Consider the following 144,179-nt stretch of genomic DNA (forward strand, 5'->3'; position numbering starts at 1 on the left):
AAGGCAGTATGTGCTGCGGGTAAGGGCTTTAGCCCTTGGCGACCTTGTTTTTTTGATTTGAGGCCATTTCGGGGCCTATTTTGGAGGCGGAAGTTTTCTGCACGCACTCAGGAAAAGGCCCAGTTTTATGTTGTGCAGCCACTGTTCTACAGGTTGGTGAATAGTTACTGTAAAAATTGCATTGTATGCTTGTGCGCAGAGACATTGGGAGTTACAGAATCATCCCTGTTGCCCGTTGATGCAAAATCGTCACTAGGAAGTGACTGTGTAGTCAAATACCACTTTCGCCAGTTTTACAGATTTTCCCTTGTGAGGGTGAAGCTGTGGTTTTTGCAGTGACAGAATTTTTTGCAGTCTTCTGTAATGGCATCTGATTCTCTTTCACAGATTGTCACTGAAAAGCTTGACAAGAACAACTTCCAAGCATGGAAGTTTAGAATGATGAATTTCCTTATGGGAAAAGGATATTGGGAATTTGTTGCAGGAAATGAAGAAGAACCAGTTCTTCCTGATGTTTCCAATCAACAGCAAATGCAGGCATTTAAAGCATGGCATGAGAGAGCCAGGAAAGTTATGTATTGGCTGTCTATCAGCATTTCAGACTCTATGATTGTGCATATTCAGGATGCAAGTACGCCAAAGGAGGCATGTGATACTTTGTCAAAAATGTATAGCACAAATACGCAAGCCAGGAAAATGCAGCTCAAGCAAGAGTTGCACAATGTGCAAAGAGAAAATATGAGCATCAATGACTACCACATGAAGGTGAAAAAGATTGCAGATGCACTTGCTTCCATTGGGTCACCAGTGGAAGATGGTGATTTAGTTTCTGTGACCTTGAATGGTCTAGGAAAGGATTATGCACAGTTTTGGACATCCATTTCAGTTCGTGAAAGATTTCCTAATTTTGAGGAGCTGATTGCTCTTCTAATTTCTGTCAAGAATCGCGTGGTGGAGGGGGTTGCTCAAGATGCTGCGCCGAACACACAGAATGCACAAGGAGAAGCTCACTCAAGAGACAAGAAGAGAGATGGAGGCCAAAACGTTTTCTTGCTGATTTCTTCTTCTTCTTCCACACTCTTTACAATGTACACAAAGTATAGATAAGATACAACATAAAAGGAAAGTGGCCTACTAAGTCAAACAATGCATAACCGACTACACTAGTCGACTGGCACTATAACTATGCCAGCTGTAAATAGGTGTAACAACCTGAATATAATAAGTAATGAGTCAGTGACCATGTGAGAGTCATAATGATCACCGACGTGCTAAGTGTAGACGTGTGGACCCATCTAACCAGGCGGTCCATCATCAATGTCCGCATGTGTTGAGCTTGTCATCTCAACACTCCCCCTCAAGCTCAACTGCATCTCTGCAACTCCAAGTAAGCTTCAAAACTTTTGAAGCTTCTCTGTACCCAAGGCCTTCGTGAAGATGTCAGCTATCTGATCCTGTGTGCTGACATACACCAAGTCAATCTCACCTGATAGTTGCTTCTCTCTCACAAAGTGGTAGTGTACCTCAATATGTTTTGTCCTGGCATGGAACACAGGGTTCCTAGCCAACTGTATACTGCTCATGTTGTCACAATAAATGACAACTGGACCTTCCACCTGGACATCCAAATCAGCCAATAGCTTTTGCAGCCATACTACCTCACATGCTGCAACAGTAGCACCTCTATACTCAGCCTCTGTACTCGACAAAGCAACTGTAGATTGCTTTTTGCTACTCCATGTAACTGCTGCACTACCAAGAGAGAATATGTATCCACTGGTAGATCTTCTATCAGACATACTACCAGCCCAATCTGCATCTGTGTATCCAAACACCTGTACATCTGTACCTGCCTCATAGAAAAGTCCATAATGTAATGTGGACTTCACATATCTCAATATGCGTCTGATTGCATCCAAATGTGGCTTTCTAGGTACTTGCATAAACTGACTCACAAGACCAACAGCATAGCTCAAGTCTAGCCTTGTAATGGTCATGTAGATCAAACTCCCCACTATCCTCCTGAACATAGTAGGGTCTTCTATCTCATCCCCAACATCAGTACTCAGCTTTACATTCTGCTCCAACGGGATTGAAAGTGGTTTGCATGCAGTCATACCATACTTGGACAACATATCCAAGCCATACTGTCTTTGGAACAGCCATATACCATCATCACATCTGATCACCTCAATGCCAAGGAAGTACCTTAGCTCACCTAAATCCTTCATCTCAAACTTCATCTTCAAATAGCCCTTGACTTCAGCAATCCCACTATCACTATCACCTGTAATAATCAAGTCATCCACATAGATGACTATGATGACCAAACCTGCATCTCCCTTTCTCACATAAAGTGAGTGATCAGCATCAGAAACATAAAAGCCAATATTGACAAGATACTCTCTGATCTTGTCAGACCATGCTCTTGGTGCTTGCTTGAGCCCATAGAGTGCCTTCTTCAACCTGCACACATACGTGGGATGCTCTAAATCTTCATAACCTGCTGGCTGATCCATATACACTTCTTCCTGCAAATCACCATGCAAGAAGGCATTCTTTACATCCATTTGCTGCAACCTCCAACCTTTGGCTGCTGCCAAAGAAATCACACATCTGATAGTTGCCATCCTAGCAACTGGACGGAAGGTTTCATCATAATCTATGCCATATGTTTGGGCATAGCCTTTTGCAACAAACCTAGCTTTGTACCTGCTAATAGAACCATCTGCATTCTGCTTAATCTTATAAACCCACTTACATCCAATAGCTTTCTTTTCCTTTGGCAATGATACTAGATCCCAAGTCTTATTGGCCTCTAATGCAGCCATCTCCTCATCCATTGCTGCATCCCAATGAGCATGACCAACAGCCTCCTCAAAACATGTGGGCTCAACATCCTCAACTAGTTTCACCATATAAGCATAATGGTGAGCTGCATAACCCTCAAAACCAAATCTTTTAACAGGGTATCTCACCCTGCTAGACCTGCGTACCACTGGATCACTCAATGGAGTCTTTGCATTAACACGTGCTCTCTGCACACCTGGAGTCCTCACTGAAGGAATGCCAAGCTCATCATCCAAGCTCTCTGAGCCACTGGAGTCTCCATCAAGAACTGCATCAATGCCTTCTAACACTTTATTCTTTTCTTTGTCTTTACCTGTAGTGCTACTAGATGCACCCGAAGATGTAGAGGTACTCCTTAGTCTCCCAGACCAAGGACTACCAGATGATGTCTCTGGTCCACTAAGAGTTCGTGATTCTTGCTTTTCAGCCTGCACATGAGTGTCATGATCATCATCATCATCCAATGCATCACCACTAGATGCATACCAACTGCTCATTTCATCAAAGATGACATCCCTGCTCACTCTGAACTTACATGTGACAGGGTTGTAACAATGATACCCTTTCTGCTCTAAAGAGTATCCAATAAAGACACACTTTTCAGCCTTTGGATCCAGTTTCTTTCGCAACTCATCTGGCACATGAACATATGCAATGCAGCCAAATACTTTCAAGTGTGAAACATCAGCCTTCTTACCTGTAAAACATTCTTCGGGGGTCATACCATGAACTGCAGCTGTGGGAGTTCTGTTCATAATATAAACAGTAGTATGAATAGCCTCAGACCAAAAATGCTTAGGCATATTCTTTTCAGCCATCAAGGCGCGTGCAACTTCTGCAATATGCCCGTTTTTCCTTTCTGCAACCCCATTTTGCTGTGGGGTATACCTGCATGTGAACTGTCTCTTTATCCCATGAGACCTCAGAAAATCACTGAACTCATTTGAGAGGTACTCTCCCCCTCCATCTGACCTCAGGAACTTTACTTTCAAGCCTGTTTCTCTTTCAATTGCAGCCTTGAAAGTTCTAAAGTGCTCACAAGCTTCACTGTTTTCCTTCATAAAATATACCCACAGCTTTCTAGAACAATCATCAATGAATGTGACAAAGTATGAACTGCCTCCAAGAGATACATTTTGTGTAGGCCCCCAAATGTCTGTATGCACAACATCAAGGATATTTCTGCTTACATCTTTGTCATGTGAAAAGGGTTGTCTTGCCTGCTTACCAAACTGACATGCTTCACATACCTTCTGAAATTCTGCAACTTTAAAAGTAGGCAAACCTGTAACCAACCCTTTGGACTTCATTAATTTCAGCCTTTGTACATTTGCATGTCCAATGCGTTTGTGCCAAATTTCAATGTCTGCAACAACACCTTTTCCTTTGGTATACATAGCAGCATTCATAGTAGGAATTCCAGCATCTAGAGTGAACATACGTCCAACTCTACTTCCCTTTGCTACCAACCTGCACTTGTCATTGAAGTCTTCTACAAAGCAGCCCTTTGCATTAAATCTGACTTGCAGCCCTTGCTCTACCATTTGACCGACTGACACCAAGTTCTTTGTAATAGATGGCACATGCAATACATCTGAAAGACTCTTTGTCTTACCATCATGCAAGGACAAGGGAACTTTTCCAATGTGTGAAATTGGGTGGCATGAGTCATCACCCGTCTGCACATAACCTGCATTCTGCAAATCCTGCATCTCCCCAAACCATTCTGCATGGCTGGTCATATGATTTGATGCACCTGAATCAACATACCAAACATCTTCATGTGTTCCCTTTCCTGTAACAGCATTCAGCATATGCTGCATAACGAACAAACGTTCATTTTTATCTTCATTCTGTCGTGAAGACGATGCATAGTTTCCTTGCTGCAACTTACCACTACGGATATCATCTCTCTTAGCATAACATTGGGCTGCAATACAACCTGTTTTGCCACAGTAGTGGCACACAATACCAGAGTTGTTAGAACCTCTGTTCTGCCATCCACCTCTTCCTCTAAAGCTCCCCCTACCTCTAAAGTTACCTCGACCTCCTGAAACCTGCATATCGCCAAATTGCTGATTCAATCTGTTTTGCTGGTTGTCACTACCACGTCCTGTACCACGGCCTCTTGAAGAGAACCTGCCACGTCCCCTTCCTGAACTGGAGTAGAAAGCTTAGACCTGTTCACCACTTCTTTCAGGTGTCTCACTCTGCATGTTGATCTCTTCAGTGATCATAAGGGAGACCAACTCATCGAAATCTGGAAATGGCTTTCTGACATATACAGAAGTTACAAAAGACTTCCAAGCCTTTTCATTGTTAAGTCCACCCAAGGTAGACGACACCAAATCATCATCATCGGGCATTGCATCAATCGCTGCCAATGCATCTGCAATGCTTCTTACCTTCAGTGCATACTCATTGATAGACATCTTCCCTTTCTTCAATGTATTCAACTCTTGCTTGAGTTGAATCTTTCGTGCCTTTGTATTTACAAAAAACATACTTTCAAGTATGGTCCAAGCTGCATATGAATTCTCTGCATTTCTAATGTGTCCCAGCATATTATTGTCAATTACTGCAGACAACCAATACATGACCTTTTTATCCTTTGCATTCCATTCCTTCCGTGCCTTTGTCTCTTCTGCAGTTGGAGGATCACCCATCTCCGGTTCCTTTTCTTCACCTGAAACAAACTCGTAGAGGCCTTTTCCAATAAGGAAGTTCGTGACACGGAACTTCCATGAAGGGTAGTTGTTCTTGTCAAGCTTCTCAATGATAGGGCTTCCACTGTTCTCTGCCATTATCACAAAATTAATACCAACAGCAAGTAAATCTTCTGCAACCCTGGACCTGTAGTGCACAGCAATACACCAGACAGCCTTTTTAACTGTCTGCTCAACAATACATGAAATCTGCAACCTTTTTTGCAGATAAACCTTGTGTTTACTCACTGGTAAACACCTTTGAACTTACAGATCTGAAATCTGTAACCTGCGCACCCACGTTCGGTCAATACAGTCGAAGTCACAGTGTACCCTGAAACTGCTGTCCGCAACCTTGCGGCTCTAAAACGGGCCCTAAAACGGCCTCAAATGCCCAAAATCTCACTGCAATCTCACTGCAATCGCGCACACCAAATCTCACTGCAATCTGAGATTTTTGCTCTGCCCTGCTTCCGGTGCCTCCACAGGCACTATCCAAGAGAAGGAGTGGAATAATGGGAGAGATTCTTACCCGTAGCTTGCTTGCTCGAACCTTGCTTTTTCTCCTTTGCTTCAACCTTCGAAATCAGCCTCTCTCAATGGCACGGCTCTGATACCATGTCAACAATCGCATGGTGGAGGGGGTTGCTCAAGATGTTGCGTCGAACACACAGAATGCACAAGGAGAAGCTCACTCAAGAGACAAGAAGAGAGATGGAGGCCAAAACGTTTTCTTGCTGATTTCTTCTTCTTCCACACTCTTTACAATGTACACAAAGTATAGATAAGATACAACATAAAAGGAAAGTGGCCTACTAAGTCAAACAATGCATAACCGACTACACTAGTCGACTGGCGCTATAACTATGCCAGCTGTAAATAGGTGTAACAACCTGAATATAATAAGTAATGAGTCAGTGACCATGTGAGAGTCATAATGACCACCGACGTGCTAAGTGTAGACGTGTGGACCCATCTAACCAGGCGGTCCATCATCAATGTCCGCATGTGTTGAGCTTGTCATCTCAACAATTTCTGAGGAGCAAAGAAATGGTGGTGCATCTTCTTCAGGAGGAACTTCAAAAGAAGCTGTCTTCTACTCAAATGCTGGAAGAGGTAGAGGCAGAGGTAGAGGAGGCGGATATGGAGGCCGTTGTAGAAATCAGAATATGCAGCAAACTCAAGAAAACCAGTCCTATGGAGGAGGACATGGTAACTCTAGAGGCACGGGAAGCCAAAGAGGTCGTGGTGGATGGCAAAGAGGCCAAAATGCAAACAGTAATGTTGAATGCTACTATTGTGGTAAATTGGGTCATATGGCTAAAGACTGCTATAAAAAGCAGAATGACATCATGAATGGAAAACTGCAACAAGGAAATTATGCATCCTCTAGTAGATAGGGTGATGACAGAAATGAGCATCTGTTTATGGTGCAGCACATGAACAATTCTATGACAAGTGCAGAAGAAAGCAACGATGTATGGTATGTTGACTCAGGTGCATCAAACCATATGACAGGTCATGTAGAATGGATGGAGGATGCAAGGAAAATGGAAAAACCAGGAATTGTGGAGACTGGTGATGATACTGCACATCCTATTGTGCAGATTGGAAAAATTCCCTTGTCTATGCAGGATGGAAAAAAGAACTACCTGTCCGATGTATTTCATGTCCCGAATATCACCAAGAATCTGGTTTCTGTTGGTCAAATGGTTGAGTAGGGCTTGCAGGTGAGATTTAATCCTCATGGATGCTTTGTTGAGGATATGAAAAATAAAGGTCGCTTGATAGCAAAAGGAAAGAAGAAGGGCAGAATGTTTACATTGGATGCAGACATGTCTGAATTGAGTGCAGCAATGTTTGCACATGGGACCGGTGTAGTTGCAGATATTCATATCTGGCATAAACGCATTGGTCATGTTAATGTACAGTGACTTAAATCAATGCAAGCCCAAAATATTGTTGCAGGTTTGCCGAAATTCAAGGTTGCAGAAATGCATAAGGTATGTGAAGCCTGTCAGTTTGGAAAACAGGCAAGGAAACCATTTCCTAGACATGTTCAAGAGAGTAAGAAGCCATTGGAATTAATCCACTCTGATGTGTGGACAACTAAAGCTGCATCTCTTGGAGGCTGTCATTATTTTGTCAGTTTTATTAATGACTATAGCAGAAAAGTTTGGGTGTATTTTATGAAAAAGAAAAGTGAAGTTTTTGGGCATTTCAAAACTCTTAAAGCTATGGTTGAAAAAGAAACAGGCCTGCAGATAAAATGCCTAAGGTCAGATGGAGGGGGAGAGTACCTCTCAAATGAGTTTACAAGGTTCCTGCAGGAGCATGGCATAAAGCATCAATATTCATGCAGTCATACCCCACAACAAAATGGAATTGCAGAAAGGAAAAACAGACATATTGGAGAGGTATCTCGTGCCATGCTCAATGAAAAGGACTTGCCAGATTTTTATTGGGCTGAGGCAGTTGCTACAACAGTCTACATAATGAACAGGACTCCCACTGCAGCAATACATGGAATGACTCCAGAGGAGAGGTATACTGGTAGGAAACCAGATATTTCTCATTTGAAAATTTTTGGTTGCATTGCCTATGTACATATGCCAGATGAGTTGAGATCCAAATTGGATCCAAAAGCTGAGAAGTGCCTCTTTATTGGTTACTCTCTGTAGCAAAAAGGGTATAGATGCTATAACACCTCTACTCGTAAGTTTACAGTGAGTAGAGATGTTGTTTTTGATGAGATGAGTAGCTGGTATAAACCAGTAAATGTGATTGATGATGTAGATGCACAAAATGGTAATGCTGCACAGAATTCACAACAGCAGTCACAAAATATTAGTAGACCTGGAGCGTCCTCTAGCAGTGGTTCACATTCTTTTCCATGGACAGGCAGATTGAGATCAGGAGAATCTTCTCAAAGCAATGCAGATAGTGGTATGCAGGTATCACGAAAAGGAAAAGAAAAGGTTGATCAGCGCATGTTTGATGTGAATGCAGGTCACTCTTATGTGGATGGTGAATCCAATGGCTCAGAACAGAGCATTGATGATGAGTTGGGTATTCCTTCTATTGTTACACCGGGAGTAAGGAAGACCAGGGATGTTTTGAGAGCACCTGGGAGTGAACCTACTTTGCGCAGGTCTACGAGAGCTAGGTATCCTGTGGATAGGCTGAAATATGATGGATTTACAGCCATTCACTATGCATATATGGTTAAAGTGATACAGGAACCAGAACCCACTTCTTTTGAGGAAGCCATGGGAAAAGAAAAATGGGAGAAAGCCATGGATGAAGAAATGGATGCCTTGGAAGCAAATGCTACATGGAAATTGGTACCTTTGCCTAAAGGTAAAAATGCAATTGGCTGTAAGTGGGTTTATAAGGTGAAGCACAATGCAGATGGTTCTATGAACAGATACAAGGAAAAATTAGTAGTCAAGGGGTATGCACAAACATATGGCATTGACTATCAAGAAACATTCAGTCTGGTTGCAAGGATGGCAACCGTAAGAGCAGTCATTGCTATGGCTACATCAAAGGGATGGTCTTTACATTAGATGGATGTAAAGAATGCCTTCTTGCATGGTGATTTGCAAGAAGAGGTCTATATGGAGCAGCCACCAGGTTATGTGCATGCTGTTCATCCTGAGTTTGTTTGCAGGTTGAAGAAAGCCTTGTATGGCTTGAAGCAAGCACCTAGAGCATGGTCTGACAAGATAGGACAGTATCTTGTCACTATTGTCTTTCAGATTTCCAAGGCAGATTTCTCACTTTATGTGAGAAAAACAGAGAAAGGTATTATGCTACTTGTCATTTATGTTGATGATTTGATTATGACAGGTGACAGTGATGAAGATATCCTTCATGTGAAAATGCTATTGAAGCAAAAGTTTGAGATGAAGGATTTGGAAGAGCTGCGTTATTTCTTGGGCATTGAGGTGATTAGATCACCAAGTGGGATTTAGCTCTTGCAGAGGCAGTATGGATTGGACATGCTGTCCAAATATGGGATGACAGGCTTAAGCCTATTTCAGTTCCTTTGGAGCAGAATGTGAAGCTGAGCACAGATGCAGGTGAGCTTCTAGAAGACCCTACTATGTACAGACGCATAGTAGGAAGTTTGATTTATATGACTATTACCAGGGCAGATTTGAGCTATGCTGTTGGATTGGTAAGTCAGTTTGTGCAGGCTCCAAGGAAACCACATTTGGATGTGGCTAGACGCATACTCAGGTATGTGAAGTCCACATTGCAGTATTGACTATTTTATGAGACTAGGGTTCTGATACAGTTGCATGGATACACTGATGCTGATTGGGCTAGTAGTATTTTTGATAGACGATCTACCAGTGGATATGTGTTCTCTTTTGGGAGTGCTGCAGTCACTTGGAGCAGCAAGAAATAGCCTACAGTTGCCTTGTCGAGCACAGAGGCTGAGTACAGGGGTGCAGCAATGTCTGCATGTGAGGTAGCTTGGTTGCATAAGCTACTTTATGATATGCATCACTGTACAGATGGACCAGTTGTCATTTATTGTGACAACATGAGTAGTATACACTTGGCAAATAACCCAGTCTATCATGCTAGAACAAAGCACATTGAGGTGCATTATCACTATGTGCGAGAGAGGGTTTTACTAGGTCTTATTGATCTAGTTTATGTCAGCACAAAGGATCAGGTAGCTGACATATTCACGAAGGCATTTGGCGCAGAGAAGCTGCGCAAGTTCAAAGACCTGCTTGGTGTGCAGGAATTGGGATGGAGCTCGAGGGGGAGTGTTGAGATATCGAGCTCCACTCGTGATACGCCAGGGTGACCGTTGTGTAGTTATGTCACCGACTTGTCAGTTGCAGACGCGGTTGGTACACCACCCATGAATAATAGCTACATGATAGCTATCCTTATCTACTCTAGTTCGTGGCTCAGTTAGTATGCCACCTTAGTTAGTTGAGTTTGGTTTGAGACCCATATATAGGGTTCTTCTATTTCTTTGTACTTGAGTTCTTTTGGCTTACACAACTAAGAAGAGGAAAACTGTTTTCAGCCTCCACCCTTGTGTATCTTCCCCCATGTTGAGATATCGAGCTCCACTCGTGATATGCCAGGGTGACCGTTGTGTATTTATGTCACCGACTTGTCAGCTGCAGACGCGGTTGGTACACCGCCCATGAACAATAGCTACATGATAGCTATCCTTATCTACTCTAGTTCGTGGCTCAGTTAGTATGCCACCTTAGTTAGTTGAGTTTGGTTTGAGACCCATATATAGGGTTCTTCTATTTCTTTGTACAAGAGTTCTTTTGGCTTACACAACTAAGAAGAGAAAAACGTTTTCAGCCTCCATCTCTGTGTGTCTTCCCCCATTGTGCAAGCAAGAAAGCTTCAAGCGAGACTCCTTCCTTCTCTTCCACAATCTTGTCATGGTATCAGAGCCTTGTTTATGGTAAGGAGCTCAAGAAAGCAAGCCAAGCTCGCGGTGTTCTGGTAAGAGGAGCAGTGTTGCTTTCATTTTCTGTTTTGAGAGCAGATCTCTGCAGGTAGCACAGCCGGAAAGTGTAGGAGTGCATTGTCTCAGGTTGAGACGCCCTTCGCGGTGAAGCAAGAGGGCAGTATATGCTGCGGGAGAGGGCTTTACCCCTTGGCGACCTTGTTTTTTTGATTTGAGGCCATTTCGGGGCCTGTTTTGGAGGAACTTTTCTGCACGCACTCAGGAAAAGGCCCAGTTTTATGCTGTGCAGCCAGTGTTCTACAGGTCGGTGAATAGTTACTGTAAAAATTGCATTGTATGCTTGTGCGCAGAGACATTGGGAGTTACAGAATCCTCCCTGTTGCCTGTTGATGCAAAATCGTCACTAGAAAGTGACTGTGTGGTCAAATACCACTTTTGCCAGTTTTGCAAATTTTTCCTTGTGAGGGTGAAGCTGTGATTTTTGCAGTGACAGAATTTTTTGCAGTCTTCTGTAATGGCATCTGATTCTCTTTCACAGATTGTCACTGAAAAGCTTGACAAGAACAACTTCCAAGCATGGAAGTTTAGAATGACGAATTTCCTTATGGGAAAAGGATATTGGGAATTTGTTGCAAGAAATGAAGAAGAACTAGTTCTTCCTGATGTTCCCAATCAACAACAAATGCAGGCATTTAAAGCATGGCATGAGAGAGCCAGGAAAGTTATGTATTGGCTGTCTATTAGCATTTCAGCATCTATGATTGTGCATATTCAGGATGCAAGTACGCCAAAGGAGGCATGGGATACTTTGTCAAAAATGTATAGCACAAATACGCAAGCCAGGAAAATGCAGCTCAAGCAAGAGTTGCACAATGTGCAAAGAGAAAATATGAGCATCAACGACTACCACATGAAGGTGAAGAAGATTGCAGATGCACTTGCTTCCATTGGGTCACCAGTGGAAGATGACGATTTAGTTTCTATGACCTTGAATGGTCTAGGAAAGGATTATGCACAGTTTCGGACATCCGTTTCAGTTCGTGAAAGATTTCCTGATTTTGAGGAGCTGATTGCTCTTCTAATTTCTAAGGAGCAAAGAAATGGTGGTGCATCTTCTTCAGGAGGAACTTCAAAAGAAGCTGTCTTCTACTCAAATGCTGGAAGAGGTAGAGGCAGAGGTAGAGGAGGCCGATATGGAGGCCGTGGTAGAAATCAGAATATGCACCAAACTCAAGAAAACCAGTCCTATGGAGGAGGATGTGGTAACTCTAGAGGCAGGGGGAGCCAAAGAGGTCGTGGTGGATGGCAAAGAGGCCAAAATGCAAACAGTAATGTTGAATGCTACTATTGTGGTAAAATGGGTCATATGGCTAAAGACTGCTATAATAAGCAGAATGACATCATGAATGGAAAACTGCAACAAGGGAATTATGCATCTTCTAGCAGACAGGGTGATGACAGAAATGAGCATTTGTTCATGGTGCAGCATATGAACAATTCTGTGACAAGTGCAGAAGAAAGCAATGATGTATGGTATGTTGACTCAGGTGCATCAAACCACATGACAGGTCATGCAGAATGGATGGAGGATGCAAGGAAAATGGAAAAACCAGGATTTGTGGAGACTGGTGATGATACTGCACATCCTATTGTGCAGATTGGAAAATTTCCCTTGTCTATGCAGGATGGGAAAAAGAAATACATGTCCGATGTATTTCATGTCCCGAATATCACCAAGAATTTGGTTTCTGTCGGTCAAATGGTTGAGCAGGGCTTGCAGGTCAGATTTAATCCTCATGGATACTTTGTTGAGGATATGAAAAATAAAGGTCGCTTGATAGCAAAAGGAAAGAAGAAGGGCAGAATGTTTACATTGGATGTAGACATGTCTGAATTGAGTGCAGCAATGTTTGCACATGGGACCGGTGTAGTTGCAGATATTGATATCTGGCATAAACGCATTGGTCATGTTAATGTACAGCGACTTAAATCAATGCAGGCCCAAAATATTGTTGCAGGATTGCCCAAATTCAAGGTTGCAGAAATGCATAAGGTATGTGAAGCCTGTCAGTTTGGAAAACAGGCAAGGAAACCATTTCCTAGACATGTTCAAGAGAGTGAGAAGCCATTGGAATTAATCCACTCTGATGTGTGGACTACTAAAGCTGCATCTCTTGGAGGCTGTCATTATTTTGTCACTTTTATTGATGACTATAGCAGAAAAGTTTGGGTGTATTTTATGAAAAAGAAAAGTGAAGTTTTTGGGCATTTCAAAACCCTTAAAGCTATGGCTGAAAAAGAAACAGGTCTGCAAATAAAATGCCTAAGGTCAGATGGAGGGGGAGAGTACCTCTCAAATGAGTTTGCAAAGTTCTTGCAGGAGCATGGCATAAAGCAGCAATATTCATACAGTTATACCCCACAACAAAATGGAATTGCAGAAAGGAAAAACAGGCATATTGGAGAGGTATCTCGTGCCATGCTCAATGAAAAAGACTTGCCAGATTTTTATTGGGCTGAGGCAGTTGCTACAGCAGTCTACATAATGAACAGGACTCCCATTGCAGCAATACATGGAATGACTCCAGAGGAGAGGTATACTGGTAGGAAACCAGATATTTCTCATTTGAAAATTTTTGGTTGCATTGCCTATGTACATGTGCCAGATGAGTTGAGATCCAAGTTGGATCCAAAAGCTGAGAAGTGCATCTTTATTGGTTACTCTCTGCAGCAAAAAGGGTATAGATGCTATAACCCTTCTACTCGTAAGTTTACAGTGAGCAGAGATGTTGTTTTTGATGAGATGAGTAGCTGGTATAAACCAGTAAATGTGATTGATGATGTAGATGCACAAAATGGTAATGCTGCACAAAATTCACAGCAGCAGTCACAAAATATTAGTGGACTTGGAGCGTCCTCTAGTAGTGGTTCACATTCTTCACCATGGACAGGCAGATTGAGATCAGGAGAATGTTCTCAAAGTAATGCAGATAGTGATATGCAGGTATCACGAAAAGGAAAAGAGAAGGTTGATCAGTCCATGTTTGATGTGAATGCAGGTCACTCTTATGTGGATGGTGAATCCAGTGGCTCAGAACAGAGCATTGATGATGAGTTGGGTATTCCTTCTATTGTTACACCTGGAGTAAGGAAGACCAGGGATGTTTTGAGAGCACCTGGGAGTGAACCTACTTTGCGCAGGTCTACGAGAGCTAGGTATCCTGTGGATAGGCTGAAATATGATGGATTTACAGCCATTCACTATGCATATATGGTCAAAGTGATACAGGAACCAGAACCCACATCTTTTGAGCAAGCCATGGGAAAAGAAAAATGGGAGAAAGCCATGGATGAAGAAATGGATGCCTTGGAAGCAAATGCTACATGGGAGTTAGTACCTTTGCCTAAAGGTAAAAATGCAATTGGCTGTAAGTGGGTTTATAAGGTGAAGCACAATGCAGATGGTTCTGTGAACAGATACAAGGCAAGATTAGTAGTCAAGGGGTATGCACAAACATATGGCATTGACTATGAAGAAACATTCAGTCCGGTTGCAAGAATGGCAACCGTAAGAGCAGTCATTGCTATGGCTGCATCAAAGGGATGGTCTTTACATCAGATGGATGTAAAGAATGCCTTCTTGCATGGTGATTTGCAAGAAGAGGTCTATATGGAGCAGCCACCAGGTTATGTGCATGCTGTTCATCCTGAGTTTGTTTGCAGGTTGAAGAAAGCCTTGTATGGCTTGAAGCAAGCACCTAGAGCATGGTCTGACAAGATAGGAAAATATCTTGTCACTATTGGCTTTCAGATTTCCAAGGCAGATTTCTCACTTTATGTGAGAAAAACAGAGAAATGTATTATGCTGCTTGTCATTTATGTTGATGATTTGATTATGACAGGTGACAGTGATGAAGATATCCTTCATGTGAAAATGCTATTGAAGCAGAAGTTTGAGATGAAGGATTTGGGAGAGCTGCGTTATTTCTTGGGCATTGAGGTGATTAGATCACCAAGTGGGATACAACTCTTGCAGAGGCAGTATGGATTGGACATGCTATCCAAATATGGGATGACAGGCTGTAAGCCTATTTCAGTTCCTTTGGAGCAGAATGTGAAGCTGAGCACAGATGCAGGTGAGCTTCTAGAAGACCCTACTATGTACAGACGCATAGTAGGAAGTTTGATTTATATGACTATTACCAGGCCAGATTTGAGCTATGCTGTTGGATTGGTAAGTCAGTTTATGCGGGCTCCAAGGAAACCACATTTGGATGTGGCTAGACGCATACTCAGGTATGTGAAGTCCACATTGCAGTATGGACTATTTTATGAGACTGGGGTTCAGATACAGTTGCATGGATACACTGAAGCTGATTGGGCTGGTAGTATTTCTGATAGACGATCTACCAGTGGATATGTGTTCTCTTTTGGGAGTGCTGCAGTCACTTGGAGCAGCAAGAAACAGCCTACAGTTGCCTTGTCCAGCACAGAGGCTGAGTACAGGGGTGTAGCAATGGCTGCATGTGAGGTAGCTTGGTTGCATAAGCTACTTTATGATATGCATCAGCCTACAGATGGGCCAGTTGTCATTTATTGTGACAACATGAGTAGTATACACTTGGCAAATAACCCAGTCTATCATGCTAGAACAAAGCACATTGAGGTGCATTATTACTATGTGCGAGAGAGGGTTTTACTAGGTCTTATTGATCTATTTTATGTTAGCACAGAGGATCAGGTAGCTGACATATTCACGAAGGCATTGGGCGCAGAGAAGCTACGCAAGTTCAGAGACCTGCTTGGTGTGCAGGAATTGGGATTGAGCTCGAGGGGGAGTGTTGAGATATCGAGCTCCACTCGTGATACGCCAGGGTGACCGTTGTGTATTTATGTCACCGACTTGTCAGTTGCAGACGCGGTCGGTACACCGCCCATGAATAATAGCTACATGATAGCTATCCTTATCTACTCTAGTTCGTGGCTCAGTTAGTATGCCACCTTAGTTAGTTGAGTTTGGTTTGAGACCCATATATAGGGTTCTTCTATTTCTTTGTACAAGAGTTCTTTTGGCTTACACAACTAAGAAGAGAAAAACGTTTTCAGCCTCCATCTCTGTGTGTCTTCCCCCATTGTGCAAGCACGAAAGCTTCAAGCGAGACTCCTTCCTTCTCTCCCACAATCTTGTCACCCCATTGTGCAAGCAAGAAAGCTTCAAGCGAGACTCCTTCCTTCTCTCCCACAATCTTGACAAGGTACCAATTCCCATGTAGCATTTGCTTCCAAGGCATCCATTTCTTTATCCATGACTTTCTCCCATTTTTCTTTTCCCATGGCTTGCTCAAAAGAAGTGGGTTCTGGTTCCTGTATCACTTTGACCATATATGCATAGTGAATGGCTATAAATCCATCATATTTCAGCCTATCCACAGGATACCTAGCTCTCGTAGACCTGCGCAAAATAGGTTCACTCCTAGGTGCTCTCAAAACATCCCTGGTCTTCCTTACTCCAGGTGTAACAATAGAAGGAATACCCAACTCATCATCAATGCTCTGTTCTGAGCCACTGGATTCACCATCCACATAAGAGTTACCTGCATTCACATCAAACATAGGCTGATCAACCTTCTCTTTTCCTTTTCGTGATACCTGCATACCACTATCTGCATTGCTTTGAGAAGATTCTCTTGATCTCAATCTTCTTGTCCATGGCGAAGAATGTGAACCACTGCTAGAGGATGCTCCAGGTCCACTAATATTTTATGACTGCTGCTGTGAATTCTGTGCAGCATTACCATTTTGTGCATCTACATCATCAATCACATTTACTGGTTTATACCAGCTACTCATCTCATCAAAAACAACATCTATGCTCACTGTAAACTTACGAGTAGAAGGGTTATAACATCTATACCCTTTTTGCTGCAGAGAGTAACCAATAAAGATGCACTTCTCAGCTTTTGGATCCAACTTGGATCTCAACTCATCTGGCACATGTACATAGGCAATGCAACAAAAAATTTTCAAATGAGAAATATCTGGTTTCCTACCAGTATATCTCTCCTCTGGAGTCATCCCATGTATTGTTGCAGTGGGAGTCCTGTTCATTATATAGACTGCTGTAGCAACTGCTTCAGCCCAGTAAAAATCTGGCAAGTCTTTTTCATTGAGCATGGCACGAGATACCTCTCCAATATGCCTGTTTTTCCTTTCTGCAATTCCATTTTGTTGTGGGGTATGACTGCATGAATATTGATGCTTTATGCCATGCTCCTGCAAGAACCTTGCAAACTCATTTGAGAGGTACTCTCCCCCTCCGTCTGACCTTAGGCATTTTATTTGCAGGCGTGTTTCTTTTTCAACCATAGCTTTAAGAGTTTTGAAATGCCCAAAAACTTCACTTTTCTTTTTCATAAAATACACCCAAACTTTTCTGTTATAGTCATCAATAAAAGTGACAAAATAATGACAACCTCCAAGAGATACAACTTTAGTAGTCCACACATTAGAGTGGATTAATTCCAATGGCTTCTCACTCTCTTGAATATGTCTAGGAAATGGTTTCCTTGCTTTTTTTCCAAATTGGCAGGCTTCACATACCTTATGCATTTCTCCAATCTTGAATTTAGGAAATCTGCAACAATATTTTGGGCCTGCATTGATTTAAGTCGCTGTACATTAACATGACCAATGCGTTTATGCCAGATATCAATATTTACAACTACACCGGTCCCATGTGTAAACATTGCTGCACTCAATTCAGACATGTCTGCATCCAACGTAAACATTCTACCCTTCTTCTTTCCTTTTGCTATCAAGCGACCTTTATTTTTCATATCCTCAACAAAGCATCCATGAGGATTAAATCTGACCTGCAAGCCCTGTTCAACCATTTAACCAATAGAAACTAGATTCTTGGTGATATTCGGGACATGAAATACATCGGACATGTATTTCTTTTTCCCATCCTGCATAGACAAATGAATTTTTCCAATCTGCACAATAGGATGTGCAGTATCATCACCAGTCTCCACAAATCCTGGTTTTTCAATTTTCCTTGTATCCTCCATCCATTCTACATGACCTGTCATGTGGTTTGACGTACTTGAGTCAACATACCACACTTCGTTGCTTTCTTCTGCACTTGTCATAGAATTGTTCATGTGCTGCACCATAAACAAATTCTCATTTCTGTCATCACCCTGTCTACTAGAAGATGCATAATTCCCTTGTTGCAATTTTCCATTCATGATGTCATTCTACTTTTTATAGCAGTCTTTAGCCATGTGACCCATTTTACCATAGTAGTAGCATTCAACATTGCTGTTTGCATTTTGGCCTCTTTGCCATCCACCACGACCTCTTTGGCTCCCCCTGCCTCTAGAGTTACCATGTCCTCCTCCATAGGACTGGTTTTCTTGAGTTTGCTGCATATTCTGATTTCTACAACGGCCTCCAGATCGGCCTCCTCTACCTCTGCCTCTACCTCTTCCAGCATTTAAGTAGAAGACAATTTCTTTTGAAGTTCCTCCTGAAGAAGATGCACCACCATTTCTCTGCTCCTCAGAAATTAGAAGAGCAATCAACTCCTCAAAATTAGGAAATCTTTCACCGACGAAAATGGATGTTCGGAACTGTGCATAATCCTTTCCTATACCATTCAAGGTCACGGAAACTAAATCATCATCTTCCACTAGCAACCCAATGAAAGCAAGTGCATGTGCAATCTTCTTCACCTTCATATGGTAGTCATTGATGCTCATACTTTCTCCTTGCACATTATGCAACCTCGCTTGCGTATTTGTACTATACATTTTTGACAAAGTATCCCATGCCTCCTTTGGCGTACTTGCATCTTGAATATGCACAATCATAGAGTCTGAAATACTGATAGACAGCCAGTACATAACTTTCCTAGCTCTCTCATGCCATGCTTTGAATGCCAGCATTTGCTGTTGATTGGGAACATTAGGAAGAATTGGTTCTTCTTCATTTCCTGCAACAAATTCCCAATATCCTTTTCCCATAAGGAAATTCGTCATTCTAAACTTCCATGCTTGGAAGTTGTTCTTGTCAAGCTTTTCAGTGACAATCTGTGAAAGAGAATCGGATGCCATTACAGAACACTGCAAAAAATTTTGTCACTGCAAAGAACACAGCTTCAGCCTCACAAGGGCAAATCTGCAAAACTGGCGAAAGTAGTATTTGACCACACAGTCACTTCCTAGTGATGATTTTGCATATACAGGAACCAAGGATGATTCTGTAACTCCCAATGTCTCTGCACACAAGCATACGATGCAATCTCTGTGGTAACTTTTCACTGACCTATAGAATAGTACTCGCACAGCATAAAACAGGGCTTTTTCCTGAGTGCGTGCAAAAAACTTCCTCCTCCAAAACAGGCCCCGAAATGGCCTCAAATAAAAAAAACAGGGTTGCCAAGGGCTAAAGCCTAGACCCGCAGCATATACTACCCTCTTGCTTCACCGCAAAGGGTGTCTCAACCTGAGGCAATGCACTCTTGCAATTTTCGGCTGTGCTACCTATAGAGATCTGCTCCCAAAACAAAAAATGAAAGCAACACTACTCCTCTTACCAGAACACCGCGAGCTTGCCTTGCTTTCTTGAGCTCCTTACCATGAACAAGGCTTTGATACCATGTCAAGATTGTGGGAGAGAAGGAAGGAGTCTCACTTGTAGCTTTCTTGCTTGCACAATGGGGGAATACACACAAGGGTGGATGCTGAAAACAGTTTTCCTCTTCTTAGTTGTGTAAGCCAAAAGAACTCTAGTACAAGAAAATAGAAGAACCCTATATATGGGTCTCAAACCAAACTCAACTAACTAAGGTGGCATACTAATTGAGCCATGAACTAGAGTAGATAAGGATAGCTATCATGTAGCTATTATTCATGGGCGGTGTACCAACCGCATTTGCAGACAAGTCGGTGACATAAATGCACAATAGTCACCCTGGCATATCACGAGTGGAGCTCGATATCTCAACACCTCCTTGATCTCAACATTGACCACTTGAATCCTAAAAAATAATGCCATGGTGCCAAGACTCCTATGGAAAAAAAAACCACAAAATAAACTCATAGAATCTACTTGCATAGAAACTAAATATCCATAAATATGTGTGAGAGAGAGAGAGAGAGAGAGAGAGAGACACACACACAGACTTATCAGATTCTTTTGTTAGTCGATTCTTGGACTGTTGATAAATATGTCATATCCTATGGTTGTATGTATCTAAAGTACAACCGTATGTAAAGTGTCTTTAAGTTTGGGGTATCTATCTTTTGAGGATACCATTTTTGTGGGTGTGGACTGTGAGAAATAGAGAAGAATAATGGAGGAAAAGAAGACATTGATCTCCTGACTTCCCATCTAATTGGCCTCACGGACTCCCTCAACTTTGGTTTTTGTCATTTGGTATGAGAGTAGAGGAGGAATATCAGAATCGAGGGAGAACTCTATGAATCAAATGCGGGGTATGCTGCAATAATATGCAAGCAAGGTGGCCTTTATTAGAACCAGTAAATAGAGATATGGTGTGTCTCCAGAATAGATTGCCATAATTGAAACAAGGGTTAATCCATCCAAATGGAATCGTATGTATGAGGCAGGAGGGCACTTAAACTCCATGATTATCTAGACTGTCACATGTGCTTGTTGCTTCAATAATTAGCATGAGAAATTCTACAATTGAATTCAGGCATCTCAATCATTGGGGCATCTGCATTGACACTGTGGATAGTCATTTAAGGTATGTGTAATCAGGTTTGTTATTAAATTGGGGACCTTGATCTGAAGATAAGGGGCTTGAATTGGCCCTTTCAACTGTAACTAGAGGGAGCTTCTGTGTCATTGGCTGAAACAACTAATAGGACTTCATGCCATCTCTGATTGAGCAGCCTTCCTTTTGGTGTGTCTCCTCCCTTGTTTTGGTTGCAAAGCTTTGAAGCAGCAGTATCTTGTGCTGCAATAACTGGTGACAGCTGTATCATTATGTGGTAGCACCTTCCTGATATTGATCTTTACAATAAGACTAGTCATTCTTTGTCTGCAAACAGCATCCTGATGAGTCAAAGCTGGTCAATGATATCAATGACCAAACCATGTATTGTGGCTATCAGGGAAGCAGACAAGGAGCCTAGCCAAATGGTCGTCCAGGGAGATATGCTGGTTAGATTAAAACCTGGACCATGAACATCGATCGTGGATGAATTTTCATGTAGTGCCCAAGTTTGAAGTCCGACAGAAAAGCAATTGCTTGGCTCATATTCATGTAACCATACACCTTAAAGCAAACATTTGCAAGTGGCCTTCCAGGTAAAATTTAGCCCATAATGTATTTAGTAATAACATTCAAGCCTGGTAAGGAGCCGCCTAGTAAGGAGGAGATGTCTGAGGACGGACAGATGACACGAAGGCAAGGAAACGTCATATTCATATGTCTGGTTATATTGCAACAACTGCTATTGGACAATCAACTCTTGAATGACATTATTATAGATGCTAGGAACTGGTTTGCTGAACTGGGTAAGGAACACAGTCTTAGTTTTAGAGACTCTGGGAACATGCGTGTTATGATTTACAGATATGATTAAGCTATGGTGTCAGGTCCTATGCAACTTATGGAAGACTATTTGGAAGCTGGTTTTTTTGCTCAGAAAATTTTGGGAAATCTTCTACAACTTCAGCTTGACAAGTAGTTTCAGCTTGGCACAAAAAATTGCATAAAAATTGCAGGAAAAGTGGTCAACTTTAGACCCATGTTTTGATGCATTTTGGGTCATACAGACATCGTGTGGGATCCGATTTGGATGTTTCTTGTTGGGAACTAAATGTATGCCATGTTAGCATCATGGATGGATATATATGACAATTTTTGGACACATGTATGACAATCATATTGTTGAATACCATTTTTGGACAGGTTGTATTGTTGTTTTCTTCTGAATTTGCAGCAGTCATAATGTCTGACATGGCACAGATCACTCAGATCGTGGGAGACAAATTGACCAAAGACAACTATAGTGTTTGGTCTTACAGGATGGAGAATTTTTTGATGGTGGGTAGAGGTATATGGGACCTCATAACAGGTGATGATGAATGTCCAAAAGTTCCTGAACATCCAACTGAAGAGCAAAAGAAAGCGTACGAGAATTGGACTGGGAAGAACATGAAGGTTTTGCATTGGATCTCCATATGTATTTCAGAAACATTGATTCCTCATATAAAAAAGGCAAGTACTTGTAAGGAGGCATGGGAAATCATAGAAAAAATGTATGGAGCATGTATAGAGGCTCGTAAGATATAGATTAAGTAGAGATTACATGGTGCATGGAGAGGCAGTCGCAGTATCAGTACTATGTGGCAGAAATCAAGCAAATTTCAAAAGACCTTGCATCCATTAATGCACTTATTGATGATAATGATTTAGTGTTAGTGACACTAAATGGGCTTGGACCAGCTTTCAAATCTTTGGATACCTCTATTTCCGCTAGGGGAGGCTCTATGCCTGACTTTGAGGAGCTTATTGGATTGCTACTTACATAAGAAATCAAGTTGGGATTGAATGCATCTAGCAGTGGCAAAAATGCAAGTGGAGATAGTGTTTTCTATCCCGAGAGAGGTCGTGGCAGCTCATCTAGAGCTAGAGGCTCTTCACTTGGTCGTAGTAATTATGGTTTTGCTTATGGAAGAGGTAAATTTGGTCGTGGTGACTTCATGCATAGAGGCAGGGGGAGATCTTTCCCTAGAGATAGAGGACGGTCTAGTCCTTCTTCACAAAGAGATGGCACTTGTTATTATTGTGGGCAGTTTGATCACTTTGAGAGGGATTGTTATCAGAAATAGAATGCCATGTCTAGGGGTCGTGGAAGGACCCAATATGGCCACTATGCAGACACTTATGGTGGTACAGGTTATGGACCTAGAGGTGGATTGCCTAGAGGTCACCTATTTGCTATGGAGCATGTGCTTGGGAGCATGACTCATCCACTTCGTGAGAATGACTGGTTTTTGGATTCAAGAGCTACAAACCACATGACTCATCGTGCTGAGTGGTTTGATAGCAAGGAGCAAATGCAAAATGATGAATATGTTGCCATTAGTGATGATACTTTACACAAAATTACTCATATTTGTACTATGCCACTTGTGAGAGCAGAGTTTTGAGCTCGGGATGTGCCTAAAATTTGCCAAAAAATCCGAAATTTAGGGGAAAAACATTCAACATCGAAGGCGGCGGCTCCAGCTAGGACGATTTTAAGCACCAAGTGAAATATGACTCTTAAAAGGCGCCCGAGTGACACTTGGTGATTTTTAATAAATTTTCAGACTACTATGCAGGTTTTTAGGAGCCAATACGGGATATCAAGCCGGACTTCTAGGATTTTTCAGAGCTTGATTTGGAGCCCGAACGGGGAAATGGCCACAAAATGGTCAAGATATGAAAAGGTGGACACTTGGGAGGACCAAATTGGGCATGCCTTTTGAGTTTGGACCCCCTTCCTCCCCCCCTCCCTTCAAAATTTTAAGCATACAAGATGAAAAAACGTGGAGAGAGAAGATGAAGAAGGAGGAGATGGAGGCGCCAACATCACGCCAAATTTTGCGCCCTCTCTCCTCTCTCTCATGATTGGGGGGGTTGCATACAGCCCATGGAACAGATCTTGGGCCTTGATTCCCCCCTGTGGGCCGAGCATATCGCCGTCCTTCACTCGTCCTGAATGGAGAATTCTGATTCTAGTCTTTCTCTCTCCTCCCTCTCTCTCCCTTAAGGGGCTATTCTTGTATACAAGAGGAAAATGAAGAATGGTGAAGGAAAGCTTATCCAGATGAGACCAGATTGCTTCTAGATCAATGAAGACATGGAGATTGCTGATTTTTAAGGTGCTAGACATTGAATGAGGGCTGACACGCAGTCCCGTACCAAAACCGAGATCCCGAGATAGGAAGCCTAAGCGGTAATTCAATTTTTATGAAGAAAAAATGAGTTTTATGCTATTTGGTTGATGAAATATTGTTCCCATGGGCTGATTATGCATATAATGTTGTTTTCTATGAGTTTAATCAGTTTATGCTCTGAAAATAAGAGAATCATAAGTGATATGGCTAGAATTAGTGTTATAAAACCCATAAAACACGCGTTTAAGGGGTAAAAATGGGGTTTTTTGCAAAATAAAGGGGAAATATGAGACATAACATCAATAAAAACCTGAAATTTTGATGTCAAGGAACCTAAGGGCCACAGCCCACAATCAATCTTAATTTTTAGTCATTTTTTATTGAATCAAAGAGAGGAAAAATACCAAAAAATGGTGGAAAATGGGAGAAAATTAGGAAACAATAAAAGAAAAATTCCAAAAAATTACGTGAGTGTTTGTGCAATGTATAATGAAGGTAGAGCACGAGGTTGGCCTTGGTTTACCCTCGTTTCCATGTTTTTATTCGTGTTTATCGCTTTGTCAATAAAGAAATACACATAAAACGACTCTTTTACCTATCAACGATTGCAAAACATTAAACGGTAGGGTGAGAGGGGAGTTTGAGCGTCAAAGTATAATCTTAAATCTAATTTATGTGTTGCATTATGGCTTTAGGCCGTTGTTTTAAAATAAAGGGAAAAGCAGCATGAGCGTAAGGCTCGGTGTCTCTCCTCGTTTCAATACATAAACGTTAGCATGGAAATCATGGAAAGAATTGTTTCGCATGACGCAAAATGGTGATTTTCTTTTGTTTGTGCACTAAACCATTCACATTTTTCACTACGCATGGTTCATGGTATCAAAGGAAAATCTCTTGGATTGCATAGCAATTTTTTTCTTAGGACTTTGACCCACGATTGAGAGTGAGAGGTTATCCCTTGCCGTAGGATAGAGGGGCAGTTTCCTAAGGGACTGTTAAGTAAGAACACATGGTATATCTCCTGGAAATTTGAGAAATATAAAAGAGAGGAGTTTGTGTTTGTTTGTGTTATATGTTTAGGAGCACATCAAAGGGCCAATCCCTGCGATGTAGGAGAGTTGCAGTGGGGCCGCGGTGTTTCTACTGAGAGGTTGCCTCCATGTGTGTGATCGTGGCATTGCCAATGTGTAAGGATTCTCCCTCTGAGGAGTTTAGAAAAGGGAAACGTTGGACTACAAAATGATAAAAGCCATAAACGCATGAATTAAGCTTTAGGGTAGTTTTTCCTTTAGTATTAGATTGACGCTCCTGGTCCACGAGGCCGTTAGGGTGTGTTTATCTGTCATGAGCATGAGGTCCGGCTAGTGCCATAGCCAGTGCTGGCCCATTTCAGGTCCCATCAGTAGTGCGTCTGTCAAGAGCTGCCTATAAGTGGCAGTTTTCAAATCTAGGGTTTCAAGGGACCCTAAATTATCCATAAAATGGGGTTTGTTCAAGGATGGAAAAACTTTGCTTTCCCCATATAAAACTTACTAATGGACTTAGTTAGTTATGTAAAGCGTGAGTCCTCTATAGAAGATAATTTATGTGATGAAAAGAGTAGCCCATTAGTGGTTACCCCATCCTCTAATACGATGGCATAGGCCGAGGTTCGCCTTGGTGTGGTCTCTACCCAAGAGAAATCATGTTTAACCATCCATCAACCTAGAGGGCATGAAACAAGCATGTTGGAAGCTAGGGTAGCTATGGCATCAACAAGTTATCATGCTAAAGCCATGATGCCATGGGAAAGTGCTGATATACGATGGAATATGCTTGTCGTTGAAACATCTCGTGTAATGGGCCACCATGACGACATAGTAGGCATCACAAGGATGCTAGAAGCCCTAGCTGTCAAGGGAAAACCGTTGCTTAAAAGGCACGGTTCCCAAGTTTTAAGAAGTGATAATGATAAATCTGCTTTAGATAAGGACCAAAAGCTCTTATATAAACCCGTTATGGACTTTCCTTTTAAAGGGAAAGGTATGGAAGACCCTCTAAGAGGGGATCAAAAGGACATGTTGAAATTTATAGGACTCCCTAGACCACTCAGTGAGTTGGTAAAAAGGGATGTCAATGAGGGTAATAACCTCCCTACACCAAAAAGGGTGGGGATGGAAGAGGTTAAAGATCCTAAGAGGCTGGACCCAGATTATGATGAATATGAAGATTTTAATGACCCAGTCTTGATCCCAAAAGGGAGGATTAAATGACCTCCTCTTTATAGGGATCTCCCAGTGTTTTATGGGTTGCCAAATGAGGATCCGATGATTCATTTAAGAGAATATGACCTAACTTACATTGCAAGTGGGTTCGATGATATACATTGGATGCTCGTATTCCCAAGTACCCTAAAGGGAGAGGCAAGAAAATGGTACTGGAGCCTCCTAAGAGGGTCGATCAAGTCATTTGAGGAGTTTTGTGATATATTTCTAGATGAGTATGAAAAGAAGCTCCCTATGATTTAGGTCTTAGGGTAGCTTACACAATTTAGACAGGAGTCTTATCCCTCTGTTAAAGAGTATGCTAGAGCCTTTGATAGTACTCTTAAGCTTTGGCTAAGAAGAGCCAGTGCACTACTAGATGATGTGCTATGTGAGCTCTTTCTAAATGGCTTAGAGATTAATACACAAATCCAAGTGGGACTGTGGAATCCTAAGTCGTTAAGGGAAGCAAAAATACATGCCATTGATTATGAGGGTCATATTCAGAGTGTTGGGAAAACTTTTGAAGTTTTCCCCGCTCAGTACAAGTGCATCCTAGCTTCCAACCATTTATGCAAGAAGACAGCTCACTTGTTGATACCAAGACATCCTATGAGGGGAACCTTGGTGGCCAAAATATCAAAGCAGAAAACGGCCATCCTATGAGTAGTAATGACATGCCTCTCAGTGAACAGGTGCCAAGCCATGTAAGTCCCATTAGGGCTTGCAACACTTCCACGAGAGGTAGTTGTGACGGCAACATGGATAGAACCAATGGGCCTATGAGTGTTGATAAGCATTCTGTGTGGGTTCTAATTTTGTTGCTAGTAAGGCTCTTGAGAGACCTTTGGTGTTGGAATCATGCTTCCAGGTGGATGTTGTTCCCTTCAGTGAAAGCATGGTTCTTATGGGGAAAAATTTGCAAGTAAAGGCATCTTTTGTAAAGAGGATAAAAAATGCTAAAAGTCCACCTGTGCTTCACAAAGGTCATAAGGATGTGAGGTTGTTTGGCCATAGGGATAAGTTTGCATTGAGTTTGTTAGACTAGTGCAGCAAATTCAGGGAATGCAAGAATATTAAGGGAAATGTGGAATGGGTTTGGAGACCCAAAATCTCCAAAAGTGTGGCAGGAGTGTCGGATGCAAGGCCAAGGATCCCATCCGGATATATTTTTTCGAACCCCCAAGAGGATAAGACTGGATATACATCTGACAATATACATTGCCTTAGGATACACCCATGTGATGTGCCTAGGCTTGAAGCTCTACCTAGTTTGGGTCGCAGCACTGATTTATGTGAAAACCCAAATAGGGGAGGTTCGAATGAGTACAAAGCTATGATTCTTTCTCCCAAAGGAGCCACTCAGCCGCTTGAACGATCAGTTTATTCGGATTACAATAAATGTAGGACATGCGAGCCCACTGAGGCCGTTCATTCAGCTCATAGTGCCCAAGAAGGGATCGGCCTTATTGATGAGTTATTTGTGGAAAGGCTTGGACTTGTAGCTCTACAAAACAAACCTAAGATAAAAAAATACAAGATCAAGCTTTTAGCCAACTTGCATGAGTAGCATGGGGCTAGTCGACCTATGATGTGCTATCCTTGGCACCCTGGGTACTCTATTAGGGTGTAATGTATATGCCAAGGACATCAGCATTACGTGGACTAAAATGACCTAGCTAGTTTTAAGCTAGGAAGGCTAGTTGGTTTGGATATTACGTCCAAATTTCATTAGGCCAAGCGGACCGATCAGTTTTTGTAGTGAAGTGCTTTATTTCATTAGGCCAAGAGGGCCGGTTGTCTGTTTAGTACAGGTGCGGTTAATGGTTTCTTGTTTTGGTCTTGTGCTAGACAGGTTCAAAGAAGAGCTTGGAAGGAGCCTTTGTTGCGCGAAAGCTTCTCGTGGCCCTATCCAGGTGATATCTCTCCTTTACGAGTACCCTTTTTTAATGCTATATGTGTCTGTGTACTTGTTGGGGGATTTTTCTTTTCTTGTTGGGGGACTGGCGTCCAAGGCATGAAGTCCCAGGGTTTAGGCTAGGTTTGAGAGAGGTTTGAGTAGTCACTGCCTCCTGTAAAGGCATTGTCAGGAATTAAAAGACCTGTTTTAGAAGGTAGTTCTAGTGACCCTGTTCTGCTAGCCTGCTAGGCAGCCGTTCTAGGAGTTCTTGTTAGTTGTGAGGCAGTTAGAGAAGCCTACTGAAAGGAAAAGATGATGATATAAGAGAAAAGAAACCCTGAATATCCAAAAGAAAATAAATATATAAAAGGTCTTTAAAAAGGGGTTCTAACCCCCTATAGAACTAGAAAAGAACAGAAAGAAAAATGTTTAAGCAGTTGATCATCGCCTTGCGAAGGCCTGGTAGGTTCCTGGGGACGAGTCAAACTCGAGGCCGATGCCTTGTCTTCCTAGGGGTGGTGTCTCGCTGGAAACGAAGAAAGTAAGGAAGGTTGGAGCGAAAATAAAAGTGAGCGTCAGAAAAGGATTAAGTGTCGCCTTGTGAGGGCTTGGTAAGTTCTTGGGTACCGAGACAGGTCCTGAGGCCGATGCCCCATTCTCCTTGGGTCACTATGCTCAGCTCCCTCCTTTTTACATGCCCGAGTATGGAAACATAAAAAACCCTAAAAGAAGAAATGTACTGAAAGAAAATGCTTCTTGATTAGGCTATAGGAGTCCTCACCTAGTAGGAGCTCCTAGTTATGTTGTCCTTAGTTAGGTAGGTAGTTCAGACCACCACTTAGGGCGACTTCTTTGATAGTTCTTTTTAGTTTGGCCGTGTTGGAGCAACTGGTTAGTGACTTGCTTCGGACCTTCTATCAGATTATGCTAGGCATACTCTTGTGGATTTCATGCCTTGGTTTTGTCAGGGGGTAGGGTGAGCATTGTGCTGTGTTTTAGTATGTATCTATTTTGTATCAGCTTGATGCTTCCTTTGGTTGTTTTGTGCAGATCTGTTGTGGGATTCGACGGGCTGAGTCACCCTATCCCGTGGTCGCCAATGAGAGTGGAGTTTTGAGCTCGGGATGTACCTAAAATTTGCTAAAAAATCTGGAATTTAGGGAAAAAATATTCAACATCGAAGGCGGCGGCTCCAGCTAGGACGATTTTAAGCACCAAGTGAAATACGACTCTTAAAAGGTGCCCCAGTGACACTTGGTGATTTTTGATAAATTTTCAGACTGCCGTTCGGGTTGTAAGGAGTAGCCAGCCAATGCGGGATGTCAAGCCGGACGCCCAGGATTTTTCAGAGCTTGATTTGGAGCCCGGACGGGGAAATGGCCACAAAATGGTCAAGATATGAAAAGGTGGACACTTGGGAGGCCAAAATTGGGCATGCCTTTTGAGTTTGGACTCCCCTCCCCGCCCTCGCCCCTTCAAAATTTTAAGCATACAAGATGAAAAAACGTAGAGAGAAAAGATGAAGAAGGAGGAGATGGAGGCGCCAACATCACGCCAAATTTTGCGCCCTCTCTCCTCTCTCTCATGATTGGGGGGTTGCATACATCCCATGGAACAGATCTTGGGCCTTGGTTCCCCCCTGTGAACTGAGCATATCGCCATCCTTCACTTGTCGTGAATGGAGAATTCTGATTCTAGTCTTTCTCTCTCCTCCCTCTCTCTCCCTTAAGGGGTTGTTCTTGTGTACAAAAGGAAAATGAAGAATGGTGAAGGAAAGCTTGTTTGGATGAGACCGGATTGCTTCCGGATCAATGAAGACATGAAGATTGCTGATTTTGAAGGTGCTATACATTGAATGAGGGCTGAAACGCAGTCTCGTACCAAAACCAAGATCTCGAGATACAAAGCCTAAGCGGTAATTCAAATTTTATGAAGAAAAATTGAGTTTTTATGCTATTTGGTTGATGAAAACACAGGTGGAGTTTTTATGCACAATGGAGGAATACACACACAAGTGGAGGCTGAAAACAGTTTTCCTCTTCTTAGTTGTGTAAGCCAAAAAAGAACTCAAGTACATAGAAATAGAAGAACCCTATATATGGGTCTCAAACCAAACTCAACTAACTAAGGTGGCATACTAACTAAGCCACGAACTAGAGTAGATAAGGATAGCTATCATCTAGCTATTATTCATGGGCGGTGTACCAACCACATTTGCAACTGACAAGTCGGTGACATAAATGCACAACGGTCACCCTGGCATATCACGAGTGGAGCTCGATATCTCAACACTCCCCCTCGAGCTCAATCCCAATTCCTGCACACCAAGTAGGTCTCTGAACTTGCGCAGCTTCTCTGCGCCCAATGCCTTCGTGAATATGTCAGCTACCTGATCCTATGTGCTGACATAAACTAGATCAATAAGACCTAGTAAAACCCTCTCCCGCACATAGTGATAATGCACCTCAATGTGCTTTGTTCTAGCATGATAGATTGGGTTATTTGCCAAGTGTATACTACTCATGTTGTCACAATAAATGAAAATTGGCCCATTTGTAGACTGATGCATATCATAAAGTAGCTTATGCAACCAAGCTACCTCATATGCAGCCATTGTTGCACCTCTGTACTCAGCCTCTGTGCTCGACAAGGCAAGTGTAGGTTGTTTCTTGCTCCTCCAAGTGACTGCAGCACTCCCAAAAGAGAACACATATCCACTGGTAGATCGTCTATCAGAAATACTACCAGCCCAATCAGCATCAGTGTATCCATACAATTGTATCTGAACCCCAGTCTCATAAAGTAGCCCATACTGCAATGTGGACTTCACATGCTTGAGTATGCGTCTAGCCACATGCAAATGCGGTTTCCTTGGAGCCTGCATAAACTGACTTACCAATCCAATAGCATAGCTCAAATTTGGCCTGGTAATAGTCATATAAATCGAACTTCCTACTATGCATCTATACATAGTAGGGTCTTCCAGAAGCTCACCTGCATCTGCGCTCAACTTCACATTCTGCTCCAAAGGAACTGAAATAGACTTAAAGCTTGTCATTCCATATTTCGACAACATGTCTAATCCATACTGCCTCTGCAAGAGCCGTATCCCACTTGGTGATCTAATCACCTCAATGCCCAAGAAATAACGCAGCTCTCCCAAATCCTTCATCTCAAACTTCTTCTTCAATAGCATTTTTACATGAAGGATATCTTCATCACTATCACCTGTGATAATCAAATCATCAACATAAATGATAAGCAGCATAATACCTTTCTCTATTTTTCTCACATAAAGTGAGAAATTTGCCTTGGAAATCTGAAAGCCAATAGTGACAAGATATTGTCCTATCTTGTCAAACCATGCTCTAGGTGCTTGCTTCAAGCCATACAAGGCTTTCTTCAACCTCCAAAAAAACTCAGGATGAACAACATGCACATAACGTGGTGGCTGCTCCATATAGACCTCTTCTTGCAAATCACCATGCAAGAAGGCATTCTTTACATCCATCTGATGTAAAGACCATCCCTTTGATGCAGCCATAGCAATGACTGCTCTTACGGTTGCCATCCTTGCAACCGGACTGAATGTTTCTTCATAATCAATGCCATATATTTGTGCATACCCCTTGACTACTAATCTTGCCTTGTATCTGTTCACAGAGCCATCTGCATTATGCTTCACCTTATAAACCCACTTACAACCAATTGCATTCTTATCTTTAGGCAAAGGTACCAATTCCCATGTAGCATTTGCTTCCAAGGCATCCATGGCTTTCTCCCATTCTTCTTTTCCCATGGCTTGCTCAAAAGAAGTGGGTTCTGGTTCCTGTATCACTTTGACCATATAGGCATAGTGAATGGCTGTAAATCCATCATATTTCAGCCTATCTATAGGATACCTAGCTCCGGTAGACCTGCGCAAAGTAGGTTCACTCGCAGGTGCTCTCAAAACATCCCTGATCTTCCTTACTCCAGGTGTAACAATAGAAGGAATACCCAACTCATCATCAATGCTCTGTTCTGAGCCACTGGATTCACCATCCACATAAGAGTGACCTGCATTCACATCAAACATGGGCTGATCTACCTTCTCTTTTCCTTTTCGTCATACCTGCATACCACTATTTGCATTTCTTTGAGAAGATTCTCCTGATCTCAATCTGCCTATCCATGGCGAAGAATGTGAACCACTGTTAGAGGATGCTCCAGGTCCACTAATATCTTGTGACTACTGCTGTGAATTCTGTGCAGCATTACCATTTTGTGCATCTATATTATCAATCACATTTAGTGGTTTATACCAGCTACTCATCTCATCAAAAACAACATCTCTGCTCACTGTAAACTTACGAGTAGAAGGGTTATAGCATCTATACCCTTTCTGCTTGCAGAGAGTAACCAATAAAGATGCACTTCTCAGCTTTTGGATCCAACTTGGATCTCAACTCATTTGGCACATAAACATAGGTGATGCAACCAAAAATCTTCAAATGAGAAATATCTGGTTTCCTACCAGTATACCTCTCCTCTGGAGTCATCCCATGTATTGCTGCAGTGGGAGTCCTGTTCATTATGTAGACTGCTGTAGCAACTGCTTCAGCCCCGTAAAAATCTGGCAAGTCTTTTTCATTGAGCATGGCACGAGATACCTCTCCAATGTGCTTGTTTTTCCTTTCTGCAATTTCATTTTGTTGTGGGGTATGACTGTTAACCCCAACATGAAGAAAGCAAAAGGAAGTGGAAAAGACGCAGGGCAAAGGTGGAAAAAAGGTAGCTCGACTGAAGAAAGAAAATGAGAAAAGGCGAAAAGTGCAAGGGCGACCTTAAAAGTCCAAGGCAAAGGTAAAAGGGGAAAGGCACATTTTAAAATAAAAAGGCGCACCTTGAAATCTTGTAAAACAGCGCCGGGCTCTCACCCGTGCAATTTGTAAATGTAGACGGGCGGTGGACAGGAAGCTAGGAAGATAGAAGGACAATGGGAAAAAGGGCCTAGGCTATGGCTGGCCATGTAAAAAAGGGAAAAGGGGATGACCGTCCAAAAGGGATTTAGGGTTTTGTATATAAAGTTGAAAAGTGAATAAGAAGCTCATTCTTGTGTGTGACCAAAAGTGGCTCTCCTCTTCTTCTTCTTCTCCTTCTTCTTGCTTGCTTGAGATTGTGCTTGAGAGAGGGAGTGTGAGAGTGTGAGGGAGTGAGTGTGTGAGGGTGAGGGACCGAGGAGGAGAAGCTCTCCATCTTCTCCTCTCTTCTTCTCTTCTCTTCTCTTCTCTTCTCTTGCTCGCGGACATGGAGCTTGGAGTGTGGAGCTTGAGGATGGAGCTTGCTTGAAGCTTGCACTTGGATTGTGGAGCTACCGAAGTGCGCGGGAGAGGAGGTAACTCGAATGGCATCAAGGTAAGCTCACTACACCCTTAGATATGGATGGCGGGTCAGCTATGTGAGAGGTAGCCATTAGTGCTCGGCTTGGAACGCTTGAAACAATAAGCGGTCCTTGGGTCTTGGCGATTGAGCGAAAGCTCCCACATTTTGGTTCCATTGCCAGGACCAACGGATTCAATCCTTGAGTGCTTGCGCGCTTCGAATCGAGCATTGGAGTAGGGTTTCCCCGAACCGGTGCTTGAGGTAGATAGGTAGGAAGCGAGGGGGTTGAAGAGGGTATTTGATTTCCTTGGCAAGTAGGTTTTTTGCTTTCTTGAGATTTATGTTGTGGAATGGAGTAGTGTAGGTATTTAGTTTGTGATTTGGATGCATTTAGGATAGGAAAAAACAAAGAAAAAAACAAGCAAACAGTAGGGTTCCCTGTTGCTGTATAACAGGCGAAAACAGGGAAATAGGGGACCAGATTCAAGTTTCTGGGTGAGACAGCGACAGGGAACTAGCTGTAAGGTTCTGCAGTGCTGGGAAATGACCTTAAGAGTCCTGGGAAGCCAGGACACACCTTAGTTCCTTGGTTTTCCTTGTGTGTGTGTGAGAGAGAGAGAACTTCTGGTTCACAGGATGAGGGAGCGCTACCCCGATTTCTAGGCGCCGGCGATTCATGCTGCTCCAGGTGAGTCTGGCGTTTTCCAACAAGTGCTTTAGTCAGATCTAGAAAGTCTGTGGTGATTGTGTGCAGAAGACAGTAAGGAGGGGTCAAACGCATGGGAATCGCACCCGTCGCCGACACAGTCAGACCAACTTGCAGTGGTCCAATTCCTAGAATCGGACCACCCGAGTTTTGGAGTCGGACCGTCCGATTTCCACAATCGGACCGCCCGACTGAGAGTGAGTCGGACCAGTCTGGTCTGATTCCCAGAATCGGACTAGCCTGATCGGATGTGCCACGTGGCACTCGGACCACTTAGACTCGGACCAACCTATCTGACTCGGACACTCAGACCACTCAGACTCGGACCAACCCATCCAATTTTGAGAATCGGATGCTCGGACCAACCTGTCTGACTCGGACACTCCGTCACTCGGACCAATCCATAATCAGACCACTCAGGACCTGCCAGAATCGGACCACCCTGTCCGATCCGATTCCAAGAATCGGACCACTTTGAAAATCGGACCACTTTTTGATCCGACTCCCAGAATTGGACGTGACCAAAATTGGACCACTAGGCCGATCGGACCAACCCAAAATCGGATGTCCGATTTTGATAATCGGACTCCTAAAAATCAAACATCTGAGAATCACACAAAAAACTGTCAAAATCAGATAGGTATCTAGAACACAAATTTTGACACATCTAAACCCCGAGATTGACCCCAAAGACTACCTAGAACTAAAGGCACATGATAGATCCATCACTGGGCTAAAATTTAGAGCACTTACTTCAAAATTTGGCTATAAACGGTCCTCCAAATTGTGCATGGCTTTTACCGTAACGGCTCTGTGGGCGGGGGGGGACTGCCCCCCCAGACCCCGGCAGAGGGGGCTGCCCCCTCCGCACCTCCCCCAAGTAGGTTGGAGAGAAAAAGCGCACTGGGACAGGTCCTCCAAATTGAACCCTAGTGGAGTAATGGCTCTACACGAGCATGTATCCTCACTCGCAAAAGAGCAACCAAAAGCTCATACTCGAACAGAAAGAAACAGAGACCCTAGAACATCAATGGGCCAAACTAGCCATCAAGGGCAAAAAGGCCACGCCATGAGAACACAAAGACATTGTGTTTAGACCGTGTCTAGTCAGAGCAAAATGCAACTTCAGCAAGCTACAAATGTGAATATGACTAGACATGACACTCTTAACGAGAGATGTACCTTGAATAGCATTGCATTGACGATCCAAGATAGCAGTGGAGAATCCACATCTGGTTGTGAAGACGAGAACTCAAGGGCATCTGTCAGAAGGCTTAAATTTACAAGCCAAGACCCGGAAGAGGAAGACATAGTATCACCTGCTTATCTTAGGGTCAAACTCACCGCGAAAAGAGAGCATATTATCGATGCTCTAATTGATGAAGGAGCAGATTTTAATATCTTGACCTATGAATCATGGACCCTACTAGGATGACTAGAGCTCACACCGACTAATGCAACCCTTAGCCCTTATGGGGGACATCCACAAGCACTCATAGGGAAGTGCAAAATCCTTGCGACAATTGAAACAGAAAGCTTGCCTATCCTATTTCATGTTCCTCCAAATAGTGCTAGGCGGGAAAGAAACCCCCCTAGGAAGACCCTTTAAAAGGGCGACCAAGTGTGAGGCTGACTATGTAGCACAGAGGATACACCTGACACTACCAGGTGTGAGGATAGTCACAACCTTTAGCAAAGGTGACCTCATCAAACCTCAAGGGAAAGGCAATGAAGCTGCTGGCGTAATAATCAAGCCTACTAACGAGAGCAAGGACTTGTTTGAAGAGTTAATACAAGCACAGGTCGAACAACGAGAACCAGTGAGTGAGGTCACGCCTGAAACAAGAAGGTCAAGTGACAATGCCAAGGTTGGGCTTTGGACTTACAAATATCGTAGAAGACCCCAAAAGAAGCCCAAGCCTTATAGACTCAGGCATCGATGGAGGGTCATCACACTGCCGCGATGGATATCCAAAGCATTGCTACGTGCTCAAGGATACTACGTAGGTAACCAATGGATTTGGGTACCAAAACCCCCTGCTAAACCGCCTCTATTAGCTGAAGGCCAGAGTGCCTCAAAAGCATGGCACAGGAGGAAATCTAAGAGAAACTCTAGGTCTCAAGGCAAGAAACCAAACAGGATTGTTCGAAGGAAAGAGCCCCAGCCTAGCATGCTAAATAGACAGATGTCACACGTAACCATTGAGCAGGCACAAAAATCATTAGTGCCCAAGGAGCCTTTGATCTCCCAAGGGGAGAACAAGCATCATAGGCACAACATTGCTCAAGGCAAGGCTGATCGCTCAACAAAGAAAATGGCACAATCGTCTAATAGCCTCGAGCAAATCATTCAGCGAGTACCAAGTCCACCTATGAGCCCTAGATCTCCTACATCCTCTTTTTCCAAACTGACACAAGAAGCACAACAGCGGTTGTCAAGGGAAACTGCTCAATTCCAATCTCTATCTCCATCTAAGCTTCAAAATGTCCAAGAGGTGGGACATGGCTCCATCTATAGCTCTCGACCCAAGGATATGCATGAGCAACCTAGTGTGACCAGATCAACTCATGCTTGATCTACACAGATGAGTGATCAAAGGCCAACAAAAGACACAACCACTCCTGATCTCCCTAGGGACTTGACACCGCAATCCACCAAGGGTAGCGAGCCCACTAAACTAGCTGCTACTACTTCCAATCGGGGACCACAGCAGTCACAGCCCTTGGTTGTGATAATGCCCCTTCTGGAACGTGTCCTTAGTAGTTTACCTGTGGAGGAGGTGTCGCAACCAAATCCCTCGACAACTCCAACACTTTCAAAGTGCCTAAATCCTAGGAGGGAGGAGTTAAACGCAAGGGAGTTGGTTGAAAAGCTAGACCCTCCGAAAAGAGCGGCAGTTATGCCCTCACAACCGGGCAAGGCTATTCAGCAAACCATAGCTATGTCCCATAAGGACACACTAGAGAAGGGAAATGCTGAGGCTTGACCAAGCACATCAACGGTCGATATAGCCCAGGGTCCTGAGTCGTTGAGAGAGGCACCTTCATTGACCAAGAAAAAGAGGAGAAAGCAGAGAAAACAACAACAGTTGCAGGTGGTTGTGGACCCCAAGAACATTGAGACGAAGGGCACTGGAGAGCTGATGAGTAAAGCATCGAGTCCATCCACCAATGAACCCACTGATGCCTCTCCTAATAGCGGTGAAACCTCACACACATTTGTGTGCTCTGAAAAACCAAAGCAACAGTTGCCATCAACAGTTGCTTGCAACACTCTACCCACTGACAATAGAACTCACATTGATCAATCAAGAGTGGATACAATGCTGTCACAACAGGATGACAAATCTATACCAGTCACATCCGAGAAGAACCATGACGAAATAGCAGAAAAACCTCAGTAGGAGTGTGAGAACCCCAAGGGCATAAGAAATCCTAGAGTTGACCAATCTTGCTCATTTAGGCATGAGCCCCCAACCATGCTAAAGCCTAAGGAAACTCTTAGAACTTTGCAAGAGATAGCAACCGAGCAAGCCCTCGTTGAACATAGAAGTGTCGTAGAATGCTTAACTGAGTTGGAGGCTAAGCTCAAGGTGGTCGCGCGTGTCTACGTCCTTGCGGGCATGGGCATGATCCCCAAGGAGAAGCTTGGAGATTAGTTGACCTTCCCTCTATCATGGGAAGAACAAGAACATCTTAACGGGTACTATGACAGGCTCCTGCATGAACATATGTGACTCATCCCTAACGAGGAGGCTGACGAACTACGCTTAACCGTCACGTTCAATGAAGTGCTCTGCCGACAGAATCTCGTAGACATAGAGCTACTAAAGCGATTGTCAGCAAGCCAGAGTCAATTTGAGCAGCGTTGGTGCGAAAGCCGCGTTCTAATGGCCGAACTAGGGGTTCAAATCATGACGGTCTCAGAAGAGCAATTGGCCAAATGGCGGTCTTAAAGAGACCCAACCTACGTGGCACCAACTTCCCTTCGAGTGCTCACTGACATTCGGGGTACGGACTTAGCTGGGACTAGGCTACAGGGCCCTTTGATTGATAAGGTTCTCATTGAGGAGGAGTTACATATTGCCAGTAGACTCGATCAAGGTTCCATGCTACTCGACGTGGCAAAATATCTATCAATATTAAGTCAGCTGCCACGAATGCTAGATGCGTGTGCCACGCTCCAGTACAACCCCGAGTTCTGCACTTGGTTCTTACCCTCGTGAAGTGACATGGATTCATAAATATGTATATAAACAAACACTACTTTTTGTGTCACCGTGTATAAACAATGTCAACACACACAAGCAATGATAGTCAGGCACAGGGAGAAGAGTGGGGTGAGATAAACTAAGCTCCTCAAGTCCTCCTCTCATCACGCATTTAAAAGTGTCTAACCAGCCCCACCTCTAGGTGAGAGCATGCAACCCACATTGCCACCATAGGAAGCCTTGACCAACAACTCTGATGGTGTAGGCAGGGTGTATTCCTTTCCAATACACCTGCTTCCCTTGTTGGTCTATTCTTTCAAGGATGTGCCCTGTTCCACTCCACGACGACCAGTCCACGTGACTTAGCATAAACTAATATCCGCTAATGACTGGAGGCCACGCGAACATCAGCATGGGGGCCATTCCTCTACAACAAACACCGCATGCCTCACCCCTCCCCTTCTTGTCATATGCACTTCATAAACCACACTAAAATCCCTTCCATGCAAACAGTTGTATCTTGTATCAAGGTCTAACACTTGGAGTGCGTCTTGCAGGTTTCCTTTTGCGGTGGAACGCATGGAGAATCATGGAGATCTAGCATGCAAAGACGCTCTTCGCAAAAGGGGGAGCATGTGACACACGCCCCTCCACCGGAGCGCTATGTGCCCACCATCAAGAGGTATGCCAAGAAGTGAAGCCCTAAGCGACACTACCCACGGCGAAGGCCGAAGAATCCTCCGAGTCAGGAAAGTCGAGACTCGAAACGCGCAACAGGCGGCACCACTAGTGGCATGAACTCCCAGCTCCCACTCGAGCCCTAGATGCTCAAAGGCAAAAAGGGTAGCTCGAGAAATAGAAGAATTTAATGAATTATTTAAAGACATTCTGGAGACGGTAGCGGGCCGGGATTACACCATTCATGTCACAGCCGACATGTTCCCTGCTCACCCCCACGGGAGCCCCACACCAGCAGAGCCCCAATCACCCGGCCACCCAGACTCGCCCCGCCTCGTACAAATCGAGTAGCCCATGATGCATGAAGGGCTTATCAAATGATAACTGGCCATAACTTTTTGTTTTTAAATGGTTAAGTGTTCCGGACTTGTTAAGTGTTGACATGTTCCCGACTTGTATGAACTTTTCATATTTGCGTTTAATATATTTTACGCCTTTCACAAAAAAAAAAAGATAATCAAGCGCAGGTGACAAATGTCTAAGTCAACACCATAGAATTCAGATCAGTGATGTCTCCTTGCATTGCACTAGCTTATTATAGTTGCGGCATCTGCCATGCTTGTACTCTCATGAAGCGATAAGTGGATACAGGATAGGACAAATCTTTTGGCGAAAGTGTTCAATGCCCGATCACCGCAAGACCATCAACCCCCCAAGGAGCCGCGGCAAAGCCACCCTGCCGAAATCACGAATCACCCTTGCCAACCACCCACATTGCATGGCCCAAAACAAATTCCTGGGCCATGCCCCCTTTCTAGGTCAAGCTCTATAGTCGGCTCACGGCAGTCGTTACCTCAATTGTACCCACATTCCATGTGCCGCAAGGAGGGTTGCAATATCTCAAGTGTACCCCCCCTTTCGCCAACTACTTTTCTAACAACGAGGCTAGGGCACAATCATCATTGTACTATCCATTTTCTGAGCCTTCAAAGCTTGACATTTTCCAACCCATTGAAAGGCTGATAGCCTCAACATATTGTAATGGTTGTACTCATGCAAAAAAGAAAAAAAGAAAAAAAAGAAATGTGGAAAGATAAGAAGCACCCACAATCACAGCACAGCACCTAGGGGTCCTCAAATTAGGTACCTCTGGTGACCTTGGTCGACCGGCTTCGTCCCTAGTCCCCTAGCCCCTTACAATCACCCACAATTGTTCAGGGCACATCAAGGGCAGGACATACCTGGGGAGCTTATCTCGTCTAGGGTTAAACCTGTCACCCTGACCCACTTACACCATTTTCTTTTGTACTCTGCCTTAGTACCATTGCAATCAGTGGTGATAAGCACCGCACAATTGGCCATGAAAAGTACACCATACTCATCAAGCAATTCCAATAGTTTCCAGCTACTGAAAGTATGGTTTCCTTGTATTCAATTATGCTACATCGTGCAGTGACAATGTAAAGGATGTCTCATATACCCTCACGTGTACTCCTTCTCCACATGGATAACTTTGCTTCATCCACGCATTGTTATGAGAAACTAGCCCACGGTCTTCTAATTATGTAATATCTAAGTATGCACAAGCACTCACATAATATCTGCACCAAAGTATATCCACATTTTGGGTCCTCAAGTGCAGGACAATACTCTAGGCTTGCTTAGAGTTCGACCTGTCTCCCAAATTAATCAAAATATGTCTTGTGCATGATGAGAAGCCTAGCACTACCCCTTAAGGAGAGACCACATATGAGGTTTTCCAATTGCAAGTATAAGGTAATGTTCGCTCTTCATCAACACTCAACTTTGGATACTTGTCCCTTACCATCTGACCAGCCCGCAAAGACTCGTCATGTGCAGAATCCCCAACAAACCAACACTTGTGCTGGCCATCAATGCAATCCCCAACATAGCATAGCCCTACCACCAACTCCAACAACCTTCCACCAGCCACCTTGGCCACCAACAGGCCCCCAGGACCTTCTGCCACACCACCACCAACACTCCTCCATGAAAACCACAGACGTCCTTGTCACCCACGTCTTCGGTGCATGCTACAGCCTGCTACCTACGACGATGAGTGCCATGGGACTGGCACTGGTCTAGGAGGGGGGTAATGTTAACCCCAACATGAAAAAAGCAAAAGGAAGTGGAAAAGACGCAGGGCAAAGGCCGAAAAAAGGTAGCCCGACTCAAGAAAGAAAAGGAGAAAAGGCCAAAAGCGCAAGGGCGACCTTAAAAGTCCAAGGCAAAGGCAAAAGGGGAAAAGCGCATTTTAAAATAAAAAAGCGCACCCTGAAATCTTGTAAAACAGCGCCGGGCTCTCACTCGTCCAATTTGTAAATATAGACGGGCGGTGGACAGGAAGCTAGGAAGATAGAAGGACAATGGGAAAAAGGGCCTAGGCTATGGCCGGCCATGTAAAAATGGAAAAACGGGATGACCGCCAAAAAGGGATTTAGGGTTTTGTATATAAAGTTGAAAAGTGAATAAGAAGCTCATTCTTGTGTGTGGCCAAAAGTGGCTCTCCTCTTCTTCTTCTTCTTCACCTTCTTCTTGCTTGCTTGAGCTTGTGCTTGAGAGAGGGAGTGTGAGAGTGTGAGGGAGTGAGTGTGTGAGGGTGAGGGACCGAGGATGAGAAGCTCTCCATCTTCTCCTCTCTTCTTCTCTTCTCTTCTCTTCTCTTCTCTTGCTCGTGGACATGGAGCTTGGAGTGTGGAGCTTGAGGATGGATCTTGCTTGAAGCTTGCACTTGGATCGTGGAGCTATCGGAGTGCGCGGGAGAGGAGGTAACTCAAACGGCATCAAGGTAAGCTCACTAGACCCATAGATATGGATGGCGCATCGGCTATGTGAGAGGTAGCCATTACTGCTCGACTTGGAACACTTGAAACAATAAGCGGTCTGTGGGTCTTGGCGGTTGAGCAAAAGCTCCCACAATGACTGCATGAATATTATTGCTTTATGCCATACTCCTGTAGGAACCTTGCAAACTCATTTGAGAGGTACTCTTCCCCTCCATCTGACCTTAGGCATTTTATTTGCAGGTCTGTTTTTTTTTCAACCATAGCTTTAAGAGTTTTGAAATACCCAAAAATTTCACTTTTCTTTTTCATAAAATACACCCAAACTTTTTTGCTATAGTCATCAATAAAAGTGACAAAATAATGTCAGCCTCCAAGAGATGCAGCTTTAGTAGTCCACATATCAGAGTGGATTAATTCCAATGGCTTCTTACTCTCTTGAACATGTCTAGGAAATGGTTTCCTTGTCTGTTTTCCAAACTGACAGGCTTCACATACCTTATGCATTTCTGCAACCTTGAATTTTGGCAATCCTGCACCAATATTTTGGGCCTGCATTGATTTAAGTCGCTGTACATTAACATGACCAATGTGTTTATGCCAGATATCAATATCTGCAACTACACCGGTCCCATGTGTAAACATTGCTACACTCAAGTCAGGCATGTCTACATCCAATGTAACCATTATGCCCTTCTTCTTTCCTTTTGCTATCAAGCGACCTTTATTTTTCATATCCTCAACAAAGCATCCATGGGAATTAAATCTGACCTGCAAGTCTTGCTCAACCATTTGACCAACAAAAACCAGGTTCTTGGTGATATTCGGGACATGAAATACATCTGACAGGTATTTCTTTTTCCCATCCTGCATAGACATTGGAATATTTCCAATCTATACAATAAGATGTGCAGTATCATCACCAGTCTCCACAAATCCTGGTTTTTCCATTTCCCTTGCATCCTGCATCCATTCTGCATAACCTGTCATGTGGTTTGATGCACCTGAGTCAACATACCACACATCGTTACTTTCTTCTGCACTTGTCATAGAATTGGTCATGTGCTGCACCATAAACAAATGCTCATTTCTGTCATCACCTACTAGAAGATGCATAATTCCCTTGTTGCAGTTTTCCATTCATGATGTCATTTTGCTTTTTATAGCACTCTTTAGCCATATGACCTATTTTACTACAGTAGTAGCATTCAACATTGTTGTTTGCATTTTGGCCTCTTTGCCATCCACCACGACCTCTTTGGCTCCCCCTGCCTCTAGAGTTACCACGTCCTCCTCCATAGGACTGGTTTTCTTGAGTTTGCTGCATATTCTGATTTCTACCATGGCCTCCAAATCGGCCTCCTCTACCTCTGCCTCTACCTCTTCCAGCATTTGAGTAGAAGACAGCTTCTTTTGAAGTTCCTCCTGAAGAAGATGCACCACCATTTCTCTGCTCCTCAGAAATTAGAAGAGCAATCAACTCCTCAAAATCAGGAAATCTTTCACGGACGGAAATGGATGTTCGGAACTGTGCATATTCCTTTCCTAGACCATTCAAGGTCACATAAACTAAATCATCATCTTCCACTGGTGACCCAATGGAAGCAAGTGCATCTGCAATCTTCTTCACCTTCATGTGGTAGTCATTGATGCTCATACTTTCTCTTTGCACATTGTGCAACTCTTGCTTGAACTGCATTTTCCTAGCTTGCGTATTTGTGCTATACATTTTTGACAAAGTATCCCATGCCTCCTTTGGCGTACTTGCATCCTAAATATGCACAATCATAGAGTCTGAAATATTGATAGACAGCAAGTACATAACTTTTCTGGCTCTCTCATGCCATGCCTTAAATGCCTACATTTGTTGTTAATTGGGAACATCAGGAAGAACTGGTTCTTCTTCATTTTCTCCAAAAAATTCCCAATATCCTTTTCCCATAAGGAAATTCGTCATTCTAAACTTCCATGCTTGGAAGTTGTTCTTGTCAAGCTTTTCAGTGACAATCTGTGAAAGAGAATTAGACGCCATTACAGAGCACTGCAAAAAATTCTGTCACTGCAAAGAACACAACTTCAGCCTCACAAGGGCAAATCTGCAAAACTGACAAAAGTGGTATTTGACCACACAGTCACTTCCAAGTGACGATTTTGCATCAGAAGGCAACAAGGATGATTCTGTAACTCCCAATGTCTCTGCGCACAGGCATACGATGAAATTTTTGCAATAAGACTAGTCATTCTTTGTCTGCAAACAGCATCCTGATGAGTCAAAGCTGGTCAATGATATCAATGACCAAACCATGTATTGTGGCTATCAGGGAAGCAGACAAGGAGCCTAGCCAAATGGTCGTCCAGGGAGATATGCTGGTTAGATTAAAACCTGGACCATGAACATCGATCGTGGATGAATTTTCATGTAGTGCCCAAGTTTGAAGTCCGACAGAAAAGCAATTGCTTGGCTCATATTCATGTAACCATACACCTTAAAGCAAACATTTGCAAGTGGCCTTCCAGGTAAAATTTAGCCCATAATGTATTTAGTAATAACATTCAAGCCTGGTAAGGAGCCGCCTAGTAAGGAGGAGATGTCTGAGGACGGACAGATGACACGAAGGCAAGGAAACGTCATATTCATATGTCTGGTTATATTGCAACAACTGCTATTGGACAATCAACTCTTGAATGACATTATTATAGATGCTAGGAACTGGTTTGCTGAACTGGGTAAGGAACACAGTCTTAGTTTTAGAGACTCTGGGAACATGCGTGTTATGATTTACAGATATGATTAAGCTATGGTGTCAGGTCCTATGCAACTTATGGAAGACTATTTGGAAGCTGGTTTTTTTGCTCAGAAAATTTTGGGAAATCTTCTACAACTTCAGCTTGACAAGTAGTTTCAGCTTGGCACAAAAAATTGCATAAAAATTGCAGGAAAAGTGGTCAACTTTAGACCCATGTTTTGATGCATTTTGGGTCATACAGACATCGTGTGGGATCCGATTTGGATGTTTCTTGTTGGGAACTAAATGTATGCCATGTTAGCATCATGGATGGATATATATGACAATTTTTGGACACATGTATGACAATCATATTGTTGAATACCATTTTTGGACAGGTTGTATTGTTGTTTTCTTCTGAATTTGCAGCAGTCATAATGTCTGACATGGCACAGATCACTCAGATCGTGGGAGACAAATTGACCAAAGACAACTATAGTGTTTGGTCTTACAGGATGGAGAATTTTTTGATGGTGGGTAGAGGTATATGGGACCTCATAACAGGTGATGATGAATGTCCAAAAGTTCCCGAACATCCAACTGAAGAGCAAAAGAAAGCGTACGAGAATTGGACTGGGAAGAACATGAAGGTTTTGCATTGGATCTCCATATGTATTTCAGAAACATTGATTCCTCATATAAAAAAGGCAAGTACTTGTAAGGAGGCATGGGAAATCATAGAAAAAATGTATGGAGCATGTATAGAGGCTCGTAAGATATAGATTAAGTAGAGATTACATGGTGCATGGAGAGGCAGTCGCAGTATCAGTACTATGTGGCAGAAATCAAGCAAATTTCAAAAGACCTTGCATCCATTAATGCACTTATTGATGATAATGATTTAGTGTTAGTGACACTAAATGGGCTTGGACCAGCTTTCAAATCTTTGGATACCTCTATTTCCGCTAGGGGAGGCTCTATGCCTGACTTTGAGGAGCTTATTGGATTGCTACTTACATAAGAAATCAAGTTGGGATTGAATGCATCTAGCAGTGGCAAAAATGCAAGTGGAGATAGTGTTTTCTATCCCGAGAGAGGTCGTGGCAGCTCATCTAGAGCTAGAGGCTCTTCACTTGGTCGTAGTAATTATGGTTTTGCTTATGGAAGAGGTAAATTTGGTCGTGGTGACTTCATGCATAGAGGTAGGGGGAGATCTTTCCCTAGAGATAGAGGACGGTCTAGTCCTTCTTCACAAAGAGATGGCACTTGTTATTATTGTGGGCAGTTTGATCACTTTGAGAGGGATTGTTATCAGAAATAGAATGCCATGTCTAGGGGTCGTGGAAGGACCCAATATGGCCACTATGCAGACACTTATGGTGGTACAGGTTATGGACCTAGAGGTGGATTGCCTAGAGGTCACCTATTTGCTATGGAGCATGTGCTTGGGAGCATGACTCATCCACTTCGTGAGAATGACTGGTTTTTGGATTCAAGAGCTACAAACCACATGACTCATCGTGCTGAGTGGTTTGATAGCAAGGAGCAAATGCAAAATGATGAATATGTTGCCATTAGTGATGATACTTTACACAAAATTACTCATATTTGTACTATGCCACTTGTGAGAGCAGAGTTTTGAGCTCGGGATGTGCCTAAAATTTGCCAAAAAATCCGAAATTTAGGGGAAAAACATTCAACATCGAAGGCGGCGGCTCCAGCTAGGACGATTTTAAGCACCAAGTGAAATATGACTCTTAAAAGGCGCCCGAGTGACACTTGGTGATTTTTAATAAATTTTCAGACTACTATGCAGGTTTTTAGGAGCCAATACGGGATATCAAGCCAGACTTCTAGGATTTTTCAGAGCTTGATTTGGAGCCCGAACGGGGAAATGGCCACAAAATGGTCAAGATATGAAAAGGTGGACACTTGGGAGGACCAAATTGGGCATGCCTTTTGAGTTTGGACCCCCTTCCTCCCCCCCTCCCTTCAAAATTTTAAGCATACAAGATGAAAAAACGTGGAGAGAGAAGATGAAGAAGGAGGAGATGGAGGTGCCAACATCACGCCAAATTTTGCGCCCTCTCTCCTCTCTCACATGATTGGGGGGGTTGCATACAGCCCATGGAACAGATCTTGGGCCTTGATTCCCCCCTGTGGGCCGAGCATATCGCCGTCCTTCACTCGTCCTGAATGGAGAATTCTGATTCTAGTCTTTCTCTCTCCTCCCTCTCTCTCCCTTAAGGGGCTATTCTTGTATACAAGAGGAAAATGAAGAATGGTGAAGGAAAGCTTATCCAGATGAGACCAGATTGCTTCTAGATCAATGAAGACATGGAGATTGCTGATTTTTAAGGTGCTAGACATTGAATGAGGGCTGACACGCAGTCCCGTACCAAAACCGAGATCCCGAGATAGGAAGCCTAAGCGGTAATTCAATTTTTATGAAGAAAAAATGAGTTTTATGCTATTTGGTTGATGAAATATTGTTCCCATGGGCTGATTATGCATATAATGTTGTTTTCTATGAGTTTAATCAGTTTATGCTCTGAAAATAAGAGAATCATAAGTGATATGGCTAGAATTAGTGTTATAAAACCCATAAAACACGCGTTTAAGGGGTAAAAATGGGGTTTTTTGCAAAATAAAGGGGAAATATGAGACATAACATCAATAAAAACCTGAAATTTTGATGTCAAGGAACCTAAGGGCCACAGCCCACAATCAATCTTAATTTTTAGTCATTTTTTATTGAATCAAAGAGAGGAAAAATACCAAAAAATGGTGGAAAATGGGAGAAAATTAGGAAACAATAAAAGAAAAATTCCAAAAAATTACGTGAGTGTTTGTGCAATGTATAATGAAGGTAGAGCACGAGGTTGGCCTTGGTTTACCCTCGTTTCCATGTTTTTATCCGTGTTTATCGCTTTGTCAATAAAGAAATACACATAAAACGACTCTTTTACCTATCAACGATTGCAAAATATTAAACGGTAGGGTGAGAGGGGAGTTTGAGCGTCAAAGTATAATCTTAAATCTGATTTATGTGTTGCATTATGGCTTTAGGCCGTTGTTTTAAAATAAAGGGAAAAGCAGCATGAGCGTAAGGCTCGGTGTCTCTCCTCGTTTCAATACATAAACGTTAGCATGGAAATCATGGAAAGAATTGTTTCGCATGACGCAAAATGGTGATTTTCTTTTGTTTGTGCACTAAACCATTCACATTTTTCACTACGCATGGTTCATGGTATCAAAGGAAAATCTCTTGGATTGCATAGCAATTTTTTTCTTAGGACTTTGACCCATGATTGAGAGTGAGAGGTTATCCCTTGCCGTAGGATAGAGGGGCAGTTTCCTAAGGGACTGTTAAGTAAGAACACATGGTATATCTCCTGGAAATTTGAGAAATATAAAAGAGAGGAGTTTGTGTTTGTTTGTGTTATATGTTTAGGAGCACATCAAAGGGCCAATCCCTGCGATGTAGGAGAGTTGCAGTGGGGCCGCGGTGTTTCTACTGAGAGGTTGCCTCCATGTGTGTGATCGTGGCATTGCCAATGTGTAAGGATTCTCCCTCTGAGGAGTTTAGAAAAGGGAAACGTTGGACTACAAAATGATAAAAACCATAAACGCATGAATTAAGCTTTAGGGTAGTTTTTCCTTTAGTATTAGATTGACGCTCCTGGTCCGCGAGGCCGTTAGGGTGTGTTTATCTGTCATGAGCATGAGGTCCGGCTAGTGCCATAGCCAGTGCTGGCCCATTTCAGGTCCCATCAGTAGTGCGTCTGTCAAGAGCTGCCTATAAGTGGCAGTTTTCAAATCTAGGGTTTCAAGGGACCCTAAATTATCCATAAAATGGGGTTTGTTCAAGGATGGAAAAACTTTGCTTTCCCCATATAAAACTTACTAATGGACTTAGTTAGTTATGTAAAGCGTGAGTCCTCTATAGAAGATAATTTATGTGATGAAAAGAGTAGCCCATTAGTGGTTACCCCATCCTCTAATACGATGGCATAGGCCGAGGTTCGCCTTGGTGTGGTCTCTACCCAAGAGAAATCATGTTTAACCATCCATCAACCTAGAGGGCATGAAACAAGCATGTTGGAAGCTAGGGTAGCTATGGCATCAACAAGTTATCATGCTAAAGCCATGATGCCATGGGAAAGTGCTGATATACGATGGAATATGCTTGTCGTTGAAACATCTCGTGTAATGGGCCACCATGACGACATAGTAGGCATCACAAGGATGCTAGAAGCCCTAGCTGTCAAGGGAAAACCGTTGCTTAAAAGGCACGGTTCCCAAGTTTTAAGAAGTGGTAATGATAAATCTGCTTTAGATAAGGACCAAAAGCTCTTATATAAACCCGTTATGGACTTTCCTTTTAAAGGGAAAGGTATGGAAGACCCTCTAAGAGGGGATCAAAAGGACATGTTGAAATTTATAGGACTCCCTAGACCACTCAGTGAGTTGGTAAAAAGGGATGTCAATGAGGGTAATAACCTCCCTACACCAAAAAGGGTGGGGATGGAAGAGGTTAAAGATCCTAAGAGGCTGGACCCAGATTATGATGAATATGAAGATTTTAATGACCCAGTCTTGATCCCAAAAGGGAGGATTAAATGACCTCCTCTTTATAGGGATCTCCCAGTGTTTTATGGGTTGCCAAATGAGGATCCGATGATTCATTTAAGAGAATATGACCTAACTTACATTGCAAGTGGGTTCGATGATATACATTGGATGCTCGTATTCCCAAGTACCCTAAAGGGAGAGGCAAGAAAATGGTACTGGAGCCTCCTAAGAGGGTCGATCAAGTCATTTGAGGAGTTTTGTGATATATTTCTAGATGAGTATGAAAAGAAGCTCCCTATGATTTAGGTCTTAGGGTAGCTTACACAATTTAGACAGGAGTCTTATCCCTCTGTTAAAGAGTATGCTAGAGCCTTTGATAGTACTCTTGAGCTTTGGCTAAGAAGAGCCAGTGCACTACTAGATGATGTGCTATGTGAGCTCTTTCTAAATGGCTTAGAGATTAATACACAAATCCAAGTGGGACTGTGGAATCCTAAGTCGTTAAGGGAAGCAAAAATACATGCCATTGATTATGAGGGTCATATTCAGAGTGTTGGGAAAACTTTTGAAGTTTTCCCCGCTCAGTACAAGTGCATCCTAGCTTCCAACCATTTATGCAAGAAGACAGCTCACTTGTTGATACCAAGACATCCTATGAGGGGAACCTTGGTGGCCAAAATATCAAAGCAGAAAACGGCCATCCTATGAGTAGTAATGACATGCCTCTCAGTGAACAGGTGCCAAGCCATGTAAGTCCCATTAGGGCTTGCAACACTTCCACGAGAGGTAGTTGTGACGGCAACATGGATAGAACCAATGGGCCTATGAGTGTTGATAAGCATTCTGTGTGGGTTCTAATTTTGTTGCTAGTAAGGCTCTTGAGAGACCTTTGGTGTTGGAATCATGCTTCCAGGTGGATGTTGTTCCCTTCAGTGAAAGCATGGTTCTTATGGGGAAAAATTTGCAAGTAAAGGCATCTTTTGTAAAGAGGATAAAAAATGCTAAAAGTCCACCTGTCCTTCACAAAGGTCATAAGGATGTGAGGTTGTTTGGCCATAGGGATAAGTTTGCATTGAGTTTGTTAGACTAGTGCAGCAAATTCAGGGAATGCAAGAATATTAAGGGAAATGTGGGATGGGTTTGGAGACCCAAAATCTCCAAAAGTGTGGCAGGAGTGTCGGATGCAAGGCCAAGGATCCCATCCGGATATATTTTTTCGAACCCCCAAGAGGATAAGACTGGATATACATCTGACAATATACATTGCCTTAGGATACACCCATGTGATGTGCCTAGGCTTGAAGCTCTACCTAGTTTGGGTCGCAGCACTGATTTATGTGAAAACCCAAATAGGGGAGGTTCGAATGAGTACAAAGCTATGATTCTTTCTCCCAAAGGAGCCACTCAGCCGCTTGAACGATCAGTTTATTCGGATTACAATAAATGTAGGACATGCGAGCCCACTGAGGCCGTTCATTCAGCTCATAGTGCCCAAGAAGGGATCGGCCTTATTGATGAGTTATTTGTGGAAAGGCTTGGACTTGTAGCTCTACAAAACAAACCTAAGATAAAAAAATACAAGATCAAGCTTTTAGCCAACTTGCATGAGTAGCATGGGGCTAGTCGACCTATGATGTGCTATCCTTGGCACCCTGGGTACTCTATTAGGGTGTAATGTATATGCCAAGGACATCAGCATTACGTGGACTAAAATGACCTAGCTAGTTTTAAGCTAGGAAGGCTAGTTGGTTTGGATATTACGTCCAGATTTCATTAGGCCAAGCGGACCGATCAGTTTTTGTAGTGAAGTGCTTTATTTCATTAGGCCAAGAGGGCCGGTTGTCTGTTTAGTACAGGTGCGGTTAATGGTTTCTTGTTTTGGTCTTGTGCTAGACAGGTTCAAAGAAGAGCTTGGAAGGAGCCTTTGTTGCGCGAAAGCTTCTCGTGGCCCTATCCAGGTGATATCTCTCCTTTACGAGTACCCTTTTTTAATGCTATATGTGTCTGTGTACTTGTTGAGGGATTTTTCTTTTCTTGTTGGGGGACTGGCGTCCAAGGCATGAAGTCCCAGGGTGAGAGGTTTGAGTAGTCACTGCCTCCTGTAAAGGCATTGTCAGGAATTAAAAGACCTGTTTTAGAAGGTAGTTCTAGTGACCCTGTTCTGCTAGCCTGCTAGGCAGCCGTTCTAGGAGTTCTTGTTAGTTGTGAGGCAGTTAGAGAAGCCTACTGAAAGGAAAAGATGATGATATAAGAGAAAAGAAACCCTGAATATCCAAAAGAAAATAAATATATAAAAGGTCTTTAAAAAGGGGTTCTAACCCCCTATAGAACTAGAAAAGAACAGAAAGAAAAATGTTTAAGCAGTTGATCATCGCCTTGCGAAGGCCTGGTAGGTTCCTGGGGACGAGTCAAACTCGAGGCCGATGCCTTGTCTTCCTAGGGGTGGTGTCTCGCTGGAAACGAAGAAAGTAAGGAAGGTTGGAGCGAAAATAAAAGTGAGCGTCAAAAAAGGATTAAGTGTCGCCTTGTGAGGGCTTGGTAAGTTCTTGGGTACCGAGACAGGTCCTGAGGCCGATGCCCCGTTCTCCTTGGGTCACTATGCTCAGCTCCCTCCTTTTTACATGCCCGAGTATGGAAACATAAAAAACCCTAAAAGAAGAAATGTACTGAAAGAAAATGCTTCTTGATTAGGCTATAGGAGTCCTCACCTAGTAGGAGCTCCTAGTTATGTTGTCCTTAGTTAGGTAGGTAGTTCAGACCACCACTTAGGGCGACTTCTTTGATAGTTCTTTTTAGTTTGGCCGTGTTGGAGCAACTGGTTAGTGACTTGCTTCGGACCTTCTATCAGATTATGCTAGGCATACTCTTGTGGATTTCATGCCTTGGTTTTGTCAGGGGGTAGGGTGAGCATTGTGCTGTGTTTTAGTATGTATCTATTTTGTATCAGCTTGATGCTTCCTTTGGTTGTTTTGTGCAGATCTGTTGTGGGATTCGACGGGCTGAGTCACCCTATCCCGTGGTCGCCAATGAGAGTGGAGTTTTGAGCTCGGGATGTACCTAAAATTTGCTAAAAAATCTGGAATTTAGGGAAAAAATATTCAACATCGAAGGCGGCGGCTCCAGCTAGGACGATTTTAAGCACCAAGTGAAATACGACTCTTAAAAGGTGCCCCAGTGACACTTGGTGATTTTTGATAAATTTTCAGACTGCCGTTCGGGTTGTAAGGAGTAGCCAGCCAATGCGGGATGTCAAGCCGGACGCCCAGGATTTTTCAGAGCTTGATTTGGAGCCCGGACGGGGAAATGGCCACAAAATGGTCAAGATATGAAAAGGTGGACACTTGGGAGGCCAAAATTGGGCATGCCTTTTGAGTTTGGACTCCCCTCCCCGCCCTCGCCCCTTCAAAATTTTAAGCATACAAGATGAAAAAACGTAGAGAGAAAAGATGAAGAAGGAGGAGATGGAGGCGCCAACATCACGCCAAATTTTGCGCCCTCTCTCCTCTCTCTCATGATTGGGGGGTTGCATACATCCCATGGAACAGATCTTGGGCCTTGGTTCCCCCCTGTGAACTGAGCATATCGCCATCCTTCACTTGTCGTGAATGGAGAATTCTGATTCTAGTCTTTCTCTCTCCTCCCTCTCTCTCCCTTAAGGGGTTGTTCTTGTGTACAAAAGGAAAATGAAGAATGGTGAAGGAAAGCTTGTTTGGATGAGACCGGATTGCTTCCGGATCAATGAAGACATGGAGATTGCTGATTTTGAAGGTGCTAGACATTGAATGAGGGCTGAAACGCAGTCTCGTACCAAAACCAAGATCTCGAGATACAAAGCCTAAGCGGTAATTCAAATTTTATGAAGAAAAATTGAGTTTTTATGCTATTTGGTTGATGAAAACACAGGTGGAGTTTTTATGCACAATGGAGGAATACACACACAAGTGGAGGCTGAAAACAGTTTTCCTCTTCTTAGTTGTGTAAGCCAAAAAAGAACTCAAGTACATAGAAATAGAAGAACCCTATATATGGGTCTCAAACCAAACTCAACTAACTAAGGTGGCATACTAACTAAGCCACGAACTAGAGTAGATAAGGATAGCTGTCATCTAGCTATTATTCATGGGCGGTGTACCAACCACATTTGCAACTGACAAGTCGGTGACATAAATGCACAACGGTCACCCTGGCATATCACGAGTGGAGCTCGATATCTCAACACTCCCCCTCGAGCTCAATCCCAATTCCTGCACACCAAGTAGGTCTCTGAACTTGCGCAGCTTCTCTGCGCCCAATGCCTTCGTGAATATGTCAGCTACCTGATCCTATGTGCTGACATAAACTAGATCAATAAGACCTAGTAAAACCCTCTCCCGCACATAGTGATAATGCACCTCAATGTGCTTTGTTCTAGCATGATAGACTGGGTTATTTGCCAAGTGTATACTACTCATGTTGTCACAATAAATGAAAATTGGCCCATCTGTAGACTGATGCATATCATAAAGTAGCTTATGCAACCAAGCTACCTCATATGCAGCCATTGTTGCACCTCTGTACTCAGCCTCTGTGCTCGACAAGGCAAGTGTAGGTTGTTTCTTGCTCCTCCAAGTGACTGCAGCACTCCCAAAAGAGAACACATATCCACTGGTAGATCGTCTATCAGAAATACTACCAGCCCAATCAGCATCAGTGTATCCATACAACTGTATCTGAACCCCAGTCTCATAAAGTAGCCCATACTGCAATGTGGACTTCACATGCTTGAGTATGCGTCTAGCCACATGCAAATGCGGTTTCCTTGGAGCCTGCATAAACTGACTTACCAATCCAATAGCATAGCTCAAATTTGGCCTGGTAATAGTCATATAAATCGAACTTCCTACTATGCATCTATACATAGTAGGGTCTTCCAGAAGCTCACCTGCATCTGCGCTCAACTTCACATTCTGCTCCAAAGGAACTGAAATAGACTTAAAGCTTGTCATTCCATATTTCGACAACATGTCTAATCCATACTGCCTCTGCAAGAGCCGTATCCCACTTGGTGATCTAATCACCTCAATGCCCAAGAAATAACGCAGCTCTCCCAAATCCTTCATCTCAAACTTCTGCTTCAATAGCATTTTTACATGAAGGATATCTTCATCACTATCACCTGTGATAATCAAATCATCAACATAAATGATAAGCAGCATAATACCTTTCTCTATTTTTCTCACATAAAGTGAGAAATTTGCCTTGGAAATCTGAAAGCCAATAGTGACAAGATATTGTCCTATCTTGTCAAACCATGCTCTAGGTGCTTGCTTCAAGCCATACAAGGCTTTCTTCAACCTCCAAAAAAACTCAGGATGAACAACATGCACATAACGTGGTGGCTGCTCCATATAGACCTCTTCTTGCAAATCACCATGCAAGAAGGCATTCTTTACATCCATCTGATGTAAAGACCATCCCTTTGATGCAGCCATAGCAATGACTGCTCTTACGGTTGCCATCCTTGCAACCGGACTGAATGTTTCTTCATAATCAATGCCATATATTTGTGCATACCCCTTGACTACTAATCTTGCCTTGTATCTGTTCACAGAGCCATCTGCATTATGCTTCACCTTATAAACCCACTTACAACCAATTGCATTCTTATCTTTAGGCAAAGGTACCAATTCCCATGTAGCATTTGCTTCCAAGGCATCCATGGCTTTCTCCCATTCTTCTTTTCCCATGGCTTGCTCAAAAGAAGTGGGTTCTGGTTCCTGTATCACTTTGACCATATAGGCATAGTGAATGGCTGTAAATCCATCATATTTCAGCCTATCTATAGGATACCTAGCTCCGGTAGACCTGCGCAAAGTAGGTTCACTCGCAGGTGCTCTCAAAACATCCCTGATCTTCCTTACTCCAGGTGTAACAATAGAAGGAATACCCAACTCATCATCAATGCTCTGTTCTGAGCCACTGGATTCACCATCCACATAAGAGTGACCTGCATTCACATCAAACATGGGCTGATCTACCTTCTCTTTTCCTTTTCGTCATACCTGCATACCACTATTTGCATTTCTTTGAGAAGATTCTCCTGATCTCAATCTGCCTATCCATGGCGAAGAATGTGAACCACTGTTAGAGGATGCTCCAGGTCCACTAATATCTTGTGACTACTGCTGTGAATTCTGTGCAGCATTACCATTTTGTGCATCTATATTATCAATCACATTTAGTGGTTTATACCAGCTACTCATCTCATCAAAAACAACATCTCTGCTCACTGTAAACTTACGAGTAGAAGGGTTATAGCATCTATACCCTTTCTGCTTGCAGAGAGTAACCAATAAAGATGCACTTCTCAGCTTTTGGATCCAACTTGGATCTCAACTCATTTGGCACATAAACATAGGTGATGCAACCAAAAATCTTCAAATGAGAAATATCTGGTTTCCTACCAGTATACCTCTCCTCTGGAGTCATCCCATGTATTGCTGCAGTGGGAGTCCTGTTCATTATGTAGACTGCTGTAGCAACTGCTTCAGCCCCGTAAAAATCTGGCAAGTCTTTTTCATTGAGCATGGCACGAGATACCTCTCCAATGTGCTTGTTTTTCCTTTCTGCAATTTCATTTTGTTGTGGGGTATGACTGTTAACCCCAACATGAAGAAAGCAAAAGGAAGTGGAAAAGACGCAGGGCAAAGGTGGAAAAAAGGTAGCTCGACTGAAGAAAGAAAATGAGAAAAGGCGAAAAGTGCAAGGGCGACCTTAAAAGTCCAAGGCAAAGGTAAAAGGGGAAAGGCACATTTTAAAATAAAAAGGCGCACCCTGAAATCTTGTAAAACAGCGCCGGGCTCTCACCCGTGCAATTTGTAAATGTAGACGGGCGGTGGACAGGAAGCTAGGAAGATAGAAGGACAATGGGAAAAAGGGCCTAGGCTATGGCTGGCCATGTAAAAAAGGGAAAAGGGGATGACCGTCCAAAAGGGATTTAGGGTTTTGTATATAAAGTTGAAAAGTGAATAAGAAGCTCATTCTTGTGTGTGACCAAAAGTGGCTCTCCTCTTCTTCTTCTTCTCCTTCTTCTTGCTTGCTTGAGATTGTGCTTGAGAGAGGGAGTGTGAGAGTGTGAGGGAGTGAGTGTGTGAGGGTGAGGGACCGAGGAGGAGAAGCTCTCCATCTTCTCCTCTCTTCTTCTCTTCTCTTCTCTTCTCTTCTCTTCTCTTGCTCGCGGACATGGAGCTTGGAGTGTGGAGCTTGAGGATGGAGCTTGCTTGAAGCTTGCACTTGGATTGTGGAGCTACCGAAGTGCGCGGGAGAGGAGGTAACTCGAATGGCATCAAGGTAAGCTCACTACACCCTTAGATATGGATGGCGGGTCGGCTATGTGAGAGGTAGCCATTAGTGCTCGGCTTGGAACGCTTGAAACAATAAGCGGTCCGTGGGTCTTGGCGATTGAGCGAAAGCTCCCACATTTTGGTTCCATTGCCAGGACCAACGGATTCAATCCTTGAGTGCTTGCGCGCTTCGAATCGAGCATTGGAGTAGGGTTTCCCCGAACCGGTGCTTGAGGTAGATAGGTAGGAAGCGAGGGGGTTGAAGAGGGTATTTGATTTCCTTGGCAAGTAGGTTTTTTGCTTTCTTGAGATTTATGTTGTGGAATGGAGTAGTGTAGGTATTTAGTTTGTGATTTGGATGCATTTAGGATAGGAAAAAACAAAGAAAAAAACAAGCAAACAGTAGGGTTCCCTGTTGCTGTATAACAGGCGAAAACAGGGAAATAGGGGACCAGATTCAAGTTTCTGGGTGAGACAGCGACAGGGAACTAGCTGTAAGGTTCTGCAGTGCTGGGAAATGACCTTAAGAGTCCTGGGAAGCCAGGACACACCTTAGTTCCTTGGTTTTCCTTGTGTGTGTGTGTGAGAGAGAGAACTTCTGGTTCACAGGATGAGGGAGCGCTACCCCGATTTCTAGGCGCCGGCGATTCATGCTGCTCCAGGTGAGTCTGGCGTTTTCCAACAAGTGCTTTAGTCAGATCTAGAAAGTCTGTGGTGATTATGTGCAGAAGACAGTAAGGAGGGGTCAAACGCATGGGAATCGCACCCGTCGCCGACACAGTCAGACCAACTTGCAGTGGTCCAATTCCTAGAATCGGACCACCCGAGTTTTGGAGTCGGACCGTCCGATTTCCACAATCGGACCGCCCGACTGAGAGTGAGTCGGACCAGTCTGGTCTGATTCCCAGAATCGGACTAGCCTGATCGGATGTGCCACGTGGCACTCGGACCACTTAGACTCGGACCAACCTATCTGACTCGGACACTCAGACCACTCAGACTCGGACCAACCCATCCAATTTTGAGAATCGGATGCTCGGACCAACCTGTCTGACTCGGACACTCCGTCACTCGGACCAATCCATAATCAGACCACTCAGGACCTGCCAGAATCGGACCACCCTGTCCGATCCGATTCCAAGAATCGGACCACTTTGAAAATCGGACCACTTTTTGATCCGACTCCCAGAATTGGACGTGACCAAAATTGGACCACTAGGCCGATCGGACCAACCCAAAATCGGATGTCCGATTTTGATAATCGGACTCCTAAAAATCAAACATCTGAGAATCGGACAAAAAACTGTCAAAATCAGATAGGTATCTAGAACACAAATTTTGACACATCTAAACCCCGAGATTGACCCCAAAGACTACCTAGAACTAAAGGCACATGATAGATCCATCACTGGGCTAAAATTTAGAGCACTTAGTTCAAAATTTGGCTATAAACGGTCCTCCAAATTGTGCATGGCTTTTACCGTAACGGCTCTGTGGGCGGGGGGGGACTGCCCCCCCAGACCCCGGCAGAGGGGGCTGCCCCCTCCGCACCTCCCCCAAGTAGGTTGGAGAGAAAAAGCGCACTGGGACAGGTCCTCCAAATTGAACCCTAGTGGAGTAATGGCTCTACACGAGCATGTATCCTCACTCGCAAAAGAGCAACCAAAAGCTCATACTCGAACAGAAAGAAACAGAGACCCTAGAACATCAATGGGCCAAACTAGCCATCAAGGGCAAAAAGGCCACGCCATGAGAACACAAAGACATTGTGTTCAGACCGTGTCTAGTCAGAGCAAAATGCAACTTCAGCAAGCTACAAATGCGAATATGACTAGACATGACACTCTTAACGAGAGATGTACCTTGAATAGCATTGCATTGACGATCCAAGATAGCAGTGGAGAATCCACATCTGGTTGTGCAGACGAGAACTCAAGGGCATCTGTCAGAAGGCTTAAATTTACAAGCCAAGACCCGGAAGAGGAAGACATAGTATCACCTGCTTATCTTAGGGTCAAACTCACCGCGAAAAGAGAGCATATTATCGATGCTCTAATTGATGAAGGAGCAAATTTTAATATCTTGACCTATGAATCATGGACCCTACTAGGATGACTAGAGCTCACACCGACTAATGCAACCCTTAGCCCTTATGGGGGACATCCACAAGCACTCATAGGGAAGTGCAAAATCCTTGCGACAATTGAAACAGAAAGCTTGCCTATCCTATTTCATGTTCCTCCAAATAGTGCTAGGCGGGAAAGAAACCCCCCTAGGAAGACCCTTTAAAAGGGCGACCAAGTGTGACGCTGACTATGTAGCACAGAGGATACACCTGACACTACCAGGTGTCAGGATAGTCACAACCTTTAGCAAAGGTGACCTCATCAAACCTCAAGGGAAAGGCAATGAAGCTGCTGGCGTAATAGTCAAGCCTACTAACGAGAGCAAGGACTTGTTTGAAGAGTTAATACAAGCACAGGTCGAACAACGAGAACCAGTGAGTGAGGTCACGCCTGAAACAAGAAGGTCAAGTGACAATGCCAAGGTCGGGCTTTGGACTTACAAATATCGTAGAAGACCCCAAAAGAAGCCCAAGCCTTATAGACTCAGGCATCGATGGAGGGTCATCACACTGCCGCGATGGATATCCAAAGCATTGCTACGTGCTCAAGGATACTACGTAGGTAACCAATGGATTTGGGTACCAAAACCCCCTGCTAAACCGCCTCTATTAGCTGAAGGCCAGAGTGCCTCAAAAGCATGGCACAGGAGGAAATCTAAGAGAAACTCTAGGTCTCAAGGCAAGAAACCAGACAGGATTGTTCGAAGGAAAGAGCCCCAGCCTAGCATGCTAAATAGACAGATGTCACACGTAACCATTGAGCAGGCACAAAAATCATTAGTGCCCAAGGAGCCTTTGATCTCCCAAGGGGAGAACAAGCATCATAGGCACAACATTGCTCAAGGCAAGGCTGATCGCTCAACAAAGCAAATGGCACAATCGTCTAATAGCCTCGAGCAAATCATTCAGCGAGTGCCAAGTCCACCTATGAGCCCTAGATCTCCTACATCCTCTTTTTCCAAACTGACACAAGAAGCACAACAGCGGTTGTCAAGGGAAACTGCTCAATTCCAATCTCTATCTCCATCTAAGCTTCAAAATGTCCAAGAGGTGGGACATGGCTCCATCTATAGCTCTCGACCCAAGGATATGCATGAGCAACCTAGTGTGACCAGATCAACTCATGCTTGATCTACACAGATGAGTGCTCAAAGGCCAACAAAAGACACAACCACTCCTGATCTCCCTAGGGACTTGACACCGCAATCCACCAAGGGTAGCGAGCCCACTAAACTAGCTGCTACTACTTCCAATCAGAGACCACAGTAGTCACAGCCCTTGGTTGTGATAATGCCCCTTCTGGAACGTGTCCTTAGTAGTTTACCTGTGGAGGAGGTGTCGCAACCAAATCCCTCGACAACTCCAACACTTTCAAAGTGCCTAAATCCTAGGAGGGAGGAGTTAAACGCAAGGGAGTTGGTTGAAAAGCTAGACCCTCCGAAAAGAGCGGCAGTTATGCCCTCACAACCGGGCAAGGCTATTCAGCAAACCATGGCTATGTCCCATAAGGACACACTAGAGAAGGGAAATGCTGAGGCTTGACCAAGCACATCAATGGTCGATATAGCCCAGGGTCCTGAGTCGTTGAGAGAGGCACCTTCATTGACCAAGAAAAAGAGGAGAAAGCAGAGAAAACAACAACAGTTGCAGGTGGTTGTGGACCCCAAGAACATTGAGACGAAGGGCACTGGAGAGCTGATGAGTAAAGCATCAAGTCCATCCACCAATGAACCCACTGATGCCTCTCCTAATAGCAGTGAAACCTCACACACATTTGTGTGCTCTGAAAAACCAAAGCAACAGTTGCCATCAACAGTTGCTTGCAACACTCTACCCACTGACAATAGAACTCACATTGATCAATCAAGAGTGGATACAACGCTGTCACAACAGGATGACAAATCTATACCAGTCACATCCGAGAAGAACCATGACGAAATAGCAGAACAACCTCAGTAGGAGTGTGAGAACCCCAAGGGCATAAGAAATCCTAGAGTTGACCAATCTTGCTCATTTAGGCATGAGCCCCCAACCATGCTAAAGCCTAAGGAAACTCTTAGAACTTTGCAAGAGATAGCAACCGAGCAAGCCCTCGTTGAACATAGAAGTGTCGTAGAATGCTTAACTGAGTTGGAGGCTAAGCTCAAGGTGGTCGCGCGTGTCTACGTCCTTGCGGACATGGGCATGATCCCCAAGGAGAAGCTTGGAGATTAGTTGACCTTCCCTCTATCATGGGAAGAACAAGAACATCTTAACGGGTACTATGACAGGCTCCTGCATGAACATATGTGACTCATCCCTAACGAGGAGGCTGACGAACTACGCTTAACCGTCACGTTCAATGAAGTGCTCTGCCGACAGAATCTCGTAGACATAGAGCTACTAAAGCGATTGTCAGCAAGCCAGAGTCAATTTCAGCAGCGTTGGTGCGAAAGCCGCATTCTAATGGCCGAACTAGGGGTTCAAATCATGACGGTCTCAGAAGAGCAATTGGCCAAATGGCGGTCTTAAAGAGACCCAACCTACGTGGCACCAACTTCCCTTCGAGTGCTCACTGACATTCGGGGTACGGACTTAGCTGGGACTAGGCTACAGGGCCCTTTGATTGATAAGGTTCTCATTGAGGAGGAGTTACATATTGCCAGTAGACTCGATCAAGGTTCCATGCTACTCGACATGGCAAAATATCTATCAGTATTAAGTCAGCTGCCACGAATGCTAGATGCGTGTGCCACGCTCCAGTACAACCCCGAGTTCTGCACTTGGTTCTTACCCTCGTGAAGTGACATGGATTCATAAATATGTATATAAACAAACACTACTTTTTGTGTCACCGTGTATAAACAATGTCAACACACACAAGCAATGATAGTCAGGCACAGGGGGAAGAGTGGGGTGAGATAAACTAAGCTCCTCAAGTCCTCCTCTCATCACGCATTTAAAAGTGTGTAACCAGCCCCACCTCTAGGTGAGAGCATGCAACCCACATTGCCGCCATAGGAAGCCTTGACCAACAACTCTGATGGTGTAGGCAGGGTGTATTCCTTTCCAATACACTTGCTTCCCTTGTTGGTCTATTCTTTCAAGGATGTGCCCTGTTCCACTCCACGACGACCAGTCCACGTGACTTAGCATAAACTAATATCCGCTAATGACTGGAGGCCACGCGAACATCAGCATGGGGGCCATTCCTCTACAACAAACACCGCATGCCTCACCCCTCCCCTTCTTGTCATATGCGCTTCATAAACCACACTAAAATCCCTTCCATGCAAACAGTTGTATCTTGTATCAAGGTCTAACACTTGGAGTGCGTCTTGCAGGTTTCCTTTTGCGGTGGAACGCATGGAGAATCATGGAGATCTAGCATGCAAAGACGCTCTTCGCAAAAGGGGGAGCATGTGACACACGCCCCTCCACCGGAGCGCTATGTGCCCACCATCAAGAGGTATGCCAAGAAGTGAAGCCCTAAGCGACACTACCCAGGGCGAAGGCCGAAGAATCCTCCGAGTCAGGAAAGTCGAGACTCGAAATGCGCAACAGGCGGCAGCACTAGTGGCATGAACTCCCAGCTCCCACTCGAGCCCTAGATGCTCAAAGGCAGAAAGGGTAGCTCGGGAAATAGAAGAATTTAATGAATTATTTAAAGACATTCTGGAGACGGTAGCGGGCCGGGATTACACCATTCATGTCACAGCTGACATGTTCCCTGCTCACCCCCACGGGAGCCCCACACCAGCAGAGCCCCAATCACCCGGCCACCCAGACTCGCCCCGCCTCGTACAAATCGAGTAGCCCATGATGCATGAAGGGCTTATCAAATGATAACTGGCCATAACTTTTTGTTTTTAAATGGTTAAGTGTTCCCGACTTATTAAGTGTTGACATGTTCCCGACTTGTATGAACTTTTCATATTTGCATTTAATATATTTTACGCCTTTCACAAAAAAAAAAGATAATCAAGCGCAGGTGACAAATGTCTAAGTCAACACCATAGAATTCAGATCAGTGATGTCTCCTTGCATTGCACTAGCTTATTATAGTTGCGGCATCTGCCATGCTTGTACTCTCATGAAGCGACAAGTGGATACAGGATAGGACAAATCTTTTGGCGAAAGTGTTCAATGCCCGATCACCGCAAGACCATCGACCCCCCAAGGAGCCGCGGCAAAGCCACCCTGCCGAAATCACGAATCACCCTTGCCAACCACCCACATTGCATGGCCCAAAACAAATTCCTGGGCCATGCCCCCTTTCTAGGTCAAGCTCTATAGTTGGCTCACGGCAGTCGTTACCTCAATTGTACCCACATTCCATGTGCCGCAAGGAGGGTTGCAATATCTCAAGTGTACCCCCCCTTTCGCCAACTACTTTTCTAACAACGAGGCTAGGGCACAATCATCATTGTACTATCCATTTTCTGAGCCTTCAAAGCTTGACATTTTCCAACCCATTGAAAGGTTGATAGCCTCAACATATTGTAATGGTTGTACTCATGCAAAAAAGAAAAAAAGAAAAAAAAAGAAATGTGGAAAGATAAGAAGCACCCACAATCACAGCACAGCACCTAGGGGTCCTCAAATTAGGTACCTCTGGTGACCTTGGTGGACCGGCTTCGTCCCTAGTCCCCTAGCCCCTTACAATCACCCACAATTGTTCAGGGCACATCAAGGGCAGGACATACCTGGGGAGCTTATCTCGTCTAGGGTTAAACATGCACCCTGACCCACTTACACCATTTTCTTTTGTACTCTGCCTTAGTACCATTGCAATCAGTGGTGATAAGCACCGCACGATTGGCCATGAAAAGTACACCATACTCATCAAGCAATTCCAATAGTTTCCAGCTACTGAAAGTATGGTTTCCTTGTATTCAATTATGCTACATCGTGCAGTGACAATGTAAAGGATGTCTCATATACCCTCACGTGTACTCCTTCTCCACATGGATAACTTTGCTTCATCCACGCATTGTTATGAGAAACTAGCCCACGGTCTTCTAATTATGTAATATCTAAGTATGCACAAGCACTCACATAATATCTGCACCAAAGTATATCCACATTTTGGGTCCTCAAGTGCAGGACAATACTCTAGGCTTGCTTAGAGTTCGACCTGTCTCCCAAATTAATCAAAATATGTCTTGTGCATGATGAGAAGCCTAGCACTACCCCTTAAGGAGAGACCACATATGAGGTTTTCCAATTGCAAGTATAAGGTGTTGTTCGCTCTTCATCAACACTCAACTTTGGATACTTGTCCCTTACCATCTGACCAGCCCGCAAAGACTCGTCATGTGCAGAATCCCCAACAAACCAACACTTGTGCTGGCCATCAATGCAATCCCCAACATAGCATAGCCCTACCACCAACTCCAACAACCTTCCACCAGCCACCTTGGCCACCAACAGGCCCCCAGGACCTTCTGCCACACCACCACCAACACTCCTCCATGAAAACCACAGACGTCCTTGTCACCCACGTCTTCGGTGCATGCTACAGCCTGCTACCTACGACGATGAGTGCCATGGGATTGGCACTGGTCTAGGAGGGGGGTAATGTTAACCCCAACATGAAAAAAGCAAAAGGAAGTGGAAAAGACGCAGGGCAAAGGCCGAAAAAAGGTAGCCCGACTGAAGAAAGAAAAGGAGAAAAGGCCAAAAGCGCAAGGGCGACCTTAAAAGTCCAAGGCAAAGGCAAAAGGGGAAATGCGCATTTTAAAATAAAAAAGCGCACCCTGAAATCTTGTGAAACAGCGCCGGGCTCTCACTCGTGCAATTTATAAATATAGACGGGCGGTGGACAGGAAGCTAGGAAGATAGAAGGACAATGGGAAAAAGGGCCTAGGCTATGGCCGGCCATGTAAAAATGGAAAAAGGGGATGACCGCCAAAAAGGGATTTAGGGTTTTGTATATAAAGTTGAAAAGTGAATAAGAAGCTCATTCTTGTGTGTGGCCAAAAGTGGCTCTCCTCTTCTTCTTCTTCTTCACCTTCTTCTTGCTTGCTTGAGCTTGTGCTTGAGAGAGGGAGTGTGAGAGTGTGAGGGAGTGAGTGTGTGAGGGTGAGGGACCGAGGATGAGAAGCTCTCCATCTTCTCCTCTCTTCTTCTCTTCTCTTCTCTTCTCTTCTCTTGCTCGTGGACATGGAGCTTGGAGTGTGGAGCTTGAGGATGGATCTTGCTTGAAGCTTGCACTTGGATCGTGGAGCTATCGGAGTGCGCGGGAGAGGAGGTAACTCAAACGGCATCAAGGTAAGCTCACTAGACCCATAGATATGGATGGCGCATCGGCTATGTGAGAGGTAGCCATTACTGCTCGGCTTGGAACACTTGAAACAATAAGCGGTCCGTGGGTCTTGGCGGTTGAGCAAAAGCTCCCACAATGACTGCATGAATATTATTGCTTTATGCCATACTCCTGTAGGAACCTTGCAAACTCATTTGAGAGGTACTCTTCCCCTCCATCTGACCTTAGGCATTTTATTTGCAGGTCTGTTTTTTTTTCAACCATAGCTTTAAGAGTTTTGAAATGCCCAAAAACTTCACTTTTCTTTTTCATAAAATACACCCAAACTTTTTTGCTATAGTCATCAATAAAAGTGACAAAATAATGTCAGCCTCCAAGAGATGCAGCTTTAGTAGTCCACATATCAGAGTGGATTAATTCCAATGGCTTCTTACTCTCTTGAACATGTCTAGGAAATGGTTTCCTTGCCTGTTTTCCAAACTGACAGGCTTCACATACCTTATGCATTTCTGCAACCTTGAATTTTGGCAATCCTGCAACAATATTTTGGGCCTGCATTGATTTAAGTTGCTGTACATTAACATGACCAATGTGTTTATGCCAGATATCAATATCTGCAACTACACCGGTCCCATGTGTAAACATTGCTACACTCAAGTCAGGCATGTCTACATCCAATGTAAACATTATGCCCTTCTTCTTTCCTTTTGCTATTAAGCGACCTTTATTTTTCATATCCTCAACAAAGCATCCATGGGAATTAAATCTGACCTGCAAGCCTTGCTCAACCATTTGACCAACAGAAACCAGGTTCTTGGTGATATTCGGGACATGAAATACATCTGACAGGTATTTCTTTTTCCCATCCTGCATAGACATTGGAATATTTTCAATCTATACAATAAGATGTGCAGTATCATCACCAGTCTCCACAAATCCTGGTTTTTCCATTTTCCTTGCATCCTGCATCCATTCTGCATAACCTGTCATGTGGTTTGATGCACCTGAGTCAACATACCACACATCGTTACTTTCTTATGCACTTGTCATAGAATTGGTCATGTGCTGCACCATAAACAAATGCTCATTTCTGTCATCACCTACTAGAAGATGCATAATTCCCTTGTTGCAGTTTTCCATTCATGATGTCATTCTGCTTTTTATAGCACTCTTTAGCCATATGACCTATTTTACTACAGTAGTAGCATTCAACATTGTTGTTTGCATTTTGGCCTCTTTGCCATCCACCACGACCTCTTTGGCTCCCCCTGCCTCTAGAGTTACCACATCCTCCTCCATAGGACTGGTTTTCTTGAGTTTGCTGCATATTCTGATTTCTACCATGGCCTCCAAATCAGCCTCCTCTACCTCTGCCTCTACCTCTTCCAGCATTTGAGTAGAAGACAGCTTCTTTTGAAGTTCCTCCTGAAGAAGATGCACCACCATTTCTCTGCTCCTCAGAAATTAGAAGAGCAATCAACTCCTCAAAATCAGGAAATCTTTCACGGACGGAAATGGATGTTCGGAACTGTGCATATTCCTTTCCTAGACCATTCAAGGTCACATAAACTAAATCATCATCTTCCACTGGTGACCCAATGGAAGCAAGTGCATCTGCAATCTTCTTCACCTTCATGTGGTAGTCATTGATGCTCATACTTTCTCTTTGCACATTGTGCAACTCTTGCTTGAGCTGCATTTTCCTAGCTTGCGTATTTGTGCTATACATTTTTGACAAAGTATCCCATGCCTCCTTTGGCGTACTTGCATCCTAAATATGCACAATCATAGAGTCTGAAATATTGATAGACAGCAAGTACATAACTTTTCTGGCTCTCTCATGCCATGCCTTAAATGCCTGCATTTGTTGTTAATTGGGAACATCAGGAAGAACTGGTTCTTCTTCATTTTCTCCAAAAAATTCTCAATATCCTTTTCCCATAAGGAAATTCGTCATTCTAAACTTCCATGCTTGGAAGTTGTTCTTGTCAAGCTTTTCAGTGACAATCTGTGAAAGAGAATTAGACGCCATTACAGAGCACTGCAAAAAATTCTGTCACTGCAAAGAACACAACTTCAGCCTCACAAGGGCAAATCTGCAAAACTGACAAAAGTGGTATTTGACCACACAGTCACTTCCAAGTGACGATTTTGCATCAGAAGGCAACAAGGATGATTCTGTAACTCCCAATGTCTCTGCGCACAGGCATACGATGAAATTTTTGCAGTAACTTTTCACTGACCTGTAGGACAGTGGTCGCACAGCATAAAACAGGGCCTTTTTCTGAGTGCGTGTAGAAAACTTCTGCCTCCAAAATAGGCCCTGAAATGGCCTCAAATAAAAAAAATAAAGCAATTCCTAGCATATACTGCCCTCTTGCTACACCGCGAAGGGCGTCTCAATCTGAGACAATGCACTCTTGCACTTTTCGGTTGTGCTACCTATAGAGACTTGCTCCCAAAACAGAAAAATGAAAGCAACACTAGTCCTCTTACCAGAACACCGCGAACTTGGTTTGCTTTCTTGAGCTCCTTACCACGAACAAGGCTCTGATACCATGTCAAGATTGTGGGAGAGAAGGAAGCAGTCTCACTTGTAGCTTTCTTGCTTGCACAATGGAGGAATACACACATAGGTGGAGGCTGAAAACAGTTTTCCTCTTATTAGTTGTGTAAGCCAAAAAAGAACTCAAGTACATAGAAATAGAAGAACCCTATATATGGGTCTCAAACCAAACTCAACTAACTAAGGTGGCATACTAATTGAGCCACGAACTAGATTAGATAAGGATAACTGTCATCTAGCTATTATTCATGGGCAGTGTACCAACCGCATCTGCAACTGACAAGTTGGTGACATAAATGCACAATGGTCACCCTGGCATATCACGAGTGGAGCTCAATATCTCAACAGGCTTTAACCATTGTTTTAAAATAAAGGGAAAGGAAGCATGAGCGTAAGGCTCGGTGTCTCTCCTCATTTCAATACATAATCGTTAGCATGGAAATCATGGAAAGAATTGTTTCGCACGATGCAAAATGCTGATTTTCTTTTGTTTGTGCACTAAACCATTCACATTTTGCACTATGCATGGTTCATGGTATCAAAGGAAAATCTCCTGGACTGCATAGCAATTGTTTTCTTAGGACTTTGACCCACGATTGAGAGTGAGAGGTTATCCCTTGCCATAGGATAGAGGGGCGGTTTCCTAAGGGATTGTTAAGTAAGGACACATGGTATATCTCCTAGAAATATGAGAAATATAAAAGAGAGGAGTTTGTGTTCGTTTGTGTTATATGTTTAGCAGCGCATCAAAGGGCCAATCCCTGCGATGTAGGAGAGCTGCAGTGGGGCCGCGGTGTTTCTACCGAGAGGTTGCCTCCATGTGTGTGATCGTGGCATTGCCATGTGTAAGGGTTCTCCCTCTGAGGATTTTATAAAAGGGAAACGTTGGACTAGAAAATGATAAAAACCATAAACACATGAATTAAGCTTTAGGGCAGTTTGTCCTTTAGCATTAGATTGACGCTCTTGGTCTGCGAGGCTATGAGGGTGTGTTTGTCTGTCATGAGCATGAGGTCCGGCTAGTGCCATAGCTAGTGCCGGCCCATTTCAGGTCCCATCAACTTGTTACTAAAGATGGGATTGAGAACAAGCTTGGTGATGTACTTTATGTGCCCACAATAACTAAGAACCTAGCATCGGTTGGTCAAATGACAGATAAAGGATTGCAAGTGAGATTCAATAAGTTTGGATATTTCATTGAAGAGTTTGATAATGGGAGAACTGGCAGGGTGATTGCTCATGGTAGAAAGAAAGGGAGATTGTTTGCTTTGGATGTAGGTACTCCAGTGATTCAAAACTCTATGTATGTTGAGAGAGGACATGGGTAAGATAAGGATGTGGAATTATGGCATAGACGGATTGGTCATGTTAATTTGCAAAGATTGAAGCAAATGCAATCAAAACAGATAGTCTATGGTCTACCACATTTAGGATATGTGAATTTTGATTATGTATGTGAGGCTTGTCAATTTGGCAAGCAGTCTAGATTGCCATTTCCAAAGAGGGGGAGAATAAGCAGCTATCCTTTGGAAATAATACACTCAGATATTTGCGGTCCATGTCAGAATGTTTCCATGAGTGGAAAATGTAGATTCTATATCACTTTCATTGATGATTTTAGCAGGATGACTTGGGTATACTTTATGCAGCATAAAAGTGAAGCATTTGAAAAGTTCTTGGAATTTAAATCTATGCCTGAAAAGCAGTGTGGATGCTACATAAAATGTTTGAGGTCAGATAATGGTGGAGAGTACATGTCATATGAGTTTTGTGACTTCTTGAGAGATCATGGTATCAAAAGGCAATTGACATGCAGGTCTACACCTCAGCAAAATGGTGTGGCTAAAAGGAAGAATCGGATTATTGCAGAGGTTGCAAGGGCAATGATGAACCAAATGAACATGCCATTGTCATATTGGACAGAAGCAGTGCATACTGTAGTTCACATTATGAATAGAACACCTACAGCCTTGATTCATAATATGTCACCATATGATAGAATGTATGGCATGACACCTACTGTTGCATACTTTAGAGTCTTTGGATGTGTCTGTTATGTCCATGTTCCGGATGATTTGAGAAAGAATATGGAACCTAAGGCTGTAAAATGCATTTTCCTTGGATATCTTGATGAGAAGAAGGGATACAAATGCTGTGATGTAGTGAGTAAAGAAGTTTACATAAGCAGGGATGTCAGATTTAGTGAATATGAATCATGGTATAAGCCCAAAATTGTAGTGGATGTCAATTCCTATGAAAGCAATAATGATGATGGCTATGGAAGGAAAATTTCAGCAAACAACAAGGCTGAAAATCAGCATGTAGAAGATGCTTCAGGACCTCAAGAGAATGTGGAAAGCAGTGGTAGCTATAGTCCATGGAGTGGTAGATTGAGAAATGCACAAAGGAGTGCAGAAGTTGCAAAAGGTAAGAGACCAATTATTGAAAGTTCAGAAGATGAATCTATAGATGATGAGTATGGCATTCCGCATGTTAAAACACCGGTCACTAGAAGTGTAGGAAAGTATGTGCCACCACATGCTAGATTAGATGAGACACACGGTAGTGCACCTCAATTGAGAATGTCAAAAAGGGTAAGATATCTAGTTGATAGATTGACTTATAATGGGTTCATGAAGATGCATTATGCATACATGGTTTCTTATGTACAACATGTGGAGCCTACTTGCTTTGAAGAAGCAGTAGAGAGCAAAGAGTGGAGACAAGCAATGGATGAAGAGATGGATGCACTAAGGAAAAACAAGACTTGGGATTTGGTGAAACTACCTTATGGCAAGAAGTCCATTGGAGGTAAATGGGTTTATAATGTCAAATGTAAGTCGGATGGTTCTCTTGAAAGGTATAAAGCAAGGCTAGTTGCAAAAGGATATGCACAAACTTATGGTTTGGACTATGAAGAAACATTCAGTCCAGTAGCTAAAATGAAAATAGTGAGATCGACAATTGCTTTGGCTTCTATCTATGGTTGGAGGCTTTATCAAATGGATGTGAAAAATGCATTTTTGAATGGCAACTTAGAAGAGAAAGTGTACATGGATCAACCAGAGGGCTATGTGGATCCAAAATACCCACATTATATATGCAGGTTGAAGAAGGCTTTATATGGAATGAAGCAAGCACCAAGAGCATGGTGTGATAGAATCAGAAAATTCTTATGCAGTATGGGATTTCAGTAGAGCAAAGCTCATTATTCACTTTATGTGAGGCATACAGAAGATGGTATGGTTGTTGTGGTCATCTATGTTGATGATCTCATTATTACAGGTACACTTGAGAAGGAGATTACTGAAGTCAAGCATGGGTTACATAAAGAGTTTGATATAAAGGACCTTGGTTTGTTGAAATACTTCTTGGGTATTGAGGTTATGGACACACCTCATGGTATATGGCTGATACAAAGGCAATATGCATTGGAGATGTTGGAAAAATATGGCATGATAGGATGCAAACCGATTGATACACCATTGGATCAAAATGCTAAGTTGATGGATGATGGATCCTATGTTGAGGATGTTACTATGTTTAGAAAGATGGTTGGTAGTCTTATCTACTTGACCACTACAAGGCTAGACTTGAGTTACGCTGTTGGATTGATAAGTCAGTTTATGCAGAAACCATGCAAATCACATTTGGATGTAGTGAGAAGAGTTCTTAGATATGTGAAGAAGACAACTGGATTTGGGCTGTTTTATGAAAAAGTAATCAAGCCTACATTGTTTGGATACTCAGATGTAGACTAGGCAGGTAGCTCTATGGATAGAAGATCTACTAGTGACTATGCATTCTTATTTGGATCAACCATGGTAAGTTGGAGCAGTAAGAAGCAACCTACAGTTGCTTTATCAAGCATTGACGCAGAGTATAGAGGCATTGCATTGGCAGCATGCGAGCAGACATGGCTGAGATTGATCTTATATGACATTGGGATAGAGATTGATGGTGGAGTCATTATGTATTGTGACAATGTTAGTAGCATTATGTTGGCAAAGAACCCAGTCTACCATGCAAGAACAAAACACATAGAAGTGCACTATCATTTCATTAGAGAAAAAGTCATTGATGGAGAGATTGACTTGGTCCATGTGAAAACAAATGACCAAGTTGCTGATATCTTTACCGAAGCATTAGGTAAAGATAAGTTTGAGTACTTCAGGAGTGCACTTGGAGTCTTATGTGTGCAAGCTCATTTTGAGCTTGAGGGGGAGTGTTGATAAATATGTCATATCCTATGGTTGTATGTATCTAAAGTACAACCGTATGTAAAGTGTCTTTAAGTTTGGGGTATCTATCTTTTGAGGATACCATTTTTGTGGGTGTGGAATGTGAGAAATAGAGAAGAATAATGGAGGAGAAGAAGACATTGAGCTCCTGACTTCCCATCTAATTGGCCTCATGGACTCCCTCAACTTCGGTTTTTGTCATGAACAAGCTACTATACCTACCAAGGCCAGGGTAGTGCAAGGCAACTCTCGTCGTGATGCTATTCAATGTTGACTACATATAACACAATAGTGCACATCACACAAATGTGTATAAATAAATTCACATCTACCTACCTACAAATACATATGCGCATTACAACAATAACTTAGAGAACGAATGCAAAATTACAGTAACATTCCATGATTGTATGAGATTGCCAACAAACTAATTGTTTAGTTTGAGAAGCGATTTGTATACATATTTAAGCCCAATGATAACTAAAGGCGCATTACAATATGATTTAATTACAATTTGATGACACCTTTGGACTTTTTAACAAGTGTCGTATCGACACTTTCATGCAATTTTAGGTGTCAACGACCTCCATTAGCATGTCGCCCTAGTTTTGGGCTCTCTCTCTCTCTCTCTCTCTCTCTCTCTCTCTCTCTCTCTAAAACAGCCCGCTCTCTTTGTGTTTCCAATAGGCAATCTGTTTGCTATAGCCCAAAACGCACCACCAATAGTAGTGACAACCACTTGGCTTGGAGCTCATAGCTGCACGTTGTATGCAACACAATAGCAATGAACAAATAGGCCACATCTTGTTGCATCGCAGTAGCAACCAACACGCTTGGCACCACCCACCACCCAAAGTCTTCAACAGATACTTGATTTATTACAAAGCATGTTTTAAACCTTATGTACTTCAGGGTGATGGATTCGAGGCACTGAAAGTAGATAAAAAACTCATCCATATGTTGAGAATATTTTTATTGAGCCTATTTGCTATCTGATTCTATAATTTGCTTACAATTTTAATTGGTTGAACATACACAATTCAATGGATTACTCCTCTTTTTTTTCAAAAGGATTTGTGTGATAGTAGCATTGAGAGCCTTGTCCAAAATCAAGGTAATTCTAGCTCCTGCTAGACACTCAACTCAATTACCTTCATTTTGGGTTGTCCAATTTTAGCTTCCAAACACCATACCTTAGGCATCACAGACAAGTATATATACCAATATGCAAACAAGAATCTAGTAATAAATGGACATTGATAATGCTCTTGAACTAGGACATTGTTTGGGCTCATCATTGATCCGTATTTTAGCAATGCATCCTGTAAATGAAGGTCTTGCATAATTGGGCAAAGTGAAATGCTAAATTCATAATAGAGAGAGACAAATATGTGTGTGTGTGTGTGTGTGTGTGTATCTGCATTTGTAATTACAATTTTTTCTAAGAAGACATAGTTGAAGGCATGCTTACTAATGATGGTGCTCTTGCTGTTGCTCCACAGAGAGATGAGAGGGAAACTGATGATGTTTTTTTCCTTGTGCAAGAATTTCTCGCAGCCATAAGCATACCCAATTTAAAAAATAAATTGACCTCTGTCAGGATTAAACAATTTAGAGAAATTAGAAGAAAGCATACCTGTCAAAATAGCTCGACTCATAGGATGAAGCACGATGTTGAAGACTTGCTTCTTAAGGCTCACCACCTACTCCACAAAGTCGTCACTGTCTCTTGCCTCCTCAATCTTGATGGCCTTACACAAACCATGGGATTTTTAGGACTCGTAAGATGGTGCTACATCTTTATCAAGGATGATGCCCTCATCACCACCCCATTGATCGAGATCTTTAAGAAGTAGATCAAGATAGTGTGGAATTCTAATTAATAAGTAAGAGAGCTTTGATTTTCTAAAGACATGCCTCACCATAGCTTTGATACTAAAGCTCCCTGCTGACTTCTACAAAGGCTAGTATAGCAGCATTGGGATATGTATTTTTGCAAGAAGGCTGACCCATAGTCTACTTTTCTCAGAAACTTAAATAATATAATAAAAATTATCTTACACATGATTTGGATCATTCATTCACACTCTCAAACTCTGGCATCATGATCTATTTCACTCTCATAATTGATTATAAGAGTATCAATTTGATTTTGACTTAGTCAAATCTCAATGTGAGGCAAAGAAGAGGATCAAATTCCTATAGAAATTTGACTTCAAGATCAAGTACTACCTCGCAAGGAAAATATTATGGACGATGCAGACACTAGCAAAAACATCCTAAATGCTCTAATAATCAAAGGCCCTTTAGGGCAAGGAAACCTTGCAAGTTTTGCTTCCCATATCTATCAATCTCGCTCTTGATGATGTTTCCATTATAGCTCTCAACAATGATTTGGAATGCTTGGAGATCAAGAATATTATCAGACTACAAAACAACTCATAAGGCTCCACATATTGCTAGGATATTCATTAAGGAGAAATTTTAATTAGATGGACTCCCATAAGAATCATCAGCGTGACATCCTTTTACCTCAAATTTTTGGATTAGTCTCTTTCAAGATATTGAAGCCCAACAATATTTTAGTATGGCCTATCATCCCCAAATTGATGTATAGATAGAAAGAGTCAATCAAACCTTAGATAATATTTCAAGAGCCTATTGTATTAGGGATCCAAAAAGGTAGATTGAAGACCTTCCATTGGTAGATTATACCTATAATACTTAATACAACAAAGCATCAAGATGACACCATTCCAAGCATTACACTAGTTGGAGTACTTGTTACCTATTAAATTTTTTGAGCTCATTATAAAAGTTGAAGTCTCCAAAAGGATACTAGATTGAAGGCGAGAGTAGGTCAAGGTAATCCTTCAAGTCATAAAGCTAGCTTAGGATCATTACAAGGGCTATACTATTAGGCTTTAACACAAACTTCTTTACATGTATTACCTATATTATAATGCTTGAGAGAAGAACAAGCATTCTCTTGATAGAAGTCTGTAACTTGAAAGATGAATAAGGGAATTTTATCACTAATATGTGTCATTACTTATCTTGGGTACATATGCGTTCAATTATGAATTGGAGTGTTTAGGGTGAAAGCATATGCAATTGTAGATGTATCAAAGTACTAGAAGGGTAAAATTTTGTTAGAAAAAGGAAGATTGATTCTCACCTTATAATAGAGGCATTGGTACAATATGTATTCATGGAAAAACAAATACATATTTCACCCATTGTAACCATTCAACAAAACATTGCAAATAGTAAGTCTTTGTAGCACATTGAGAATGAGAAATTTCATGATATCTATGTAACTAATTGTCTTGTATTTACAAAAGCAAACTCTTTTGGATTGCTCTGAGTGGACAAATGTTAAGAGTTTCACAATTTCTTTAAGTGTTACCACCTTGAAATTCATAGGTTTCTATTTGAGGGACATACATCCAAGCAACTTGCATAGGACATTGTATTTTTCTATGACTCCAAGTACATATTTCCCAAGGGGAATCTAGAATATGGAACCCTTGAGTCTATGTACATATTAAATTCAATAGTATAGAGTGGTTATTGTATGGTAGTGACATTTTGCATATGTGAGTACAAAAATTTCAAGAGACATATTGAACTCTATGAAGCCAAGCACTAGCTCAAAGAATGTACAGCTAAGTTGGTTCATACCAATTGCAATTTTTACACCTCTATTCAAGAAATGAGAGGATTTGAGACATACCAAAAGCAGGTACATCATAAAAAGTGCATCAGAGGACTATGTAGCAAGGATTTTAGACAAAACTTAGCTGTCAAAAATCACTCATAGTCATTGAGTGTCAAGTCACAGCAAGGGACATGCCTTTCAGGTAAGATTCTAATCTCTTATTTGACTATTTTCTTAGTTTGGGATGAATCAACTAGCTTTCCTTCCCAATTGTAGGTACTTTGCCACACACCAGACTTTATACCTAGTGTAAAAGTATCATAGATCAAGGATGTTCAAGGGTGAGTGGTTCTATCTTGATCAAGACATGTAAAAGTATAGCTATGGTTATTGTCATCTATGAGAGCCACGAGTCCCAAGTATTACGGATGGAGGATGATTGGCCCTTGAGTATAATGCACTAGCAAATCATAATGTTAATGGGAGAATCTGCCTACTAGCTTCTATTAGATGGTAGGAAGATTTTACTTTTCATACAAAACAATACATTGAAACATTATCTACACCTACCATTACAAGCATAACATTAAATGGTAAGGGGGAGAGGGGGATTTATGAGTGCTATTGTGGTTTCAAATCTTATATATACATTGAATTTTTCATATAGAGTTTGTTTTATTTAAAGTTAACAAGTTCAATAGCACGACTATACTCGGTGTTATCCCCTATGCAATGAATCAAATGCATTACTGTGAAAGGCATTAAGAGAATTGTTTGTGCACTATCACAATGTTGTTTTGAATAAATAAAATGGTCGAGAATGACTGATCATCCACTCTTGCATTGCATTCATTACATGATATTGGAAATATATATCTTGGATTCATAACACCTGCTTTAATTCAATGAGGATTATATTTTTTTTTCATGGAACAATTGACGATAAGAGAGGACTATGTGTTGTACATGTTATGTGTGTGAACTATGCATTTGGGGCCAATCCTCGTGGTGTAGGAGAGCCAAAGTGGGCCATGTGTGTGATAGCCAGTCAAGGTATGCTCCTTGTGTATGTGCTACGAGGTTTTAGGAACCATTATGTTTGGTACTCCTTGTGAAGAGTCGTGAAGGGATCCATTGGACTATAAATGATACAAATGTGTGTTTAAGTTAGATCAATGTATGTAGCCTCTAGAAGCTCTTGGTTGCAAGTTTGTGGGGTGTTTTTTTTAGCATAGTATTGCAAATCAAAGTTGAAGGCATGAGAGAGTGTGCACAAGAGGGAGAGAGAGAGCCCAAGTACAAGAACAAGATCTTGTTTAGTCAGTTGCTCAAAGTAGAACTAGTACACTCTCCTCTCCATTGAGTGTGTACTTTAGGCTATTTATATAGCCATTGTTTACCGCAACATTATCAACACGAAAAAGTGGGAAAATAAAAAAATATGAGAAGCAAAAAAAGGCATAGGGCATGCCATGGAGAAGGTGCCCAAAAGAATAATAAGTCCTGAAAGAATCCAAAAGCATGGAAACAACTGCCAAAAGTCCAAGGCACAACCACCGAAGTCTAGAGGGGCTAAAAGCAAGAAAGCGCACCTTTAAATGCAAAGGCACTCTCAAATACTTGTAAAAGAGTGCCATGCTCCCTCTTGTGCAAATGATGAACTTAGAAGGGCGGTAGGACTAGCTAGGATGTGAAAGAATAGAGAAAAATAGCCCAGGTCATGTAAAAATTGAGGATGACTGCCCGTGGGAAGTACGGTATGTATATAAACTTGAGAAGTGAATGAGAAGCTCATTCTTGTGTGTGGCAAAAATCTTCTTCTTCTTCTCTTCTTCCTACTTTCTTGCTTGTGCTTGAGAGAGCGAGTGAGTGAGTGTGAGGGAGTGAGTGTGTGAGAGTGAGGGATCGAGGAGAAGAAGCTCCCCATATCCTCTCTTCATCTTCTTCTCTTCTCTACTCTTCTCTTGTCTTGCGCGGCTATGGAGGATGGAGCTTGTTGGAGAGGGAGTGAGGTTGCTTGAGCTTGCCTCAAGGATCGTGGAGCTACCGGCATGCACAAGAGAGTAGGGTACTTGATTGTGCATCAAGGTAAGCTCACTACACCCCATAGGTAGGGAGGGCGCATCGACTATGTGAGAGGTAGCCATGGCCACTCGGCTTAAAATGCTTGACCAATAAACGGTCCCTAGGTCTTAGCGGTTGAGCTGGTAGCTCCCTTCAGCCCCACTAGAGGAGTTAGGGTTAGGGTTTCCCCTATCCTCCATTCCATTTACACCTAGCTACCGTTATCCTCTCTAGTGTAAGGAGAGTTCCTATGCTTATCTTTAAACACCCCTCCTCAATGCCAGGTGGCATTCGATAAAATATAATAGGATGCATCCCCTTAATTCTCAATGAGATGCCTTTATAAATCAAGCTATAAGAAAAGGTTATAGGTAGAGAGTGTTACAAGACTCAAAAGAGTCGCGGTCACATGTGGATTGGGAGGCAAAGTTGACCTCCAATTCCTTAGGTACTTCTAGAACACTGGGACACTTACTACTGATATGCTAGATCTTTTTGCATTTATTGCACTTCATTTTGTTAGGATATTTCTTCCAATAGTTGTTCATAATATGCCCCTTTTTGTGATAGAAGGAGCACTTAGTAGAAGTTATTGGACTAACACTTGCTCACGGGAAGTAAATAATGAGGACCCTTCACTATATTTTCTCTTCTCTTCATCTAGGCATGACTGGATGGTACTTGCTAAAGTTGGGTTTGGGATATTAGTTAGGGTAGACACAAAAATTGGAAAGACCTTCACAGACTTTAGCAGGATAGCAATGGCATCTTCATCATGGATAGGTGCTAGAACAGAGGCAAGCTGTGCAATAAGCCCCTTCATATGTGAAATGAAGTTGCTTAGATATTCTCCCTGTTTGTATTCCAAGCTAAAACTATAGCACCGTAGAGCCTTTTGAGCTCATCCCACTTTTCTTTTGCAATTGAGAGTTGGTCAATGTGATGAATTAAAGATTCATATAAATGAAGCATGATGATGGCCTGAGCCCATTCATCATCTTCTACATCAAGGGGATTGGATGGATCAATTACTTCGGTCCCTTTTATGCAGGGCCAGTATCCTCTTTCCATCATTTTGTATTTGACCAAGACTTGCCAAGGATGGAAATCTTTTCCATTAAATTTTTGAATTTGATGATGGACATCAACATATGTTGTGGCCATTGGGAAGGTCTTACCACTTGTTAGAACAAGGGTAGTGTCTAGTTCCTTACAAACTTGCCATTGAATGCAAAAGCAAATCAAAAAATTGATATCAGAGTTGTAATGAGGAGAAACTTGGCTAAAAACCATACATATGTAATATTTCAAACTATGACTTTGGTGGTCCTTTCTTATGTGTAATCTTTTTCTGAGGTTTAATGGTCTTTTTAGGCTTCAATGATGTAAACCTAGACTGGGACTTTTGGCTCCTCCTTATGGTATGGCTTAGTGGATGAACCTTGTGTTGGATAAGGATGGTCTATGATTTCAATGCTTGTTGCTAATGACTCCGAGGAGAGTACAATGACACTCATCCCTCTAATTTCATTGACTAGTGTACTTGAAAAAAACCACACATGATATGTAATAGAAGTTTAGGATAGGATGATCTATGTTTTTATAATTGTACACATAGCCTTACAACATGAAGTAAGCACTCAATTGTTTCAGTTTTCTGATGAAAAAACTCAAATTGTGTAAGTACCAACAGCAATAATGATTGAGCAATTTGCCTTAATGCTTACAAGCACTCGCCTCTAGTTTATGTTGCTATAGATGGTAAATGTCAGCCTTGATGATGACCTTCCAAGTAAAAGAACATTTGAAAAGAAGTTTCCAGATTAATAACTGACTCTGGAAGAGATGACTCAGTGATTAAAATCATTGTTAGTGACCAAACATTGAAAATTTTGAAGGTTGAAGAAGCTTGAAGCTTCCTGGCTATGGCTGCCGAGAGACCCACAGTTAGGGTTTGGCTTATAGCCGCAAGCAGAGAAGGAATTTCTCAAAACTCTCTTAGGGGGAGATGGCCCACTAGGGAGGCTATGAAAGACTTATGGTGGCTGAGAAGATTGAAATTTTTATGGTTTTTTGTAGAAATCCATTCAGGTTTACTTTTTCTAGGGATTTGGTAGTGATGCACTCCTACATAAGCACATTGATTTGGCTCTTAGTGCATTATACCTATGACTAGAGAACAATGGATGGACCATCTTTGCCTGAGTTATAGACTTGTGGAATTGAGATGTCTGCAAGACTCATGCCATCATTGGTGTGGACTAAGATCTTGTCCATCCCCAACATATCATATACGTTTCTTTTGGGACATCTCTTGACCTTGTTGGGTAGGCCGAATGCTCTCTGCACCAATTCGAGGCTCAGCTCGCTAGTGGGTTTCATTTTCATGATTCACCATACGGTGCCGCATATCTTGTGGAAATTTCGGAAAAATTCTATGAATTTCTCATAGTCCATAGCTTGGCTAACTTTGTCTAGGTACTTCTGCAGATTGCATTACTATACAATTTGTTTTATGGCCGATTCCTCCATGGCCACATCCTCTAGGTGTAGGATATACCTGAACTTGAATTGCTTGAAGGCCCTTGTCTTCACTATTGAGAGACCATATTTAGTATGTTCCTCTTTCAAGAATGAAATTTTGTTGATCTTCTCTTGTCTTGCCATTATAGGTGCTTGCCATAACACCACGGCTCACCATCAATATTCTTTAGATCATTTTTCTAGAAAGACATGTAGGCCATGGAAGAAATGCTTATGGAAACTGAAATGCTTAAATAGTTAGAGAATTTTTTCTTTAAACAATCCATGCATTCCTCAAAAAATTTTTACGCTTTCACTCAATCATGAGTTGGTTTTTACGCAATCTTTTCTATTTTTGAACGTTGATTGAGGTCTTAGAGTTCTTTTTTAATGTTCCTCACCATTTATGTTCCATTATGTTTCATCCTATTCACACTTGCTTTCCAAATTTAGTTTGAAGTTTTGAAGTTCAAGTCATGTTTCCTATTTCTTTTCCATCTTACCCCCCCACCCGTGGGAATGATGAAAATCCTTTTAAGATTGGAGGATGAAGGGTTAAGGGCATTTAAGCATGTGCTTGTTGTGCTTTACTTCATCAGGAGCCAATTGTAAAAGTTAGGGTTATACTCCAAATGGGTGTGATAGTCCATGTCATGAGGTCTAATGCCTACATGTGTAATGTAGGTTAGGGCATCAATGAGGAAGTCATCAAAGTTCATCCTACTAGCAATATGCAGTTCTTCCTCTATTAGGATTCAATCAAAATAGGGGTGGGTCATGACACATTCCTCTAGAGGTTGTTTTTTCATGTGATGGACAAGACTCAGAGCGAGGTAGGAGCCACATAGGTAGGGTCCTACTAAGTATTTTTGATTGCACATCTCTGCTCAACCTTGGTCATGATTTGGCAGCCCACTTGTTCCCATTAGAAGCATAGACCATACCACTTTCGTAGAAAGGAAGAGTCAAAGTCAGCTAGCTAGCTTTGTCATCTCTTCTAGTTCTTGGCTTGTTGCAGATATTTTGATCTTGCAATATGATGTGATCAGTCGTGTGCAAGCTTGCTCTCGAGAGATCTCATTGTCAATTAATTTCTTGGTACCTCAAGAATCTTAACGACAAATACAAAATCATAGTTCTCCCAAGTGCATGGCAAGGAGCACACTTCCCTTGGTAATTTCTCATCAAGGAGGCTTATGTCTAGCCGTTCATAGTTCCTAGCTAGCGTGGTGAATGTGGCATCCAAACAATTGATGTAGGTGACTAGGTCATCTCTCGTATTTGCAGCCAAGCCCATGGCCAACATAAGGATATATTGATGCCTATAGGAGGGTTTAAGGCCTACAAGAGGTTGCTAGATAGCTAGACTATTGATGCCTGCCTCATGGGTGGTTCAATGTCGTGTGATCTATCAACTGCTTGTGCAATAACTTGGTCCTATGGCTCAATTGACATGTTGTTCCTAGCTTGTGGAGCAAACATTGAGAGTGTTAGGTTGAGTTGGCCTAGGTATGGATGATTATAGCTTTGGTTGATAGGATCCATGAGGTTCTATGGATTTGGTGCTTCTTGAGGCAATTTCTCATCCCTAGTTGGCTCATTGCTTTGTAGAGATAGGCTATAGGGCTTGGATTGAGGAGCAAATGTACAATTTCTAGTCCTGGGCATCCAAATACAATTTTTTCCTTTGTAGTAACCTTGAGCATGCAAGAGAGCTTTGGACACCCATCATGGCTTGACCATTCGTCTACTTTGCTAGTGCTAGCTTTGTCTCGTAGGCCTAGGACATGTTATTTTGTGGTCACGGATTTGTACGGGTTGGCTTCTGGGCGGCTGCCATTGTTGTTTGGGTACCCATTTTAGCTCCTACTCAATGGTCTTGGATGTGTCTCTTGTAGTTTGTAGCTGACTTGTCTTGGTGGGATGGGACAAGTTACAACCCTCCTCCTTAGACCTTGCATTAGGTTCCTCGACCAGCGATGTTATAAGCTTTGATGGAACTGTGCTGCCTTTGCTAAAAGTTGTCACTATCTCAACATTGCCAATGGCAAGGTGAGTGTGATGTGAATCATAGCCGACATTGCAATGCACTAGTTTCTTGAATGTGCGGCCTAGCAATGATTCCTTACTAGCGGCCTTCATGTTAGGCATCACGTAAAAGATTATAGGTAGGATTTTAGTCTCAATAGAGATCGCTAATTTGCACTTTCTAGCATTGAGTAGGACTATCCTCCAAATGGGTTGAGTTTAGAGTTGGTAGGCTATAGTTGGGGCTAACTAATGAGGGTCCAATGACTATGCGTAAGGATGTTAAAGTCAGCTCCCTCATCAATGAATGCATCAAAGACTTGTGTCTTTTAGTTGGGTGGTCATTGATATACATAGGTAGGTAGGTGCCACCAGTTCCTCACCCTCTTCCTCAATCTCAGTGATGGTGGCTACTCTTATATTTACAGGGGGTTCTAGCATTGGAGGCCCTTGTGATAGGTACGTTGGTGTTGGTCAATTACTAGAGTTCTTGGCTCTCATGTAGAGTGGTATTGATGGCACAATCACCAAACTAGAGGATGGCTTCCACCTAGGCCAATTGGAAAAAAGGTGAGTGATTCCCCACACAACGCATCTGAGGTAGACTTATCTCGATTAGCTTGATCCTTGTGTCAAGGCAACACAAAGAGATGTGTCATGGGCTCGAGTAAGTTACTCATGAATATATTTGTGCATCATGTGGGTTCAAAATAAGATATTTTTAAAATATCATTTTATAAATTTTTTATTTATAGAAGGATGTAATATAAAGTGGTTATTTACAGATTGAATAGAAAAGGGTTATGTTTTATTCAAGAAACATTCATACATAAGGATATTTATAAATAGGATTTGAATGCACATGATGTAGAGGAGATACATTTAGTAACTTCCTCAAAGTCTTGGATGACCACAAGTCCATGGTTTGTGGGTCTACCCTCCTAAGCCTCTGCCTCTCCCTATAACACCATCACAAGTACTGGTCGATAGTCCATAAGGGCTGGATTTCCCTCTTCATCATATGAGATATAGGGGTTCACATAAGGCTCCTCATTATTCAGTTGCTCTACATAGTGTACTAGCTCGGTGGATGGATTACGTAGGGTCCAGGTGGCCTAGGTATGCCTATGAGGTTGATCTCTATCCTAGGGATGGCTAGCTTTGTATCATTAGGTGATGGGAGGGCCCATGGGGTTCCTCTCCCCCTACTCCTTAGGTAAGACTGGTTGTAAGGTTGCAAATATGGGAGTCTCTACAACAGTCTGCAGTGCATGGTGTCATGGCCAAGCCTACTATAGTTGATGCAAGGTCAGGACCTTGGGTCCTCACACTTAGTTGGAAGGTGGTTTCCACCACAATACATGCATTGGACATGTGACCACGTAGGTCTCCTCATCATCTATTGCACCTTAGCTAGCTCCATTTTCATGTCTGCTAGCTTTCTGCTTGGGTCAACATCCTTCTGTTTGTCTTGGTTGCTTGGGCATGATAGTTCACTAGATGTTATGCCCCTTTTGGTCGTTCTAGAGTTGGATTTGTTTCGACTCGAGCTCCTGGAGCATCTCTCCTTAAGTTGGTTGTCCACTCGTATGGCCTCTTCAAAGACCCTAGCTAGTGCGTCTCTCTGCAAGCTTGAGTTGCTTGCCAAGGCCTTGTAGAGTTCCTCACTGCATATTCCGTTGATGAACACTACTCTCTTTGTGGATCATTCATTTGTCGAGATTCTCTTATAAAGACTTTGCATGTGAATAACGTAGTCCTTGATGTCCTCTTTGTCTACCTACTTGATATTCGTCATTAGCCACACTATAAGATTATCCAAGTTCCTAGCCTTTGAGAATATATTAATAAAGAGACTCTTGAGGTCATTGAAATTATTGAGCTCTACGGAGTCTAGGCTTGTGTACCACATCCTACCTTTATCGTCTAAGCATAGGCTGAAAGCTTGTGAGTGCTGAGCAAGATGTATGAAGTCATTAGCCTTGCAGACCTACTCAAACTACTCTACAAAAATATACGGGTCATTGCTCAGATGGTACTTGTCTACTTGTTTTGCAACCATAGGAATCCTCGATTAGCTCTTGGATCCCTAGGTAGCTCCTAATCCTACAAGCAATGATGTCGCTAGTGCTGCCGTGCTATTGTCTATTAGTAGCTTTGTTGAGAAGCTCACTTAGTGCTAAGTATACCTGTAGTGCTCTCTCCCTTTTTGCATTTGGCCCTATGTTCTACTTGCTAGAGCTAGCACGCACTGAACTTCTCGTATTTCTATGTCATGTTGCAATCTCCTAGCCTACTATTGTTGGTTGTATACTACTATGCCTTGCAAGTTTTTTGCGCCAGCTTTCCATCCTCTTCAAGGTCGGCTATAATGTCTTTTGATTGTCATCCATTGTGGTCTACCCTTGTTTTTGCATCATATTTATGCATCCACCATCCGCTTGATTTCGACTGGAAAATATCCTATGTCAAAATCCTCATTTTTTAGGTTTAAATTACACAGGGTTCTTCCATGTCAAAGACTTCTTGCTCCACTAGATGAGTTTGATCAAGTCAAGCAGCATTGCACTCCCAGTGTTGTTGTTCCTTTGAAGTGTCTAGCCTTTCGTGTAGTGTCTATCACTTGGCCCTACCAATTGGGGTTGCTTGATCCCCCATCTAGGTTTGATGGTCCTCTCCTATTGGTGGGTTTTTTTTGTTTATTAAGTCTAAGGGTGTTCCTTTTTATTGATAGTCAATCCTCAATTTATGTTTACTCATTGTGTGCATGGTGCTCTTTTCTATGCACTGTGCAGAATCAAGTTTTTTGTTTTTCCAAGTGCGCTTCAACGTCAAAAACAATGTGGGTGCAAACACAAGATAACAAGTGCAACTTTTGTACTCCGATCTAAGCTCTCGGTCGAATAGGGCTTACTCACTGGCTGCACTCTCTGGTCTCTAAGGTCTGTGCTATGTTGTTTAACTCTCTCAAGGTCAAACAAAGGTCTAGGATTAGTCTCATGCCTCTAATAGGGACCAAAAGCTGACAAGGCTGTTGTGTCTAGTCATCCAGCTATGATTTCTAGGGTCAATTTTGACTGGAAGGCTTTCAAAGCCTTCCCCCATTGCAGAAGGTGTTGTGCTTTGCTTGGGATGCACTAGATTTGTCAGTCTCTCTTGTTAGAATTTTGATTTGATTTGACAGTGTCTGATTCTTAGAGTCGGATGACGTCCGATTTTGATTATCCGATTTGAGAGTGCTCGATTCTTACGTGTCCAAGTGCCAAGCATCTGATTTTGACTAGGTTCGATTATCATTTGTCCAAGTGGCCGATGGATGAGTGTCCAAGTCCAATTTTAATGAGTCTGATTATCCCAATCTGATAGGGTGAATGTTGAAGGAATAGGTGAGGGATAGTTTGAATTTCAGGATCATATGAACAATGTTTGATTCGACAAGTCGAGTTAGTTTGAATGTTTGAATTCCAAGAATTGGACGTCTGAGTTTCCAATTATTATGGGAATCGAACCCCTGCAAATCGTGTATGATTCCGTCGGTATGCAAAAAATGGCAACAAAAAAATGATTCATGGCAACAATTTTGGCCACATCCACATGCAAGGAGCTCTAGAATGCAAGAATGCATACACATGGAGGGTTCTATGTACCTAAAGCACACAAAAAACTCATGTGGAAGCCAATCAATTCACCCTAAGCTCTCTCTCTCTCTCTCTCTCTCTATTGCAAAAACTGAAAATGAGCCTTCCACCCCCCTTCCTTGGGCCTTAAGCCCTTGTCCTAATGCCCAAGTGCTATTATGTTAGTGCTCAAGCCTAGTCAATGGATTGTAAGCCCATTTTTTCCCTGATTTTGTCCTATTTCGACACGTTTTACAACAAAAACCCTAAAGTTCTTTTTCTTCAATTTCTTGCTCCTATCCTACTCTAAATGCAACAAAAATAAAAACACAAGTACTTAAATGATTCCTCCTACTTGTCTACTCCCATTAAAAACCAAAAATACTTACTTGTTTTGAAGATTTAAAAGTCCAAATCTCCTACCTATCTCAAGCACCAGTTTGGGGACGCAACCCTACTTCAACGCTCGATTTGAGTCGTGCAAGTGCTCAAGCTTGAATCCATTGGTCCTCCCAACAATAGAACCAAAATGTAGTTGGAGCTTATGCTCAAGTCCCAAGACCCATGGACCGCTTATTGTTTCAAGTGTTTGAAGAAAGCACAAATGGCTATCTCTAACCTAGTCGATGCACCTTCGATCTCACAGGGGTTTAGTGAGCTTATCTTTGATGCCGAAATGAGTAGCCTCCTTGCTCAAGCAACTCGGTAGCTCCAGGATTCGAGATGCAAGCTCAAGCAATCTCAAGCCTCCACCTTCAAGTTCCATCCTCCATAGCCGCGCACAAGAGAAGATAAGATAAGAGAAGAGAAGAAGAAGAGAGGAGATGATGGAGAGCTTCTTCGCCAAGATCCCTCACCCTCACACACTCCCTCTCTCAAGAACATAGAAGTAAGTAAGAAGGAGAGAAGAAGAGAGGAAGAAGAAACCACTTTTGCAAAACACCAATGAATGAGCTCCTCATTCACTTTTCAAGTTTATATACAAAATCCTAAATCCCTTGGGCACCCATCTCCTTTTTTACATGATTGGGCATCTTTGCCAAGGTTCTCTTTCTCCATTCCTTTCTAGTTGCCTTATCCTTCACCCATGTCCATTTAGACTTTACAACTTGCATAGGAGGAAGCCTAGTGCTCTTATAAAATTAATTATATTGCACCCTACACTTCCCTTGCAAGAGTCCTTTGGAGGTTCTCCTTCATCATTATGGGACCATCCTTGATCCTTGACAGGACCTCCTTCATCCTTGAGAGAGCCTTGCTAAAATCTTTGGTGCTTTCCCACTTTTTTTCTCAGTTTGCATTCTCCTTCACTTTTCCTACTTGGGCAAAATTAGCTTCTTTATTCACTTTTTGACTTGGGCTTCCTTGGTCTTCCTTTGGTTCCTTTTGGCTACTTGGTTTGTGTATCACCCCCTCCTCGATAAGTGCCAATCCCATGGCACTTGCAAGTTTGAGCTGATGAAGATTCGGTGATTTGAAAGGCGATTGTGTAATTTGATGATGATGATGATGGGGCCTTGTGTGAATTGGTCCTAGCCAAAGCTAGGTGTATGATTAAGGTGGTGGAGGCCATGAGTGGATTTAGTGGACACAATGGGGCATCCAAAGTTGGTGGTTTGTAGCATTTGTAATAGCCTTTAAAAAAAAGAGGGTGCACGACTTGGGGGTTTGTCTCTCTTATCGTGTCCTTGTTGCTGGGCCTAATTGTTCACTAGATGTTGTTTCCCTTTTGATGGTTCAAAAGTTGGCTTCATCTTGATTCGATCTTTGGAGCTTCTCTCCTTAAGTTGGTTGTCTACTCATATGGCCTCTTCAAAGATCCTAGCTAGCGCGTCTCTCTGCAAGCTTGAGTTGGTTATCCACTCGTATGGCCTCTTCAAAGATCCTAGATAGCACGTCTCAATTTGAGCTCCTAGAGATCCTCTCCTTAAGTTGTTCATCCACTTGTATGGCCTCTTCAAAGATCCTAGCTAGCGCATCTCTCTGAAAGCTTGAGTTACTTGCCAAGGCCTTGTAGAGTTTTTCATTACGTATGCCATTGATGAGAACGTAGTGGACAATGCTCTCTCCATGGGTCGTTCATTTGTTGGAATTCTCTTATAGAGACTCCACATGTGAGTAACATAGTCCCTGAAGTTCTCTTTGTCTGTGTGCTTGATATTCATCAACCACACTATAAGATTATCTGACTACCTGGCCTCTGAGAATATCTTAATAAAGAGACTCTTGAGGTCATTGAAATTATTGTGCTCTATAGTGTCTAGGCGTGTGTACCACGTCCTACCTTTATTGCCTAAGCATAGGCTAAGAGATTGCGAGAGCTGGGCAAGATTTGTGAAGCTGTTAGCCTCGCAGACTAGCTCAAACTGCTCTACAAAACTATACAGGTCATTTCTTGTATGGTACTTGTCTAGTTGTTTTGCAACCATAGGGATCCTCATTAGCTCTTGGAGCCCTAGGTAACTCCTAATCCTACAAGCAATGATGTCACTAGTGTTGTTGCACTTTTCTTTTTCGACCTGCTATCTATTAGTTGCTTCATGAGAAGCTCGCTTAGCCTCAGTTTTGTCTCTAGTGCTCTCTCCCTTTTTGCATTTTTCCTATTTGATTTCTACTTGCTACGGCTAGCACATGACTTCTCGCATTTCTATGTCCTTCTGCGATCTCCTAACCTGTTGTTGCTGGTGGTATGCTTCTATGCCTTGCAAGATTTTCTATGCCAGCTTTTGTTCCTCTTCAAGGTCCACTATGATGTCTTCTGATGGTCTGCCATGGTGGTCTACCCTAGTTTGTGCATTGTATGCATCCACCATCTACTCGATTTTGACTAAGAAATCTCCTAGGTAGAAATCCTTGTTTTTGTGATTTACACAGGGTTTTTCCATGTATGAGATTTCTTGCTTCACCAAGTTGTCAATGAGTTTGATCAAGTCGGGAAGTGTTGCTCCTTTGAAGCGTTTGGCCTTCCGTGTAGTGTCTATCACTTGGCCCTACCAATTGGCATTACTTCATCCCCCGTCTAGGTTTGAGGACCGTCTCCTATTGGTGGGTTTGTTTTGTTTATTAAGTCTAAGTGTGTTCCTTTTTATTGATAGTCAATCGTCAATTTATGTTTACTCTTTGTGTGTGTGGTACTCTCCTCGTTGTGCACTTTGCACTACAAGGCTTACAATTTTTTCCAAGTGCACTTCAAGTGTCGAAAACAATGTGTGTGCGAACAGAAGATAACAAGTGCAACTTTTGCACTCTAATCTACACTCTCGGTCAAATAGGGCTTACTCACTAAACGCTCTCTTTGGTCTCTAGGGTTTGTGCTACATTGTTCAGCTCACTCAAGGTCAAACAAAGGTCTAGGATCAATCTCATGCCTCTAATAGGGACTAAAAGCTGACAAGATTGTCATGGTTGTCTCTACACATCCGATTACGATTTCTAGGGTCAATTTTGTCTGTAAGGCTTTTGGAGCCTTCCCGGATTGTGGGAGGTGTTGTACTTTTCCTGGGATGCACTAGATTTGTCAGTCTTTCCTATTAGAATTTTTATCTAATTTGATAGTGTTCGATCCTTAGAGTGGGATGACGCCCGATTTTGATTGTCCGATTTGAGAGTGCTCGATTTTAGCACATCCAAGTGCCAAGCATCCAATTTTGACTAGGTCCAATTTTCATTTGTTTAAGTGGCCCATGGCCAAGTGTCTGATTCTGATTTTAATGAGTTTGATCATCCCAATCGGACAGGGTGAATGTCTGAACAAATAGGCAAGGGATAGTCCAATTTTCACGATCGAAAGGACAACGCTTGATCGGACAAGTGAAGTTAGTTTGCATGTCCAAATTCGAGGAATCAAATGTTCGAGTGTTAGATTATGGGAATCAGACCCCTTTGGATCGTGTCTGATTCCATCAGCATGCAAAAAACGGCAATGAAAAATCCATTCGTGGCAACGATTTTGGCCACACCCACATGCAAGGAGCTCCAGAATGCAAGAATGTATACATAGGGAGGGTTCTATGTACCTAACACACACAAAAAACTCATGTGGAATCCAATCGATTTGCCCTAAGATCCAACTCTCTCTCGCTCTCTCTCTCTCTCTCTCTCTCTCTCTCTCTCTCTCTCTCTCTCTCTATTGCAGAAATTGAAAATGAGCCTTTCACCCTGCTTCCTTGGTTTTTAAGTCCTTGTTCTAATGCCCAAGTGTTGTCCCATTAGTGCTCAACCTTTGTCAATGGATTGTAAGCCCATTTTTCCCTTGATTTTTCCCTATTTTGGCCTATTTTACAATAAAATCATGAAGCTTTTTGCTTCGATTTCTTGCTCCTATCCTACTCTAAATGCAACAGAAATCAAAACACAAGTACTGAAATGATTCCTCCTACTTGTCTACTCATCAAAAACTCAAAATACTTACTTGTTTTGAAAATTAAAAAGTCCAAATCTCCTACCTATCTCAAGCACTAGTTTGGGGATGCAACCTTACTTCGATGCTAGATTTGAGGCATACAAGTGCTCAAGCTTGAATCCATTGGTCACGATAACATAACCAAAATGTAGTGGGACCTCATGCTCAAGTGCCAAGACCCATGGACCGCTTATTTTTTCAAGTGTTTCAAGCAAGCACAAATGGCTATCTCTCATCTAGCAGATGCACCTTCGATTTTACAAGGTGAGCTTACCTTGATGCCGGAATGAGTAGCCTCCTCCCTCAACAAGCAACCTGGTAGCTCCATGATTTGAGATGTAACCTCAAGCAACCTCAAGCCTCAACCTTCAAGATCCATCCTTCATAGTTGCGCAGAAGAGAAGAGAAGAGAAGAGAAGAGGAGAGAAGAGAAGAGAAAAGAAGAGAAGAGAAGGGAAGATAAGATAAGATAAGATAAGATAAGATAAGATAAGAGAGGAGAGGGGAGGAGAGGGGAGGAGAGGGGAGGGGAGGGGAGGGGAGGGGAGGGGAGGGGAGGATGGAGAGCTTCTTCTCCAAGATCCCTCACTCTCACACACTCTCTCCCTCACACTCCCTCTCTCAAGAACACACAAGAAAGCAAGGAGAGAAGAAGAGACCACTTTTACTACACACCATAGAATGAGCTCTCATTCACTTTTCAGGTTTATATACAAAACCCTAAATCCCTTGGGCACCCATCCAATTTTTTAGATGACCAAGCATCTTTGCCAAGGTCCTCTTTCTCCATTCCTTTCTAGTTTCCTTATCCCTTCACCCATGTCCATTTAGACTTTACAACTTTCACAGGAGGGAGTGTGGCGTGTAGCTTTGTTGATGCTCATCAAACAAGAAGATTCTGAAAGCAAATTGATTACAATGGCAACTGAGATCAATAGCCCTAGCTCTAGTGAACAAGGTTGTCTTCAAACACAAGCTAATATTGACAAATTTGGAGCTTTAATTGATTGATATATTGCTCTTATGAAGGAGGACAAAGACAATAGAGCAAGGCTTGAATAAAGTATGGATTCTCATCACCCTGAGTATTATCAATAGCATGATGAGTATTATGGTCATGATGAGTATTCTCATGGGCATTATGGACCCGATGCTTATGCTTATGACCAACATGTATATGCTAACGATACACATTATGATCTGCATGCATCTTATGAATATGGACAGCAACAACATGAAAATGAACATGAGTAGTATGCAAGTACATTTGGACAGCATGTTAATGCTTATAGATATGATGTACCATGTTATAATGCAGAGTATCATTCCATTGAACCTTGCCAGCAGAATGGCTATTATGGGCAACATGCTTATGCTTATGAGCATCCGCCTTTTCAGCAACATAGTCATGATTATACATGTGAACCCTTCCTAATTGAGTAGCCCAGTTCTTAGGGACGTGACAACAATGGTCATGCTTATCAGTACTCTTCTAGCTTTGATTAGCAGCAAGTTCATAAGTACCATGGTATCCTATATCCCAATCAGTTCATACCTCATGATTACCCAAATGTAATTATGAGTTATTTTCCAAGTGCTAATGATGAAGAAGAGAGCAATGAGCAAGCTGAACAACAAGATTGGGATAATGAGCAACATGATCAACAAGAAGATGAGAAAGAAGACCAAGAAGATGTACAAGAAGGGAAAAGTGATGAGGAGCAAGATGTACAAGCTGATGACATCTTAGCTAATGAAACACATGAGGCACTCACAGATGTAGATGGTTATGTTGAAGGTTTTAGACTCTTGGAGAAACCTCATGATGATGTTCTTGAGCATCAATTTACACTTAATCAAGGTTTACAACAGCCATTGCACACACTTGATATTAATGAGTATCTTGATCATGGTTATGATGACTGGCATATGTCTGATGATGATATAATACATGATGTGGGCATACATGAATATGAAGATGGCATTGCGCTCCCCTATGATCCGGGAGATTATGGATGTGATTATGGACTTGATTATGGGGATATTTCATTGTATTCATTTGATCCAGGTGGATTGGAGTATGTCATCAATGGGCATTCTCTTCTCTTGGATAATCATTATGACGCAATATCTTTTGACCCAAGAGGATAATGGATTTCTTGGGATCTCATTTAGACTGGCACCCATCTTTTTTTGGTGGACTCTTTTGGCTGAAGATTGGTTATCTATGGCCATATTTTGGTGTAGGGAAGATTGCAGACAACTCGCTATTTTACACTAGATTGTACTCTAAACTTTGAATATCCAAACACAACCTACATGGGCTGAAATCACTTACCAAGAGCTCCATTTTGATGTGTAGCATGCCTCGATCGGAGTCTCCTATAGAAAGTTATGACAGATTCACTACAGTAGGCCCCTGTAGTAAAGATCTTGTTGTCCACTATCTATAGCTCGCATTTACTCAAGATATTTGGGTCAAATTTTCATTTTTATAATTCCCTAATAAGGCCCATGTATCATAGTATCCCAATGACCCATCATACGCAATAATACCTCTTTATTCATTAGTATACCCCTATAATAATGTAGCATAATAGTACTCTGATCTGCTCCTGTCCAGTTTATCATAAGTTCCCAAATTGTTTTTAAGGGCAAAAACCTTCAGGTGGGGATGGAATGTAAGAGAGGGGGATTTAATAATGGGGAAATACTAGCTACACTGGCTAGTATATAAGGTGTTGGGGACTTGATTTTTGGACCATTAGATTATAATACAAGTCTCCTTTCATCTTCACCTCTCTCTCCAAGCTTTCATGGCTTCTTCCTCTCTCTTTCTATCTTTCTTTCTCATTTTTTAGCATTTCTCTCTCCTTGTCACTCTCTTTCTCTCTCTTTTGCACACACACTCTATCTCTTCTTCTCTCTCTCATGTCCTCTTCTTAACAAACTAGATCTCAAGAAAGGAAAAATCTACTAAGACTATTGGAAGGTATTCCCAGTTACGCTAATTTTGCCACTTATGCTAATTTTCCTCGATGTTACTATTTTTGGAAAGAAAAGATTTTTCTTGGAAATAAACTTGCTAAAAATTTTATGTGTATAATGCATTTCAAATAAGATGTTTGTGATTGTAAGTTAGGTACTAATCTTTCCTAAAATCCTCAGGCTAAAAGATGGATGACTAAGTACAGATCACTGTGACTGAGGCAGTATTCCGATGAGTACAGAACACTATGACTCAAGCAGTGTTCTTGATGATGGCGCTAGACCTCCCCAAGGCCAGAATGAATAAAAACTACTTCTTGCATGCTATTTGTGGATATGCAAATACAAGGCTAAGAATAAGAAAGCTTTCCTATTTTTATAGTGTTTACTTATTTTTATGGTGCATATTATTTCTAGGTATGCAAAATATCTTGAACTTAGGTAGCTTTTGTATTAGTCATAGATGATGTAAGATACAAATACTAAAAGCAACCCCCTCCCCCATCTAGTACATAAAGGGGAGGAGGGCACCACATAGAGACACAAATCTCTTGGAGTAGACACCACTTTGTGGGTGAAGCTAGAGAGAATATCCCCCTTGTCCTACAATTGTGTGAGATGTCCATCGAGACCTGTCAAGCTTCTCCCCTCTTCTCCACACATGCGCAGAAGCTCTACTGAAATCCATTTGATCTTCTCTCCTCTTCTCCACATGTGTATTGTAGTGTTGTATCCTATCAAAAGAGTATGCCCCCAATGTAAAGGAGGATAAGTGGGGCAATGAGATTGTTGCAAACATGTAACTAGTCAAATAGTGTTGGTATAGCCAAGTACATGACTTTCATTTGTGCTTGATGGATCATGGTTAGGACGCCTTGATATATGTGTTGAGATATCGAGCTCCACTCGTGATATGCCAGGGTGACCATTGTGCATTTATGTCACCGACTTGTCAGTTGCAGATGTGGTTGGTACACCGCCCATGAATAATAGCTAGATGATAGCTATCCTTATCTACTCTAGTTCGTGGCTCAGTTAGTATGCCACCTTAGTTAGTTGAGTTTGGTTTGAGACCCATATATAAGGTTCTTCTATTTCTTTGTATGAGAGTTCTTTTTGGCTTACACAACTAAGAAGAGGAAAACTGTTTTCAGCCTCCACCCTTGCATGTATTCCCCCATTTGTGCAAGCAAGAAAGCTACAATTGAGACTCCTTCCTTCTCTCCCACAATCTTGACATGGTATCAGAGCCTTGTTTGTGGTAAGGAGCTCAAGAAAGCAAACCAAGTTCGCGGTGTTCTGGTAAGAGGACCAGTGTTGCTTTCATTTTTCTGTTTTGGGAGCAAGTCTCTGCAGGTAGCATAGCCGGAAAGTGCATGAGAGCATTGTCTCAGGTTGAGACACCCAGTTTTTTTTATTTGAGGCCATTTTGGGGCCTGTTTTGGAGGCGGAAGTTTTTTGCACGCACTCAGGAAAAGGCCAAGTTTTATGCAGTCCGACCACTGTTCTACAGGTCGGTGAAAAGTTACTGTAGAAATTGCATTGTATGCCTGTGTGCAGAGACATTGGGAGTTACTGAATCAGCCTTGTTGCCTGTTGATACAAAATCGTCACTAGGAAGTGACTGTGTGGTCAAATACCACTTTCACTAGTTTTGCAAATTTGCCCTTGTGAGGGTGAAGCTGTGTTTTTTTTTGCAGTGACAGATTTTTTTGTAGTGTTCTGTAATGGCGTCTGATTCTCTTTCACAGATTGTAACTGAAAAGCTTGACAAGAACAATGACGAATTTCCTTATGGGAAAAGGATATTGGGAATTTGTTGCAGGAAATGAAGAAGAACCAGTTCTTCCTGATGTTCCCAATCAACAACAAATGCAGGCATTTAAAGCATGGCATGAGAGAGCCAGGAAAGTTATGTACTGGCTGTCTATCAGCATTTGAGACTCTATGATTGTGTATATTCAAGATACAAGTACGCCAAAGGAGACATGGGATACTTTGTCAAAAATGTATAGCACAAATACACAAGCCAGGAAAATGCAGCTCAAGCAAGAGTTGCACAATGTGCAAAGAGAAAATATGAGCATCAATGACTACCACATGAAGGTGAAGAAGATTGCAGATGCACTTGCTTCCATTGGGTCGCCAGTGGAAGATGATGATTTAGTTTCTGTGACCTTGAATGGTCTAGGAAAGGATTATGTACAGTTTCAGACATCCATTTTAGTTCGTGAAAGATTTCCTGATTTTGAGGAGTTGATTGCTCTTCTAATTTCTGAGGAGCAGAGAAATGGTGGTGCATCTTCTTCAGGAGGAACTTCAAAAGAAGATGTCTTCTACTCAAATTCTGGAAAAGGTAGAGGCAGAGGTAGAGGAGGCCGATCTGGAGGCCGTGGTAGAAATCAAAATGTGCAGCAGACTTAAGAAAACCAGTCCTATGGAGGAGAACGTGGTAACTCTAGAGGTAGGGGGAGCTAAAGAGGTCGTGGTGGATGGCAAAGAGGCCAAAATGCAAACAGCAATGTTGAATGCTACTACTGTGGTAAAATCGGTCATATGGCTAAAGATTGCTATAAAAAGCAGAATGACATCATGAATGGAAAACTGCAACAAGGAAATTATGCATCTTCTAGTAGACAGGGTGATGACAGAAATGAGCATTTGTTTATGGTGCAGCACATGACCAATTCTGTGACAAGTACAAAAGAAATTAACAATGTGTGGTATGTTGACTCAGGTGCATCAAACCACATGACAGGTCATGCAGAATGGATGCAGGATACAAGGAAAATGAAAAAACCAGGATTTGTGGAGACTGGTAATGATACTGCACATCTTATTGTGCAGATTGAAAATATTCCTTTGTATATGCAAGATGGGAAAAATAAATACCTGTCAGATGTATTTCATGTCCCGAATATCACCAAGAACCTGGTTTCTGTTGATCAAATGGTTGAGCAAGGCTTGCAGGTCAAATTTAATTCCCATGGATGCTTTGTTGAGGATATGAAAAATAAAGGTCGCTTAATAGCAAAAGGAAAGAAGGGCAGAATGTTTACATTGGATGTAGACATGCCTGAATTGAGTGCAGCAATGTTTGCACATGGGACCAGTGTAGTTGCAGATATTGATATCTGGCATAAACGCATTGGTCATGTTAATGTACAGCGACTTAAATCAATGCAGGCCCAAAATATTGTTGCAAGATTGCCAAAATTCAAGATTGCATAAATGCATAAGGTATGTGAAGCTTGTCAGTTTGGAAAACAGGCAAGGAAACCATTTCCTAGACATGTTCAAGAGAGTAAGAACCCATTGGAATTAATCCACTCTGATGTGTGGACTACTAAAGCTACATCTCTTGGAGGCTGTCATTATTTTGTCACTTTTATTGATGACTGTAGCAGAAAAGTTTGGGTGTATTTTATGAAAAAGAAAAGTGAAGTTTTTGGGCATTTCAAAACTCTTAAAGCTATGGTTGAAAAAGAAACAGGCCTGCAAATAAAATGCCTAAGGTGAGATGGAGGGGGAGAGTACCTCTCAAATGAGTTTGCAAGGTTCCTGCAGGAGTATGGCATAAAGCAGCAATATTCATGCAGTCATACCCCACAACAAAATGGAATTGTAGAAAGGAAAAACAAGCATATTGGAGAGGTATCTCGTGCCGTGCTCAATAAAAAAATTCTAGATTTTTATTGGGCTGAGGCAATTGCTATAGCAGTCTACATAATGAACAGGACTCCCACTGCAGCAATACATGGGATGACTCCAGAGGAGAGGTATACTGGTAGGAAACTGGATATTTCTCATTTGAAATTTTTTTGTTGCATTTCCTATGTTCATGTGCCAGATGAGTTGAAATCCAAGTTGGATCCAAAAGCTGAGAAGTGCATCTTTATTGGTTACTCTCTGCAGAAGCAGAAAGGATATAGATGCTATAACCCTTCTACTCGTAAGTTTACAGTGACCAAAGATGTTGTTTTTTATGAGATGAGTAGCTAGTATAAACTAGTAAATGTGATTGATGATGTAGATGCACAAAATGGTAATGCTACACAGAATTCACAGCAGTAGTCACAAAATATTAGTGGACCTGGAGCGTCCTCTAATAGTGGTTCACATTCTTCGCCATGGACAGGCAGATTGAGATCAGGGGAATCTTCCCAAAGCAATGCAGATTGTGGTATTCAAGTATCACAAAAAGAAAAAGAGAAGGTAGATCAGCCCATGTTTGATTTGAATGCAGGTCACTCTTATGTGGATGGTGAATCGAGTGGCTCGGAACAGAGCATTGATGATGAGTTGGGTATTCCTTCTATTGTTAAACCTGGAGTAAGGAAGACCATGGATATTTTGAGAGCACCTGGGAGTGAACCTACTTTGCGCGGGTCTACCAGAGCTAGGTATCCTGTGGATAGGTTGAAATATGATGGATTTACAGCCATTCACTATGCCTATATGGTCAAAGTGATATAGGAACCAGAACCCACTTCTTTTTAGCAAGCCATGGATGAAGAAATGGATGCCTTTGAAGCAAATGCTACATGGGAGTTGGTACCTTTGCCTAAAGGTAAGAATGCAATTGGCTGTAAGTGGGTTTATAACGTGAAGCACAATGCAGATGGCTCTGTGAACAGATACAAGGCAAGATTAGTAGTCAGGGGGTATGCACAAACATATGGCATTGATTATGAAGAAACATTCAGTTTGATTGCAAGGATGGCAACCGTAAGAGTAGTCATTGCTATGGCTGCATCAAAGGATGGTCTTTACATTAGATGGATGTAAAGAATGCTTTCTTGCATGGTGATTTGCAAAAAGAGGTCTATATGGAGCAGCCACCAGGTTATGTGCATGTTGTTCATCCTGAGTTTGTTTGCAGGTTGAAGAAAGCCTTGTATGGCTTGAAGCAAGCACCTAGAGCATGGTCTGACAAGATAGGACCATATCTTGTCACTATTGGCTTTCAGATTTCCAAGGCAGATTTTTCACTTAATGAGAGAAAAACATAGAAAGGTATTATGCTACTTGTCCTTTATGTTGATGATTTGATTATGACATGTGATAGTGATGAAGATATCCTTCATGTGAAAATGCTATTGAAGCAAAAGTTTGAGATGAAGGATTTGGGAGAGCTGCGTTATTTCTTGGGCATTGAGGTGATTAGATCACCAAGTGGAATATGGCTCTTGCAGAGGCAGTATGGATTGGACATGCTATCCAAATATGGGATGACAAGCTGTAAGCCTATTGCAGTTCTTTTGGAGCAAAATGTGAAGTCGAGCACAGATGCAGGCGAGCTTCTCGAAGACCCTACTATGTACAGACGCATGGTAGGAAGTTTGATTTATATGACTATTACTAGGCCAGATTTGAGCTATGTTGTTGGATTGGTAAGTCAGTTTATGCAGGCTCCAAGGAAACCACATTTGGATGCGGCTAGACGCATACTCAGATATGTGAAGTCCACATTGCAGTATGGACTATTTTATGAGACTAGGGTTCAGATACAGTTGCATGGATACACTGATGCTGATTGGGCTGGTAGTATTTCTGGTAGACGATCTATCAGTGGATATGTGCTCTCTTTTGTGAGTGCTGCAGTCACTTGGAGCAGCAAGAAACAGCCTAGAGTTGCCTTGTCGAGCACAGAGGCTGAGTACAAGGGTGCAACAATGGCTGCATGTGAGGTAGCTTGGTTGCATAAGCTACTTTATGATATACATCAGCCTACAGATGGGCCAGTTGTCATTTATTGTGACAACATGAGTAGTATACACATGGCAAATAACCCAGTCTATCATGCTAGAACAAAGCACATTGAGGTGCATTATCACTATGTGCGAGAGAGAGTTTTACTAGGTCTTATTGATCTAGTTTATGTCAACACAGAGGATCAGGTAGCTGACATATTCACGAAGGCATTGGGCGTATAGAAGCTACGCAAGTTCAGAGACCTGCTTGGTGTGCAGGAATTGGGATTGAGCTCGAGGGGGAGTGTTGAGATATCGAGCTCCACTCGTGATATGCGAGGGTGACCGTTTGTGCATTTATGTCACCGGCTTGTCAGTTGCAGATGCGATTGGTACATCGCCCATGAATAATAGCTAGATGACAGCTATCCTTATCTACTCTAGTTCGTGGCTCAGTTAGTATGCCACCTTAGTTAGTTGAGTTTGGTTTGAGACCCATATATAGGGTTCTTCTATTTCTTTGTATGAGAGTTCTTTTTGGCTTACACAACTAAGAAGAGGAAAACTATTTTCAGCCTCCACCCTTGTGTGTATTCCCCCATTTGTGCAAGCAAGAAAGCTATAAGTGAGACTCCTTCCTTCTCTCCCACAATCTTGACAATATGCACATTTAATATGTGCCATCAAGTTTCCAGTGCAATTGGTTGATGCAAGGATGAAGTGCTACAAATTTTCTATACGAATGTATATGAATCAATCTATACTAACATAGTGAGAGCTAATTTTTGACTCCGAGAAGTCCTTAAAAATTGCCAAAAAATCAAAATTTCAAGGGAAAAATAGACTTCGTCAAAGGCGGCAGCTGCAGTCAGTATGATTTTAAGCAGCAAGCAGTCGATGGGTGCCAAAAGTGCTTTAAAGACCCACCGAGAAACAATTGAGGAATTTTCATAATTTTTTTTCTGTCAGAATGGACCTTGAAAAGAGGTAGGTAGTGCGGGACTTTGAGACAGATGCCCAGGAATTTTCAAAAGCCGATTTGGAGGCCAGACACAGAAGGAGTGCAAAAAATGGCCAACCACTTGAGAGTTGAAGGGGTGCCACACTTTGGGGGACCTTGGGTACCCCCAAATTTGACGAATGGGGGGGGGGGGGGCAGCGGGTCCTTTTTTTTTCGTGAAGGAAAAAATGAGGGCACCATTGGCGACATGATTTTGAGGGAGAGGGGGCCTATGGTGGCTGAGAACAACCCCCCTTCTAATTACATCCCTAATCTTCTTGATTCCTTCACTCTCCATCACCATCTCTCACATGAGAAATGGCTGCCTAGACATGAAGAACCAGATCTAGTATTTCTCTCTCCTCCATCTCTCTCCTCCAAGTGTTGTTTTACATGGCAAAAATTAAGAAGAGAATGTGATGATGAATGCTTGTACGGCATGAATCGGATTGCTCCAAGATCAAGAGGAGGCTGAGGGGAGATGTTAAAAATTGAAGATTTTCTACTGGTTGGTCCATTGGCAACCCAAAAAATTAATAAAAAAACCCACAACACGCAAGTAAGTGGTATGAGTCATTTTTACAAAGGAAATTTGCTTCTTTTTTATTTTTGATGGTTGAAATGGAATTCATATGGAACAAAAAATTATTTCGATCTTATTTGCATTATGATTGAAGGTTGTGCATAAAAGAAATGCAAATCTATAATGATAAATAGTCTCAAAAATTAAATTATAGCCTGAAAAGCGCATTTTTAGAGTAAAAATTAAGATTGTGTTGGTTTCGGGTGGGAAAAAGAGATGCGCATGGGATAAATTTTTGATAAAAACCATCTTTCAGCTGTCATAATCAATAACTAATCATAAATTTAAAAATAATCTATTTTTATGCACAAATAAATAGAGAAAAATAGCTAAAAATAGGAAACAATAGGATTTTCGTGTTATAAAAATCTAGAAAATTATGATTCATGGTTGTGGCTGTATAACAAAACTGAGGCATGAATTTTGGCTTCATTTTGGCTTTGTTTATATGTCATAGTTCATGGTTTTCTGTTTTATGCAGAAATACATACGAAATAAAACCCTGCACTTATGTAACGCAGCATAACCTAAACGCTAGAGGGAAAGGGTGATGTTAAGATATTAAGAGGGCTGAGAGGGTTTTGAATATTTGAAATATTTTACTGTGCATTTCATTTAGAATTGCGATATTTCATTTTAAGAGGCTAGTAGCACGATGGATCGGTGCTAGTCTCCATGCATTGAAGCATACGTTTAGTGAAGATCATGAAAGGGTTGTCTTTTCACATCACAAAATGTTGATTTGATAAATATCATTTGTGCACTAGGATCACATGTACTATGCATGACACATGCCATGGTATCAATCCTAGATTGTATAGCAATTATCTTCCTAGGATATGACTTATACATGGAGTGGAAAGAAGCCTTTGTTATAGGTCAGTTGTATAGTTTCCTTGGGACTGTTTGGTGAGGATCTATATAATCCTAGATCATACAAAATAAGAAAAGAGTGGAGTTTGTGCGTTATGTTTTATCTATTGAAGTGATGCATCTTGGGGCCAATCCCTGAGGTGTAGGAGAGTCGCAGTGGAGCCACGGCAATCAGTCAAGAGGAGCTTCCTTATGTTTGTGTTATGAAGCACTCTGCCTATATGTTATGGGATCTCCCTCTGAGGAGAAGAGCTGGTGAATATTGGACTACAACCTAATACAAACACAGAATTGATTAGTGTAGAGTGAGGCTTAGACGCTCCTAGCCCGCGAGGCTGTGTGGTGAGGTTATCTGTTGTGTGCATGAGGTCTGGCTAGTTTGATCGTGGGCTTTATTATTTTCTAGTAATACCTTTTGGATTGACCATTACCCCTATTGAATTTCATAGTCTCAACATGAATAAAATCTTATATCCCTTCCTTTTCAAGTTTGTGCTCGTATTCTTTGATGACATTCTCATTTATAGCAAGTCACGAGAGAAGTACTTGGCACATGTTAGAAGGGTGTTTGATGTCTTGGGAGAGAGTAGGCTATTTGCTAAGGAAAGTAAGTGTATCTTTATGCAAACATCAATGGAGTACTTGGGGCACATTGCTAGTGAAAATGGAATACAGAATGACCCCAAAAATATGTAATGTGTTAAGGATTGGCTCACACCATCTAGCCCTATCTCATTACATAGTTTCCTTGATTTCTTTTCATTGTATAGACATTTCATCAAGCATTATGGAACCATTGCAGCCCCTTTGATAGATCAGCTAAACAATGAATCATTCTTTTGGGATGCTATTGTTGATCGCATCTTTAACTAGTTCAAGAAAATGCTTACTTTATCCCCCCATCCTTGTATGGTCTAACTTCTCAAAAGAGTTTAACATTCAGTGGTGTGATACTAGTGGTCGAGATATTGGTGTTGTCTTACTGCAAGTGCATAGTATGATTGCTTTTGAGAGCCATAAGCTTGATGAAAAAGAGATCTAAATGAATGTTTATTGCCAAGAGATATTAGCTATCCTTCATACTATTAAGAAATGGCACCATTACCTATATCACATCTAATTTAGAGTGAAGAGTGACTATTAAGTCCTCTTGTACTTCTTGAATCAATCTACTTTTGACTCCTAACCAGAGAAGATGGGTGCAACTTTGCAAAATTACTAATCTCTTGTGGCTGGCTGCTTGTTTTTTAAGGGAAATTAGACACGTATCACTATGAATTTCATTACTAGCACGTACATCATCAAGAAATGTTGGAATAGTATATATATATAGCAGTTGATCAACTCATAAGATTGCCCACTTTATTCCCACCAAAACTCACTATAGTGCATCTCAAGTGGCCACTTGTTTTATGGAGCATGTGTTTTAAGTTACATGGGTTGCCACAAGTCATAGTGTATGATAGGGATACCAGGTTTATGAGTAAGTTTTGGCAAGCGTTTTTCATACCAATGGGCATCAAGCTTGCTCCATCCACAATATACCACCCACAAACTGATGGTCAAATTGAAAGGACAACTAAATGGCATGAGACCTACCTAAGGTACTTTTGCCATGATGTACAACACAATGTGGCTCCACTTGGCTGAATTTGCATACAATGACCCCACCTACTCTAGCATGTCAAGATTGTGGGAGAGAAGGAAGGAGTCTCACTTGTAGCTTTCTTGCTTGCACAATGGGGGAATATACACACAGGTGGAGGCTGAAAACAGTTTTCTTCTTCTTAGTTGTGTAAGCCAAAAAAGAACTCAAGTACATAGAAGTAGAAGAACCCTATATATGGGTCTCAAACCAAACTCAACTAACTAAGGTGGCATACTAACTAAGCCACAAACTAGAGTAGATAAGGATAGCTGTCATCTAGCTATTATTCATGGGTGGTGTACCAACCGCATCTACAGCTAACAAGTCGGTGACATAAATGCACAATGGTCACCCTGGCATATCACGAGTGGAGCTCAATATCTCAACACTCCCCCTCGAGCTCAATCCCAATTCCTGCACACCAAGCAGGTCTCTGAACTTGCGCAGCTTCTCTGCGCCCAATGCCTTTGTGAATATGTCAGCTATCTGATCCTCTGTGCTGACATAAACTAGATCAATAAGACCTAGTAAAACCCTCTCCCGCATATAGTGATAATGCACCTTCCAAGTGTATACTACTCATGTTTTCACAATAAATGACAACTGGCCCATCTATAGGCTGATGCATATCATAAAGTAGCTTATGCAACCAAGCTACCTCACATGCAGCCATTGTTGCACCCCTGTACTCAGCCTCTGTGCTCGACCAAGGCAACTGTTGGCTGTTTCTTGCTGCTCCAAGTGACTGCAGCACTCCCAAAAGAGAACACATATCCACTGGTAGATTGTCTATTAGAAATACTACCAACCCAATCAGCATCAGTGTATCCATGCAACTGTATCTAAACCCCAGTCTCATAAAATACTCCATACTGCAATGTGGACTTCACATACCTGAGTATGCGTCTAGCCGCATCCAAATGTGGTTTCCTTGGAGCTTGCATAAACTGACTTAACAATCCAACAGCATAGCTCAAATCTGGCTTGGTAATAGTCATATAAATCAAACTTCCTACTATGCATCTGTACATAGTAGGATCTTCGAGAAGCTCACCTGCATTTGCGCTCAGCTTTACATTTTGCTCCAAAGGAACTAAAATAGGCTTACAGCCTATCATTCCATATTTGGACAGCATGTCCAATCCAAACTGCCTCTGCAAGAGTTGTATCCCACTTGCTGATCTAATCACCTCAATGCCCAAGAAATAACGCAGCTCTCACAAATCCTTCATCTCAAACTTCTGCTTCAATAGCAGTTTCACATGAAGGATATCTTCATCACTATCACCTGTCATAATCAAATCATCAACATAAATGACAAGTAGCATAATATCTTTCTCTGTTTTTCTCACATAAAGTGAGAAATCTACCTTGGAAATCTGAAAGCCAATAGTGACAAGATACTGTCTATCTTGTCAGATCATGCTCTAGGTGCTTACTTCAAACCATACAAGGCTTTCTTCAACTTGCAAACAAACTCAGGATGAATAGCATGCACATAACCTGGTGGCTACTCCATATATACCTCTTCTTGCAAATCACCATGCAAGAAGGCATTCTTTACATCCATCTGATGTAAAGACCATGCATTTGATGCAGCCATAGCAATGACTGCTCTTATGGTTGCCATCCTTGCAACCGGACTGAATGTTTCTTCATAATCAATGCCATATGTTTGTGCATATCCCTTGACTACTAATCTTGCCTTGTATCTGTTCACAGAATCATCTACATTGTGTTTCACCTTATAAACCCACTTACAACCAATTGCATTCTTATCTTCAGGCAAAGGTACCAATTCCCATGTAGCATTTGCTTCCAAGGCATCCATTTCTTCATCCATGGCTTTCTCCCATTTTTCTTTTCCCATGGCTTGCTCAAAAGAAGTGGGTTCTGGTTCCTGTATCACTTTGACCATATAGGCATAGTGAATGGCTGTAAATCCATTATATTTCAGCTTATCCACAGGATACCTAGCTCTGGTAGACCTGCACAAAGTAGATTCACTCCCCGGTGCTCTCAAAATATCCCTGGTCTTCCTTACTCCAGGTGTAACAATAGAAGGAATACCCAACTCATCATCAATGCTCTGTTCTGAGCCACTAGATTCACCATCCATATAAGAGTGACCTGCATTCACATCAAACATGGGCTGATCTACCTTCTCTTTTCCTTTTCGTGAAACTTGTATACTACTATCTGCATTGTTTTGAGGAGATTCTCCTGATCTCAATCTGCCTGTCCATGGCGAAGAATGTGAACCACTGCTAGAGGACACTTTAGGTCCATTAATATTTTGTGATTGCTGCTGTGAATTCTATGTAGTATTACCATTTTGTGCATCTACATAATCAATCACATTTACTGGTTTATACCAGCTACTCATCTCATCAAAAACAACATCTCTGCTCACTGTAAACTTACGACTAGAAGGGTTATAGCATCTATACCCTTTCTGCTCTGCTGCTGCAGAGAGTAACCAATAAAGATGCACTTCTCAGCTTTTGGATCCAACTTGGATCTCAACTCATCTGGCACATGAACATAGGCAATGCCACCAAAAATATTCAAATGAGAAATATCCGGTTTCCTACCAGTATACCTCTCCTCTAGAGTCATCCCATGTATTGCTACAGTGGGAGTCCTGTTCATTATGTAGACTGCTATAGCAACTACCTCAGCCCAATAAAAATCTGGTAGGTCTTTTTCATTGAGCATGGCACGAGATACCTCTCCAATATGCCTGTTTTTCCTTTCTGCAATTTCATTTTGTTGTGGGGTATGACTGCATGAATATTGCTGCTTTATGCCATGCTCCTGCAGGAACCTTGCAAACTCATTTGAGAGGTACTCTCCCCCTCCATCTGACCTTAGGCATTTTATTTGCAGGCCTGATTCTTTTTCAACCATAGCTTTAAGAGTTTTGAAATGCCCAAAAACTTCACTTTTCTTTTTCATAAAATACACCCAAACTTTTCTACTATAGTCATCAATAAAAGTGACAAAATAATGATAGCCTCCAAGAGATGCAGCTTTAGTAGTCCACACATCAGAGTGGATTAATTCCAATGGCTTCTTACTCTCTTGAACATGTCTAGGAAATGGTTTCCTTGCCTGTTTTCCAAACTGACAGGCTTCACATGCCTTATGTATTTTTGCAACCTTGAATTTAGGGAACCCTGCAACAATATTTTGGGCTTGCATTGATTTAAGTCGTTGTACACTAACATGACCAATGCGTTTATGCCAGATATCAATATCTGCAACTACCCCGGTCCCGTGTGCAAATATTGTTGCACTCAATTCAAGCATGTCTACATCCAACGTAAACATTCTGCCCTTCTTCTTTCCTTTTGCTATCAAGCGACCTTTATTTTTCATATCCTCAACAAAGCATCCATGTGAATTAAATCTGACCTGCAAGCCTTGCTCAACCATTTGACCAACAGAAACTAGGTTCTTGGTGATATTCGGGACATGAAATACATCTGATAGGTATTTATTTTTCCCATCCTTCATAGACAAATGAATTTTTCCAATCTGCACAATAGGATGTGCAGTATCATCACCAGTCTCCACAAATCCTGGTTTTTCCATTTTCCTTGCATCATGCATCCATTCTGCATGACCTGTCATGTGGTTTGATGCACCTGAGTCAACATACCACACATCGTTGCTTTCTTCTACACTTGTCACAAAATTGGTCATGTGTTGCACCATAAACAAATGTGCATTTCTATCATCACCCTGTCTACTAGAAGATGCATAATTCCCTTGTTGCAATTTTCCATTCATGATGTCATTCTGGTTTTTATAGCAGTCTTTAGCCATATGACCCATTTTACCACAGTAGTAGCATTCAACATTGTTGTTTGCATTTTGGCCTCTTTGCCATCCACCATGACCTCTTTGGCTCCCCCTACCTCTAGAGTTACCACGTCCTCCTCCATAGAACTGGTTTTCTTGAGTTTAATGCATATTCTGATTTCTACCACGGCCTCCAGATCGGCCTCCTCTACCTCTGCCTCTACTACTTCCAGCATTTGAGTAAAAGGCAGTTTATTTTGAAGTTCCTCCTGAAGAAGATGCACCACCATTTCTCTGCTCCTCAGAAATTAGAAGATCAATCAACTCCTCAAAATCAGGAAATCTTTCACGGACGAAAATGGATGTTCAGAACTGTGCATAATCCTTTCCTAGACCATTCAAGGTCACAGAAACTAAGTCATCATCTTCCACTGGCGACCCAATGGAAGCAAGTGCATCTGCAATCTTCTTCACCTTCATGTGGTAGTCATTGATGCTCATACTTTCTCTTTGCACATTGTGCAACTCTTGCTTGAGCTGCATTTTCCTGGCTTGCATATTTGTGCTATACATTTTTGACAAAGTATCCCATGCCTCCTTTGGCATACTTGCATCCTGAATATGCACAATCATAGAGTCTGAAATACTGATAGATAGCTAGTACATAACTTTTCTGGCTCTCTCATGCCATCCTTTAAATGCCTGCATTTGCTGTTGATTGGGAACATTAGGAAGAAATGGTTCTTCTTCATTTCTTGCAACGAATTCCCAATATCCTTTTCCCATAAGAAAATTCGTCATTCTAAACTTCCATGCTTGGAAGTTGTTCTTGTCAAGCTTTTCAATGACAATCTGTAAAAGAGAATCAGATGCCATTACAGAACACTACAAAGAATTCTGTCACTGCAAAGAACACAGCTTCAGCCTCATAAGGGAAAATCTGCAAAACTGACGAAAATGGTATTTGACCACACAGTCACTTCCTAGTGACGATTTTGCATCAACAGGCAACAAGGATGATTCTGTAACTCCCAATGTCTCTGCGCACAGGCATACGATGAAATTTCTACATTAACTTTTCACCAACCTGTAGAACAGTGGTCGCACAGCATAAAACAGGGCCTTTTCCGAGTGCGTGCAGAAAACTTCTGCCTCCAAAACAGGCCCCAAAATGACCTCAAATCAGAAAAACAGGGCAACCAAGGGCTAAATCCCACTCCCACAACATATACTTCCCTCTTGCTACACCACGAAGGGCGTCTCAATCTAAGACAATGCACTCTTGCACTTTCCGACTGTGCTACCTACAGAGACTTGCTCCCAAAACAGAAAAATGAAAGCACCACTGGTCCTCTTACCAGAACACCGCGAACTTGGTTTGCTTTCTTGAGCTCCTTACCACAAACAAGGCTCTGATACCATGTCAAGATTGTGGGAGAGAAGGAAGGAGTCTCACTTGTAGCTTTCTTGCTTGCACAATGGGGGAATACACACACAGGTGGAGGCTGAAAACAATTTTCCTCTTCTTAGTTGTGTAAGCCAAAAAAGACCTCAAGTACATAGAAATAGAAGAACCCTATATATGGGTCTCAAACCAAACTCAACTAACTAAGGTGGCATACTCACTGAGCCATGAACTAGAGTAGATAAGGATAGTTATCATCTAGCTATTATTCATGGGCAGTGTACCAACCGCATCTACAGCTAACAAGTCGGTGACATAAATGCACAACAGTCACCCTGGCATATCACGAGTGGAGCTCGATATCTCAACATAGCATTGAGTCACTATACGGGTATAAAGTTCCTCTCCCTACAATCCTATTCAATGACAAGATCAACCCCCAAAGTAAAGAGGAGCTAGAGCACATGCAAGCCTTGCTTCAGCAATGCAAAGTAAATCTTCATAAGATACAAGATCACATGAAGCTTTATGATAATGAGAAAAGAATACATTTAGAATTCTAAGAGGGAGAGCTAGTTCTAGTTAAAGTGTCTAAGTCTCATTACTCCACTCTCAAGGAGGGTAGCAGTAACAAGCTGGCCCATTGTTTATATGGCCCCTACTAGATTCTCAAGAGAGTTGGTGACTTGGCTTTACCGGTTAGAGCTTCCCCCCAACCATCAAGATTCACAATGTGTTTCATGTCAGTCAGCTGAAGCCATTCATTGGAACCTTAGTGAACTATATGGAAGAGCTGCCTCCCATTGATGAGGAATGCATCATTTAGTATATCCTTGAGGCAATCATTGGGCAGTGACATAAACACTTGAAATCTCAATTTATCAAGAATACCTCATCAAATGGCAAGGCCTACCCCTTGAATAGGCCTATTAGTATACAACCACTATCATGGAAGAGTTTTATCACCTCTAAGAGGCTCAATAGGTTGTAGACTAGAGGGATATGCCCCATTTTGACCCCACACTACTTGCAAACTGCACACTAATTTAAAATAGTTTTATGCCTACATTAATTATAATCATGTGCTTCATACATGGGCTAAAAGTGCTCATCATAACCTCCATTTTGACATGTGGTATGTCCCAATTGAAGTAGCCCATCAAAAGTTATGTCAATTTTATCTCAGCATGCCTATGGTTGGACAACATGCTATCCATATTCTTCATCCCCTTAGTTAAAATGAATTGGTAGCATTGTTCCCTTGCAACCATGTCCATGGCATGTATGTCAACTATACCTTTCCCTATGTCATCCCAACTCTCCTTGGATACACACCCCTCCACTCATCCAATCTTCTCATTGTAATGTTGATCAAAGTAGTACTTTGTAGCCCCATCCACTAGCCATGCTAACAAGTCCCTCCAACTATCTTTTTATTTTTTAGGGCAAAAACTTTTAGGGTTGGGATGGAATGTAACATGTGAGGTGCACAGAAACTAGGGGTTAGATACCCAATCACATTGACGAAGGTATAAAAGGTGTAAAAGACCCAGTTTAGGGCATCCACGTATAATCAAGAACTTACTCTTCACCTTCTCATTCAGCTTCCATGGCTTCCTTCCTCTTTCTTCATCCTTTCATGTCTTTCTCTCTCCTCTCCTACGCTTCCTCTCTCTTCTTTTTTCTCTCTTTCTCTCTCTTTTGCTCAGTCTCCCCTATCCTCTTAGCCTCATTAATTACAATTTATACAAGCAATGTGAGCTTTAAAAACTTTCCCTAACTTAATAATCAAGATTATATGGATTTTTAACATTTTCAATCACTAGGGTGCTCTGAAAAGGTTTCTCAAATCTCATTTCTTAATATATATCACGAAAATAAGTGCTTTGAAAAGTTCTATATGATGAAAATTCAAATAGTTTGGGACTTCATGTCATTTTTAAAAGTACTTTCCTAAAAAATGTGTGGTTTTCCAAAACTATATAATAAAACTAATGCTAATGGGAATCATTCAAAAGTTTCTAAATTCGGACTTAATATTACTAAAAAAATTTTGCAATTGTGTTTCATTCTATGTGACAGGTTTGGAATGTTACAAAGGGAGAATTACTGTTTAAATCATTGTGTATTCATTATGATATTAGTAAGCAATAAGCATTCGTTTTCAATTAGCCTCAACTCTTAATAGTTTGTTTTTATATGCAAAGTAGCTAATCAAGTAAAACCAACTAGTATCTACAATATACTTTAATCAACAAATCACACTTGATTTATTAGTGCTCATAAGCACTACATTACTATTGAATGACTATCTCTATAACCTACGCTTAATGACATGGTAGGCTGAATTTATTGACATTTACAAACATGATATTATCACTTGGTAGTTAATGCTCCGACTCTGAAAACATAAATATGCCATTTTTTTGCTATTCCAAACTTAATGAAATCAATTTTCAAATGTAATAAATCTACATCTTTTCGAAATTACTAGAACTCATCTCATCCATAATATTCTCAAAGTCTATGTGCTTTCTCAAAAATTTTGATATTGCCTTTAGAGCTATAGTACAATGTTGATTGACATGTAAATTATTGTATATACAAAATTATCAAATTTGTTACTTCTATATGAGATGGCTTGTTGTGCAATGTACAAGTAATGTACAAACATGAGGCAATCACCTAGTTTTCTGATTAATAAAAGTACTAAAAATTGGGTGTTTGGGGAAAGCATTGGAATGACTAATATATTATGAGTTCGTGAGCAATGTACAAACATGAGGCAATCATCTCGTTTTTAATTGCATAAGTACCAAATATTGGACGTTTAGGGAAAGCATTCGAATGACTAAAATACAGTATTCTATGAGTTGGGTGGCTAGTAATTGTGCTTTCCAATGGAGGCATGCAAAGGAGTGCGTGCCTATGTGCACACACACGTGTGCACACGCGCACACCCTCGTATACACAACCCCCTCATACGTGCGCACGCGCACGCGCGCACACACACAGACCCCTTGCCCCACACACATCCCCTCTTTTAAATACACCTTGGTTTGAACATAGAATGGGAGCTATTCCTTAATAAATAAGTGCACGAAAATTTATTAAACCTATATTAGAGAATTCCAACCGGCCAAAGTACATAAAGTTTCCATTTTTCAAGTTTAGATCTTGAAGGATGCATTTAAAAAATGTAAGTGCATCATGTGTCGTAAACATAAGAGTTATTTTACTTGACAAAATTAGGATAACTTCATAGGATTACATTTACAAAGGGGGCCTTTTATTGCAATTTGAAAAGGAAACCAAAGGTTTCTTTAGAAAAGGCGACCATCGTATTGCATTATAGCATATAGGTAATAGGAAAATTTTAATACCATTTGAAAAAAGATAATATGGAATATGGTTTCTTATGGATATACCCCCAAGGTTTGAATCCACCTAGGTTCAAAACCTAGATAATAGAGTATGTGATATTCCTTAAGGGATAGATAAGGGCATGAAAAGCATGCACCCAAAGAAGTAAAATAGTTAAAGGTATTGTATGCTTTGGAAGCTTCAATGTTCATAAAATCCCGAGGTTTAGTGCCAAGCAAACCTTTAGGCTTTAAATATGAAGAAGAATCTTTAAATATTTGGAGAAGGCCTTTAAATTCTAAAAGTACTTAAGATGATTTAATTATAATATGGTGGAAAAAACTATACAAAATCTAGAAAGAAACCTACACATTGTCTTGATTTTCGAGGTTGAAGGTTTATTTGTCGGTTGCAAAGAATAGTTTTTGTGAATATTTTGATTAGCTAATTAAAATTTAATAAGTGATAAGTCTACATACTTATCATTACTATTCTACATATTGTTAAAAATGCAAAAAATACTTGAAAATATCAATATTCAATCCACGAGACATTTTGAGAGAAATGCTACTATATTTTTTTAGGGTCCCTTAAAAATAATTCCCTTAGTGAAAAATCTTCAACCCGGATAACAATCAAATGCCAAGGAACCCCGGATAACAAGAGGCTCCCAAGTGCTAGGGGGTATAATAGCCTTTGTGGTTTTCTTTTTCTTAAGCTTAAAGGCTTGGACTGGAGTAATGGGTGGATAATTATTAGTACAATACATAGGGTTGAGTGCAGTCAAGTGGCACTGTTGACGAAGCTCTCTCATAAAATATGGAGAAGCAGGGCATTCGTGTCTCACGAAGAGAGGACGAGGGTACTCTGAGCAGGCTACCGAGAGGACAATCGACGTCTTTTCGCTCAATAGATTAATGGATGAAGTGCAAGAAGGTGCCTGAAAAAGAGGCATCACATGTAAACAACTCCGCAGGGCAAGAGAATCTTTATACTCTTATAGCAGACATGTGATCATGATCAGTGATTTGACGCCATGACAAGACAAGGGCCTCCATTGATCACCCTCCGCCTTGCATATAATACATATATAAAACCCAGTGCTTCAGTACATGCGCTTAAGATCGAGCCAGCAGTTAGGACTGTTAGGTTATACGGATATGTAAGGCCCTTAATCGTGCCAGAGGGCTTTGATTAAGGAGCTGATCTCACGGGTGATTAAGTGCTTAATTAAAGCGATAGATATGCTGCATGCCTCTGCTCCTTATATAAGCTGGGTAGGTGCTGCGCCCCCCCTGGCGGTGAAGCTTCAATGTTGTTAGATGATGAGGACATTGGAGCTGGTGATCAGTAGGTGTGTACAGTTCACTGGTTTGTCGCTGTAACTCATACTGGGGTGGTAGATAATAATGATAGGAGGATGAATGGATAATTTGATGGTGATATTACTAGCGGGAGCTCTCCTCAGTCCAACCCTGGCGAGTGGGAGGGGGTGCAGCTGCTGTCTCACCCTTTCTCCTGGCCTATCCTTTGAATTGCTTCCAGCGTGGGCTGCTGCTGATCAGTACCTGGTACTGATGATGGGAGACTGCAGATCATATATGAGAGAGAGAGAGAGGATCATGAGGATACTCAGGTGGCTCGGGTGGTGCAGGAGCCGCTCCTCCCTTCCTTCCATGCTCCCCAGCCTTGGACTGAAGGGAGCTCCCGTTTCTATGCTTATAGTCTGTTCACTGTTTCTATTATTATGGTTGTTTAATACTGACCTTACTGTTTGATTTTGATTCTGAACTCTCTCTCTGTCTCTCACACACACACACATGCTATCCCATCAGGTTACATTACAGGTAGCCACTACTAGGCTCTTTGACCCATAGATCTTTTCATTTTAAAAACCTTTCGTATTCTCATCGTCAACACAAATATGTAGATTTCAAGTGAGACCTCGATGTCACCATAGGTACAAGAGCTACACCTTCTCTCTCTCTCTCTCTCTCTCTCTCTCTCTCTCTCTCTCCAACAACATTACAATGTAATTGGGTCTTGTTTGGAATCACTCTAAACTCACCCAATATCTCTCTTGCATTTTCTTAGTGATCCCCATTTTGTTGAGGAAGCAAGGAGAGGGGCTTAGTTTAGCTTTGAGACGGTAGGTTATTTCTTCCCTTAATACATCTCCTAGCTTGTTCTCTCCTTATCCAAAGTTTTTGTTTTGTACTTTTATTTTGAGGGTAGCTCTAATATGTCTTCAATAGTGAAGTGCTAACATGATCTTGAATTATTGATGTGTATTGGTCTAACTTCAATTTTATTAGCTCAAACTTTCTAGTATGTATAAACCGAATGTATCATGTGTGTTTTAAGCCAATTTATAAAGTGCATTTTATGTGAATTTTTGATTGATAAAACACCCGTTCTCCTCAAAAGTCTATGACTTTTTTTGAAACCTAAACATCACCCCCTTATGAAAACACAACATATTTGTAAATGTCATGTTTTTGAACTCACATAATAGGCATAGATCTAAGGTGATACCTATGCCAAGAGGACTATGCTCCCTCATGATTTCACTTGTCTCCTTGATGGATATATTGGATTCTTAGTAAAATCTCAAACATAGTAGATATTTGTATTTCATAGGGATACTGAGTGTGTTGAAGTTTCAATATTGTATATCTTCTACCATCAGGCTCAATATTGACATGGATAAAGTGATTAAGTGAAAGTATCATATCATTATAAAGTTGGGGATTCTTGAGATTCAACTAGTAGCTATGGAAGGGTGTTATAATTTATTCATGAAGTCTCTTTTGTGTAATATATTATTTTTAGATCTATAACCCCTTGATCAATTAAGAGAAGACTCCAACTATTCTCCATTTCACTTTCATTTAATGTAATGAAAGTTGAATCAAATGCCTTTTAATGAATTAGATAATCCTGATCCACTTGGCAATAAATGGCATTATTACTAGAAAGGAAATCCATAACAAAGTTCAATAATCCATCTCAGGAACTAGAAGCACATTTAGGTACTTAACAACTCACCTTATTAAACTTTGTATGCTAGACTTTGTTAATATTGTCACTTTGTTCATTTGAAATTATATGATGACATTTGGTATCATATACTCATCAGTAGAATTTAGAGTTAGCAAGCATATTATTATTTCTTTAAAAAATTTTCAAGCCTTGTTAGTAGGGGCATTGCATGGCCAATCATGTTCATCATGAATACAATACTGCTTATATTTCTTATAAAGGAACATTTAACTAGAATTTCTCTAATATCCACAAACGATCTGGATGCTCAATGTAGTCATCTTGTTGGCTCTTAAAATGTGTTAAGAAACTCCAAATGTTTGGAAACATTGTCAAATATTTGTTAATGACTATTATGTGTACTCACGAACAACGATAAAGGTCTACAATGTGTTCATATATCACAACCAAAAAGTGTAGAGGGATGGTGTGCCTATAAGCCATAAAGGCATAGTAAATGCATGGATGGTTGGGGGACTTAGTCCTTGAAAGAGACAATAAGGCTAGAGTTAAAGTGATGAAGTTGATCTAAAGTTGTAAGACGTGTACACTTGAAGTTTTAGTTTGGTTGAAAGGTAGTTTGTTCCGTGCAATTTCAAAATCAATCCAATGTGTGTGCTACTTAACTTGATCATCTATTATGGATTTGATTTGCACACACATTAATGGTAATTGACTAACAATGAGCTACAAAACTAAACCTCTTGATATAAGATTTAGTATAATACAAGACATAATAACTATGAATTTGTTTCTTGTGTAACTAAACTTCAATTGCAAAGAGCTATAAATGGCACATTTATGAGGTCAAAGCTCCACTAAGTACTTTTGATAGTAAATGAATCCTTTTAAGATTACATAGAAGCGTTACCTTGTTTTATGAACACATATTTACTTATTTTAGTCATTCAAGCAATGGAATATTAGCAAAGCAAGACCAATCGACTCACTTCTTTAGGTTAAAAGAAGTGTACCCTAAGAGAGTACAAAAGAATGTTCAGTAAATCAACATCTTGGTGCAATTCCTTTCAACATCAAAATAGGTTTTCTTCAATGATTATAGAAAGATATCCGTAGTTCAAATTTATACATGAATTTTGTGAAAATCACACTAGGCTATAATGATCTAAACTTCTATGGTGTCCAACTCATGATATTACATCCATCTCATGATCATGATAGTAATATTGCAACCATCTTATTATCATCATGACAATAATTTGCAATAATGCAATGTTCCAGAATGGTGGTTCAATCTTCACCGCTCGTAATTGATTTAGGAGACATGTTAGTATCAAAGGAGAACCCTTTACTGAGCTATACATATTATATCCTACATAGAAAAAGTGGATGCTTAAATTTTTAGGAGGAGATTGCCCATCTTTTCTCTTGATCATACATTTGTGGAATACTATCAATCTTTTGATCCCTTTTAGGATATATTTATTATGTATTTAAGAAAGCATTTCAATTATTCTATGTTTTCAAAAGTACAGTTCATATAGTACATGTGAGAAGCAATTTTTTTAGAGTTAAAGTATTTTTCTAGCATACCATGGTTTTTGTGCTACAAATTCCATTTTTTCAACCCTTTCCACAACCATCAATGCCATCATAATACCTTTGGCACTAACAGCTACTACTAACAGAACTCTCTCTCTCTCTCTCTCTCTCTCTCTCCCATATCCCTCACTTAAAATGACTTTCGTATCTCTCTATTTCTATGATAGTTTTTTGAGAGAGCCAAGGAGATCAAAGCAATATGTTAACCATGGAGCCAAGGAATATCCCTCACTTAGAATGACTTTCATATCTCTCTCTTTCTATGACAGTTGAGAGAGACAAGGAGATCAAAGCAATATGCTTACCATGGAGGCACGGATACTAGACATAGAGGTTACATAAGAGAGAAGTAAGGGAGATTCATTAGTGCCACAACCAATTTCTAGTAGTGTTGGGGAATTAGACTAGATGTTACCCATATACTATCTTCTCAATTATGCATGGCATACACTACCCAAAGATTTTAACTAGGTGAACCTAGAGATTATTGTGTCCTCATACCTAGCTACATAGCTAGATATATAAAACTCCAAATATTCTCCCCGTGAGCCTACTAGTTTATCTCTAGCATCCTCTCTTGTATACCACTTTAGTCTAACTTTACATTGTACATCACCATCACTCATCCCATTATACTATGCCACATGTTGAAACTTACCATGAGTGCAGCATTTCAAACATACATGACAGCCCTTTATTAGCAGCATCTCCTCCTTGAGAAACATTGATGATGACACTAAACTTCTCAAAATTCAAAGGGATCCTAGCCCATTTTTTCAAGGTTGTGACCAAGCTTCATACTTAGGGATTGGAACTTTGATGTACCTCCTAGTCAAATCCTTGTTCTTGATGATATTGGCTATGTGAATTGCTATCATTTGATCACACATATTCTTAATGAATATAACCAAAATCTCGCCTACTCCTCCTTTCAAATATTTTCTATTGTAAGCTCATTCTCCAGGCTTTAAATATTGTGGTCTAGTTTTGGTCTCAAAGGAACTCCTTGATATATGTGCTAAATTAAAGTGAGAATAAAATTAGTTGCATGTGTAAAGATGGCACAAAGTACAATGTGTTTGTACTTTTTAGAAACCAAGAAGAGCTGGATTAGGCGGGATTTATTTGATAAGATCATATAGCCATTCAAACTTAATTTTTGTTGTTGGAAGCATTTTTTATTATTGGTAGTTACACAATGATGCACCTCAAGTTTATAGATATTTCTAGTGATTTCAAGGTTGAGTAGCCAAAACACTTATCTAAAAACCACTATGATCAAGTTCTTGGGGTTTTACCCCCTTTTTGTTTATGCACTTAGAATTATAGCCTAAGTTCTCCAAAATTTGATCTATACTAGGATGCAAATTTTTGCAAGCTACATGCTTACATATTTTTTTCAAGCGTTAATTCCTGAGAGTTGAAAAGCTTTGTGCATTTCTATTATGATCAATAGAGTGGATTGTATTGAGATTGATATTAGTGTGATTAGAACTTCTTGTGCCTTTTGTTATAAAATCATGCCACAAGCTTAAGACAATGATATTTTGGGTGGTTGTCACATGAGAACAAACTTGATGATATGAACTACTCAATGTGGAGTTTCATGGTGAAGAATATTTTTGTTTGAAGAGTCTTTAAGCATAACATGGGCCTCATCCTCCTAATATTGCACTTGCTACTCCTACTCATGGGGAATGTAGAGACGGTGACCATCCAGAGCAACCTACAGAACCACAATCAACTCGAAAGTGTCAATATTTCAAGGATGAAAATTTTATGGATGTGATTTTATTGACCATAAAATGATCTACAACTCAAATAGTGTAAGATAGCAAAGTGTGCTTGGGAAGTTCAAACTATGTATCAATCTAAGGATGAAACAAGCACTACAATAGAATCAAAGTAGAGACATTATTGCATGATGTTAATATGGTCATCTATGCACCTAATCCCTTGTAGTGAAGGATTACTTACTTACACTACAACAAAAAGGCCTCTTAGATACACTTTTAGACGAGATTTTTGAATTGAGAGAAAATCTTACGGGCGTTGTCGTATTGCTGCGCATTCGAGGTGTGAAAACCACCCAAAAGTTGTGCATGAGATTTGTTACTTTGTACATACTTTGACGTAGACGTTGTGCTTTGCTTTGCTTGAACATTTTTTCTTTCAGTTGGTTCATGTTCAATTTTACAGAAGAGACAAGCGCTGTTTGGGATTGAATCTGATATTTGGTATAAACAAATTAGAAGGAGAATGGGTTCTAGATCTGCAATGAGTATGGTTTTTTTGAGCTTCACAAGTTGTTTGCTTATGCTGAAGATGCAAATGGTATCGACAAGGGAGTTTAAGAAGACTAGTGAATTTTCAGATGAACATGAGGCTCATGTGTTGTCCTTGATCATGGAACCACTGCTTGCCAAAATCCATTAGCACTATTGCTCGTGTACTCAGCTGAGTGGACTTTACAGAACAGAAAAGTTTGTAAACTCTTAAAGCTAACCTTTGGTATGCATTCAATATGCTTACACACACATGTGATGCTGAAATTGTGCTTTTCTTCCGAGTGGGAACACTTTCGATTGAGGTTCTTTGGCATTACAGCCCGTGGCTACTTTGGGGCTACTTTTCCTTGGTGCTTTTCTGATTCTAGAGGGAAGCTAATTTGAGAGGAAACAAAAGGGGAAAAGAAAACACGAAAGAAAGAGGCTAAAGAGGGGATTTTCAAAAGCTAAAGAAGGAGGGAAAAGGAAGCGTATGGGACAGAAAAAGAGGGGGGGAAGCTAATCTGGAAAAAGGAAGGAGGAACAGAGCATTGGGAAATCGACGGGGAGCAGGACAAAGAGGGACACCGATTGGGAAAATTCGGAAAGAACCGGGTCGCTGATCATCAGAAGGAGGGAAAAATCATACGAAATTGGGGAATGATTGTTTATGACATTATGGAAAGCAGGAAATTTCGGTGACCCTTCGTGCTTTTCAACATCGATGGTACTCTGCGACTTCGATGAGTAGTATGCTTTGATTGGCAGAAAAGAGGATCGGATAAGGAATCTTAACGAAGCGAGGAGTTTTGCAGAAAATTGGGTGGAATCAGGAAGCTCTGAAGGGGGCCGGTCTGTGTTGTGGTCTGCGGGACAGGGGAGTATTACGCGAAATCTGTGGAGAATAAGGGGATCATACAAATTGTGCTCTGGGGAGAGATGGCGGAGAAGAAGGCCGACAGCAGCTGAAGATGACAAAAACAGAGAAAGGAAGGAGACGATACTCTACGGCTTGATGAAGGGAAGAAGATCGACTGTGGGAGTGGGATGCCGTCCTGGATAATGCTCATCCCAGACCAACAGAGAGTCCTCGCCACCCAGTGCGACCCTGCCACGCACTCTCAAATCATTAGTGCCATCGACACTCTTGCTGTCCTTGGCGCTGATAGCATTACCACCAGTCACGAATCCTGCCACTTGGCGAATGCTCTAGATTACTAAGAAGGTGCAGCTGATCATCATCGAAAAGGCTCACTCGTTTGGTACTGAAGTCCGCGATATCCTCCAGTAGACAGATCATTGATGTTAGTGGAGGAAAAGCCTCGAATTTTACCAAATCATCCTGCAACAAATGGCAAGTCAGGAAACATTGGTGCGCATAGGGATTCAGCAACCAAAACTGCTGCTGCTCAGAGTGTGCAGCCCATAGAAGCATCTTGTATATCTCTAAATGAACTCAAAGAGGCAATTGATAACTTTGGTGGTATCCAGGGTCTCAAGGATAAAGCATGAGAATGTAGTGGAGCTTATTGAATACTGCATTGATGGTCTGACACATTGAAACTTTTTCCCTGGCTATACTGGAATCTAGGATACAAGACCGAATTCTAATCCAGCTGGGCGTGGTGAAGTGACTAGATTTTGAACAGCACTTTTATCCAAAAATGCAGAATCAGTTGTTGAAAGAGTTATGTGAAGGGATTCCCATGAACTGTTCAAGAGAATACCCTGGGTTGATGACAAAGGAGAGCTTTCAAACATATTAACCGAGGCTTTAGAGTTCAGCTCAACTTTGGATATGTGTTTGCAAATGATGACAAAGGATTGAACAGAGACCCTGGTGTACAGAATTCAGACTATGCAGAATTAAAAATATGAGCTTTCAAATTAAACAGAGAAAGTTGTGCTTTCAGAAATCTATTGAACTCTTCTTTGTAAACTTCTCCATCGACTAAAGATCGATAACTCAATACCTGTCTGGATTGATGCTGAAATATGAACCATGAATCTTTTGTAACATTCTGGAGTTCATATAGAAAACTTGAAGACAATTTGTTTACAAAATTGGAATGCTACCCTATCTGATTACGAATGTTATTTCTCTCTAAAATATCAAGAGTCCAGTCTTCTGCATACAAGTTATCTTGGTGTTTCTTATACAGTATCAACCAGCAGATTTCTTTTCGAAATGACAAGAAGGGATGTGAAGAACTTCAATTTTTGAATAACTAGTTCATTATTAAATCAGAATTGATTCCTTTGTGAAACTGAAGCATTGGATGTTGATTAAGGTTGTAAATGTCACACTTGATTGATCTTCTATCCTGAAATTTAACAAGGACTTCTGAAGTTGTGACATTGCTTTTGAAACCCTTCGATATCTTTGGTGAACCTGACGTGAAAGCGTCGCAGAAATTTCAGGATGGGAGATACTTCAGCCTCTATTTCAGCTTCTTCTACAACTCCAGCTGTGTCTACTTCAGCTCCATCAATGAGTGCTGCGTCAAGTACTTCAACGGAGGATCTAAAGCAGATTTTGCAGACTATGTCCATGTATATGCAGCTCCAAAATCAGCAAACACAATTGTATATGCAGCAGCAACAACAATTGCATCAACAACAGTTGTCTCAGCAAAGGCAACTCTATTCGGAGTAGGAGAATGCAAACAGCGCGACTAAGGCTATTGAAGCAGTTGAGAGTGAGAAGAAGCTATTTGACGAGCGTAATGTTTCAGCATATTTGAAGACATATGAGATCAAGATGGGGTTTTTTGGAGTTCCTGCTGGACTTATGAGTAAGTACTTCCTTCGTCTTGTCACACCTGCATTGAGGACAAAAGTGACTGATCTTTTTATTCAAAATACACATTGGCAAGATTTTAAGAAGGCCTTGAAAGAAGAATACTTCCTTGAGGACTTTGGTATGGCTACTCCGCGGTCATTCCGAGAGTGGGTCTACATGCCAAACAAAGGTCTCGCTGCTTCGGAGTTGATTCGAGAATTCGAAGAGAGGTATAGTCAGCTTGATGCCATTGAACAAAGAGCATTGGATGTTGAAAAAGTTGAGCTTTTCTTGCAAGCTGCAGATCCTGCTCTTCAAGAAGAATTAGGTGAGCTTCTTGAAGATCGTACGAAGCCTATGGGTCTTAAAACGGATTGGCAGGATGCTCAGGATGCAGTCTCGACTTTGACCAAGAGGAGGATATGGAAGACTCGCCTACAGAATGGTTCCATGACACCTACACCATCATCTGCTCCTATGCCTACTTCTATCCCTGTTATTTCTTCTCCTCCTCAGCCAGTTTCTTGGCCTATGCCAGTGCCTACTGTTTCTACTCCACCTATTCCTCCTGTTCCACGACCGATGCCTACACCTTCTGCTCCAAAACCATCCGCTCCATCGGTGCCTACCTCTCTTGATGACATAATCAAAGGCATCACAGATTTGACACTTGAGTCAGTCAAAGCGGAGTTAGTGGGAAAGTTGAAGGAGCAGTTTGCTTCAACTGTGCCTACTACTTCTTCTAGTGCTCCTACTGCACCTAGGAGTGTTCCTAGTGCACCTAGGAGAGATCGGAGATGTATATGGTGTGATAGTACGGAGCATCAGCATTGCAGGGATTGTGAATCTTTCCAGGATGCAAGGAGGCAGAATTTGGTATATTGGGGGCAAGATGGTAAGATTTGGTTGACTGAGACAGGAGCTCCACTTGCTACCAACTTTGGTAAAGGTGGAATGAAGAAGTTAGTGGAGGACATGGCTGCGCGTACTTCTTATGTGACAGCTAGAGGTGATGCTTCTGCATATGGAGTACATATTGAGAAGGGATCAGAGACTCAGTCAGCGTTATGGACTTATGCTATGGAGACTGCAAACAAGGGGAAAATTCAGCAAACTGTTTTGACTAGTGCAGGCTCTAGCATCAGATCAGAGACAGGTTGGGACTCGCCTGTTGACAGGTACTCAATTTATGCTTATTTGGCTAAATCTCATGGTGCAGATGTATTTGTTGAGGAGAAGCGTAAGAGGGATGAAGAAAATCCAAGTGCAGCTAAGAAGACTAGAGGGGGTGAGTTTGTTACTCCACCTACTGCAGGACCGTCTTCAAGACCAGGGCCAGATCGACAGATGGAGGATGCTCAAAAGAGAGAAAAGAGGCAAGAGCCTAGAGAGAGAAAGCAGCCAGGATTCAGATTGATGTCTGATATTGAGACATCTACAGACATGAAGAAAATCTTTAATGATAAGATACTTGGCAGTGAGGTGACTTTCACTATTTCTGAGATTTTGGGCATCTCAAAAAGAGAGTTTCAGGATCAGTTTCAGGAGGTCTTGAAGAGGAAAAGACATGCATTGTCTACCACTGACACACAGGGAGTTTTGATTGGGGAGTTGGATGAGGATGATGATGAGGTTATGGTTGATAATGCTTCTGTTTTTCCGCAGGTAGAGAAGAGAGTTCAGCCTATGCATTATGCTGAAATTGATGAGCCTGTCATGATACCACGTAGTCATTTTTCGCGGAGCCATTGGGCTAGGGCAACTACAGAGACGATGGTAAATATTGGAGAGAAACAGGTGCCTTATGTTGCATTGGTTGATCATGGTTCAGAGATTAATCTCATAGTTCGTGGAGTTTATGAGAGTAACAGATGGCCTATGGATGTAGAGCATGGGTGGCGTATGAGAGCCGCCAATAACACTGCAGGTGATTTGTATGCTGCCTGTCCTAGTGTCAGGGTTTCTATTGGTGATGTAGAGGAGGATTTTCATTTCTTTGTGCAGGATTCATGCTCTTATCCCATAATTCTTGGTCAGCCATTCATTACAGAGATGCGCATGGAAACAAAGGTCATGGATAATGGATCTGCTTATGCACGGATTCGCAGTAAAGATGGTATGAGAGCAGTTCAGTTTATGACTGTATGTGTGAACCATGTTAGAAACAGAGATACTCTCAGAGATGCACCTTTGCCCACTGTGAGGGATTCGGGTTTTCATTAGGTACCGCCGTTTCGCGAGACGACGGTGGTACAGAGCAGAGGAGATTGGAGTTCTCGCCTCCTGGCAGCGGTGTTTTCTCCTCCGGTTTTGTTGGGATTTCAGCAAACAGTTCGATGAGTTATCAGAAGACTTCTAGGTTGTCTAGAGCTGCCAGGCAGTATATATGCAGGAATGAGAAAAATTTAAAAAATGTAGGAATTTTGGAGGATGATGAGCACATAGATGGGATGTATGACAGTGTGATTTGTGCAGATACGATGACAGAGATGGGAGATATGCTGAAAACTGATATGCTGAATTGTCATGGTAATGTATTAGTACAGTCCCTGGACATGTTTCATGAAATTGCAGATTTTATGTCACAGATTGAGTCAGAGGCTGAGGTAACTCAGCAAAAAGTGTTGAGTGCTGAAGAAATTCAGCAAACAGAGTTTCCAGCTGGTTATGATCAGCTTTCAGAGAGACAGAGGGCTGAAAATTTTCAGCCAACAGAGTTTACTGCTGAAATATTTCAGCATTCAGAGTTTGGGGCTGTTTCTATGTAGTCCATAGAGCAAAGGGCTGAGAATATTCAGCCATTGGAGTGTAGAATTGCTGATTTACAGCAAGGTTTATGTAATGCAGAAGAGCATAATGAAGCCAGGGTTGACACGAAATACAAAACTGTGGATAAGAAGGTGAAGCCGGTTGCTGTACCGCTTCCATCTGACAGTGATCAGCAAATAAAGAGGGCTGCTAAATATCAAATTTTGAGGAATCCGGAGCATATTGGTCATAAATTTTCAGCAGAGACACTTGCTGAATTGAAAATTGGAAATGGTGATTTTTTGTTACCCATAGAGAAGCAATGCTTTCAGGAGATGCTTGAGCGTCATGGAAGGGGATTTGCTTTTTTCCCACATGAGATTGGATGTGTGAATCCTGATATTGTTGCTCCTATGGTCATTTTTACTATTCCTCATATCCCATGGAATCTCCGACCTATTCCTGTGCCTAAAGCGCACTTGCCAAAGCTAATTGATTTATTGAATGAGAAAATCAGGATGGGAATCCTTGAGCCTTCATCTGCACCATACTCAAACAGGTGGTTTACAGTTCCAAAGAAGAATGGCACTCTTCAATTTATTCAGGACATGCAGCCAGTGAACAGAGTTACTATCAGGAATGTTGGTATAGGTCCAGTTGTGGATGAGTTTGCAGAGGCATTTGCTGGACGTGCCATCTATTCTTTGGGTGATTTGTATTTAGGATATGATCAGTTTCAGCTGGCTTTGGAAAGCAGGGACATAACCACCATGAGAACTCCTATTGGGCTTGTCAGGATGTGTACCTTGCCTCAAGGTGCCACTAATTCTGTTGCGCATATGATGAATGCCATGCATAAGGTCCTTCGTGATTACATACCTCAGCTTACTATGCCTTTCTTGGATGATGTGCCCATTAAGGGGTGTGCAGAAGAAGAGAAGAATGAGAGCCTAAATGAGCAGGGATGCAGATACTTTGTGGCTGATCATATTTCAGCATGTGAGAAGATTTTGGCTAGGCTAGAAGAAGTGAACTTGACACTTTCAGGGCAAAAATCTGTTTTTGGAGTGAATGAGGTTGTCATTGTTGGGCATATGTGTGGATATTATGGCAGGAAACCCTCACCTTATAAGGTGAATGCTATAGGCAAGATTGCAGAGTATTGTTCTACCACTTCGGAGGTACGGAGATTCATTGGTGCTTGTGTGTTTTATATGATTTGGATACCTCATTTTGCACACATAGCAGATTGTTTGTATCAGCTGCTTCGAAAGGGGCAGAAATTCTATTGGGATGAGAGCCACACTAAAGCCATGTAGAAATTGAAGAAGTTATTGCAGAATGCTCCTACTCTCAGGAAAGCGGATTATAATTGTGATAGGCCTATTGTATTGACAGTTGACACTAGTCCAATTGGCATAGGTTGGGCTGTGGGTCAAGATGATGCAGATGGAAATAGGTATGCTATTCGGTTTGGGGCGAAAGTCCTAAATGAGAGACATAGGAGATATCCGCAAATCAAGAGGGAGTTATTGGGGATTGTCACGGCTCTCAAATGTGACAAGGAGTACTTTATTGGAGTTTCAGTTGTTGTAGAGACAGATTGCTTGCCATTGATTGGTATGATTACGAGTTGCTCTACTCCAAATATAGCTATGTTGAGATGGATTGCATACATCAAGTCATTAAATCCGGAATTTAAACACATAGCAGGGAAAGATAATCCAGTGGCAGATATGTTGTCTAGAGCCAGATATGATGATGAGGAGACTCTACTTGCAGAAGAGGATGATGCAGAAATTTCAGCCACTATGGTTGATCATGTTTGTCATGTCTATGATATTGTGGCTTTCACAGAAGAACTCTATGTTGGAGATTGGTTGCAGATTGGCAGGTACCTTAGTACACTAAGCAAAAGAGATGAATGGACAGATGAAGAGTTTAAGAAGATCAGAAGGAAAGCCTATGGTTATTTTCTCAAGGACGGATTTCTTTAGAAGCATCCGAAGAAAAGAGGCGGATTACCTTTGCGGGTTGTCTACGATAGAGAGACACAGTTACAGGTGATGAGGGAGTTTCATGAGAGTCCTTGGGCTGGTCATAGAGGAGTATGGGCTACTTATGAGAAAATCAAGGAGAAATATTGGTGGAAAGGAATGTACAGAGATGTTTCTCACTTTGTTGAGACTTGCAGAGACTGCTAGATGTATTCAGTAGTGCGTCATCGAGATGAGCTCCATCCGACCTATCCACTATGCATTCATTATAAGTGGGTAGTTGATTTGGTTACCATGCCTATGGGTCTATGGCAGATGAGATACATTGTTTTGGCTAGAGAGGATCTTACCAATCATGTTGAGGGCAGATCTTTGAGAACGAAGACCACTAGTGCAGTCTGTAAGTTCTTATTGGAGGAAATTTTCTGCAGGTATGGTTGTGTGGGTAAGATCACTACGGATCGTGGTGAATTGGATGCAAATGAAGCTAGGGAGTTTTTCTCTCAGCTAGGAATCAAGTTGGCTCTAACCACAGCATACAATCCAGAGGGAAATGGAAAGAGTGAAAGAGGGCATCCGCCGATAGTGAAAGCATTAGCCAAAGCATGCAGAGGACGGATTGGAGAATGGCCAAGACTTCTACCATTTGCTTTATGGGCTGATCGTACGACTCATAGTGTTACCACAGGATATATGCCTGCAGAGTTGATGTATGGTCAGAAACCTGTTATGCCGATTGAGACTTGTGCTTTGACTTGGTCAGTTTTACCTTGGCAGGAGGATTTGATGAGAGAGGAGCTCTTAGATCTTCGGATTCGACAGTTGGAGAGGAAACCTGAGGATATTCAGCTAGCCATTGACAGGTTGAAGGTTGCTAGACTAAGGAATAAGGACAGGTTTGACAGCAGGCATCGCTTGCGGCCTAGAGCAATAAAAAAGGGAGATTGGGTATTGGTCTTTGATAGTAGCCTTGAAAATCAGCATACTGCACTTTGGAAGATGGTGAAAAGATGGTTTGGGCCATACATAGTTAGACATGTTTTTGATAATGCAACATATGAGCTGACAGAATTGGATGGAACAGTGCTTAGAGTGCCTATTGCTGGAAAAAGAATCAAGATTTTCAAGAAAAGAGATGATGAGGATTATGCATTGGAAGAATTTTCAAGAGAAGAGCAACGACAAGAAACTTCAATGGAAGAGACAGATGATATAACAGATAATCTTGTTGATCTATTGGAAATGCATAACGAAGAGATTGATCTGTTTGTGGATCTTGATGATAACGATCATGGGTAGTTGGCCCATCCGGAGGATGCGCAGGATTAGAGGGGGTGGATGTCGTATTGCTGCGCATTCGAGGTGTGAAAACCACCCAAAAGTTGTGCATGAGATTTGTTACTTTGTACATACTTTGACGTAGACGTTGTGCTTTGCTTTGCTTGAACATTTTTCTTTCAGTTGCTTCATGTTCAATTTTACAGAAGAGACAAGCGCTGTTTGGGATTGAATCTGATATTTGGTAAAAACAAATTAGAAGGAGAATGGGTTCTAGATCTGCAATGAGTATGGTTTTTCCGAGCTTCACAAGTTGTTTGCTTATGCTGAAGATGCAAATGGTATCGACAAGGGAGTTTAAGAAGACTAGTGAATTTTCAGATGAACATGAGGCTCATGTGTTGTCCTTGATCATGGAACCACTGCTTGCCAAAATCCATTAGCACTATTGCTTGCGTACTCAACTGAGTGGACTTTACAGAACAGAAAAGTTTGTAAACTCTTAAAGCTAACCTTTGGCATGCATTCAATATGCTTACACACACATGTGATGCTGAAATTGTGCTTTTCTTCCGAGTGGGAACACTTTCGATTGAGGTTCTTTGGCATTACAGCCCGTGGCTACTTTGGGGCTACTTTTCCTTGGTGCTTTTCTGATTCTAGAGGGAAGCTAATTTGAGAGGAAACAAAAGGGGAAAAGAAAACACGAAAGAAAGAGGCTAAAGAGGGGATTTTCAAAAGCTAAAGAAGGAGGGAAAAGGAAGCGTATGGGACAGAAAAAGAGGGGGGGAAGCTAATCTGGAAAAAGGAAGGAGGAACAGAGCATTGGGAAATCGACGGGGAGCAGGACAAAGAGGGACACCGATTGGGAAAATTCGGAAAGAACCGGGTCGCTGATCATCAGAAGGAGGGAAAAAGCATACGAAATTGGGGAATGATTGTTTATGACATTATGGAAAGCAGGAAATTTCGGTGACCCTTCGTGCTTTTCAACATCGATGGTACTCTGCGACTTCGATGAGTAGTATGCTTTGATTGGCAGAAAAGAGGATCGGATAAGGAATCTTAACGAAGCGAGGAGTTTTGCAGAAAATTGGGTGGAATCAGGAAGCTCTGAAGGGGGCCGGTCTGTGTTGTGGTCTGCGGGACAGGGGAGTATTACGCGGAATCTGTGGAGAATAAGGGGATCATACAAATTGTGCTCTGGGGAGAGATGGCGGAGAAGAAGGCCGACAGCAGCTGAAGATGACAGAAACAGAGAAAGGAAGGAGACGATACTCTACGGCTTGATGAAGGGAAGAAGATCGACTGTGGGAGTGGGATGCCGTCCTGGATAATGCTCATCCCAGACCAACAGAGAGTCCTCGCCACCCAGTGCGACCCTGCCACGCACTCTCAAATCATTAGTGCCATCGACACTCTTGCTGTCCTTGGCGCTAATAGCATTACCACCAGTCACGAATCCTGCCACTTGGTGAATGCTCTAGATTACTAAGAAGGTGCAGCTGATCATCATCGAAAAGGCTCACTCGTTTGGTACTGAAGTCCGCGATATCCTCCAGTAGATAGATCATTGATGTTAGTGGAGGAAAAGCCTCGAATTTTACCAAATCATCCTGCAACAAATGGCAAGTCAGGAAACATTGGTGCGCATAGGGATTCAGCAACCAAAACTGCTGCTGCTCAGAGTGTGCGGCCCATAGAAGCATCTTGTATATCTCTAAATGAACTCAAAGAGGCAATTGATAACTTTGGTGGTATCCAGGGTCTCAAGGATAAAGCATGAGAATGTCGTGGAGCTTATTGAATACTGCATTGATGGTCTGACACATTGAAACTTTTTCCCTGGCTATACTGGAATCTAGGATACAAGACCGAATTCTAATCCAGCTGGGCGTGGTGAAGTGACTAGATTTTGAACAGCACTTTTATCCAAAAATGCAGAATCAGTTGTTGAAAGAGTTATGTGAAGGGATTCCCATGAACTGTTCAAGAGAATACCCTGGGTTGATGACAAAGGAGAGCTTTCAAACATATTAACCGAGGCTTTAGAGTTCAGCTCAACTTTGGATATGTGTTTGCAAATGATGACAAAGGATTGAACAGAGACCCTGGTGTACAGAATTCAGACTGTGCAGAGTTAAAAATATGAGCTTTCAAATTAAACAGAGAAAGTTGTGCTTTCAGAAATCTATTGAACTCTTCTTTGTAAACTTCTCCATCGACTAAAGATCGATAACTCAATACTTGTCTGGATTGATGCTGAAATATGAACCATGAATCTTTTGTAACATTTTGGAGTTCATATAGAAAACTTGAAGGCAATTTGTTTACAGAATTGGAATGCTACCCTATCTGATTACCAATGTTATTTCTCTCTAAAATATCAAGAGTCCAGTCTTCTGCATAGAAGTTATCTTGGTGTTTCTTATACAATATCAACCAGCAAATTTCTTTTCGAAATGACAAGAAGGGATGTGAAGAACTTCAATTTTTGAATAACTAGTTCATTATTAAATCAGAATTGATTCCTTTGTGAAACTGAAGCATTGGATGTTGATTAAGGTTGTAAATGTCACACTTGATTGATCTTCTATCCTGAAATTTAACAAGGACTTCTGAAGTTACGACATTGCTTTCGAAACCCTTCGACAGCGTGTCTACCCGCCTGTTTATTTGCGCGTCTACAAACTCGTGTCTATAGTCGCATGTATGAAGAAATTTGCACGCAAAAATAGACGCGCATATACACGCGTGAATACAAGCGCATAAAAAAACCAAAATTGTTGTGTATTTAATTTCTTTTGTTCGTCTACCAACACGTTACGTGGCAAATTAGACGGGCATATAGACATGCCCATAGACCCGCTTTTACAAGCGCCCATAGATACGAATGCAAAACAAAAAATCTCATTTTTTTTAAAAAGATATTTAATTTCTTTTTTTAAATTTGAATTATGTAGCGTGTGTATGAGTGCGTGTACTTTGCATTTTAGATGCGCTTATAATGCGTGTTTTCTGCAATTTAGACGCGTAGATAGATGTGCAAAACAGAACTGGAAAAAAAAAACCAGAGAGCAACAATCACATGCTCTCTGGTTTTTTTTTTCCCCCTCCCATACATCAAATTGTGCATTTAGGAAAAACACAATGGATCTGAAAGCACGAGAATTGAAAACAAAAATCCAGGTATTCATTATAGATAAAACGCATTTACATGGGGAGTTTAAGTGCTTGCGACCTAAAGTGTGGCCGTAAGCAGTAGGCTCAAAGATGGATAATAGATATACAAGAAAACAAGGCCATAGAGGAGGTATGGTGCTCCTCTACAATTTTGAAGAAGAAATATCTTCGCTAGCACCACCATGGCTACTAGTGTCGCTATCCCCCTTCTCGCTATGCTCCAGATCAGGGTTCGCCTACACACACAAAAGATCAAGGTTGCTTACATACAATTGCAAAGAAAAAGTTATAATTAGCTATACTTTTAATAGAAAAGTAAGAAAAACATACCTTCTCTGGCTGTCGAATCCTCATAGCCCGGTTGTATTGCTCCTCAGTAATGAGACCCTCCTCATAGAAGTGAAGCCATGTGGCTGCGCGATTATGGCCTCGATGGTAACCTACCTCTCTAGGAGTAGGTATCCTACCAACGATAGTAGTCTGCAAAACAATTATGATATATATAAAAAATTATGAGACACAATGTATTAGAATAAATTATATAAAAATTTGAAAGAAATATAAATTTTAAAAAACTAGAAATCAAAATATACTTACAAACCCTGCCTCCCATGACTCTCTCTCGCTCGATCCGTTAGATCCCATGGTTTCCATTTGGATGCATCGCGCCTCTGCGTGCTCGCGACTCTTTACTTTCTCTGCTGCTTTCTTCTTGGCTTTCTTCCACTCTATGCAGTGGCACATAGGTGGTTGGCTATAGGCTTCACGCCCCTCCTCATGTCTCCACAGTGACTCCCTGGCGCATGTCATGAGGTGGAATCTTTTGTTATGAAGCAAATCCCTCACTTTTGTGCATCCCCAATCATCCAAGAATCGTTGACCCTCAGGATTTGGGTACCTCCTATGGATTGCCCTCAACACCTCCTGCCACAAGCCGCTTTTCTGATTCTTGAAGTAAACTAAACAATCTTTATACGTCGCATGCACGACGCTCCTCATGTACACCATTATATCCCTTTCTTCATCATCATGGAAGATGCCACCAGTATTTGTAACTCTTTAGTACTAGTGTACAAGCTCCTCTACGTGATCTTCTGGTGAGGGTGATCGCTCGCCACCTCCTAGAAAACCCCCACACAAGCCTTGTCCTCCCCCTCGACTCTCCCTCCTCCCTCTCTTTCGACCACCCTCTACCTCACTGGATGCACGTGCTTCTACAAATGCACGCACATCAGCTGATGCTTGTGCTTCAGCCGATGCATGTACAGGTGCTGCGCGTGGAGTACCTGCAATTGGAGTTTAGACATTTGGTGTTTGGGAAGCAATGCCAGGCAAAGACGTCAGAGGCGTTCCAAACATGACGCTAAACACCTCGTCTGATGTGGGAGAGCAGCCAAGGTGTTTGATCATCTCTCCCATGAAGTCTTCCTTACTAGGAAAATTTCCAAAAAATGCATTGACCCCTCTGCCGAACAAGCCCAATGTATCATTCATGCAATCCAAATCTGGGTCATTGCTATAGATGAACCACGATGCCACATCTACAAAAAAAACACATGAAAAAGACAAATTCGTACAATTCCAAAAATAAAAAATAGTTTTTTATCAGAGCTGGCTGGCACGTGTATAATCGCGTCTAAAATGCAGGATAGACGCACTCTTAGACACATCCCTAAAGTCAACCCTCTGGTCAGAGCGCGTGTATTTCCGCATCTGAGATGCAGCATAGGCGTGCTATCAAATGCGATTCTAGAGTCAATGCTTCTAGGCACGCGTGTATCCTCGCATGTGGAATACAGAATACACGTGCCTGGAGATGTGACTCTGAAGTCAAAGCTTTTGGGCAGGGTGTGTGTATTCCCGTATCTCACATGCAAGATACACGTACCTGGAGATGCGACTCTGAAGTCAAAGCTTATTCTATGCAGAGCGCGTGTATTCTCGCGTCTCAGACGTAGAATACACGTGCTATGAGATGCGGCCGCAGACGCAATGACAGTAAACATAGCTTCACATCTATCCCTACGTCAGTACTGAAATGTAGATGTGCTGGCAAACGCGCTCAGTCGGCTGATTTTAGTCCGACAACCGCCATTCATGATTTATTTGTGCTATATAAAATGTAATCATAGATCCTAATACAGAGAGAGAGAGAGAGAGAGAGAGAGAGAGAGAGAGGACTCACCTTGGGTGTTTGGTGTGGCGGGTGGTGGCGCTTCTTCCTTCTCCTTCTTCCTCTCCTTGGTGAGTTACTCTCCCTTAATGCTTGCTTGCTGCTTGTTGTCTCCTCCCTTTGCTTCTTCTTCCTCTTGTTCTCCTCTCTCTTGTTCTCTCTTTCTTCCTCTCCTTGTCATTCCTTTTTTCCCTATTGTCTCTTTGAAGTGAAAGAAGAGGTGAGTCATGAGGATGTGAGGCATGAAGAGACTGCATATTGGCTAAACTCGAGCTTCAGAACGCGCAAAAAATGTAGGAAAGGAAAGGCACAAGTTTGAAAAGAAATGATTAAAGTATCTTTTGAATTTTGACGTTTTCGCGTGTATACAAACTGCGCCTTTTCTTTCCTGCGTTTTGTGCGCATTCTGAAGCTTGAGTTTAGTCGACATGCAGTCTCTTCATGCCTCACCTCCTCATGACTCACCTCTTCTTTCACTTCAAAGAGACAAGAGGGGAAAAAGGAAAGCCAAGGAAAGGAAGAAAGAGAGAACAAGAAAGAGGAGAACAAGAGGAAGAAGAAGCAAAGGGAGGAGACAACAAGCAGCAAGCAAGCATCAAGGGAGAGTAACTCACCAAGGAGAGGAAGAAGGAGAAGGAAGAAGCGCCACCACCCACCACACCAAACACCCAAGGTGAGTCTTCTCTCTCTCTCTCTTTCTCTCTCTCTCTGTATTAGGATCTATGATTGCATTTTGTATAGCACAAATAAATCATGAATGGCGGTCGTCGGACTGAAATCAACCGACTGAGCGTGTTTGCCAGCGCATCTACATTTCAGTACTGACGCAGGGATAGATGCGAAGCTATGTTTGTTGTCATTGCGTCTGTGGCCGCATCTCATAGCGCGTGTATTCTGCGTCTGAGACGCGATAATACACATACTCTGGACAGAAGAAACTTTGACTTCAGAGTCGCGTCTCCTGGCGCATGTATCCTGCATGTGAGATGCAAGAATACACGCGCCCTGCCCAGAAGCTTTGACTTCAGAGTTGCATCTCCAAGCGCGTATATTCTACATTTCACACACGAGGATACATGCACACCCAGAAGCATTGAATCTAGAATCACATCTGATAGCGCGTCTATGCTGCATCTCAGATGCGAATATACATGTGCTCTGACCAGAGGGTTGACTTCAAGAATGCGTCTGAGAGCGCGTCTATCCTGCATTTTAGACGCGATTATACACACGCCAGCCAACTCTAATAAAAAATAAATTTTTATTTCTAGAATTATACGAATTTCTCTTTTTCATATTTTTTTTTACAGATGTCGCATCCTGGTTCATCTAGCAATGACCTAGATTTGGATCGCATGAATAATACATTAGGCTTGTTCGGTAGAGGGATCAACACATTTTTTGGAGGTTTTCCTAGTAAGGAAGACTTCATGGGAGAGATGACCAAACACATTGGCCGCTCTCCCATAACAAACGAGGTATTCAACGTCATGTCTGGAACGCCTCTAACGTCTTTGCCTGGCACTGCTTCCCAAACACCAAATATCAAAACTCCAATTGCAGGTACTCCACGTGCAGCACCTGTACCTGCATCGGCTGAAGTACAAGCATCAATTGATGCATGTGCATTTGCAAAAGCACGTACATCCAGCGAGACAGAGGGTAGTCGATAGAGAGGGAGAAGGGAGAGTCGAGGGGAAGGACGAGGCTTGTGTGGGGGTTGCCTAGGAGGTGGCGAGCGATCACCCTCACCAGAAAATCACGTAGAGGAGCCAGTACGCCAGTACTATAGAGTTACAAATACTAGTGGCATCTTTCATGATGATGAAGGAAGGGATGTAATGGCGTACATGAGGAGCGTCGTGCATGCGATGTATAAAGATTGTTTCGTTTACTTCAAGAATCAGAAAAGCGGCTTGTAGCAGGAGGTGTTGAGGGTAGTCCATAGGAGGTACCCTAATCCTGAGGGTCATCGATTCTCGGATAATTGGGGACGCACAAAAGTGAGGGATTTGCTTCATAACAAAAGATCCCGCCTCATGACACGCGCCAGGAAGTCACTGCGGAGATAGGAGGAGGGGCGTGGAGCCTATAGCCAATCACCTATGTGCCATCGCATAGAGTGGAAGAAAGAAGCAGAGAAAGTAAAGAGTCGCTAGCATGCAGAGGTGGGACGCATCCAAATGGAAACCATGGGATTACATTACGGATTGGGCGGCAGAGAGTCGTTGGAGGCAGAGTTTGTAAGTATATTTTGATTTCTAGTTTTTTAAAATTTATATTTCTTTCAATTATTTATATAATTTGTTCTAATACATTGTGTCTCATAATTATTTGTATATATCATAATTGTTTTGCAGACTACTATCGTTGGTAGGATACCTACTCCTAGAGAGGTAGGTTACTATCGAGGCCATAACCACGCAGCCACATGGCTTCACTTCTATGAGAAGGGTCTCATCACTGAGGAGCAATACAACCAAGCTATGAGGATTCGATAGCCAGAGGAGGTATGTTTTTCTTACTTTCCTATTAAAAGTATAGCTAATTATAACTTTTTCTTTGCAATTGTACGTAAGCAACCTTGATCTTTTGTATGTGTAGGCGAACCCCGATGTGGAGCATAGCGAGGAGGGGGATAGCGACGCTAGTAGCCATGGTGGTGCTAGTAAAGATGTTTCTTCTTCAGATTCGTAGAGGAGCACCATACCTCCTCTATCGCCTTGTTTTCTTGTATATCTATTATCCATCTTTGAGCCTATTGCTTGCGGCCACGCTTTAGGTCGCAAGCACTTAAACTCCCCATGTAAATGTGTTTTATCTACAATGAATACATGGATTTTTGTTTTCAATTCTCGTGCTTTCAAATCCATTGTGTTTTTCCCAAATGCACAATTTGATGTATGGGAGGGGAAAAAAAAACCCAGAGAGCATGTGGTTGCTCTCTAGTTTTTTTTTTTCAGTTCTATTTTGCGCGTCTATCTACGCATCTAAATTGCAGAAAACGTGTGTTTATAAGCGCATCTAAAATGCAGAGTACACGCGCTCATACACACGCTACATAATTCAAATTGAAAAAAAGAAATTAAATATTTTTTTAAAAATGAGATTTTTTGTTTTGTGTTCATGTCTATGGGCGCTTGTAAAAGCGCATCTATGGGTGTGTCTATATGCCCGTCTAATTTGCCATGTAGACACACTGGTAGACGGACAAAAGAAATTAAAGAAATAACAATTTTGGTTGTTTTATGCGCTTGTATTCACGCGTGTATATGCGCATCTATTTTTGCGTGTAAATTTCTTCATACATGCGACTATAGATGTGAGTTTGTAGATGTGCAAATAGATAGGTGGGTAGACGCGCACGTAAGATTTTCTCTCAATTTAAAAATCGCGTCTTAAAGTGTGTCTAAGAGGCCTTTTTGTTGTAGTGGTGTGTATCAATAAGGTGAAAGATATCACAGGTGGTTCTAATGAACATTGATAAAATCATTTTTTATGAGGATAAGAAGTTAGAGCCATTATTACCTTCTTATCAATCCTTCCAAACATCACGTACTCTCTCTATGCGTAGTAATCTAAATCCACTGTCACTTGAAGAGCTACTAAGTTTGTTGCTTCAAGAGGAAAAAGAGAGAATGAATAATTCTATACCTATGCATGATGTTGATGAAGCTCTTGTTGTGCTTAACAAAGTAAAGGGTAAATTCAATTGTAAACTCTCAAAACCAAGAGTTACATTTTGGATAGTCTTCTACGAAGTAAATGTTAGATGTTTATAAGTCAAAGAAGAAAAGAAGGAATGCCATTATTATAGGAAGCTCAAACATTATATTTATGAGTAAAAAATGAATGTAAAAGAGTTGAAGAAATGGCTTAATATAACTATTGCAAATTCTTCTTCTCTATTACAAAGCATGGCAATGTATCAATAGATCTATGTAAGTGAATATTTGGATGATGACTATGATTTTGTGGTGTGTAAATATGAGAAAGTTCATTCATGCAAAGTACAAGACACACAAACTATTTGAAACTTTAATTGCGGAGCTTCGAGACATATTACATATCATAAAGTGGTATCATGTGCAAATAATGTTTCATATTACATACAAAGTGAAAATTGGCTTAGTTAGAAAAGAAATCTTGTGTGCACATAAAACCTCGTATCACATGAAAAGCATTGCTAAGGTGAGTCTCGCAATGGATGATGGTACAAATTTCTATTTGCTAGATGTATTATGTGTGACGTGGATAAAGAAGGACTTTCTTTCTATTCCCTCTTTTGCTATGTGAGACTTTAGGCACTTAGTAAGTTTTGAGGATGATAAATGCATTATGAGAAACCATGAAGACAATCTTTGAGAACAATATACGTCTCATAAATATTTGTTTTCCTTGTGCAAATAAAATTTTTATGTCTCATAAACATTTTACGTATCATAAATATCAAAAGTGAAAGTTGATCCAATAAGAAAAGTTGTCTCATGTGCAAATAATGCATTATATCCCATGAAAGGCATTGATGAGGTGTAGGTCATGACTCTTATAGAGAACCTTGCAATCCTTGTGCAGCTATCCATGACTCATCATCATCTACCCATTAGCATTCTACATCAACCCACAACTCCCCAAGGGTAGTCCACAACTCCATCCTAGTTGCCCATGACTTCCAACCTTTCTCCAACCTTGCCACAAGGTCTTGACATAGAATGTAGGCCAATAATACATTCTTAGCCATGATTTTTTCCAAGTTAGGAAACTTTGATACTTAGCAAAGAATAGCATGCATATTTTCCATGAGTAATAGTCAACAATATCAATTTAGATCACCACAATCCTAATATGTAGACTCTACTCTAGAAATATTCATATTGATGCATACTCCAAGCCATGATCCTATTGCCTAACCTTAGGCTACCTACCCTCATTGACTCAATCTTGTTTGTGAAGCATACATTTATAGCCAAGCAACCCACAATTGACACAGATGATCCTATCTCTTGCATATATTGAACCCACGTGATACATACATATATTTATGATGACTGACCTCCTCGAGCATGTATGTAAAGTTTGAGAGAGTATAATAGACTCACCCATTTACCTCTCTCTAATATTGTAGTCTAGAAATCATGACTGGTTGTCAATTGTCTCACAATCGAAGTATTTCATTCCAAGCCACTATCTCACCTTCAAGCTTCTTTTGATTTGCAACCATCACCACTCCAATACCAAGACAAGAAACACTTAATAAGAACCCATTAGCAAGTATGCATATGTATTATTTAGTTTATCTTTCATCATCTCTACTACAAAGAGTCTCATAGGTACTATAGCCACAATGGCCTTACTAGTATTGGCATTCTAGATATCAAAGCTACCATTCTAGAAGGTAAATTGAGAGATCTAATAGGACTTGTGGCTAACGAGCCTAGGGAGGTTTTGGAACCAAGTGAAAAATGGCCCAATGCCATGGAAGTATATCGATGTAGCTATGGAGGCCCTATAAATAGTGGAAGAGGGGTACCTCATTAACCTTTTCAATGACATGCAATTGTTTCCATTCATGCAAGGTGGGTCATCACTTGACTTAACAATGATATGAGCTTTATTGTTCACCTTCATCAAGGCAAACAACCCCACTCTTAGGATTCTCATGTATATGAGTTTTTGTTATGTTTAGCCATACATTGTAAAAATCTTGAAAGCCAAATTTTTGCATAATTTCTTCAACAATGAAGTGTGTGTGTGTGTTTGAGCATTCACTTCCTTTATTTTGAGTGAATTTATGTTATGCTCCACAAGCTCAACACCATGATCATTAGACACACCCTTATTATTTTCTAGGGAATGACACACTTAGTCAATGGCTACCTATCACATAGCCTACTCACATGCATGAAATAGAACAAACTAACCTAGCACTCATTTTGATTCAAAGTAGTTGTAGTGAGAATGCTTACCAAACTTACCATGTTGTAGTTGTATACCTCATTAAGCATTGCATTGCTCCATGATCCATGTACATCGCTCCTTGCTCATGTACTTTCTTCCATTGTCACCCAAACCATGAGAGGAGTCATCATAGATAAGTTAGAGTAGAAGAAGAGAACAAGAAAGATTATTGCCATGCATCCCTTCTTCTCATACCCTCAACTTCATGCACTCTCACACACACACTTACAAATACTCTCCACATTGTAGTCATTGCATCGACAAGCCATATTTCATGATCCACATACATACTCTTCACTCCTAACCTTGCCTCATAGTTATCTACACTTCAGAGGAGTTATTAAGAATGACCTTGAGAAGATGAAGAGAAGAATAGAGCTTCATTTTAATGTGCTTGCCTATCAACTATCCAAGCATATTTTAGCGATCCATTGAGTGCTACCTTATGTGTGACATTCTTAATATTCTCGAATTTAAGCTATCTAAGTTATCTAATTAGGTCCATTTTTCTATTGTCCAAGCACATTTTAGCAGTCCATTAAGAAACGAATCTAAGTGTCACTACCTTATGTGTGACATTCTTAATCTTCTCGAATTTAAGTTATCTAAGTTATCTAATTAGGTCCATTTGGCTACTGTCCAAGCACATTTTAGCGGACCATTAAGAAACGAATCTAAGTTATCTAATTTATGTGTGACATTTTAGTCCATTTTTCTAAGTTATCTAAGTTATCTACCTTATGTGTAACGAATCTAAGTTATCTAATTAGGTCCTATCACATTTATGTGTAACGTTTAAAATCAACTTCCTTAATTAATCCTTTTAGAGGGAACGGGGTTCGTTCGTGTAATTTACAACACAGACACGAATACAGACCAAGAAATCTATTGATAAAAAAGTTCAAACAAGTTCCTTAACTTATCTTCAAGTTAATCTTTGTCTTCTTCCTATACAGGAGAAATTATGTATCACTTCTGTCCAACAGAAGTAACTAGTCCAAATCACATGGCACCACAAATTCTATCCTTTATCTAGAATAGGATCTCCTAACATGCCCAGATATTGGGGGCCATGGAGGTCTTCAACTCCATTCTAGACCTAGCAAGGGATGTCTAGAGCTCCACTTGGCCCACTTGACCTTTTTACTACTCGACCTTGGGCCCATAAATTGAGTAGTGCCATCTTCGAGTTAATCTACAGTGCGATCATGGAGGTGATCCACCTGTGCAAAATATCCTTCCTTAATTAAATAATTTAAGAATCCAACACAAACAAGGCATTCAGCCCTAATATCATACTCCAAGAAAACATTCATTTATTCCCATGGCAACTTGTCGTCACAGATCCTTGCCATGCATTTACCATAAATCACAAGCACTTGGAATAACCATCCAAACAACAAACCAAAAACCAGTTGAATGTAAAAGCAATTTGGATGTTGTTCAATCAACCAACAAAAAAACCAATTGTATTCTTCCCAAATAATGCAAGAATAGACACGATAACATTTCCATTGCATATTTGCTCTCCCCCTTGAGATCAAAGAGAAATTCTATGTAAAATTTACTTAACCCTTGTATGCATAATTTTTAATGTCATTCTTTCTTATGATTATGCCATTCATAACCTCTGACTGATTCTTCCTTGTAATTGCTCTATCAACGAATAAGCCATATGCAACTAGGCACAATTAACTTCCCTTCATACATGCACTTTGCAAGCTCCATCCTTCGAATATGTGAGATGAAATTTATCATTTTCAATGATCTATACTCGTGCATCATAGTATGGGGCCTAACATATCTCATACGAGAGTCAAAGCAAGCATCTATCAATTTGGAAATACATTACTTACGACCAGTACCATAGTTGTCGATACTGCAGTTGGATTGAGAGTGATGCCTTCGCCCAAAGCTTCATTATTGGTTGTCAGATTGCCATCCGCACGCGACATTCTTCGCTTGGAGGCCATCGTCCGCAAGTAGATTCAAGAGATAAAGAAGGCATAATAGATTCAAGATGGGAGAGCGTAAGAGAATATGGCTAAGTTGAAGATCAAGATAGGGGAATTGAGCTAACTCTCTCCTTTGCAGCGTCTAGGGGTAACTCCTCTCTCTCTCTCTCTCTCTCTCTCTCTCTCTCTCTCTCTCTCTCTCTCTCTCTCTCTCTCTCTCTCTCTCTCTCTCTCTCGTAACCTCTCGGGGTCTCTTGTGCTTCCTTGTGCTTTTCCATGCCTCATATTTATAGTGAATTAGAGAAGAAGGGTTGTGGTTGAGAAGAGGAGCTCTTTGTGGAGGGGATCTTGGAAAAATCAATGATCTGGTACTTAAATCATAAATCTACTCCATTGGATCCAAAAGGAGGGTAAAACTCCAAGACACTTGATTAGAAATCTCTCAAATCACTCCTTTTTCTCCCTGTTCGAAGTGTTGTTCACTGCTAGTAGATTGCGATCGCAGGACACACAATTTTGCAAATCCCTCTTTTTTGTATTAAATCTCCAAAACTAGCTAGAAAATCACTTGCTTTTTTTCATGACATCCTGTTCTAGAATTTTTTCATATCTCTTTAGGATATTTACAATAAGTAATATCTAAAATATCTAAAATTTTCTAGTTTTACCCAAAATCTAATATTTTTGGACCATCCATACTATACATATTAACACTAGTGATTAATATGGCCCATAACTCTCATTCATATTGTAACTTCTATGAAGGGTGGCTATGGTCCTTATCAATCTGAGAAAAATATCGGATTACGACTCTCAGTTTTAATTAAATATATATTTTAATTAAATAAAAATCATTAATTATTAATGCTAGTTAGTTTTGCTTTAGGTAGTCTTTAGTTAGTAATCTTATTAGCTTATTAATTGACTAGCTAACTTTTGAACTAACCAACTAATTTTTAATTGCGTGGAAATATTACATTTATGTACTATGTCCCTCACTCTCTCACACTCTCAACTTCACACACTCTTGCTTGCATTCACAACTCACCAAGAGGATGGGATAGAGAAGAAGGGGAAAGAATGCAAGGAACTTTTCATTGCCATGTCCCTCGCTCCACACATACTCTTGCATTCCATCTCCTTCTCATTGTTGTGTCCCTCACTCTTGACAAGGTTTTCCCATTTCCCTTGGGCATCTAGCCCAAGTTTTTATGAGCATATGGCCGGTCCTTCCTCCTATTGCATATTCCCTTTTTTAGCCTTAATTAAGAAATTGACTGATGCACATCATAATCACATGATACTACTTTATTTGATACAATTTCCACATGAAGAAGCTTGGCTTTCAATGAAACATCCAATTGATTTATAAAACCATCTTTTTAAAAAAAATTGTGAGCATTTTCTTTTTGTAGTTAACAATTGTTGTAGAGGATAGATGACTATTCATAGTATTGGGTTCTTCTGCATCTACCTTACCATACAATGTGAGGACTCATGAAGTGTAACTAAGAAGTGGATTGAACTCTAAGAAAGCTTGGTGCATTGTCCAACACTTAAGGACCTAGTTGTGTATAGGGTTTATGATTATGTAATGCAAATCTGAAGGTGAAACATTGTTTTTGCAAGCTCGAGATGTCCTACCCTTGATGTGCCTTGAGGTTTTATTGCGGGGATAAGCACTAAGGGGTTAGGAGTGAAGCTGGTTTGAAAGGTGAGAGGGATCGAAGCTTGCACGGGAGAGCTATGGTGGGAGAGTAAGAGAGAGAGAGAGAGAGAGAGACTCACAATGTGGAAACTCCAACAGTCACAATGTGTAACCGTCCTTCCCTTTATTCATATGTCACTAAAAGAATAAAGAATAAAGTGACGGTGACGGGCACTTGCTACCTGCACTGTGCATGTGCAAATACTGTTAGTGTAGTAATACATAGGCGGCTAGGTGGAGGCGCCTTTACCCCCCAACAATCGTGGCAACTTGAACCAAGATTTATGAAAATCCCATCCACGGCCATTACCATAGTCATTCTTTGCATTTCCATCATTTTTGGCTCTAACTATCAAAGCATGAGACACAAGAGAGGCATCCAAATTCTTATAGTTTATCTCTTCTTGCTCTCAACATCAGATAGCTTCAGAGTAGTGGTAGAAGCACATAAGGCAGTGCGGAATACATCCCAAGACTCATTAAGAGTTCTAAGCAAGAACAACAGAGTGAATCCTCTTTGAAATCAATGCCTTGCAAAACCAAGTTCTTAAGAATAGCATAAAACTGGCTCAGATGAGCTGACATGGTCACATTCTCTTTCATGCGGAAATCCATAAGCTATTTCAACAAATACATTTGACTTGCAGGACTTTGTTTGTCATAGAGGTTCTTGATCTTATCCCAAAGCTACCAAGCACTTTGTGCTTCCTCAACCACATTTTAATGCACCTGCTCAATCAAAGACAAGATGAGGGTAGACTTGCATAACTTATCAAGCTTCATCCATTCGTCATTAGTCATAGTTTCAGACTACTCTCCACGCAACCTTGGTGGCTTTATCTATGATTTCTGCAGCAATACCTGCCAAACTTGGCTCTTCCAATAGGCATAATTCATACCATCAAGCTTAGTGATGTTGAAGATAGCATTGTCAATGGAAGAAGATTCCATATTGCAAGTTGAAACAGTGCAGACAGTTCAAAACTGCTTGTTGTAAACTATAAAAAATGACAAAAAATCCACCAAAGCCAAGGCAAAAATGGCAAGAAACAAGTATTTAATGATGCTCCCTCCACCAAGTACCATCAAAATTACATCAAACCAAGATGATTTAGCATGAAAAATACATGATAGTTAGGAGATATATGCTTGTAATTTACGATAGCAGTGTATAATGAGAGCTGACAGTAGGAAAAACCCAATATTCAAAGTCAATCACTAACTGTCAATGCAAGACCAGCATCAAGCGGGCATGAACAAGCATGTAACAGTCAAACTGACCTGAGCCAACACCCAAGCATGTCTGACAAAGTGTGTCAGTAAAGTTTGTACACCCCCAATTAACAGGGCAAAATGTACATGCCAGTGCAAAGAACTGACACAAGTCGATGTTTGCTCAGTGAATACAAAACCAAATCAACCCAAGTACATCTACATGGACTAAGGCATATCAACCATACATCATTCACAAGGAGATGTCACTCTCAAAGATCCAAAAGCTCAATATGCATAACCGGCACTACTCAATGTTTGATGAGCATACAAAGACACTCCCACTGGCACAAAAGCCATATGTGTTAAGAAAATAAGCTCAAACAAAGCATGCAAGAGCACCAATGATGGAGTACCCAATATCATACATCAGTAAGACATCTAGAGCATATGATCAATCAAGTATCCAATGGTAGCATCCAATGTCATGAAGATAATCCCAATCAATCTCTAATGAGCCAAAGCAAGACTAAACTAAGCTCCAGAATATCCAAAGTCAAACCTAAATGAAGCTTCAGTAGTATTCAAGTCCAAACAATGTAACTAGCATGTGTAGGTAAGATAAGCATCAAGCATGTACCTCGCAAGTGAGGCTTATAAAATTTTATGAAAGATGTGATAAAAAGTGACCTAGCCACTTTTAAAAACACATGGGTTGAGTCTAAGATTCTAGAAAAATGAGTGAAAGTGAATATCACATTTTCCGTTACATGGTCTGATCTATTATTGTTATTGTAGAAAATTTGCAATGTATATGAACATACAAGGTAAGTATACTAGTGGATTAAATATTGAGTTGTGACCTAGGATAGCATGCAAGAGAAGTGCACTAGTGGATTAAAGATTGAGATGTGACCTAGGCTAGGTGCACTACCTTAGTATACTATGTAGTACACTAATTAGGATGTAATGTGTGTCCTAATGGTTTGTGTAAGAGGTGGCTAGTGCAG

This window comes from Lygodium microphyllum, chromosome 8, assembly GCF_053477565.2.
Source record: "Lygodium microphyllum isolate KBCC chromosome 8, Lygodium_microphyllum_v1.1.10, whole genome shotgun sequence".
Lineage (NCBI taxonomy): Eukaryota > Viridiplantae > Streptophyta > Polypodiopsida > Schizaeales > Lygodiaceae > Lygodium > Lygodium microphyllum.